Here is a 144179-nt window from a genome sequence, read left to right as displayed (position 1 = left end):
AATTGTGCTATTTTGTTCGTTTTTTTTCAACTTATTTTTTTACTTATTTTGTACATAATGTTGCTGCTACCATCTCTTATGACCAAAAATAACTTCTGGACATCAGAACTGGGATTACCGACCACGAACTGGAAGAAGCTTTTTCCTTTACCGCCCCGTAGCTCTCATGTTGGTAGCCATGCAGTGTTTGAAAGGCTGGTCATGGCTCACATCAACAGCATCCGACCAGATACCCTGGACCCACTCCAATTCACATACCGCCCCAACAGATCCACAGTTGATGCAATCTCAATCGCACTCCACACTGCCCTTTCCCACCTGGACAAAAGGAACACCTATGTGAGAATGCTGTTCATTGACTACAGCTCAGCGTTCAACACCATAGTGCCCACGAAGCTCATCACTAAGCTAAGGACCCTGGGACTAAACACCTCCCTCTGCAACTGGATACTGAACTTCCTGATGGGCCGCACCCAGGTGGTAAGGGTAGGCAACAACACGTCTGCCACGCTGATCTTCAACACTGGGGCCCTTCAGGGGTGTGTACTTATTCCCCTCCTGTATTCCCTATTCACCCACGACTGCGTGGCCAAACACGACTCCAACATCATTAAGTTTACTGAGGACACAAGTGGTAGGCCTGATCACCGACAACAATGAGACAGCCGATAGGGAGGAGGTCAGAGAACTGGCAGTGTGGTGCCAGGACAACAACCTCTCCCTCAATGTGAGCAAGACAAAGGAGCTGATCGTGGACTACAGGAAAATATAGGAAAATGCAGGCCGAACAGGCCCCTATTAACATCGATGGGGCTATAGTGGAGCGGGTCAAGAGTTTCAAGTTCCATGGTGTCCACATCACCAACAATCTATCATGGTCCAAACACACCAAAACAGTCGTGAAGAGGGCACGACAAAACTTTTTCCCCCTCAGAAGACTGAAAAGATTTGGCAGCTGCACCACCGAGAGCATCCTGTCCGGTTGCATCACCGGTATGGCAACTGCTCGGCATCTGACCATAAGGCACTACAGAGGGTAGTGTATATGGCCCAGTACATCACTGGGGCCAAGCTTCCTGCAATCCAGGACCTATATAATATGCGGTGTCAGAGACTCCAGTTCTCTCTGCTACCACACGGCAAGCGGTACCGGAGCGCCAAGTCTAGGACCAAAAGGCTCCTTATCAGCTTCTACCCCAAGCCATAAGACTGCTGAACAATTAATCAAATGGCCACTGGACTATTACTTTCACTATAGCCTCGTTATTGTTATGTTATTGTGTTTCTTTTTATAATTTTTTACTTTAGTTTATTTGGTAAATATTTTCTTAACTCTTCTTGTCTTCTTGAACTTAAGGGCTTGTAAGTAAGCATTTCACAGAAAGGTCTACACTTGTTGTATTCGGCGCATGTGACAAATAAAGTTTGATTTTGATATAGAGATTCTCAGAACAGCTGACAAGTGGTCATTTGTTAAATTTGACCTGTGATGGGATTTGTTGTAATTCATGACTGAGAACGTTTGTTCACACACATATGTGGACCCGAATAAAACAAGCATACTTTTGGCATGCTTTTTAATGTTTGGAAACGGTTTCATTCAGGAAGCCATAGGACTGGTCTATTGTTGCTGTTTTGTACTTCTCCTTCAAAGCACTGTCACATTGGATGTCGATGAGTTCCAATTGTGTCTGTTGGTGCTTTCTCAGTGTCGAAAGACACTGAGAAAGCATGATACAAGCTCCAGTTCAGTGTCAATCTTGGTGAAATCTGTGAAGCCGCGGGAAAACTCCAGCATGCAGGTCAATCATACTGCTACTGTATGTCTTAGTGCGGCACTGCGATGTGGGCGTGTTCAGTGTTCAGACAATGTCGGAAAATGAGCGAGAGACCGGCTGCTCATTTGTCTGGAGAACATCATAAGTTTGGCCTTGAATGCTTCAACGTTGGAATACAGTTAATGTTTAACGTTTAGAGCGTTCAGATGCCCCAATATGTCCACACCGAAGCAAAGTCACCCAGCCAGTCTGTCTTTCAATTCGGAGAAGTCGTCAGCTTTACCAACCGTATCAAGGAACATACCCATCTCCCCTCTCAGTTCCCACACACAGCGAAATACCTTTCCCGGCTTAGCCAGCACACGTTTGAATTGTACAACAAGTCCTGGTGCTCTGCCTCTGTCATTGAGAAGCTGAAGGAACTGACAATGGTTAAGCACCCTTGCCCATATAAAGCTGACAAGTTTTACAACCACTTTGACAACTTTTTCCAAATTTAACACACACAGGGCTTCCTGATAAATAATACAGTGAAGAAATATCAATTCCTCCGAGTTATGACTTTCTTCTTTTACTTTGTCTTGTAATCTTTTTAACGCCCTGGCCATAGAGAGGGGTTTTTGTTCTTTATTTTGGTTAGGCCAGGGTGTTACATTGGGTGGGCGTTCTATGTTCTTTTTTTAGGTTGGTTTGTTTCGTTAATTTTGGCCATGTGGCTTCCAATCAGGCACAGCTGTAGTTTGTTGTTGCTGATTGGGAGTCACACATAAGTAGCCTGTTTTTCCTTTGGGTTTTCTAGTGTTTCTGTGTAGAGTTAATCCTGACAGGACTGTTTTGCTGTCGTCTTTTGTTTATTTTTGTAGTGTTCTCTTTTTCAATTAAATTTCTAATGATGAACACATCCTCCACTGCACCTTGGTCTAATTCTGACGACGGCCGTTACAAATCTTTATAGCAGGCCAATGTTTTTACCGGTTAGATTTGGTGATCCATCTGTTGTGACGTTTGTCAGTTTGCTCCACGATAGATACATTTTTTCCAAGCAGGCAGACACTGTCATAAAATCAGAGCCCCTGGTTGTTCCCATCATTGATTCCATCGCAAGAAGTTCCTCTGTTATTTCAAAGTTCTCCTTTATTTCTCTGACAAAAATTAAAAGTTGAGCAGTGTCTCTGATGTCAGAGTTTTGAGGCCTCCTGGCCTTTTCCTGAGAGGACAGATAGCTAGCGTAGTTAGCATGCTTGCTTAAAAAAAATGACGATTTAGATTATATTCCTTAAAAATGGCAACACTTTCTTGGCATATCAGACATACCGCTTTATGTCCAATATTAGTAAAGTATTTTGCTGTCCATTCTTCTTTAAACACACGACATTGAGTCCACTTCTCATTTTTCACATCAAAAGTTGTCAAGCAATGAAGTGGCTATGAAGACTGAGCGCAAATCAAATAATAATATTTAATACATTTAAAAAAATGTCTCGCTGGCCAGATATTTTACCCCCCCTTGATCTAAGCCAACCCTGTCTGTTTTGCCCCATAGTCGTGCACAACTCGGTTTTGTCGCCACTCTTTGGAAGTCACCCTCTGAGTTTCATCAGCAACATGTGACAACTGTTGGTAGGGGGTGGTTTGGGATTCACCAATGCTTAGGTCTGCATATTAAGCCCGTAGAAACACATTCGGTTTATTCTGGACAGATGTTGTCGAGAGTGAGCACTCACGCTTCTCACTCGGAGAAAGCATCCGAGCGAACAAAACAACGCCCCTCTGAAATACTATATGTAGCCCATATATCTGATGCTGTCTGGACAGAAATAGTATTACAGGCCATGCTCTTTTTGACCAGACAGCATCAGATACATGGTCTACTACACATACTGAGACAGAGGGGTGCTGTTACGCTCGCTCTGATTCTTTATCTGAGATCGATGCGTCTTTGTCAATAAATATTTTTATATTTTATTTGTTAGGACGATGAGGTACTTTAGGGCGGGCTGTGCTATACTTTACATTACCTAAGCAACAACCACTATCAGCCAGCTGGAACAGTAATAGTGGTCTGACTAGCCAATGTTTAAAAAATGTAATTAATTAATAATTCAAGATCTGTCAAATTGGTTGTTGATCATTGCTAGACAACCATTTTCAGGTCTTGCCATAGATGTTCAAGTAGATTTAAGTCAAAACTGTAACTCGGACATTCAGGAACATTCAGTATGTTCTTGGTAAGCAACACCAGCGTAGATTTGGCTTTGTGTTTTAGATTATTGAGGTAACCAAGAACCCGATGGTCACTCTGACAGAGCTCCAGAGTTCCTCTGTGGAGATGGGAGAACCTTCCAGAAGGGCAACCATCTCTGCAGCACTCCACCAATCAGGTCTTTATGGTAGATTGGCCGTACAGAAGCCACTCCTCAGTAAAAGGCACATGACAGCCCACTTGGAGTTTGCTAAAAGGCACCTAAAGGGCTGTCAGACCATGAGAAACAAGATTCTCTGGTCTGATGAAACCAAGATTGAACTCTTTGTCCTGAATGCCAAGCGTCACATCTGGACAAAATATGGCACCATCCCTACTGTGAAGCATGGTGGTGGCAGCATCATGCTTTGGGGATGTTTTTCAGCAACAGTGACTGGGAGACTAGTCAGAATTGAGGAAAGATAAATGGAACCAAGTATAGAGAGATAATTTATGAAAACCTGCTCCAGAGTACTCAGGACCTCAGACTGGTGCGAAGGTTCACCTTCCAACAGGACAACGACCCTAAGCACACAGCCACAACGCAGGAGTGGCTTCGGGACAAGTCTCTGAATGTCCTTGAGTGGCCCAGTCAGAGCCAGGACATCGAACATCTTTGGAGAGACCTGAAAATAGCTGTGCATCGACGCTCCCCATCCAACCTGACAGAGTTTGAGAGGATCTGCAGAGAAGAATGGGAGAAACTCCCTAAATACAGATGTGCCAAGCATGTAGCGTCATACCCAAGGAGACTCAAGGATGTAGTCAATGCCAAAGGTGCTTCAACAAAGTACTGAGTAAATGGTCTGAATACTTATGTAAATGTGATTTTTCAGTAGTTTTTTTGCTAAAATGTCTAAACAGTTTTTGCTTTGTCAATATGGGGTATTGTGTGTAGTTGATGAGGATTTAAAAAAAAATCTATTTTAGAATAAGGCTGTAACCTAACAAAATGTAGAAAAAGTAAAGGGGTCTGAATACTTTCCGAATGCACTGTATGTACATATACTGTAGGTAAGGATAAAGTGACTAGGCAACAGGATAGATAATAAACAGTAACAGCAGTGAGTGCGATTCTAACTTGTATTGACTATAAAAAAAAGTTAAATTAGATACTTCTGTTTTCCAATTTTCAATACATTTGCAGAAATTTAGAAAAACATGTTTTCACTGTCCATATGGGGTATTGTGTGTAGATGAGTGGGGTACAGGCATAGTAGTCGTTCAAAAATTGTTAAACATTATTATTGCACACAGAGTGCGTCCATGCAACTTACTTTGTTGCTTGTTAAGCACAGATTTACTCCTAAACTTATTTAGGCTTGCCATAACAAAGAAGTTGAATAATTATTGTCTGAAGACGTGCTTCCTGTCCCAGACCTGCTGTCCCAGACCTGCTGGAACCCTGACCTGTTCACCGGACGTGCTACCTGTCCCAGACCTGCTGTTTTCAACTCTCTAGAGACAGCAGGAGCGGTAGAAATACTCTCAAAGATCGGCTATGAAAAAGCCAACTGACACTTACTCTTGTGTTACTGACTTGTTGCACCCTCGACAACTACTATGATTATTATTATTTGACCATGCTGGTCATTTATGAACATTTGAACATCTTGGCCATGTGCTGTTATAATCTCCACCCGGCACAGCCAGAAGAGGACTGGCCACCCCTCATAGCCTGGTTCCTCTCGAGGTTTCTTCCTAGGTTTTGGCCTTTCTAGGGAGTTTTTCCTAGCCACTGTGCTTCTACACCTGCATTGCTTGCTGTTTGGGGTTTTAGGCTGGGTTTCTGTACAGCACTTTGAGATATCAGCTGATGTAAGAAGGGCTATATAAATACATTTGATTTGATTTGATTTGAAATTCACTGCTCGAATGAGGGACCTTAAAGATAATTGTATGTGTGCGGTATAGACATGAGGTAGTCATTCAAATATCGTTATTAAAAATATATATTATTGCACACAGAGTCCATGCAACTTATTATGTGACTTGTTACTCTGGACGGTTCTGACTTAGAATATGTGGACAACTACAAATACCTAGGTGTCTGGTTAGACTGTAAACTCTCCTTCCAGACTCACATCAAACATCTCCAATCCAAAGTTAAATCAAGAATTGGCTTTCCTATTTCGCAACAAAGCATCCTTCACTCATGCTGCCAAACATACCCTCGTAAAACTGACCATCCTACCGATCCTCGACTTTGGCGATGTCATTTACAAAATAGCCTCCAATACCCTACTCAACAAACTGGATGCAGTCTATCACAGTGCCATCCGTTTTGTCACCAAAGCCCCAAATACTACCCACCACTGCGACCTGTACGCTCTTGTCGGCTGGCCTTCGCTTCATAATCGTCGCCAAACCCACTGGCTCCAGGTCATCTACAAGACCCTGCTAGGTAAAGTCCCCCCTTATCTCTGCTCACTGGTCACCATAGCAGCACCCACCTGTAGCACGCGCTCCAGCAGGTATATCTCTCTGGTCACCCCCAAAGCCAATTCCTCCTTTGGCCGTCTCTCTTTCCAGTTCTCTGCTGCCAATGACTGGAACGAACCACAAAAATCTCTGAAACTGGAAACACTTATCTCCCTCACTAGCTTTAAGCACCAGCTGTCAGAGCAGCTCACAGATCACTGCACCTGTACATAGCCCATCTATAATTTAGCCCAAACAACTACCCCTTCCCCTACTGTATTTATTTATTTTATTTATTTTATTTTGCTCCTTTGCACCCCATTATCTCTATTTCTACTTTGCACTTTCTTCTACTACAAATCTACCATTCCAGTGTTTTACTTGCTATATTGTATTTACTTTGCCACCATGGACTTTTTTTGCCTTTACCTCCCTTATCTCACCTCATTTGCTCACATTGTACATAGACTTATTTTTCTACTGTATTATTGACTGTATATTTGTTTTACTCCATGTGTAACTCTGTGTTGTTGTATGTTGTCGAACTGCTTTGCTTTATCTTGGCCACGTCGCAATTGTAAATGAGAACTTGTTCTCAAGTTGCCTACCTGGTTAAATAAATGTTAAATAAAAAAATAAAATACAATTTTTTTAGGCTTGCCATAACAAAGGGGTTGAATAATTATTGACTCAAGACCTTTAAGCTTTTAATTTGTAATTCATTTGTAAAAATGTCTAAAAACATAATTCCACTTTGACATTATGGGGTGTTGTAGGCCAGTGACACAAAATCTCAATTTAATCAATTTTAAATTCAGGCTGTAACATTGTTCTTCCTCTGTCAACCATGCTTACCTGCAAGGAAACACGTGTCGTCATCATTGCTTTGCACAAAAAGGGCTTCACAGGCAAGGATATTGCTGCCAGTAAGATTGCACCTAAATCAACCATTTATCGGATCATCAAGAACTTCAAGGAGAGAGGTTCAATTGTTGTGAAGAAGGCTTCAGAAAGTCCAGCAAGCGCCAGGACCATCTCCTAAAGTTGATTCAGGGGCACCACCAGTACAGAGCTTGCTCAGGAATGGCAGCAGGCAGGTGTGAGTGCATCTGCACGCACAGTGAGGCGAAGACTTTTGGAGGATGGCCTGGTGTCAAGAAGGGCAGCAAAGAAGCCACTTCTCTACAGGAAAAACATCAGGGACAGACTGATATTCTGCAAAAGGTACAGGGATTGGACTGCTGAGGACTGGGGTAAAGTCATTTTCTCTGATGAATCCCCTTTCAGATCGTTTGGGGCATCCAGAAAAAAGCAATTTTGCCTAAGAACACAGCCACGAATAAGGGATGGTACCAATACATCCTCTGAGAGCAACTTCTCCCAACCATCCAGGAACAGTTTGGTGAGGAACAATGCCTTTTCCAGCATGATGGAGCACCTTGCCATAAGGCAAAACACCAAACGCTTCTTCCAGACCACTTCAATCAAAGGATTTCTATGTTTGTTGGGGAACAAAACATCGATATTTTGGGTCCATGGCCAGGAAACTCCCCAGACCTTAATCCCATTAAGAACTTGTGGTCAATCCTCAAGAGGCGGATGGACAAACAAAAACCCACAAATTCTGACAAACTCTAGGCATTGATTATGCAAGAATGGGCTGCCATCAGTCAGGATATGGCCCAGAAGTTAATTGACAGCATGCCAGGGCGGATTGCAGAGGTCTTGAAAAAGAAGGGTCAACACTGCAAATATTGACTCTTTGCATCAACTTCATGTGATTGTCAATAAAAGCCTTTGACACTTATGAAATGCTTGTAATTATACTTCAGTATTCCATAGTAACATCTGTCAAAAATATCTAAAGACGCTGAAGCAGCAAACTTTGTGAAAATTAATATTTGTGTCATTCTCCAAACTTTTGGCCATGACTGTATTTGCACCTCAGAGAATATCTGCACCTTAGATATTATTTGTTTAGAAATTCTTTGCACTGACTACCCACACATCCAACCCTTACACACAAACTTACATATGAAACACAGGAGGCTACTGAGGGGAGGATGGCTTATACTAATGGCTGGAAATGAGCAAATGGGATGGCATCAAACACATGGAAATGTGTTTGATGCCATTCCATTTATTATGTTCCAGCCATTAGAACACACACTCAGAACTCACATACAGACACAAACACATACAGTCTATTATATACTATGCATTCCACTGCGTGACCAAGTCACAAAACACTGTATATTTGTTAATACAGTGTAATATTGTTACTATGCATACTACCCCTGTTATTACTTGTTATTTTTGACTTTACTCTTTTTATTGTTGTTATTGCTATTGACTGATGTACTGCATTATTGAGGGATCTAGTGCATTAGCATTTCACTGCACCTTTTGTACCTGCTGTAAACTGTGTATGTGACGAATAAAATTTGATTTGATGGTATCTAACACATGGAAACCAGGTGTTTTATGTGTTTGAGACCATTCCGTTTATTCCGTTCCAGCCATTACTATGAGCCCGTCCTCTACTGTATTATTGACTGTATATTTGTTTTACTCCATGTGTAACTCTGTGTTGTTGTATGTTGTCGATCTGCTTTGCTTTATCTTGGCCAGGTCGCAATTGTAAATGAGAACTTGTTCTCAACTTGCCTACCTGGTTAAATAAAGGTTAAATAAAAAAATAAAAAATAAAATTTAGGCTTGCCATAACAAAGGGGTTGAATAATTATTGCAGGCAGAGGAGGGTCGTTAGTGATTGGAGCTGGCGTGATTGGAGCCACCTGGGCTCAGGGTATTTAAACCTGCTGCTTCACTAACCTCTGTCTCTCTCTCCCTGCTCCTCCAGGTATGATCCTGTTTTGTTTGTTCCTTTTGTAGGTTTATTTAGTTTCCACTCAGTCATGTTCCCACACACAGATTCATGCATCCATGCACCTTACATACACCCTACTTTATGACATTTCCACACCTCATTCCTTTTTCTTTGTTTAAAGTTAATAGTTTTTGTTTACAATAAAGAACATTTTGATTGGCCTATACCTGTTGTTCATGTTGCCTCTTTTTTTGCCACAGGCTATGAGCCGGCCTGTGACACTACTCCATATGTTATGTGTCTTATTCACCAGAAGATAAATTCTGCTTTGGCAACTGTTCGGATTATAATTGATCTATTTTCAGTTGCAGTGTCATGACCTTCTTTAACATGTTATATGACACGTGGTCACCCCAGTGATCGATAGACGTTATCTTTCTACACAACCAGAAAGATATTGTCGGTGGTGAAAAACTTCCCCTGCTGTGTCAGTCAGTCATTAACCTTGATTTTGTGGAGACGGGTTGCTGCTAAACCACATCACTCAACTAACCACTGTCTGTCTTTAATGGTTTGTCCGTGAGGGCACACACTTACACACGCTCTGGCACACAGCACACAACGCATATGGTATGCAGACACACACACACACCCACACACACACACACACACACACACACACACACACACACACACACACACACACACACACACACACACACACACGAAAACCGCAACTCTCCCTGATTTCTGTGGGACAGAGCGCACAATGTACTATACTGTAAATCATTTCATAGGAAAGAAAACACAGACATGTATGTGTGGCCAAACCAAACTGTGGTGTCCTCCCCCAGAGGTCAGTTGAGGTGTTGGGCAGGCACTGTGTGTCACTGTGTGACATTGAACTGGACCGGTTCTGGTTCTGAAGCTATTTGGTTTGGGCCGAGGATGTGTGTGTGTGTGTGTGTTCAAGAGTAGCTAGTTGCCTAGAACCCTGATCCGGGGTAAGAAATGTTTAATGGTTACATTTAGGACTGTGGGTGGAATAATCTGGTCCTAGATCTGTAGGGTTCTCACTTCAATCACGTGTCAGCCGTTGATCCCTTCCAAATATTGTGCTTGCAACATTTATCCTTTACTATCAAATGAAAGTAAATGTGTTTATTTGCTGCTATGACATGCTATAAACGGTGCCATAGTCGATCCAGAGACAGGTTGGACACAACAGGTTCGCAGCTACAGTCGAACACCTGTGGTGAAGTATTAACAGTATGATAAGAGGAGGAGGTGTTAGATAATCACAGCACTCATTACCCCCACAGCCTCTACTACACATTTAACCATTATCTCAATGTGAGTTTCAGATACTCTACCACTATGACTGTCTGTCAGTGACAAAGGGAATATGTGAATATTGCTTTTAAACAATCTGCTTCTGGTATCCTGACAGGAAAGAGACTATTAAGCTGTTTGCTGCTGAAGTCTTGTTAAAATTCTCCTCTCATTTCTTGGAGCTGAGTCAACATTAACTGTAACCACATCCAGATGTGTGTGTGACTGTGTGTATGCCTCTGCACCATACAGTTGTATTATATATGATTTGTATAATTGTATATATTCTTGTCTTGCAGTTGAAGCAGCTACTCTTCCTAGAGTCCACATAAAATTTACAAATACATGACAAAGTACAGAACAGTTATAGACAAGAACAATATAAGATATGACATTCAATTCAAAATTAAAATAAGAGTTATATATTGGAAAGACACCAAGCGACAACAAAATACTATTTACACACTTCATATATACGTATTCATATTCTTATATACAGTACAGTTAAATTTGATCTTTAGAAAGAGGAGAGGCGCTGTGATAAAATATATTTTTTGTCTGTTTTTTAATGCTAAACTTGCTTTTTGCCTGAGTAACCTCTGGTGACAGAGCATTCCAAGATGATATGGCTCTATACATAACTGAGTGATGCATATATATCAATGATGTCGCTCTTGCTGCGGGTGATTCTCTTATCCACCTCTACGCAGACGACAGCATTCGGTATACATCTGGCCCTTCTTTGGACACTGTGTTAACTAACCTCCAAACGAGCTTCGATGCCAGACAACACTCCTTCCGTAGCCTCCAACTGCTCTTAAATGCTAGTAAAACCAAATGCATGCTTTTCAACCGTTCACTGCCCGCACCTGCCCGCCCGACTAGCATCACTACTCTGGACGGTTCTGACCTAGAATATGTGGACAACTACAAATACCTAGGTGTCTGGCTAGACTGTAAACTCTCCTTCCAGACTCATATTAAACTTCTCCAATCCAAAATCAAATCTAGAATCCGCTTTCTATTTCGCAACAAAGCCTCCTTCACTCACACTGCCAAACTTACGCTAGTAAAACTGACTATCCTACCGATCCTCGACTTCGGTGATGTCATCAACAAAATAGCTTCCAATACTCTATTCAGCAAACTGGATGCAGTCTATCAAAGTGCCATCCGTTTTGTTACCAAAGCTCCTTATACCACCCACCACTGAGACCTGTATGCTCTAGTCGGCTGGCCCTCGCTACATATTCGTCGCCAGACCCACTGGCTCCAGGTCATCTGTAAGTCTATGCTAGGTAAAGCTCTGCCTTATCTCAGCTCACTGGTCACAGTAACAACACCCACCCATAGCACACGCTCCAGCAGGTATATCTCACTGGTCATCCCCAAAGCCAACACCTCCTTTGGCCGCCTTTCCTTCCAGTTCTCTGTTGCCAGTGACTGGAACAAATTGCATAAAATGTTTCTCTGGAGAGACCTGAAAATAGCTGTGCGGCAGCGCTCCCCATCCAACCTGACAGACCTTGAGAGGATCTGCAGAGAAGAATGGGAGAAACTCCCCAAATACAGGTGTGCCAAGCTTGAAGCATCATACCCAACATTCAAGGCTGTAATTGCTGGCAATGGCAGAGAAAAGGGTCTGAATACTTACGTAAATGTGATATTTCATTTTTTTATACATCTGCAAACATTTCGAAAATCCTGTGTTTGCTTTGTCAGTATGGGGTATTGTGTGTAGATTGATGAGGGGAAAAATAGCAATTTAATCAATTTTAGAACAAGTCTGTAACCTAACAAATGTGTAAAAAGTCAAGGGGTCTGAACACTTTCCAAAGGAACTATGTTCTCCAGATACTGACGGTTTGCACTTGTGGCCTATAGCAGAACCCTAAAAGAAGAGGCTTCAGATGAGGCAGGTGAACCTGCAAACACAGCACTTCTACTTCATTTGTCATGAGATCCTCTCTGAGGTTTACAGGAATTTGGCTCTGAATATACAGCAACACATCCCCCGTAGACATTCCTGTCTTTCTATAGATGTTATATCCTTGTATTCCTACTGCTGTATCAAAGGTGCTGTCTAACTGAGTTTCAGAAATGGCTAATACATTAAGATTATCTAAGATTAGCAAATTACTAATCTCATTTTCTGAGGCTACATACAGTTGAAGTCGGAAGTTTACATACACCTTAGCCAAATACATTTAAACTCAGTTTTTCACAATTCCTGACATTTAATCCTAGTAAAAATTCCCTGTCTTAAGTCAGTTAGGATCACCACTTTATTTTAAGTATGTGAAATGTCAAAATAATAGTAGAGAGAATGATTTATTTCAACTTTTATTTATTTTATCACATTCCCAGTGGGTCAGAAGTTCACATACACTCAATTAGTATTTGGTAGAATTGCCTTTAAATTGTTTAACTTGGGTCAAACGTTTCGGGTAGCCTCCCACAAGCTTCCCACAATAAGTTGGGCGAATTATGGCCCATTCCTCCTGACAGAGCTGGTGTAACTGAGTCAGGTTTGTAGGCCTCCTTCCTCACAAACGCTTTTTCAGTTCTGCTCCCTAATTTTCTATAGGATTGAGGTCAGGGCTTTGTGATGGCCACTCCAATACCTTGACTTTGTTGTCCTTAAGCCATTTTGCCACAACTTTGGAAGTATGCTTGGGGTCATTTTCCATTTGGAAGACCCATTTGCGACCAAGCTTTAACTTCCTGACTGATGTCTTGAGATGTTGCTTCGATATATATATTTTCATCGCCTCATGATGCCATCTATTTTGTGAAGTGCACCAGTCCCTCCTGCAGCAAAGCACCCCCACAACATGATGCTGCCACCCCTGTGCTTTACGGTTGGGATGGTATTCTTCGGCTTGCAAGCCTCCCCCTTTTCCCTTCAAACATAATGATGGTCATTATGGCCAGTTCTATTTATGTTTCATCAGACCAGAGGACATTTCTCAAAAAGTATGATCTTTGTCCCCATGTGCAGTTGCAAAGCATAGTCTGGCTTTTTTATGGTGGTTTTGGAGCAGTGCCTTCTTCCTTGCTGAGCGGCCTTTCAGGTTATGTCGATTATAGGACTCGTTTTACTGTGGATATAGATACTTCTGTACATGTTTCCTCCAGCATCTTCACAAGGTCCTTTGCTGTTGTTGTGGGATTGATTTGCACTTTTCGCACCAAAGTACATTCATCTCTAGGAGACAGAACGCGTCTCCTTCCTGAGTGGTATGACGGCTGCGTGGTCCCATGGTGTTTATACTTGCGTACTATTGTTTGTACAGATGAACATGGTACCTTCAGGCATTTGGAAATTGCTCCCAAGGATGAACAAGACTTGTGGTGGTCTACAATTTTGTTTCTGAGGTCTTGGCTGTTTTCTTTTGATTTTCCCATGATGTCCAGCAAAGAGGCAATGAGTTTGAAGGTAGGCCTTGAAATACATCCACAGGTACACCTCCAATTGACTCAAATGATGTCAATTAAACTATCAGAAGCTTCTAAAACCATGACATCATTTTCTGGAATTTTCCAAGCTGTTTACAGGCACAGTCAACTTAGTGTATGTAAACTTCTGACCCACTGGAATTGTGATACAGTGAATTATAAGTGAAATAATCTGTTTGTAAACAATTGTTTGAAAAATTACTTGTGTCATGCACAAAGTAGATGTCCTAACCGACTGACCAAAACTATAGTTTGTTAACAAGAAATTTGTGGAGTGGTTGAAACGAATTTTAATGACTCCAACCTAAGTGTATGTAAACTTCCTACTTCAACTGTATATTTATATGAGTAATAATGACAAATAAGGAGTGAATGGATTTTGGAGCAGATTATGTTTAGCAGATGCTAGTAGACTACAGTAGACAAGCTTTATTAATCCCAACGAGCAATTTCGCTTTGCAGCTGTCAAAATACAAGAGAGCAACAATTAGATATAAAGTACATTGAATACAAGACTAAAATTACTTGAAAAATACAAAGAATGTATGATACTGCTTTTACCATAATCTAAAATTATATTACATTACCAACACTGATTGCATCATCTGAAACACAGCATAAGTATGACTTACACCGAAGTGTGTGTGTACAGAATCAGCTGTACTTTCATATTCAATCACTGTCAGATCAGTGGGTCAGTGAGTGAATGTACTCATCATGCCACTTTGTTTCCTCCCACATCCCACCCCCTGCAATGGATGCCATGTATACATTGTATTTACAGCTTTTTTCAATCACTTTGGTGTCATTTTCACAACTCTCAGATCATCAAAAAGGCAGTTGTTTCAAAACTTTAAGGACATTTTCAATTGACTAAGTACAACACACACAATCATACAGTTACAGAAATGTTCAAATCGCCCTTAGAAATGCTGAAAGTAATATGCTAAAGTACTGTATATTATACCGTTTTCACATTGGGCAATACACTCCAATGTGTAATCAAAGGTGTGATCAATGAAGACATCCTCTACAATCCTTCATGCAATCCTTTCAGATATACAGTAATTGTAACATAGGTGTACTGTCTGTAATCAAATGTAAGAAATTAAATGAAAAAAATTAAATTCATGAAAATTAAACAATGTTTAGCAGGCATTCATTTGCATCAAGTGTGGCTTTTGCCATAAATTCTCATTCACATCACAGTGAATGTCCTCATTGTTCATGCAACGCGGGAAAAACCTATTGGCATGGCAAATCCAAACTTGACATGGGTCTGCAATTATGTTGTCGCATGCCTCATTCATGGGCAGGAGTGTGGCAAGCTCATGGGGATGGTGATTGTACACCTTCCACCATGCTGAAAAACATTCCTCAATAGGGTTGAGAAAAGGAGTGTATGGGGGCAGGTATAGTGTCACAGCAGCCCAAGCACCATCACCCTCCAAAAATATATTTTGGTTCGTTATGTTTACCGTATTGCTCCTATATGATATTGTGAAGTTGCATGTGCATCAAATAGTAACAGTAATACTGTAAGGGCTGACGCTGGAGTAGAGAAGCAAATCCGGGGAGTCAACATTTAATAATGAACAGATATGGAACAAGACAGGAACAGCGTTAGCACACGGGTAACACAACGGCATACGACAATTAATCCTGAAGCTGGGAACAGAGCTTGGGAACAGACAGATATAGGGGAGGTAATGACACAGGTGATTAAGTCCAGGTGAGTCCAATAATTGCTGATGCACGTGACGGGGGAAGACAGGTGTGCGTAATGATGGTGGCAGGATTGCATAATGCTGGGGCGCCTGGCTCCCGGGAGCGGGAGCAGGCATGACAGTACCCCCCCCCCAACCCCCTAGGGTGCGCCACCCAGCGTCCCACCTGGGCGAGCCTGACGGGCCGGCCGAGGCATGACCGCTGGACCAGCCGGTTGGGGCGTAAAAGCCAGATGAACCGACAGAGGTGTGGAAGCCTCGCGAACCGGCTGAGGAGTGGGAGCCTGATGACCCAGTTGAGGCGTGACAGCCTGATGATCCCGATGGAACATGGGAGCCTGATGAGCCAGCTGAAGCGTAGACGCCTGGCGAGCCGGCTGAGACGTAAAACCCTGGCGATCCGGCTGAGGCCTGACATGGGGTGGCTGCCTGCCAATCCAACCGGGACAAGAAAACCTCTCGAGCCAGCATGGGGGTGGAAGCCCAACGAGCTGGCTTAGGCACCCCCGGTTCCATCGGCGGTGGCCCTCGGACCCGACGTCACCACCAACCGGAAAGCCAGCACTCCCTGATGCTTTGTTTGATGGCTTCAGGATTCTGTAAGGACCGACGCTGGAGTAGAGAAGCAGGTCCGGGGAGTCAACATTTAATAAGGAACAGACATGGAACAAGACAGGAACAGCGTCAGCACACGGGCAAAACAACAACATACGACAATTAATCATGAAGCCAGGAACAGAGCTTGGGAATAAACAAATATAGTGGGGAAGTAATGACACAGGTGATTGAGTCCAGGTGAGTCCAATAATTGCTGATGCGCGTGACGGGGGAAGGCAGGTGTGCGTAATGATGGTGGCAGGAGTGCGTAATGCTGGGGCGCCTGGCGCGATGCTGGGAGCTGGCGTGACAAATACAGTATAATAGTAATGTACCTAAAAATACTTGACCCGCAGTTGTTTGACCCGGTCATTGTTTCTCTCAAAAGGCACCAGGTAAATATGTTTCATAGATACCTGGTGTCTCTTCAAAAGGCGGGGCGATTATTGGTAGGCTGATGGATGGCACATTGGCAAAGGTGTCATCGTTCTCCTCAATGGCCTGCTTTATTTCGGACAGCCATATGTCATTCCTGGCCTTCACCATTTCCACCACTACCCTCTCCTCAGGCAGGTCAGCACATGGCAACTACCACCACCATGTGATCTTCTGTCAATTCTGAGGGTAGGACAGTATACTGTCAAAAGATCATGCTGTAAGAATTTACATGCATTACAATATGTAATTTACTGTAAATGTAATGATAAAGCATACTGTATATCCTGCAGACTTACTGGTTTTCTTGGCGAAATGTTCGCATGATCGAAATGACTATTCGTTTTTTCAGATTGGGGTGAACTAATCTGTTAGCCTCTGCCATGGTAAGGCCTCTGTTTACCACATGCTCAACGATGATGTCCCGGACTTCATTAGACACAACAGTTCTCTGCCGTCTGCGTACCTCTCTCTGATGTTCACCTCTTTGATGTGGCCCATGCCCACCTCTTTGACCTCTTTGATGGGGCCGATGCCCACCTCTTTGACCTCTTTGATAGGGCCAATGCCCACCTCCCTGACAGGCCCCTTGTCCACGAGCTCATTGATTTCTTCCTCACCCTTGCTGTCTATCCAACTCCATGTTGAAAGAAATTACAAGTGTTCACACAAACCCTTTTATATGGTGACCAATTGTGGTTACTGCTATGTGAAGTAAAGTAGCAATAACGAGTAGTCATAATGTGTGGTTAACATGTATCATACATGTCATTTAGATGTTGATACTTTACAAACACACAGTTCTCAAAATCCATATACAGTAGACAAACCGTTTAAAATCTATAGGTTTACCAAACAGTTAAGTGATTAACCATTAAGCGCAGCTGGATTAAGTGATGATCAAATGTATTCAAACAAATTAGAAGATAATCATATGAAGAGTACTGTGAGCATTGCATTGTGAAAGGCAATTACTTTATATGAAAGGTATTTCTTGATCAGGTATTCCCAAACTGGGGTACGCAATGTAGTCAAGGTACGCCAAATAAAAATGTGTTTCACATTTAAAAAAACATTTAAAAAACATATATATATATATATATATATATATATATATTATTATTATTTTTATTTTTTTTTCCTTTTCAAACTGTCCATTTATATTTTCCAACAGGGCTATATACACTGCTCAAAAAAATAAAGGGAACACTAAAATAACACATCCTAGATCTGAATGAATGAAATCATCTTATTAAATACTTTTTTCTTTATAGTTGAATGTGCTGACAACAAAATCACACAAAAATAATCAATGGAAATCCAATTTATCAACCCATGGAGGTCTGGATTTGGAGTCACACTCCAAATTAAAGTGGAAAACCACACTACAGGCTGATCCAACTTTGATGTAATGTCCTTAAAACAAGTCAAAATTAGGCTCAGTAGTGGGTGTGGCCTCGACGTGCCTGTATGACCTCCCTACAACGTCTGGGCATGCTCCTGATGAGGTGGCAGATGGTTTCCTGAGGGATCTCCTCCCAGACCTGTACTAAAGCATCCGCCAACTCCTGGACAGTCTGTGGTGCAACGTGGCGTTGGTGGATGGAGCGAGACATGATGTCCCAGATGTGCTCAATTGGATTCAGGTCTGGGGAACGGGCGGGCCAGTCCATAGCATCAATGCCTTCCTCTTGCAGGAACTGCTGACACACTCCAGCCACATGAGGTCTAGCATTGTCTTGCATTAGGAGGAACCCAGGGCCAACCGCACCAGCATATGGTCTCACAAGGGGTCTGAGGATCTCATCTCAGTACCTAATGGCAGTCAGGCTACCTCTGGCGAGCACATGGAGGGCTGTGCGGCCCCCCAAAGAAATGCCACCCCACACCATGACTGACCCACCGCCAAACCGGTCATGCTGGAGGATGTTGCAGGCAGCAGAACGTTCTCCACGGCGTCTCCAGACTCTGTCACGTCTGTCACATGTGCTCAGTGTGAACCTGCTTTCATCTGTGGCGAATTTGCCAATCTTGGTGTTCTCTGGCAAATGCCAAACGTCCTGCACGGTGTTAGGCTGTAAGCACAACCCCCACTTGTGGACGTATGGCCCTCATACCACCCTCATGGAGTCTGTTTCTGACTGTTTGAGCAGACACATGCACATTTGTGGCCTGCTGGAGGTCATTTTGCAGGGCTCTGGCAGTGCTCCTCCTGCTCCTCCTTGCACAAAGGCGGAGGTAGCGGTCCTGCTGCTGGGTTGTTGCCCTCCTACGGCCTCTTCCATGTCTCCGGATGTACTGGCCTGTCTCCTGGTAGCGCCTCCATGCTCTGGACACTACGCTGACAGACACAGCAAACCTTCTTGCCACAGCTCGCATTGATGTGCCATCCTGGATGAGCTCCACTACCTGAGCCACTTGTGTGGGTTGTAGACTCCGTCTCATGCTACCACTAGAGTGAAAGCACCGCCAGCATTCAAAAGTGACCAAAACATCAGCCAGGAAGCATAGGAACTGAGAAGTGGTCTGTGGTCACCACCTGCAGAACCACTCCTTTATTGGGGGTGTCTTGCTAGTTGCCTATAATTTCCACCTGTTGTCTATTCCATTTGCACAACAGCATGTGAAATGTATTGTCAATCAGTGTTGCTTCCTAAGTGGACAGTTTGATTTCACAGAAGTGTGATTGACTTGGAGTTACATTGTGTTGTTTAAGTGTTCCCTTTATTTTTTTGAGCAGTATATTTGGATGAGGTTTTTTTCTCACCTGAGTAGCCTCGTTTCATTGCCAAAAATAAAATTAAACCACCTAGTGTTCAGCGAAATACATTGTCAAATACAGGTAGCCTAGTCAAATAATTAACATCCAATCATATTAACTGTTACTCTCTCACGGGAACAGTCCGTATGTAGCCAAACGTAGCTGCTGCTCATTCCATTTACTCGAAAATGGATAAATAAAGTAAGGCCTGCGTGTAGAGACAGTATGTGTAGAGACTGTGACAGTATGTGTAGAGACACATACTGTCACAGGCGTCGTATTGAAGAGACCAAGGCGCAGCGTGTTGAGTGCTCATCTTTTACTTTTAATGAAAGCACATCACAAAGATAAAACAAACGACAGCCAAACAGTTCTATCAGGTATACTAACACACTAAACAGAAAGCAACCACCCACAAAACCCAAAGGAAAACAGGCTGCCTAAGTATGGCTTCCAATCAGAGACAACGAAAGACACCTGCCTCTGATTGGAAACCATACTCACTCAAACATGGAAAACGAAACATAGAAATAGAAAACTAGAACAAATTCCCCTAGAACCAAAAAACCCCAAAACACACAAAACAACCCCCCTGCCACGCCCTGACCATTCTACTATGGCAAATGACCCTTTTCACTGGTCAGGACATGACACATACCAGCTCTACTGGTAGCACTGCTACTACCAGCAGTACTACACCTGCACCTGTTGACGACGCAAGTTGTTCTGCTTCCACAAGCACATCCAATGCTAGCATCAGTAATTCTACATTTGTTGTTAGGCCGGCTAGCATGGACACTGACAGTTGTGAATCTGATACAGCCGAAGAGCTACTGCCCCCTTACCCGGGAAAGTACCGAACAACAGACAGGGACGTTGGACTATCGAAGAGGTGCAAATATGATTTGGGGTTCACTTATATTGGAGTAGTGCCTTTCCTCAGCCACAGTGTGTTATATGTGCAACTCGATGAAACCTTCACTCTTGCGCAGACATTCAGAAACAAAACATACCAATTTGGAAAGTAAGCCATGGGAGTTTTTTGAGCGAGAATTAAGACAACTTTCGAGTAGTAAGACATGTATAAAAGCAACAGATACCATTAATAAGAAGGTGCTAGAAGTGTCTTATATGGTGAGCTACCGAGTGTCTAGGACAGGCAAGCCCCATACTATTGTGGAGGACTTAATTCTTCCTGCTGCCGCGAATATGGCTGGGACAATGCTGGGGGAAAGGCCAAAAAACTATACAGACAATGCCTTAATCAAACAACACTGTTTCATGATGCATCAGTGACATAGCAGGAGATGTTTTGAAACAATTACTGCTTCGCATACAAGCCAGTGAATTCTATGTGTTACTGCTGGATGAGTCAACAGACGTGGCAGGCCTGGCACAGCTCCTGGTATATGTCCGTTACATTTATGGGGAGTCAATTAAGGAAGACATCCTCTTCTGCAATCCACTTGAAACCAGGACAACAGGAGAGGATATTTCTAAAGTACTGGACAGCTTTGTGACATCAAATGGACTTTGGTGGTCAAGATGTGTTGGTATCTGTACTGATGGTGCAAAAGCCATGACAGGGAGACATAGTGGAGTGGTAACGTGCGCGCAAGCAGTTGCTCCCGACGCCACTTAGGTACACTGCAACATCTACTGAGAGGCTCTTGCTGCCAAGAGAATGCCTGACAGCTTGAAAGACGTTTTGGACCCTACAGTGAAAATAATTAACTTTGTTAAAGCAAGGCCCCTGAACTCTCGTGTATTTTCTACACTATGCAATGATATGGGCATCGACCATGTAATGCTTTTATAACATACAGAAGTGCGCTGGTTATCAAGGGGCAAAGTATTGACACGTTTTTTTATTGAGAGACGAGCTTAAAGTTTCACTTGTCTGACCGTTTGCATGATGACGAGTTTCTCACACGACTGGCCTATCTGCGTGATGTTGTTTCTCGCCTGAATGATCTGAATCTAGGATTACAGGGACTCTCCACAACGATATTCAATCTGTGGGACAAAATTGAGGCTATGATTAAGAAGTTGGAGCTCTTCTCTGTCTGCATTAACAAGAACAACACACAGGTCTTTCCATCATTGCATGATTTTTTGTGTGCAAATGAACTCAAGCTTACGGACAATGTCAAATGTGATATAGCGAAGCACCTGAGTAAATTGGGTGCGCAATTACGCAGGTACTTTCCACAAACAACTGGATTTGTTATCCCTTTCATGCCCTGCCTCCAGTCCACTTATCGATATCTGAACAAGAGAGCCTCATCGAAATTGCAACAAGAGGTTCTGTGAAATTTGATTTTAATCAGAAGCCACTGCCAGATTTCTGGATTGGGCTGCACTCAGAGTATCCTGCCTTGGAAAGTCGCGCTGTTAAGATACTGATGCCCTTTGCAACCACGTACCTATGTGAGAGTGAATTCTCGGCCCTCACTAGCATGAAAACTAAATACAGGCACAGACTATGTGTGGGAAATTAAGACTGAAACTCTCTCCAAGACAACCTCTGCATGACGAATCAACACTCAGTGTAGGGACAGACAGCCCATCTCAGTATGGACCGCAATTCACAATGCATGTAGACCTATCATCTCATCATGGTAACTTTTTTCTTGTGACAGGTAGACCTATATTTGTTGCAGCATAGCCTATGCTACAGTAATATAAAGACCGAATGCTCCTCTAATTGACACACCTCCATCTGGCTTTTGGGGGTCACCTTGTTGTTAATTGTAAAGATTGTATTTTTTTAAATAGTTTTAAAACAGCCTATCACTTGAATATCATTGCTTTAAACCAGTGCACGTGTGAGCGCTCTCTTGCAGTCTTTCTCTCTCTCTCCATCAACTCCATTCAAATTGCATCCAAAATAGATTATACTGTTCTAGATTGATATATAGCCCTATATATAGATGTCCTAGCTTACCACTTACAGTACATTCAATACAGTATTAGCCTTATATTTAGCTAATTAATGATGGGTTATGCATAAAAAGCTTCTAACTTAAGGCCTCTGTCTCTTGCGCAATACGCAAGCACCTGTGCTCTGTTGGCCTCTCATTAAAAAAAAACACTCCTTAGCTCTTGGAGTCCCATGCAGGAAAAGCTAGACTAGAATAGCTTACTGGACATTATTATTTTTGGGGCATTTCTTATACTAATAGACTATTCAAACAGGGACGCAAGCTCTTTTTTGCTGGATGTTAAATACAGCAGCCAATAGAACTCATGGGTAGGTTAAAGAAGAGTGAACGTGTGATGGAAGTAGGCTATAGCAGTTATTTATTCAGACCCTTTACCATTCAATCTTCATGAAGAGAAGTGAAAGTCTTCTGCATCTAATTCTAGTCTTGTATTATTCAAGGACGTCATTAGAATGATGAACACAAGGACAACAAAATGTATTTCATGTAACTGTTAAAAGTGAGGAAGGAATGAAGCAACAATAGAGAGAAAAAGAAGAGGTAGGCTAATAACATTAGGGGAAATATTATGAATGCATCAGCCTATACTAATTATACAAATAGGCACTATTATATTTCAAAATTAAAATCAAATTCTGTAGCCTATACTGCACCAGAATTGTATGTTCTCTTTTGCTTTATCATGGTTAGAACGAGAGTATGCAAAGCTGTCATCAAGGCAAATGGTGGCTACTTTGAATAATCTAAAATTTAATATATATTTAGATTTGTTTAACACTTTTTTAGTTACTACATGATTCCTTATGTGTTATTTCATAGTTTTGATGTTGTCCCTATTATTCTACAATGTAGAAAATAGTCAAAATAAAGAAAAACCCTTGAATGCGAAGGTGTGTCCATGCTTTTGACTCGTACTGTACATTGGATAACAGCACAATCATTTGGGCTTGGGCTCATTAAATGTCATTAATGTAGGGCTCATAAAATGTAGGCTAGTTAATATATGGCTCAGGTAGTATCAGGTTTGCATTTTCATGCTAATCAAAGCGCTAATAAAATCCAGACATATTTATATGCTTTATAATGCTTTTCGATGACACATCCGGCATTGGTGGGAAATACCGGGTCAGAAGGGATTTATTCCCAGGATGGAACATTTGTAAAATACCGGGAAAATATTCAACCCTAACATCAACTATAGAAATGTTTATATTGTTCAATTCTCTCCATCTATTTTCCTATTAATATAATTTGTTTTTGTACACCCAGTTATATTGCCAAACCAAAGAAGTTGAGGAAAGGTAGTTAGCAAGGTACATTGCATCATATATAAAAGCCTCTCTCTCTCTCTCTCTTCATACCTTTACACAGCCCCAGCTCAATCCTAAGGGAGAGCTAACCAACCCGGAGAATAGAGGGGAGTGATACTTTGCTTTCTACAGCCCAACAAAGGTATCTGGACTGCAGCAGCACCCCGTGGACGACAGAAGTGGTAGATTCCTTCCACCATTCAGGATTGTGGAAAGAACAAGGGTTTAATTGGGACTTCCCAAAAGTTTAAATCCCCTCCATCAACAACTCCCCACTGGAATGGTCTGTCCCATTCACCACATGATGTGTGTGTGTGTGTGTGTGTGTGTGTGTGTGTGTGTGTGTGTGTGTGTGTGTGTGTGTGTGTGTGTGTGTGTGTGTGTGTGTGTTTTCTCTTAGCCATATATAGGACCAAGTGTAGATAGTCCAGGAGTTCTGTTGGATAGACAGTCAATTGGCTGCAGGGCTGCAACCCTCACTCTCTCTACCTTCTCGAGCAGGAATATAAAGCTCTCACCAGATCTATTTGGCTGCTGTTGAAGGAAACAGAGGAACTTCTCTGTGTTTTTGAGTGGTTCTGAGCACCTGCCTGTGTCAAAATGAGTGACACTCTGCTGGATGATGAGTCCTTCATGTTCACTTCGGAGTCCGTCGGAGAGGGACATCCAGGTGAGTCTTCTCCTGGCTCCATTTTACTTGCTCTTTACCAGTACTCACAATTTTTTCTAGCCGTGCCCCCACAGCTATAGCAACATGCTCAATGAGAACCTACATCTGTGCCTGTCAGATGAAGTGTGAATAGTTACTCAATGTTGATAATGCACATTATATATCTGTTGCATGGCTACAGTTTGGCACAATCATAGTTCAAGTGTATATAGCCCTCAAATTCAAATCTGGATATCAAAGCCAGTTCCAGTACTTTTTTCATACTTCCCCTTTAATCAGGGACTGATTTAGGCGGGTGCAATTAAATATCAGGAAGGACAGAAAAACCAGCAGTAGTTTGGACCTCGTGTCAAACTCATTCCACGGAGGGCCGAGTGTCTGAGGGTTTTCGCTCCACCCTTGTACTTGATTAATGAATTAAAGTCACTAATTAGTAAGGGACTCCCTTCACCTGGTTGTCTAGGTCTTAATTTAAAGGAAAAAAATAAAACCTAAGACACTTGGCCCTCTGTGAAATGAGTTTGACACCCCTGTCGTAGCGTAGATCTGAATACCCATGGTATATATTATGAGATATTAAAGATGGAAAATAAAATAAAATTAGACAGAATTGAACTAAATGTCTATATTTGCTCAAAAACGGATTACCGTACTGATGTAGAAACACAGCATAATGGTGCTCTATGACACAAAGATAGTACCTAGTCAGCCACTATAATACCCTGGAGGTAGTTAATCTGTCTGTGCTCCTAGCAGACACATTTACACATTTACTATGAGAGCATATGGATGGTATTCCATTGATAGACTACCCCCATGGCCCTGTCTTTTTCTCACTCTGTCTCTCTCTTTCCCTCTCTCTCTGATGGGGGATATTCAGTAGAGAGGTCTGGTGTAGAGTTGCATTGCTGAGAGAAAGGGAGAGAGAGAGTGACGTATGCTCCCACAGTGCAATATTGCCAGCACGCAAACACATTCACACAAACAGTCTGATGTTGCATCACCCACCAATACAAGCACAGCGGTGGGTCGATAGTGACACAAAGTACATTGCACACACTGTTCCACAGAAATCAGTGAGTCAATTAAGTTTGATAAGTTGTGGTGTGTGTGTTTTGGGGGGGGGACAATGTTGCAGTTTGATTTGGCTCTTATTTTAACATGTTCATTCTGCTAAAGCAACCTGATGTCCCGTACACTCCGCCCCCTCCAACCATGTTAACTCCAACCACGTCCAATCAAAAATGCTAAAACCTACTCTGCCCTCTTTGGGCTAGATTAACCAAACAATGCTGACCCTGTGTGTGAGAATATCTACAGAAACATAAACAGTCATACAAAGATGCTGATTGTGAAAGGTATGAAAAGTTATCGTACTATTGCAATAAGCTAACTACGCAAGACTATTAGGGCCAAGTGAAGTGAAAAAAAAATGGGATGTGATACTTTTTTATGCATGATAGTACTTTAAAAAAGTGTCAATATTTTGAGAATAATGTGGCAATAATTCAAGAATAAACAATGAAGCAGGGGTTTTACGCAAAGGTGTTTGTGGGAGGGTTAATATAGGTAACCACACAGACTTCGATGAAATACCTCATCTGAGTCTGTGTGGTTCCTCCTTCTGAAAATAATCTGTGGCACAACTTCTTCCAGGTCCTAAGAGGCCTACTTATAATAATATGGTTATTATGTGCTAAAAGAGATAGGATTTCCTTGTTACTAAAGCCAATTCTAAAGTATAGTTTCACCAAGTATCACCACCAATCGCTGTTTTTTTCACTTGGCCCTAATACTCTTCTGTAGTTAACAGTATGTAACAGTACAGTGTATTGGTATTTCTATAAATAATGGTTCCAATGTGTGAAATTGTGATACACATTTCTAAATGATTTGAAACAAAACAAAAACGACTTTTGTGCAGTTCCACATGTGTACTTATAGGAATAATGCCAATTTGGCCCATAAGTCCACCTAACAACAACATAGGCCTAGGATTGCAGTTGAAGTCGGAAGTTTACAGACACCTTAGCCAAATACATTTAAACTCAATTTTTCACAAGTCAGAAGTTTACATACACTCAATTAGTATTTGGTGCATTGCCTTTAAATTGTTTAACTTGGGTCAAACGTTTCGGGTAGCCTCCCACAAGCTTCCCACAATAAGTTGGGTGAATTTTGGCCCATTCCTCCTGACAGAGCTTGTGTAAGTGAATCAGGTTTGTAGGCCTCCTTGCTCGCACACGCTTTTCAGTTCTGCCCACAAATGTTCTATGGGATTGAGGTCAGGGCTTTGTGATGGCCACTCCAATACCTTGACTTTGTTGTCCTAAGACATTTTGCCACAACGTTGGAAGTATGCTTGGGGTCATTGTCCATTTGGAAGACCCATTTGCAACCAAGCTTTAACTACCTGACTGATGTCTTGAGATGTTGCTTCAATATATCCACATCATTTTCCCTCCTCATGATGCCATCTATTTGTAAAGTGCACCAGTCCCTCCTGCAGCAAAGCACCCCCACAACATGATGCTGCCACCCCCGTGCTTCACAGTTGGGATGGTATTCTTCGGCTTACAAGCCTTCCCCTTTTTCCTCGAAACATAACGATGGTCATTATAGCCAAAAAGTTATATTTTTGTTTTATCAGACCAGAGGACATTTCTCCAAAATGTATGATCTTTGTCCCCATGTGCAGTTGCAAACCGTAGTCTGTCTTTTTTATGGCGGTTTTGGAGCAGTGGCTTCTTCCTTTCTGAGCGGCCTTTCAGGTTATGTCGATATAGGACTCGTTTTACTGTGGATAAAAATACTTTTGTACCTGTTTCCTCCAGCATCTTCACAAGGTCCTTTGCTGTTGTTCTGGGATTGATTTGCACTTTTTGCACCAAAGTACGTTAATCTCTAGGTGACAGAACGCGTCTCCTTCCTGAGCGTTTGGAAATTGCTCCCAAGGATGAACCAGACTTGTGGAGGTCTACAATTGTTTTTCTGAGGTCTTGGCTGATTTCTTTTGATTTTCTCATGACGTCAAGCAAAGAGGCACTGAGTTTGAAGGTAGGCCTTGAAATACATCCACAGGTACACCTCCAATTGACTCAAATGATGTCAATTAGCCTATCAGAAGCTTCTAAAGCCATGACATCATTTTCTGGAATTTTCCAAGCTGTTTAAAGGCACACTCAACTTAGTGTATGTAAACTTCTGACCCACTGGAATTGGGATACAGTGAATTATAAGTGAAATAATCTGTCTGTAAACAATTGTTGGAAAAATTACCTGTGTCATGCACAAAATAGATGTCCAAACCAATTTGCCAAAACTATAGTTTTTAAAGAAGAAATTTGTGGAGTGGTTTAAAAACAAGTTTTAATTACTCCAACCTACGTAAGTGTATGTAAACTTCAGACTTCAACTGTAAGTATATCTTAAACCACATACTTTTATACTTTTACTGAAGTAGTATTTTACTGGGTGACTTTCAGTTTTACTTGATGCGTTTTCTATTAAGGTATCTTTACTTTTACTCAAGTATGACAATTGAGTACTTTTCCCACCACTGCTCTTTTGTTGCTGAAAAAAATGCAAACCTGTAGTGTAAAAAAATGTAATAATAATTGTGAGTTTAAAAAGGCTTCTAAAGTTCTAATCCACATAATAATTCACATTTCCTGTTGCTGCAGGATTATTTTGCTGCTGTAGCAAACTGGCTCAAATTAAGATCCTTCATCTGTATGTAACCTTTACACCAGGGTTTGATATACAGTGGTAAACTTCAGCTCCAGATTAAGATTATTAATGTGAGATAATGATGACTTTGGGCATTTGCATCTGTATTGCATAGTTTTGCATGCCAGGCCTAGGATACAGTGCCTTCAGAAAGTATTCCTACCCCTTGACTTATTCCACATTTTGTTGTTTTGCAGCCTGAACTTAAAACAAAATCTCACCCATCTACACACAATACCCCATAATGACAAAGTGACAAAGTTTTTAGAAATGTTTGCAAATGTATTGAAAATGGAATACAGAAATATCTCGTTTACATAAGTAATCACACCCCTGAGTCAAAACATGTTAGAATCACCTTTGGCAGCGGTTACTGCTGTGAGTCTTTCTGGGTGTCTCTAAGAGCTTTGCACACCTGGATTGTGCAATATTTGTCAATTATTATTTTCAAAATGTTTCAAACTCTGTCAAATTGGTTGTTGATAAATGCTAGACAACCATTTTCAAGTCTTGCCATAGATTTTCAAACAGATTTAAGTAAAAAATATAGCTCAGCCACTCAGGAGCATTCACTGTCTTCTTGGTAAGCAACTCCAGTGTAGATTTGGACTTGTGTTTTAGGTTATTGTCTTGCTGAAAGGTGAATTAATCTCCCAGTGTCTGGTGGAAAGCAGAGCTCAATTGTGCATAGCTCAATTCCATGTATTTTTTACCCTGAAAACCCCCCAGTCTTTAATGATTACAAGCCTACCCATAACATGATGCAGCCGCCAGTATGCTTGAAAATATGGAGAGTGGTACTAAGTAATGTGTTGCATTGGATTTGCCCAAAACATAACACTTTGTATTCAGGACAAAAGGTTAATTGCTTTGCCACATTTTTTATAGTAAAGCTTTAGTGCCTTGTTGCAAACCGGATGAATGTTTTAGATTTTTTTTTTCTTTACAGGCTTCCCTCTTTTCCCTCTGTCAATTAGATTAGTATTGTGGAGTAACTACAATTTTGTTGATCCATCCTCCATTTTCTCCTATCACAGCCATTAAATTCTGTAACTGTTTTAAAGTCACCATCCGGCAACTGAGTTAGGAAGGACGACTCTATCTTTGTAGTGACTGGGTGTATTGATACACCACCCAAATAAACCAATAAGAAAGAGAGTTCCAAACCTTTCTGCCAATAACAGCTAGTTCCCTCTCCCAGAAAGTCATTTTTACATTTTAGTCATCAAGCAGACACTCCGATCCAGAGCGACTTACAGGTGCAATTAGAGTTAAGTGCCTTGCTCAAGGGCATATTAAGCTATTTTTGTTTTTTCACCTTGTCACCTCTGGAATTCAAACCAGCGACCTTGCGGCTATTGGCCCAACGCTATAACCGCTAGGCTACCTGCCACCCTTAGTTCCAGAAAAATTCTTGCTTGAGAAATTGCTCTTTGCTAAGAAGCTATTTCTTTTTGACCGTTTTAATTGAAAACAATCACAGTAAGGCACTTCATTGTTACCCAGAAATGATTTGATATTGATTTCAATGCTGTATTCAACCCTTTAACATTATTCCACTTTTCATGAAACCTAATTTTGACCAGTTATTAACCTAACCACAGATCAAGCAAACTTAATCTAATAATTGTATCAAATGTTATTTGTCACATGGTTCGTAAACAGCAGGTGTTGACTAACAGTGAAATGCTTACTTACGGGCCCTTCCCAACAATGCAGAGGGAAAAATAATAGAAAAATAATAACACAAGGAATAAATACACAATGAGTAACTATAACTTGTACCAGTACCGAGTCAATGTGTAGGATTACGAATTAATTGAGGTAGATATAGGTAGGGGTAAAGTGACTTGGCAACAGAATAGACAATAGGCAGTAGCAGCAGCGTATGTGATGAGTCAAAAGTGCAAAAGGAGACTAAAAGTTATAAACTTAACGTTCAAATCCTGTTGCTGCAGCATTATTTTTTCTGTGACAATACAGGTCAAATTAAGATCCTACATTTGTACATTCCTACAGGTCTATTTGACTGTGTGGGGTGTGGTGTGGAAAACAGTTGTGAAAAATACTGCTCTTTTGTACTTTGGGATTATCCCCCAAAAAAGGAATGTGACACTTTTTAAAGATTTCACGAGTTCAATGGGTACAATCCTGTTCATGAGGATATTATTAATTCGCATCACGCTCAAATACACTTTGTTTCGGTGTTTCTTGATTCAAGCCATGTGCTGGGTGGCAGGCATCACTCCAACGACCCATGAATTTATTTGTGTCTGCTTTATATCCTTTGTTCTTTTCATTTATTATTGTCCTCTTTCTGTCCTTTTCCAGACAAGATATGTGACCAGATCAGTGATGCTGTCCTGGATGCTCACCTGAAACAGGACCCAGATGCCAAGGTTGCCTGTGGTGAGTTAGAGGGGGACACATTTAAAGGAAATACACAGAATAACAGGGTCATGGTGAGTGAAGGGACACATTTAAGTGAAACACACAGAACAACAAAGGCAAATGTCCCAAAAGCATTTGACCATGTATTCCTTCTGTTCTGTCTAAAGCTAGCACTTCTTTCTGTTTTGTTTGAACTCAAACCCTTTGATTTTGTCTTACATAACTTCTTAATTTCCAAGAAAAAAACTCAAGGAAATAAGCTTATTAGAATAATTGGGACACACAAAACATAAGAAACCCACTGACCCCATATTGGGATATTGACCTAATGTACATTCTACACTTATCTATGTCCACTATGAACTCAAAACTATTTGTTGTTGTTGTTGTTGTTGATTTTATCCCAAGATAGAGGTCTAAAGATAAGTGTCATTGGTTGTTATTTCACAGTTCTAAAGTGTTAATGGTTGTCTTCACCCTGTGTAGAGACGGTGTGTAAGACTGGCATGGTGCTGCTGTGTGGAGAGATCACGTCCCGGGCCAATGTAGACTACCAGAAGGTGGTCAGAGACGCTATCAAACACATCGGCTACGACAACTCAGACAAAGGTGAGAAACAGGCTTCTGTTGTACTCAAACCAGTATGTTTCTACTGAACAAAAATATAAATGCAGCATGTAAAGTGGTGGTCCCATGTATCATGAACTGAAATAAAAGATCACCGAAATGTTCCATACACATAAAAAGCTTATTTCTCTCAAATGTTGTACACACATTTCTTTACATCCCTGTTAGTGAGCACTTCTTCTTTGCCAAAATAATCCATCCACCTGACAGGTGTGGCATATCAAGAAGCTCATTAAACAGCATGATCATTACTGTTCATTTCTCTACTCTTCTCCTGAAACGGGACCCAGATGCCAAGGTTGCCTGTGGTGAGTTAGAGGGGGACACATTTAAAGGAAACACACAGGGTCATGGTGAGTGAGGGGACACATTTAAGTGAAACACACAGACCAACAAAGGCAAATGTCCCAAAAGCATTTCACCATGTATTCCTTCTGTTCTGTCTAAAGCTAGCACTTCTTTCTATTTTGTTTGAACTCAAACCCTTTGATTTTGTCTTAAGTAACTTCTTAAAACTCAAGGAAATAAGCTTATTAGAACAGTTGGGACACACAACACATAAGAAACCCACTGACCCCATATTGGGATATTGACCTAATGACGCAAGTGTTCTCTTCTCTACCAACGTTGTTTTAGACAATTTGGCAGTACGTCCAATCGGCCTCACAACCACAGACCATGTGTAACCATGCCAGCCCAGGACCTCCACATCCCGCTTCTTCACCTGCAGGATCGTCTGAGACAAGCCACCCGGATATCTGATGAAACTGTGGGTTTGCATACACGAAGAATTCGGTTATGCAGAAACAGTCTCAGGGAAGCTCATGTGCGTGCTCATCGTCCTCACCAGTTTCTTGACCTGACTGCAGTTCAGCGTCGTAACCGACTTAAGTGGGCAAATGCTCACCTTCGATGACCACTGGCACACTGGAGAAGTGTGCTCTACGTGGATTTCAACTGTACCGGGCAGATGGCAGACGGCGTGTATGGCGTTGTGTGGACGAGCGGTTTGCTGATGTCAACGTTGTGAACAGAGTGCCCCATGGTGGCGATGGTGTTATGGTATGGGCAGGCATAAGCTATAGACAATTAACACAATTGCATTTTATCGATGGCAATTTGAATGCACAGACATACCGCGGCGAGATACTGAGGCCCATTATCGTGCCATTCATCTGCCGCCATCACCTCATGTTTCAGCATGACAATGCAAAGCCCCATGTCGCAATGATCTGTGCACAATTCCTGGAAGCCGAAAATGTCCTAGTTCTTCCATGGCCTGCATACTCACCAGACATGTCACCTATTGAGCATGTTTGGGATGCTCTGGATCAATGTGTACGACAGCGTGTTCCTGTTCCCACCATTATCCAGCAACTTCGCACAGCCATTGAAGAGGAGTGGGACAACATTCCACAGGCCACAATCAACAGCCTGATCAACTCTATGCGAAGGAGATGTCGCGCTACATGAGGCAAATGGTGGTCACACCAGATACTGACAGGTTTTCTAATCCACAACCTTACCTTTTTTAAGGTATCTGTGACCAACAGATGCATATCTGTCACAACATCCACAGAAGGGGGCGCCTCTCCTCGGTCGAGCGGCGCTCGGCGGTCGTCGTCGCCGGCCTACTAGCTGCCACCGATCTGTGTTTCAGTGTCTATTAGTTATGTCTGGTTTTTGTTTGCACCTGTTTTGTGTTTTTTCATTAGTGGGGGGGTTATTTAGTCTGTCTGTGTTTAGCTAGGATTTTGTGCGGGATTGTTCGTTGTTACGTGTGGTGTTACTTATATTATCTAGGCATTAGGGTTGCCGGGCTGCGCCCCGTCTGCCTTTTGAACGGAGCTTCTTTTTGTCAATTTTTTCTGACTGTTATGCTCCCAGCCGTATGTGAAACTTACCCGTGGATTTATTAAATTAAGATTGTTCCAACGGACCTCAGTCTCCTGCGTTTGACTCACTCCTTAAACGGTTCATTCCGCTCGTGACAATATCTGTATTCCCAGTCATATGAAATCCATAGATTAGGGCCTAATGAATTTCTTTCAATTGACTTATTTCCTTATATGAATATTAACTCAGTAAAATCTTTGAAACTGTTGCATGTTGCGTTTATATTTTTTGGTGAGTGTACATACTATAGTGTAGATTGCATAATGTAGAAAATCAAAAACATACTAGAGGATTAATCATGACCCTCTGTCTCTCTTTTCCTCCCTCTTTCTCTTCCTCTCCCCGTCTCTCTCTTTCTGTCCCTACCTTTCTCCCTCCTCTCTCTCTCCCCAGGTTTTGACTATAAGACATGCAATGTGTTGGTGGCTCTGGAGCAGCAGAGTCCAGACATCGCTCAGGGTGTCCACGTCGACAGGAAAGAGGAGGATATGGGAGCTGGAGACCAGGGTCTGATGTTTGGCTATGCTACAGACGAGACAGAGGAGTGCATGCCTCTCACCATCGTCCTAGCTCACAAACTGAATTCCAAGATGGCCGAACTCAGACGCAACGGAACCGTTCCCTGGCTCCGCCCCGACTCTAAAACACAGGTGAGACTGAGAGAATTACCAATGAACTCTCTCTCTCTCCCTCATTCTCTCTCTGGAGGGATATACAGTTGAAGTCGGAAGTTTACATACACCTTAGCCAAATACATTTAAACTCAGTTTTCACAATTCCTGGCATTTAATCCTAGTAAAAATTCCCTGCTGTACTCAGTTAGGATCACCACTTTATTTTAAGAATGTGAAATGTCAGAATAATAGTAGAGGGAATAATTTATTTCAGCTTTTATTTCTTTCATCACATTCCCAGTGGGTCAGAAGTTTACATACACTCAATTAGTATTTGGTGCATTGCCTTTAAATTGTTTAACTTGGGTCAAACGTTTTTGGTAGCCTTCCACAAGCTTCCCACAATAAGTTGGGTGAATTTTGGCCCGTTCCTCCTGACAGAGCTGGTGTAACTGAGTCTGGTTTGTAGGCCTCCTTGCTCGCACACGCTTTTTCTGTTCTGCCCACATATTTTGAGGTCAGGGCTTTAGGGTTGAAGTCAGGGCTTTGTGATGGCCACTCCAATACCTTGAATGTGTTGTTCCTAAGACATTTTGCCACAACTTTGGAAGTATGCTTGGGGTCATTGTCCATTTGGAAGACCCATTTGCGACCAAGCTTTAACTTCCTGACTGATGTCTTGAGATGTTGCTTCGATATATATATTTTCCTCCTTCATGATGCCATCTATTTTGTGAAGTGCACCAGTCCCTCCTGCAGCAAACCGTAGTCTGGCTTTTTTATGGCGGTTTTGGAGCAATGGCTTCTTCCTTGCTGAGCGGCCTTTCAGGTTATGTCGATATAGGACTCGTTTTACTGTGGATATAGATACTTTGCACCCGTTTCCTCCAGCATCTTCACAAGGTCCTTTGCTGTTGTTCTGTGATTGATTTGCACTTTTCGCACCAAAGTACATTCATCTCTAGGAGACAGAACGCGTCTCCTTCCTGAGTGGTATGACGGCTACGTAGTCCCATGGTGTTTATACTTGCATACTATTGTTTGTACAGATGAACATGGTACCTTCAGGCATTTGGAAATTGCTCCCAAGGATGAACCAGACTTGTGGAGGACTACAATTTCTTTCTGAGGTCTAGGCTGATTTCTTTAGATTTTCCCATGATGTCAAGCAAAGAGGCATTGAGTTTGATGGTAGGCCTTGAAATACATCCACAGGTACTCCTCCAATTGACTCCAATGATGTCATTTAGCCTATCAGAAGCTTCTAAAGCCATGACATAATTTTCTGGAATTTTCCAAGCTGTTTAAAGGCACAGTCAACTTAGTGTATGTAAACTTCTGACCCACTGGAATTGGGATACAGTGAATTATAAGTGAAATAATCTGTCTGTAAACAATTGTTGGAAAAATTACTTGTGTCATGCACAAAGTAGATGTCCTAACCGACTTACCAAAACTATAGTTTGTTAACAAGAAATTTGTGGAGTGGTTGAAAAACGAATTTGAATGACTCCAACCTAAGTGTATATAAACGTCCGACTTCAACTGTATTAGAAGAGAGGTGGTGTAGGGTTGCATATAGAGAGAAAGAGAAAGGGAGATAAATTAATGAAGAGAGAGAAAGGGAGAGAAAGTAAGGAAAAGAGAGGGAGAACATTGAGAGAGAGAATTGACTTGAAATATAATTGAGAGAGAGAGAGAAGCATGTGGTCCCCACTTGAAACCATGACTCCCCACTGAGAGTTTACCACTAGGAAGGTGTTGCCATGAGACCATGTGACTAGTCTGTTTTTACCCCTGAGTGGGAATGAGTTGACCCCTAACCCTGACCCCATGTAGTAACACGTCTGGAGCAAAGGAGACCGGCTGTGGTCTTGTCAATCATAGCAAACGGTCTGGTTCCATTTCAACCTCTAAACCCTTCTCTTAGCTCCTACCTCTTCTCCTAGCACCTACTCTCTTCAATGTTCACAGATCTAAAAGGATTGGAGAGGTGTCAGGAATGTGGTGGAAGCTCCACTGAGGTTGCCCTAAACTACACGTCTAGCATCCAAGTTGGGAGAAGGAGCAAGGAGCTGAAATGGAACAGACCAAAATCCAATAGATTCTTTCCTCAGGCAGCTGTAACCTTATGGGTAATTCTCAAGCAATTCTCAAATTCCTGAGTTATGAGCGGGAAGTGAAGAGGGAAGGGTCTTCAGTTTTAGGGGTATTTTTGAAGGGGGCTGGAAAAGGAATGGCCCAAAATAGGATCTTGTGAGAGGGATTACATTCAGACATAAGGGGGGAGGAGCTCAGACATTCACATCTCTGAAGGGAAGTTCAGTTAGTTAACCAAGGCCCTCAGAAAATGTTATTGATATCTGATAACATTGACAGGCACGTGTCTTGGCTTCAGGACTGAACATAATAAAGACAAACATGTAGCAGAACATGTGATGATATTAATTAACAGTGCAAATTGTCCAAACAGATTCTCAAGGTAGATGGATAATTTTAAATATGTTATTGGACCATAAACAGATATAGCTCATTAACCTATACGGTCCGAATAATAATGATCCACGCTCCTTATAAAATATATATAATCATGTATCAACCCTACAAGCAACACTAGACTCTATTATTATGGTGGGAGATTTTAATACGGTCTTAAATACCTCTATGGACCGGAAAGGAAATCACACTGCAAACTATCACCCTCAGGCACTTATGGAAATCATGAATGTCATGGATATATTGGAATTAGTGGATATATGGAGACTTAAATACCCTGACCTAGTGAGACATACATGGCGGAGGCTTAATCAAGCTAGTCGTCTTGATTACTTTCTTATGTCATTCTCTCTGGCACCAAAAGTTTAAAAAGTGTTGATAGGGGACAGAACTTATTCAAGATAGATCCAGTGTAATATATTATAAAAATAAAGCGAACTGGATGGAATATGGGGAAAAATGCACCAAATTATTTTTAAATCTTCAACATAGAAATGCTACCAAAAAAAAATCTTGAAACTTGTTACAAATGATGGAGTCGCTCATGATTCACCGAACAATATTTTGAAAGAGGAAGTAAAGTACTTTAAGAATATGTTTTTGTTTCAGTCTCCTCTATCTCCACTAACTGAAACTAATTGTATGGATTTTTTTCCTATTAATAATGTAAAATTAACATCTGTACAGAAAGACTCATGTGAAGACCAAATTACAGAGGAGGAACTTCTTGATGCAATTAAAGCCTTTAAGTCTGGGAAAACTCCAGGGCTGGATGGCATACCAGTGCCATATATATACTAAGAGGACCAACATTAGCATGTTTTAGCCACTCCTATATAAACGGTAGATTATCGGACACGCAACAAGAAGGTCTGATTTCATTATTACTGAAACAGGATCCAAGTGATATATATAAAGATCCAGTCCATTTAAAAATTGGAGGCCTCTTACACTGTGATGGAAAAATTCTAGCAGAATGCATAGCGCATTGAATTAAAAAGGTATTGTCGGATATTATTCATCCTAATCAGACAGGTTTTTACATGGACGATACATTGGAGATAATATATGACAAGTACTGGAAACAATAGAACACTATGAAAAATCTGGGAAACCAGGCCTGGTACTCATAGCTGACTTTGAAAAGGCTTTGATAAAGTACGACTGGAGTTTATATGTAAATGCCTGGAATATTTCAATTTTGGAGAATCTCTTATAAAATGGGTTAAAGTTATGTATAGTAACCCTAGGTGCAAAATAGTAAATAATGGCTACTTCTCAGAAAGTTTTAAACTGTCCAGAGGAGTAAAACGAGGTTGTCCACTATTGGTATATCTATTTATTATTGCCATCGAAATTTTAGCTGTTAAAATCAGATCCAACAATAATATCAAAGGGTTAGAAATTCAGCGCTTAAAAACAAAGGCGTCATTGTACGCTGATGATTCATGTTTTCTTTTAAATCCACAATTTGGATCCCTTCACCGCCTCATAAAGAATCTCGATACTTATTTAACCTCTCTGGATTACAACCAAATTATGATTACGTATTGGATCACAAAAAAATTGTCACGTCCTGACCAGTATAGAGGATATTTTGTTATTGTAGTTTGGCCAGGACGTGGCAGAGGGTAGTTGATTTATGTATTACGGGGTTTGTTGGTCACTGGTTTATGTTTGTATTTCTATGGGTATGTTCTAGGTTAGTTTTTCTATGTGTCGGTTGGGTGCTGGACTCTCAATTGGAGGCAGGTGTTTCTAGTTGCCTCTGATTGGGAGTCCTATAAGTAGGTGTGTGTTTTGTTTGTCACTTGTGGGTAGTTATTTGTTAGCACTGCTTTTGTTGAGCCTGCTACTCTGTTCCTGTCGTTAGTTTGTTTATTGTTTTTTCGTGATGTTCTCATTTTTATAATAAAGATGTTGAGCACGCAACCCGCTGCGCCTTGGTCCCATTCTATCTTCCACGACAGCTGTGACAAAAATACAACTTCTACATTACCGTGTAGTTTACCAATAAAATGTTCTGATGGTGATGTGGATATACTCGGTATACTTATCCCGAAATAAAGAAATGATCTCACTCCAATAAATGTTAATAGAAAGTTAGCAAAAATAGATAAGATCTTGCTACCATGGAAAGGAAAATAGCTGTCTATTTGTGGAAAAATCACCATGATAAACTCTTTAGTCATATCCCAGTTTACCTATTTGCTTATGGTCTTGCCTACACCTAGCAACCAGTTTTTTTATTATATGAGCAAAAAATATTTCATTTTATTTGGAATGGAAGGCCAGCAAAAATTTAAAAGGGCCTATTTATATGATGAATATGAATTCGGAGTGCAAAAATTATTAAATATTAAAGCATTAGACCTCTCATTAAATGCGTCAGTTATACAAAAGTTATACTTAAATCCGAAATGGTTCTCTAGCAAATTAGTAAGAATGTCTCACCCCTTGTTGAAGAACTTTTTCCTTTATTCAGATTACAACCTCTCACTTTTGGTTATTTGAAAATCTCCAAAATATCTCTATTTTTAAAACAAGCCATAGAAAGCTGCTTGCAATTTGAGTTTTATCCACCAGAAAAGACAGAAAAAATAATACAACAAATATTGTGGTTAAATTAAATATACTAATTGATAAAAATAAAAAAATGTCATGCATGAAATGTATGCATTCACTACTGTAAGTTGCTCTGGATAAGAGCGTCTGCTAAATTACTAGAATGTAAATGTGAATTTCAATAAATAAATAAAATAAAAAAGGTATAATCTTTGTAAATTATATCATAAACAGGACGGGTAGAGTTATGTCACACATGCAGCTAACAAAAATATATGGAAATGTCAGCTCTACCCAAAATTAGAATCAACTAATTTCACCATTACTGTAAAAATGGAAGAGACAAGTGGAAGGGGGTAAAAGTAAGGAATTTGTCTGTCAGCCCTGCATTAAAGACCAAAATTGGTTAAAGAAAAATGTGATAAATAAAAAACGTATACCAGTTTAATTTAAGGACCAAAAGAAGACAGCTGTGCCACATAGATTGCAAACGTGTTGGGAAGAGATTTTCGATGTACCGATTCCATGGCACATGGTTAATGAACTGATACGCAAAACGGTCCCGGGTTCAAAACTTATAATTTTTTAATTTAAATTATTATACAAATGTATTGTACTAATAGAATGATGTATACTGTATGTGGGGGATTCAACCTTCCCAGCTCTGCAGATTTTGCTGCGAAGAAATACAGTGTAGACATTGTTAATGTCGTAAATGACTACTGTAGATGGAAAAGGCAGATTTTTTTATGGAATATCTACATAGGCTTAGAGGCTGAGTTCCAATGGCACGTTGTGTTAGCTAATCCAAGTTGATCATTTTTAAAGGCTAATTGATCATTAGAAAAACCTTTTGCAATTATGTTAGCACGGCTGAAAACTGTTGTGCTGATTTAAAGAAGCAATAAAACTGACCTTCTTTAGACTAGATGATTATCAGGAGCATCAGCATTTGTGGGTTTGATTACAGGCTCAAAATGGCCAGAAACAAAGCACTTTCTTCTGAAACTCGTCAGTCTATTCTTGTTCTGAGAAATGAAGGCTATTCCATGCGAGAAATTGCCAAGAAACTGAAGATCTCGTACCATGCTGTGTACAACTCCCTTCACAGAACAGCGCAAACTGTCTCTAACCAGAATAGAAAGAGGAGTGGGAGGCCCCAGTGCACAACTGAGCAAGAGGACAAGTACTGTACATTAGAGTGTCTAGTTTGAGAAACAGAGGCATCACAAGTCCTCAACTGGCAGCTTCATTAAATGGTACCCGCAGAACACCAGTCTCAACATCAACAGTGAAGAGGCGACTCAGGGATGCTGGCCTTCGGTCTAACTTATCCCAAACCATCTCAATTGGGTTGAGGTCGGGTGATTGTGGAGGCCAGGTCATCTGATGCAGCCCTCCATCACTCTCCTTCTTGGTCAAATAGCACTTACACTGCCTGGCAGTGTGTTGGGTCATTGTCCTGTTGAAAAACAATTGATAGTCCCACTAAGCGCAAACCAGATGGGATGGCGTATTGCTGCAGAACGCTGTGGTAGCCATGCTGGTTAAGTGTGCCTTGAATTCTAAATAAATCACAGATAGTGTCACCAGCAAAGCACCCCCACACCATCACACCACACATGTGGAGATCATCCGTTCACCTACTCTGCGTCTCACAAAGACACGGAGGTTGGAACCAAAAATCTCAAATTTGGACTCATCAGACCAAAGGACAGATTTCTACCGGACAGATTTCCACCGGTCTAATGTCCATTGCTCATGTTTCTTGGCCCAAGCAAGTCTCTTCTTCTTGTTGGTATCCTTTAGTAGTGGTTTCTCTGCAGCAATTCGACCATGAAGGCCTGATTCACGCAGTCTCCTCTGAACAGTTGATGTTGAGATGTGCTTGTTACTTGAACTCTGTGAAGCATTTATTTGGGCTGCAATTTCTGAGTCTGTAACTCTAATGAACTTTTAACCTCCCTGGGCAAGGTGGGACACTTGTCAACAGCCAGTGGAATCGCGTGGCGCGAAATACAAATACGTCATAAATGCTATAACTTCAATTTCTCAAACATATGACTATTTTACACCATTTTAAAGACAAGACTCTCGTTAATCTAACCACATTGTCCGATTTCAAAAAGGCTTTATAGCGAAAGCAAAACATTAGATTATGTCAGGAGAGTACCCTGCCAAAAATGATCGCACAGCCATTTTCAAAGCAAGCATAAATGTCACAAAAACCAAAACCACAGCTAAATGCTGTGGTTTTGGATTACCTTTGCTGGATTACCTTTGCTGGATTACCTTTGCTGTTCTTCGTCAGAATGCACTCCCAGGACTTCTACTTCAACAACAAATGTTGTTTTGGTTCCAAATAATCCATAGTTATATTCAAATACCTCCGTTTTGTTCGTGCGTTCAGGTCAGTATCCGAAGGGTGATGCGCATTTCGTGACAAAAAATTAAAATAGCGACAATATTCCAACCGGGTGACGTTGTATTCATTCAAAAACTGAAAGAAAAACATGGAGTCGTCTCGTGGACGCGCATCTCCAGTGTCATTGTTCCTTGCCTGACCACTCACAAAAACTCCTGCTGTTTTTCGCCCAGAGACTGCAGAGACGTCATTCCACTTTCTGGCGCCTTCTGGGAGCCAATGGAAGCCTTAGAAAATGTCACGTTACAGCAGAGATGCTGTATTTTTGATAGAGATGCCACAGAAGGAGAACAAATTCTCAGACAAGGCACTTCCTGTATGGAATCTTCTCAGGTTTTGGCCTGCCATATGTGTTCTGTTATACTCACAGACACCATTCAAACAGTTTTAGAACCTTTAGAGTGTTTTCTATCCAAATCTACTAATTATATGCATATTCTCGTTTCTGGGCAAGAGTAGTAACCAGTTTAAATCGGGTACGTTTTTTATCCGGCCATGCAAATACTGCCCCCTAGCCCCAACAGGTTTTAACAAGGCACACCTGTTAATTAAAATGCATTCCAGGTGACTACCTCATGAAGCTGGTTGAGAGAATGCCAAGAGTGTGCAAAGCTGTCATCAAGGCAAAGGGTTGCTACTTTGATGAGTCTCAAAAATAAAATATATTTTAATTTGTTTAACACTTTTTTGGTTACTACATGACTCCATATGTGTTATTTCATAGTTGTGATGTCTTCAATATTTTTCTACAATGTAGAAAATATTAAAAATAAAGGAAACCCTGGAATGAGTAGGTGTGTCCAAATTTTTGACTGGTACTGTATATGTATGTGTATTTATATGTATGTATAGGTATATGTATACTATATACATTGGAAAAGATGCAGACAATGGCATTGATGGAGGCTACAGTCTCTCTGCAATATTAAAGCTGATCTACCCCATAAAAAAAAATATAAAAAACATGTAGCAGAACAAATATGATAACATATCTCATCTCCTCCCCTCTTCTCCCCCTCCATCCCTCCCTCTCATCGCTATCTCCTCTTCTTCATCAGGTGACGGTACACTATGAGCAGGAGAACGGGGCAGTGATCCCTATAAGGGTACACACCGTGGTCATCTCTGTTCAACATGATGACTTCATCGGCCTGGAGGAACAGAAGAAGGTGCTCAAGGAGACGGTACGTACTCAGGGCCTGCCCTCCCATTAGGCAAGATTAGGCGGTCGCCTATGGCGGCACTTGAATTTGGGGCGGCATTTTGGAAATTGGCTACCGCCCTCCGGCACCCCTGATCGGCTACTACACAGCCGTCGGTGCCCCAGCCACAAGCTCATAGTCATTGCTGCATCTCATAGCCACCCACCCCATTCCTCTCCCCCTATCCTTGGTAGCTATGGTTATATGTGTGTGTTTTTAGGGGATTATCCAATTGTGAAACATTAATAAAAATGAATCTGCCAATTAAACTATTGTATTGTTTTTTATGTTTGTGTGTGATGAAGATGATTGGTGATTAAGGCAGTAGCCTAACCTAGCCTGTTAATGTTAGCTAGCTACTAGTGGAAATCATTTCAGCTAAAGTAAGCTTTAGAGATTTGCAACCAAATTTGCTACCATGTCTAAGAGACAAAAACCATCAGGAAGTGAATATATATTTTTAAAAACTGATAAGAAAAGAGGCAAAATCTCTAAACCTAAGAGATTTGCTGCTGAAATTGATCAGCATGCAGCAATGTACATCAGCCGGTGTGGAGAACGATAAGCCGCCAAGGACAGGCCGTTAATGAGCAGAGACGGACGAGCCCCCGTTCACTGGTTCTAGCAGCCAAGAGGACGAACCACTTCCACGGATGATGACAGCTCTCTGGGTAGGCAAGAACAGGTGGTCGCACCAGGCCTTGCCACATCTCCAAACAATGTCGGCAGAGACCTTACTATCTGGGACCCGGACTCAGATTAGTCGCTCCACGTCCCGGATGACAGTGCTGCTGCTGCTGCTAAATCGGACTCCCAGAAAAAAAAAGTAAAGATCCCGGTGAGTGGCCCAAATATATGAATGTATCTTTACGGGATATGTTAGTGCAGGCTGGGCCACAACAGAATAAGGAGGGGAATTTCCCAAGAGATGTTTGGTGGCCCAATACAATAGGAGCATGGCAAACTGGGAGAGAGTGGAGAGACCATGGCTTATTTATTCCAAGCAAAACGATGAAGGCTTCTGTTTTTGCTGCAAACTTCTCGAGTGCAAATCTGCGCTGGTCAGGAATGGAACCAGGGACTGGAAGAATCTGTGCCACCTCCTCAGCTCACAGGAGAAGTCACATGACCGCCTAGATAGTTTCCAGAGGTGTAAGGAGCTGGAGATCAGGCTGGTGTCCAAGCAAACTATCGATGCCCAAGCCCAACGGGCTATTGACGGAGAGACTCTCCATTGGCTGCAGGTGTAGCAGAGACTCATAGCCCTGATACGCGTAATGGCCACCCAGAACATTGCGCTTGGTGGGACCACTGACATGCTGAACGAGCCAAATAATGGGAACTTTCAGAAATTTGTGGAAATGCTGGGTATCTTAAACACAATTCGTTAAGGCTGGGTCATTGATAGAAGCTTGTTTTACACTGCTCCAGTGAAACGAGGCCCACCATGCATTTATGAAAGCACTTGTTTCCAAAGCTCAAACGATCTCACCCTTTTTACAGTTCTACAGGAATATTAAATGATAGGTTAAATATGTTAAATAAAAGTGTTATTTTATTGTAACAATTGTGGGGTCCTACCATGTGTGATAACAGGTGTCATATTATTAGTCAGAAACTCTGTTTGATTACAACATTGTAACTCTCTGATGCAGGGGTTAAAGTTAAATTCCTTTCTGCCCGGTAATGGACCTCCTATTTGTGCACGTGCGCACCAACTATTTTTATGGGCCTAATTATAGAATTACATATAGAATTGGAGCCTATTTTGTCCTATTCAAAAACGTGGTAGGCTTACCTGTTTGACAAACACAATTATGCTATCCATAGAAGTCGGTATAGCCAAATCCTCCAATACTGTCGCATGCACTCCTAAAATACCTCCGTGTCTGGTAAGGGCTTGGTGTGTTTGGGTGTTAGGGTTCAAATTGAGTGAGGGTATCCCATACCCTTTGTTAAAGAAAAGGGGAAAAGGATACCTACTGTAGGTATAAATACATAAGAAGAATCCAGATTATATAAAGGATTCTATAACAATGCTTAACTCCATGATTCCTTATGGTAGAAACAAGCTTTAAAATGCCCCAAAAAGACGTGACTCCAATGCATATGGGCATATATTGATTCCTCTCTGCGACATTCTAAAGTTAAGCTGCAGCCTATAATATTCAAGGAGACAAACAAATTGACTTTGCTATTCTGTCCCTATTAATTGAGCTTTTCACTCTCTGAAAAGAGAATATGTTTGTTTAAACCCAGGCAGCTTTTAGGGAAGCACTTCTGTTTTTTGGTTATTTTTTAACCTTTATTTAACTAGACAAGTCAGTTAAGAACAAATTCTTATTTTCAATGACAGCCCCTGAACAGTGGGTTAACTGCCTTGTTCAGGGGTAGAATGACAGATTTTTACCTTGTCAGCTCGGGGATTCAATCTTGCAACCTTTCAGTTACTAGTCCAAAACTCTAACCACTAGGCTGCCTGCCACTAGCTACCTACCTGCTGCAATGGAGGAGTAGAGGCTAAGTTGAACCTTACATTTTTCTGCGTTAGAGCGTCTGTCTGGGTGGAAAGGTAACTTTTGAAAGATTAAAATATTTGCAAACAGCGTTGCATACAAGACACTCTGGTTTGACATTAGAGAAATATGGTGAGAATGCCTATTTCTCTCTCCGTTATTACCTGAAACTTCTATTTTCATTATCCTGCTTTCTTTTGAGACTTTTTCAACCCAACATTTTATTTTGATTGCAAGATGTTTTTCCCCAATCAACACACACAGAAATATACAAAATGAATGTAATAGACATTGGTGATTTTATCAATGTAATGACATTGAACTGATTATATAGCCTAATTGTTGTTTAATTTGTAGTGTAGGACTATGAATTGGGCTGTTAATATGTTCCTCCAACATTTAGCTGAGAAAAATTGCCAACCCCTGCTGTACATGGTCTAGTGGGGGATGGGAGGTCGGTGGCAGGTTGTTGTCTCGCCTAGGGCGGCAGAATGTTCAGGGCCAGCCCTGTGCATACTAGATGATACGGCTAGGAAGTTAATTGAAACTCCAATTCAAGTATTTTTTCTAAACTTGGCCAAAGTATATGTATGTGTGGCTCTGGTGGTGGATGCAACACACACAATATCAACTCCTGCTATCTTCTTCCTCTGCCACTTTGACGCGTATTGAAAGGCTCCATAAAAATGTGCTATATTATTCTCTCCTATCAGGTGATCAAGGCAGTGGTTCCAGCTAAGTATCTGGATGATAAGACCATCTACCATCTGCAGCCCAGTGGACGTTTCGTCATCGGAGGACCCCAGGTGAATGTCACAACCTAAATGTGTGCAATCACGCATGTAAATAGACACAAGTTCACTCACTTCACCTACACACACACAAACACACAGCTCATTCGTTAAAGACCAAAGGATATTATGCAAGATCAAACCTCAAAACAAACACAATATCAACTCCTGCTATCTTCTTCCTCTGCCAGGGTGATGCTGGAGTGACGGGTAGGAAGATCATCGTTGATACGTACGGAGGCTGGGGGGCCCACGGTGGTGGAGCTTTCTCTGGTAAAGACTTCTCCAAGGTGGACCGCTCGGCTGCCTATGCTGCCCGCTGGGTGGCCAAGTCCCTGGTCATGGCCAAACTGTGCAGGAGGGTGCTGGTTCAGGTGAGGTCTTATCATGGTTCTCCTGGTTTTCGTAGTTCTCCTCCACAATAAAATAGCAACCAAATACATCAGTTCTCCTGACAGAGCTGACATCAGCTAATGACTTTTGACTTTATATTGTCATGATTGTCACTACCGCTGTAGGTTTTATCAGTGGTTGTCTCAAAATGTTGACATGAGCATTGAGGGCATTATGTCTGTGTGACTGTAGGTATCCTACGCCATCGGAGTGGCCCACCCTCTGTCCATCTCCGTGTTCACCTACGGCTCGTCACAGAAGTCTGAGAGAGAGCTGCTGCATATCGTCAACAAGAACTTTGACCTACGACCTGGTGTCATCGTCAGGTAAACACCTCACCTCTAAAGTCACACCATCTTGTCGTCATCAAAGGAAAACTGTTGTTGGTAACACATAATCTCACACAACAATAAATTAACCATAGAGGCCTATATCAGGCTTAAGGTACATTTTTGTGCATATTATTAGCTCAATTAAAGAACCCATCTCGAGAGCTGCAAACCCCTCTAAAGTTGTACGTCATACTTATCATGTCATTGAGAGATTTGTGTGGACATTTACGTTACACAAGCAGTGGTAGTGTACATTTGTGTATCAAATGCTGTTACAGGTGTGTCTTTCCCACCTCTGATGTGAGTTTTATCGCTCGCTCCACAGGGAGCTGAACCTGAAGAGGCCAATCTACCAGAACACTGCGTGCTACGGCCACTTTGGCCGGAGTGAATTCACCTGGGAAGTCCCTAAAGAGCTCACCTACTAAACATCCCCTCCTGGTGGTCAAATATATAACGAGCTGATGTGGAGATAGAAAACAGGCCCCCTCTACAGGCTACAACCACAAATGGTTCTGCTTTTTCATTGGCTAGTGTTGAGGTTAAAGGGATACTTTGGGATTTTGGCAACGAGGCCCTTTATCTACTTCCGCAGAGTCAGATGAACTTGATTATGTTAGCAGATCCCCATAGACTTCCAGTCATTGCGCTAACACTAGTTAGCATTCGCTTGTGAAACTACCTCTAACTTCCTTCATACTGGACACAGTTATGTAAAAATGGTAGAGGTAGTTTCACGAGCGAATGCTAACTAGCGTTAGCGCAATGACTGAAGGTCTATGGGGATCTGCTAGCATAATCAAGTTCATCTGACTCTGGGGAAGTAGGTGGATGGCCTCATTGACAAAATCCCGAAGTATTCTTTTACGGTTTGGAGTTATGATTAGGGTAAAAGGTAAGGTTTGGGCTAGTGCTGATCAATCATTAATGTTGTTGCAGCCCATAGAGTGGGATTTGTTTGTTTGTTCTTCTTGTCATATCTCTTCTCACTCCCTCCCTCTCTCTCTCAAACAAACAAAACCAACCATATAATAATCAATAAAGTTAAATATAGAAAAACATCTAAACTGTGAATATACTGTATAGCAATATATCCCCTCCACTCTGTCCATATCACTTTAAGATGGTGCTACAAATCCTGTATTTGTATTCATCCATAATCTAAGGGGAATATGTATCTGCAGGTTCAATCAACAACTTTCAATCAACCAAAGCATATTTATCTTTTATCAGTAGGGTCTTTCAATCCCATCTAATATTGGGAGGGAGATCACCCTCTAACTTGGGTTTCGGCCAAGGTTACAACTATTATCTTTGCACTGTATCAAACTGGTTTATATTATATGTAGCTCTGTAAAGATCAAATCCACATGAAAGTCTTCATTTTGTAATTCTCATCGATGCTGCGAGACATTTTTTTTTTACATTGCATCACTACTACTACAACGACACAACAGCAGCAACAATGACAGGTGAATAGTCAGATTACACAGGTTTCATATACCAGGGATGTGTCGGGCGGTATACTGTACCTCTTACCAGTGTATCACAGTTGACCAGATGTGGCAGTAGAAATAGACTTGCAAAATAAGGCTTCATAACCATTTATAAGGCATCATAATGATGCTTTATAACTGTTTATAAGGCCTTATAATGCTTTATGATGCATCTATTAACCCCTGCTCAGTCCTGTTTGATTATGCTATTTGTATCTTCATCTGTAAAGCTGCTGCTGGGATCTATCTCACTGTAAACAATATTAGCCGCCTTGAATGAATGAACTGTTCTCATCTCAACTCTGATGACCGATAGTAGATAAGGTTTGATGTATTTAGTTTTTTGACTTGATTGTGAGTTAATTGTTGTGATTATTTGTCAATGAATAGATTCTGAATAGATTGCAAAACTGCATGTTGCCAACAGTAGGAATATTATTTTGTGGACCAATGTTTCTACATTTGTACAATTTTACATGCCTGAGATGATGCTGTCTGAAAATAATAACGTTGAGTTTACCAGACAAACATGACAGAAGTATTTTAAGTTGATGACAGAATGTACCTCTTTCCTCAGAGTTTCAAACCACTTGTGCATTTTTTCTTTCATCCATTTTCCCAATTCTTTCAAACCATCTCTGGGACATTCACTTATTTGAAATCAGTGATAAGCTGTCTGTCTCTAAGTATAAATGTATTTTGCATAGACTCTTGTCTGTTTACATGATATGTTTTACTCTGAGTTGCTGGGCCCTGTATATTCTTTAAGGACATAGGGGAATAGTGTATAAAACAAAGTCTTCCAAAACGTTTCTGGATGCTGGTTTTGTCAAACAATAATTAAAGAACCTGAGAAATACCTCCACATAGTTAAAAACCATCCTGAGGTGTTTCATTTTTAGAAACATAAATTAAATGAAACACTTTGGGGGTTCTAGTAGCAGTGTGTGGGTGTTTCTGTTTCTCTTCACCTGCTGAGTCATTGATCCTGATGACCTAGGGCTTTAGCCTTGTGATGTGTTCAGCAAACACTGTACTGATTTAGGTATTATCTCTTCCTAACTGTGTCCCAAACCTTGTTGTCCTAAGGAGGTTTGTTTCCCCACCCTCTGTACCTAGTAGATACTTGCTGTTCTACCCTCTGTACCTAGTAGATACTTGCTGTTCTACCCTCTGTACCTAGTAGATACTTGCTGTTCTACCCTCTGTACCTAGTAGATACTTGCTGTTCTACCCTCTGTACCTAGTAGATACTTGCTGTTCTACCCTCTGTACATAGTAGATACTTGCTGTTCTACCCTCTGTACCTAGTAGATACTTGCTGTTCTACCCTCTGTACCTAGTAGATACTTGCTGTTCTACCCTCTGTACCTAGTAGATACTTGCTGTTCTACCCTCTGTACCTAGTAGATACTTGCTGTTCTACCCTCTGTACATAGTAGATACTTGCTGTTCTACCCTCTGTACCTAGTAGATAGTTGCTGTTCTACCCTCTGTACCTAGTAGATACTTGCTGTTCTACCCTCTGTACCTAGTAGATACTTGCTGTTCTACCCTCTGTACATAGTAGCTGGATAATTCCACGAAATGAGTGCCTTTTGCGTTTAAGTAGGAATTGTGCACAAATATATAATTTTAAAAGCCTGTTATATATACCACATGGAAAATTCAATAAATCCGATTTTTTTATATGGATAAAAACTTGCTAAAGAGCCAGAATTCAGCATTGTGACATGTCCCGCTGTGCGTCCTCTGTGAGGAAGATTTGAACCAACTTAATGTCTCCAAGTCTTCACCATAATTGGCGAAAGGGTTTTCACCTAGTTATTTGGTTGCTATGATAAAATGTTTTCTGAAGATTATTATTATTATTTTATGTGAATAGTGATTAATGTTAAGGTAACCAAAAAAAGTTACGTGAACTGAACGTTTTAATATGGTGAAACTATTCCTTTTTAAATAATAATTTCTAAAGAAACATTGAATATAATAGTCAAATCATAGTGTAAAAGCTAGTTCTACTCTTTTTGGCCATTTTCTGGTGTTTTGTGGTGGAAAACTGAGCGGGTCGAGCAAAACACATCAACCATGTTACTCTACCCATAGCATAGCTAGACAGGCAATACATTTTATCACAATTTACTTTTTTTTTTGTGAAGCTTGCATTTAATTGCCCCTCCCTGTTGCACACAATAAGCTTCCATTCCCCATGTCACAACGGGATTTATGGCTGATTTAAGATGAAATCGTCAGCCCTGTTACTTTATTTGGCACTTGATTGGCACCTACTATAGTATCTTTTTTATTTAACCTCTTGAGATGGTAAAACATGTTATGTTAAGTTGAACAAGTGCTCTTCATGGAATAATGTTTCTCACCAAATTACACTACTCAAAATGCACCTAATTGGTGGAATGCTGTTCTACCCTCTATACCTAGTCGATACTGTATGCTGTTCTTTCTTCCCCCTGCACCCAACTCTACGCAAAGTCATAACAGTTGGCAAAGAAACCTGAAAATGTAAATAATTGTTGACAATAAAAATATTTAAAACATAGAAAACTGTGTATAGAGCATTTGTTTGGGTTGTTATGCATGGTGTTTTATCATATCCACAGAGTCCTCAGGGACTTGGTATGCAAAGTATATATGTACAGTATCGCTATTAAAGTGAATATATTCATGTTGAACATTGATTCCCAAGAAGGACATTTGTAAGAGTTGGGGGACAAGAACACTTTTACAGATTTATTGTAGAACAATTTAAATCAAATATACAAACAAACAATCTTCCTTCTCTCATTATGACAGACACTTTCCACCTTAAAACATATCTTTCTTTGGTTTCATCAAAATAAAGGCACATCCAGGTAATCTTTTTGCGTTTCAGTAGAGTATGGCACTCATTTAGTTATCTGTCTGTAGCTAGGTAAGACCACAATTAAATACAAATGAGGACAACAGCTAGATAGAGGAATGTTCTCTACTGTGTGTATGTGTGTACACCTTTGGGTGTACAAATAAAGGTAACCAAACTGTATCGATAATGTCTGGATGAAGCACTTACAATACTGCAACTATTTATATGGTATAATGTTGACCTAGGAAAAAGCATATGTAAAGATATGGTTCTGCATAGAACATAGAACCAATGGAACCATGGCAAGTGACCAATCAGGTCAAATATAGACAGAGCGAATGGCACTTTAACATTGAAATGTAAAATCAACCCACTGGTCAAAACAAGTTCTAAAACACAATTGAATATATAAAAACATCCCAACATAAACACAATTTATTTTAAAATGTGAAGAAAAGACAACAGTTTCGTTAAGTGACTGATTGTGGACAGCTGGTGATGCAACAGATTCCTGAGAGGTAAATGTTTGAAGGTAGATCAGTCAATAGAGACAGAACATTGACAAGGGTCATATTCATTAAGGCATGCAACGGGAAACATTTCATGTTTCGTAGTTGAAAACAATTCAACATAGCCTAGATGTAAGTTATTACTTCTAAACAAAATTACTTTTGGGGTTTTTCATATGCTTGAGTCTAGCTTGAACAGTCGCTAAGATTATATTTGGTTGTGATCTTCGCAAAATAACTATTTTGGATGCAGCAGTTGTTAGCTAGAATGCTAACGCTCATTGACATAGGCGGTAGCAAAAGCAAGCCAACGAGCCATTTTACTGGTTGATGTTGAAGTGTTTTTTTAAGTATAATCCAGTTGATTTGCGATAATGACACAAACATTATATTAAGCAGGACATTCATACAAGCCTTAAATCCAATTATAATCCAAAAGTAGTGTGAAATGCACTCAAAAGCAATATGTCAATAGCGGCTTTTTTTTACTGCCGTTCTATAAGAACTCCCCTGTGTTCTGCCACCAACTTGTGTGCATCTCCTTCGTGAGGTAATGTTTGCAAACACAGAAAGGGGTCTATGGAACAGCATAGAGCTCTGTGCAGTAATCTGTGTCTCCACTAGGAGGGGCTAATGGACCACTTTTTCCCTCTACAAACACCATTGTCTACTACTGGGTTTCTATTAGATTAACTTCATTGGTCAGTGACTCCATTCAGTCCAATTTGCTCAAATTTGCTCAGATTCACTTTTTGAGATGACTGAGGTGAATGTGAAACACTTGTGAATGGAACTATATGCTCTACATGTCTTTCTGCAATCCACAGACACTGAAGCTAATAAGGCAGCATTGAAACAGTGGAGACGTATAATTGCATTTTAAGATCTCTTAGCACAGATCTGAAAGGCAGCTGGATGGTTTGACAGAGTGCAGTTAGTCGGGAGAATGGATACAGATGGTTTATGTCTACATTCTTTGGAAGAAGACCAGCAGCAAACAGCAGTTCCATCCTGTTCCCTTTAGGCCCCTATGCCATGATAGGCTAAAGGGACAGGGGGCAAAAAACCAAGAAGATAACCCGGGAAGCGTACTGTTATGTAACCTAGTTTCAGCATTCAACACTACATTGTCGCCTTGCAAAACAAAAACTGTTGTTGACTGAAACAGAAACCGATTGAACCCCAGCCTGACAAAAAGAAAAGTAGTGAAATAAGGAGCAGAGAAGTTGTTTCTGTGATTATAAATAGATTCTCGATTCTGGTCCTCTGTTTTTCAGACGGAAACTTTTGTGATTCCTGTGATTTATGTTGTTCAGCCCAGACAGCTCTGTCTGGTATTAGCTGGTTTACAGTTGGGTTCTTCCAGTCCTCTTCTCCACTCCCAACATCCATACGTTCTGGCTGAACCGTACAGTCAACATGTAGAAAATAAAAGTGTTTGGGATATTATGTATAAAACACTATTGGAGGTTTGGCTTTTCATATACTCAATTGTCTCGAATAATCATAAGGAAAATATATATTTTTACAGTCTGCAAAAGTCTGCATTCCAATGTACAGCTTTATAAGGCACAATGTTTAAGTAGCATCAGTAGAAAAATAAGGTAAGACTGGTATCCAGATATTCCCTGGTTTAAAACCACGGTCCTTTGACCAGTATACTGTTCATCAGTGAAGCATCCATGTCATCAACACATTCATGGTAGTGAGTCCTCAGTCTTTCGCTAGATGTGAAGGGGGTCATTTTAACCATTTGAATATTCCAAATATTCCATGTGACGTATTGGGAGCTGTGTGATGAGGCCCGGCTCTCACGGTATTGCTGTGTTTTAAAGGACGAATGATGGCAGGCTCATTGTCTCGTTTGGACTCTAGCACAGAGGGAAACATCAAAGTCTGCTCACTAACAGTCTCTGAAAATAAATGTGTATTTGGCCAATTCAAGAGCTTTTGTTTATTGGATTAGGCTCTACATTGCACAGGCCTAGCTCTCCCAAGCAGCTCTCTCTTCTCTAATGCGGTCCTCTATTTTTCTCTCAGCCTCACTCCCATGACGTCTCACTCCATCTCTCTTTCTTTCACTCTCGATATAGCCATCTGGTGGCCTGCCCTCCTCTCTTAATCTGAGTCGAGATGACAGCGGCCCCAGGATCACTTCCAGTAATGAGTGATGAGGCTCCTTTGGCCGGAAAACAGTGAATGAAGGAAAATAAGATTATGGTTCATTAGTGATGTGCAAACACAAGCAGGGTCTTTGGAGGCTGTGACAGGGCTGGGGACATGGGAACAGTACGAACCCACATCTCTCCCTCATGGTGTCCACACCGCCGGGCCTGGTGGAAATGGTAGAATCCATTCCACCAACGCTGAGCTTATATGTGGCATTGGCATAGTCCACTTCACACCCTGGAATGGGGGAGTTTTGGTGTATTAGCGATGGATACTCAAAAGTCCCTCCACCTACCCCAGATTGATAATGGCACAGGCCAGCTTTCTGGCCTCTCTCCCAGGGACTACAGCATTGACATGCTCTCAGGGGGATGCGGAATGGGACCTCCTAGGGACTCTACTTTGTGGTCTCTCCCATTCGGCCCCAGGGCTCCCCCTCTGGCGAGCACCATCACAGTATCTCCTGTGACACCGGCAAACTCGAAGGCAAAGGTTCCGTAGAAGAGCATGATGGTGACGCAGAACACCCACTCAAAGATGGCCGACGCGTGCTGCAGGACGAAGCTCTCCTGGACAAAGAACACGCCACCTAAAGGCAGGAAGGTCAAGGAGCACAACTACAGACTGACCAACTAACAGACTGACTGATTGACATAAAGACTGACTGCCATGAGAAGAGGATGGCCAAGTCCCAAATCAACCCCTAGCCCCTATGCACTACTGGAGATATCCTCCCCATTTCCCTGCTCTCCATTCCCTCCGTTCCTTCCCTTCTCTCCCCCATTCCCCCTCGATTTCAACAACACCTCTCTTTCTCCATCTTCCCTTACTCCTCCCTCTCTCCTCTCTGATTGTGAAGATAGGTACAGATGTAGGATCTTAATTTGAGCCAGTCGCAACAGGAAATGTGAATTATTATGTAATTAATGGACATTTTTGTAGGGGTCGATACATTTTTCATAAGTGAAAATTCTGTCTGAATCAAGTGGAAATGACAAACTTCAGAATAATTTTTAAGCCTCAAATACACTAAAAGTTTGACATTTTCTGCATTGCAGGAAAGGTCTCCTGCAACAGGGTGATCAAATTAATATCCTACATCTGTAGTAGCCTTTGCTTGTGCGAGCCGGAGCGGCTCATAAGAGTGGGAGTGTCTCCTGTTCCTGTAGTGTGAGACAGCTTGACGTACAAGTACACCCCCTGGATAGGATGCTAGTCTATGCAGGGCCTTGGTTGTGAAGATAACACAGATCTTACTGAGTACGGTTCAATATCTTTTTGCAGGATACTAAGCACCAACGTGATGAAGGCCAGTAGTGTCATGCCCAGTCGTAGGTGAGCCAGGCTGTATTCTCCCTGAGTCTTGGCCAGCCTATAGGTTAGAGCTGACTGCAGACACACAAACAGCATACTGGTGGGGAACGCTACCCCTGCCCCCACATAGTGGAGGATCTTAGCATTGTCCACCTGGGGAGGTAAAGAAAGAAAGAAAGATGCATTTATTAGTATAGTAGGAATTTTCATTGTCTCAATGAGCATTGAACAAGTCACATACTGAAAACACTGAACTAGTCACATAGAAACACAATCACGTATGATTCTAGACATCAGTTGAAAAGCCCTCTCTCTGTTCTGGCCTCTAGTTTTGCTGTGTCTCAGTTTGGCCAGAAGGGGGCAGCAGTAGCCAGTCATTGAAATAGTACTGAGTCAGGTAACTCATTGCCGCCCTGAGTTGTCAATGAGATACTGTAGAGAAAGGCTGAGAGAAATGCATTCTTTAAAGTGAAAGAGATACTGTAGAGAAAGGCTGAGAGAAAGAATGAAGGAAAGCAAGAGGAGAACCAGAGAGAGAGAGAGAAAAAAACCAGGGAAACCAGTGGAGCACAAACAACATTGTAAATACAACAAATATAATTTCTGTTTACTTATCTTCCCCTACTATTCATACTACAACTATCTGCACCTTGTTAAAAACACTATACATATCTGAAATGTCTTTATCCTTTTGAAACCTTCATGAATGCAATGTTTACTGTTCATGTTTTATTGTTTATGTTGTTTTTTGTTTCTTCTGACTTGTGGCTATTGTTTATTTTGCTTGCAAACATAATGTTTCACATGCCAATAAAGCTCCTTTGAATTGAATTGAGAGCGAGAGTAGAGAGAGTAGAGAGAGACAGAGGTGAGAAAGCGATAGAGATGTGAAGAAAGAGGCCAGCGGTACAGTATAACACCTTCTCCCTCCTGAACACATGCGGCCAGCCGCAAACACACAATACACAAAGTAGCATGTGAGCATGTGACCACACACACATACTCACTCACAGGTCTGAGTGGCACCAGACGGTCTCATGGGACCTGATTACAGAAATGCACATTCTCTCAAAGCAGTAATGCAGGGTACTGACCAGACCAAGGGGACCAAAACTCAATGAATGAATGAATGACATGTATTTATGTATCTCCCAGAACTACTACATTCCATTTGGGCTCCTGAGTGGCGCAGCGGTCTAATGCACTGCATCTCAGTACAAGAGGTGTCACTACAGTCCCTGGTTCAAATCCAGGCTGTATCACATCCATCTGTGATTGGGAGTCCCATAGGGCGGCGCACAATGGCCCAGTGTCACCGGGGTAGGCCGTCATTGTAAATAAGAAATTGTTCTATGCTGACTTGCCAAGTTATATGAAAATTACTATAATATCTATTTCTAAGTTAGCCTAGCAATTATGAACCAACACAGGGGACCAACCAGTTGATCAGACCAAGGGATTGAGCTACAACACCTTTTCTTCACCCTCACTAACTTAGTATGAAATGACTGTAGGTTTTCTAGGCTCTCCCTCAGAGATTTCATTCATCTCTAAGGCTCTTCCTATAACCAGGGTTCATACACATTTTCACAGATGGAATTTCATGACGTTTCACCAAATTTCCATGAACAACAATTGGCGGCGTCTCTATGTGCGTGTATAAAAAAGTAAGCGTAGTGTTGTATCGACACTGGGAGGCTGCTCTCTGATCCCATGTACCATCTCCTGTCGTTCTGCAAGGCACCTAACCCCCACAATGAACAAAGATGTCAGACATCTGTATAAAACACGTATGGTCAACCCTCAGCCAGGAGAGCTACAGTTCAGGGGTATGCCGGATTTTGATCAAGCCCTGATGAAACACATCAGAGCCAGTTTATCAAGGTCCGATTGAGCAGCTCATTTCTAAAATGTGGTTAGTTAGAGGGGGACTGGAACAAAAGCCTGCACACCCATTAGCTCTCCTTGAAGATGGTTGACCCATTGATGTAAAACATTGCAACCTAATACATTTTATGCCTTTTGAAATAATTTCAAAGATCAAATGGCTATGGTAGTCTACAAATATTTTTTATTCTGCTGAAGCAAGTCCACAAATATTAATCAGGAAATGTACCCTTTATAGTTAAGTCATTTTTAAAATCTTAACTACCTTAGATGTCACGACTTCCGCCGAAGTCGGCCCCTCTCCTTGTTCGGGCGGCGTTCGGCGGGCGACGTCACCGGCTTACTAGTCACCACCGATCTATGTTTCCCTGTTCGTTTGGTTTTGTCTTAATTGTACACACCTCTTTATGATTCCCTGATTATGTTCATTATTTAACCCTCTGGCTTCCCTGTTTGTCTTGTCTGTGATTGTTTCCTGTTTGTCTTGTCCGTGATTGTTTCCTGTTTGTCTTGTCTGTGATTGTTTCCTGTTTTGTGGTTGTTGGTGTTTCTCCCAACCATGTATTATTGCTGTAGGAGACGTTTTATTGTGGTTTTGAGTAAACACGTTTTTGTTTGCACTCATCCCTGTGTCCTGCGCCTGACTCCGATACTTCTAACGATATCATTACATTAGAAGTGTATACGTTGCAGGCTGACTAGTATCTATTGAGTTGCAATGTCCATTACATTGGATGCCCAACTCAACTGAAAGTATCTACAAAACAAGTTTTGAAGCCACATAATGCAAAAGAAAGGCTACATCTAATCTTTTTTCCTAAAATGTGTGTTTGCGATACACAAATTATTTTGATTCATATGAGTCGATTAATCACGATTGAAACGAATCCCAACTAATTCAATAGTGAAGTGAATCGTTCGTTTCGTCAAAAATAATCGTTTATATAAATCATATGAATCGTTGAAAAAAAGTAAATCAACTTTGCATGTCCTTATTTGTGAGTTTCGGGAGAAAGTTTTTGGGGACATGATGAAAACAATAGCTAAACCGTTAAGAGGGTACAAGATATGTTTTGAATTGGCTACCTAGTTATTAGTCTGTTCTCAATCATATTTTATAGGCTATGCCTACCTGCTGCTGTAATGTCGACTGTATCTCATCTATCCTTGAGCAATTGTCCACTCGTCACACACTTGCAGGTGATGTGCACCGACGCGCTAAAGGGTCATTCCGATCATGTCTGATATGTTGATTTTTATTTGACTCATTAAATATTTTTAATCTTTGCCGAAATAAATTACATTAACTGAAATGATTAAATACATTTCCATGACTTTTCCAAAACTTTTTTTTTTAAATAATTTTCAAAAACTTTTCCAGGCCTGGAAAACCCAATTTTAAAAGTCTGATCATATGAACCCTGTATAACTCAAAGACAAATGGCCAGAGATGACAGCTAAATAATTAGTGTGTTACTTTAACACATAGATATCAGTGTTACAGATAAAGACAGCATGCAGTGCACTCTCCTCTCCCCCAACAGCAGTGTCCATTAGTTAAATCCTATTGCTTCTGGTCCGACACCTTCCCATTTAGCTTTCACACTCCACTAGAGCTGAAGAAAGGAAAGTACATGAGAGCACACACACACCAGTAGAGCTGAGGAAAGTACAGCCTTTCTGCCAGTCTTTCTAATGTAAACACCATTAGCTAGCCATATGTTCTAATGCTGCCCCCCGTACTCACTGTTCTCTCATGTCTCCCTCTCGTTCCCTGCCTGGGAACTATAATTAGTGAAATGTGTGTACGTATGTTTATCAGTGACAGTTGTGACATTTAAGATGAGGGAGGGCAATAATTGTTTTTATGAGCATGGCCTTATTTCTATTACAGCATATTGGATGACTGTCATTCATATTCCATTCACTCAGCTCAATGTAACTGTGATAGGTTTAGGCTACTACATGATACTCACATTTTCCCTGTACCCATCATGAGGTTGCTACACCCTAACCTGGCCTATGAATGAACGTTTACAACGTAGGTGCGCAGGTCGAGAGACATTTGAGTAATCAAGGTGAAAGACAGTGACACATTCAATACCACCTTGCACACTCTTGCCTGCATCTAGCTGATCTACGGTGTAATCATTAGTCCAAACAGTTGCAAACGTGTTTCTATTGGACAAATTCAGGTATGTTTATCACCATTTCGTTACGTTTCCTTCACTTTCATAGCAGCCACATACAAACAGCATGATCCCTTTGTTGTATAATTACTTCTCGCATCTACGCGCTCTCCACCTCTCACCTTTTCCCTTCGTTTGTGGACTTCAGTGCACAACACATCAGCTGTCTGTGACGAGGCGAAAAAAACTTTACAAACCAAACCTTTATATCAAAACCGCTAACTGCTACACACAGCCTACCTCGCTGTCACCATATTAGCTAACGTTATAGTCAACATAGCTACTAGAACTAACACGTTAGTAAACCCGCTACTATCATGTAGTATAGTGTACAGTCAGCAGCAAGCAGTTTAGCAGTTACACCAGCGGGCCCGGTGGCAATAAATTATTAAAATCAAAAGCTTACCTTGACTTTGAAGAATTCCAGTGTTGGATAGCCATAGTCAGCTAGCTAACATAGCATCCCTCTCTGTTTGAGTAGGCTAAACTAGCTAGCTGTATTCGCTAGCTAAGTGAAAGTGAAAAAATGTATACAACTAAATAGAGCTCTCTCTCTCTTTCTCCTTCTCTTGCTACTCCTTAATTTAAAAAAAAATGAATTTGTTCAAAACTGTTAAACTACTGCCTTTCTCTCTCTTTGAGTCAACTACTCACCACATTTTATGTACTGCAGTGCTAGCTAGCTGTAGCTTATGCTTTCAGTACTAGATTAATTCTCTGATCGTTTGATTGGGTGGACAACATGTCAGTTCATGCTGCAAGAGCTCTGATAGGTTGGAGTATGTGTTCTGGAAGTTGTCATAATTACTGTCTAAGTCTATGGAAGGGGGTGAGAACCATGAGCCTCCTAGGTTTTGTATTGAAGTCAATGTACCCAGAGGAGGACGGAAGTTAGCTGTCCTCAGGCTACACCAGAGTGCTGTTGAGGCTACTGTAGATCTTCATTGCAAAACAGTGTCTTAATAAATTATTTGGTGACACGTGAATATATTTAGTACAGTTTTATCTAAAAAGGATCACTTTTAATGTTATTCACTGAGGAGGATGGTCCTTCCCTTCCTCCTCTGAGGAGCATCCTATGTATGCGTGTATGTGTGTGTGTGTGTGTGTGTGTGTGTGTGTGTGTGTGTGTGTGTGTGTGTGTGTGTGTGTGTGTGTGTGTGTGTGTGTGTGTGTGTGTGTGTGTGTGTGTAACAGAGCAAGGAAGTTTGTTGATATACTGTAGAGACGCTCTAAATCAACAAAGAAGAGAAGGCACATCTACTCTCAGCAATGAGTCGCTGAGTGTTCCCTCAGAAAGTTAAGAGATGGGGGGAAAAGACGAGGAGGGGGGGATGTGAAGGAGAAGGCTAAGGGAGTAAGGAGAGAGTAAGGGAGAGAAGCGGGTGTTGACAGAGGGATGGAAGAGGAATGGAGAGAATAGATGGAGACGGGAGGACAGGGGTCTAGTATATGCAGAGGGATAGGTATGGAGAAAACTGAGGAAGAAAGGAGTAGGGGAAGAAGGGAGAAGAGGGGTCTGGAGTGTTTACGGAGAAGATAAAGTTGTCTGCATGCTTCCCAGCCGAAACAGTTCGGAAGAGTTTGTGCATATATTATGATGACATTTTGAGACGTTTTTGTTTCGGGCACACCCCAAAAAAGCCGAAGTTGATAGCCGAAATCTACGCCACTTCGTCGGTGATTGGTCAACAGTAGGGCTTCTTCAATAAAGTCTTTGTCATTCAACGAGAGACAAGTCGTTTTCGTGCACATTTTTTCATTGAGGAATACTGCACACAAAATCTTAGTTAGATGTAAAATTGCGCGGCTAAGATCTCCTTGGCAAAAATGTAAACATTTATGACAGATTTCTTGAATTATCTTAGATTAATTATGACTAATTTGAGGAAGTGTATACTGGCTAAGGCGTCTCATAATAAACAAACAGTACTATTTTTCTATTTTTCAAAAGAAGGTCTTTTAAGGGAGTACGCTAGCACACTTGTTCGCCTAGGCGACGCCTTAAGGAGTAGGATCCACCTATCTAGGACCCGCCCCAGAGAGAGAGAGCAAGTCTGGGGGGACAGGAGACAAAGGCCCCTCTCTCCTCTCATTCCCCTCTCGTCCCCACATCTCCTCTCGTCCCTCTCTCGACCCCACTCCTCCCCCTCTCGGCCCCTCTCCTCTCATCCCCCTCTCGCCCCACACTCCTCCCTCTCCTCTCGCCCCCACTCCTCCCCCATCTCCTCTCGTCCCTCTCTCGCCCCCACTCCTCCCCCTCGCCCCCCACTCCTCCCCCTCGCCTCCATCTCCTCTCGTCCCCCTCTCGCCCCCCACTCCTCCCCCTCTCGCCCCCATCTCCTCTCGTCCCCCTCTCGCCCCCATCTCCTCTCGTCCCCATCTCCTCTTGCCCCCACTCCTCCCCCACTCCTCCCCCTCTCGCCCCCATCTCCTCTCGTCCCCCTCTCGCCCCCCACTCCTCCCCCTCTCGCCCCATCTCCTCTCGTCCCCCTCTCGCCCCCCCTCACATCCCCCTCTCCTCTCCTCCCTCTTCTCCTTTCCTCTCACCCCCTCTCCTATCCCCTTGCCCCCCTCCTCTTCTCCCCCCTTCTCCTTTCCTCTCGCCTCCCTCTCCTCTCCTCCCCCTCTCCTCCCCACTCGCCCCCTCTCCTCTCCTCCCCCTCCTCCCCGCTCGCCTCTCTTCCCCTCCCCTCTCTTCCCCTCCCTTCCCTCTCCTCCCCTCTTACCCCCCTTTTCCTCCCCTCTCCTATCCCCTTGCCCCCCTCTCCCAATCATCTCCCTCCCTCATTCCCTTCTCTCCTCTCTTGCTCTCTCCCACTAGAGGACTCTGGAGTTGACCTTGGCAGGCAGCTAAAGCCAGGATGTCATCAATCTACCTGTCGGAGGCAGGGTGAAGAGTCTGTTTAGCACACTGATACACACAAACATACACAAGCATAACAACAACTCTTGGAAGTGTTTACTTGTGATATCCTGTATTTGCCAGGGTTGTGGGTTTGATTCCCATGGGGGGCCAGTACGAAAAAATATATATATAATGTATGAAATGTATGCATTCACTACTGTAAGTTGCTCTGGATAAGAGCGTCTGCTAAATGACTGACTGAAATGTGTCTGGTGTGGCTGTGTGTGAGCGACGAGTGTGTGTGTCTGGTGTGGCTGTGTGTGAGCGACGAGTGTGTGTGTCTGGTGTGGCTGTGTGGGAGCGACGAATGTGTGTGTCTGGTGTGGTTTTGTGGGAACGTGTGTAGACAGGTCCAGAGAACCTTCAGTTGTCTCTAGGGGAGAGCAGGAGAGAGACAATCAAATTGACTACCAGTCATGCCTTTCACACCTCTGCCTGCCTGTCTGTGCACATCCCCTCATCTTCCTCTCTTTCCCTTTCCTTTCCTCTGCTCTCAGAGAAGAAATGTGTAGGTCTCTTCTCTCTTTCCCTCTCCTGCTTTCCTGTGGCCAGAGTCCACAGAGGGAACACTCACAGTTGTGTACTATTCACATCCTCCCCTTGTGTGTGTGTGTGTTTTGGTTTTACTATCCTTGTGGGGACCAAAATTCGGATCAAGTGGGTACATTTCGCCAGTTCCCACAAGGAAAAAGGCTATTTTAGGCTTAGGGTTTAGGTATGGGGTCAGAATGAGGGTTAGGGGTTCGTTTTAGGGTTAGGAGTTAGGGTTGGTTTATGGTTAGGGGTTTGGAGTTAAGGTTAGGTTGAGGGTTAGGGGTTAAAGGAAATTAGGATTATGAATGGGAATGCATTGTTTGGTCCCCACAAGGATAGTAAAACAAACATTGTGTGTGTGTGTGTGTGTGTGTGTGTGTGTGTGTGTGTCTGAGGCCATCTATTCAGGTCCTCTCCTGTCGGTCTAATAAAGGTCTGAGTGATAGACCCCGACCCTACCCTGTCTTACATAACACAACATCATATCCTAATGGTGTCATTATAGCCTAGTACTGATAGTTAATGTGTTGTTTTCGTGGTAATTGTGTTATTTCTGATGCTATCTCTCTCTGTGAGCAGTGGTGTAAAGTACTTAAGTAAAAATACTTTAAAGTACTAGTTAAGTTGCTTTATGGGGTCTCTGTACTTTAGTTAACTATGTATATTTTTGACAACATTTATTCCACTACATTCCTAAAGAAAATAATGTACTTTTTACTCCATACATTTTTCCTGACACCCAAAAGTACTTGTTACATTTTGAATGCTTAGCAGGACAGAAAAATTGTCAAATTCACACACTTAACAAGAGAACATCCCTAGTCATCCCTACTGCCTCTGATCTGGCGGACTCACTAAACACAAATGCTTCGTTGTCACGTCCTGACCATAGTAAGATGTGATTTTCTATGGTAGAGTAGGTCAGGGCATGACAGGGGGTGTTTTGTGTTTTTCTATGTTTTGTATTTCTATGTTTAAGTTCTATGTTTCTATTTCTATGTTGTTGTTTTTTGGGGTGATCTCCAATTGGAGCCAGCTGGTCCTCGTTGTCTCTAATTGGAGATCATACTTAAGTAGGGTTTTTCACACCTGTGTTTGTGAGAAGAAAAAAAACACCAGTTATTTTCTGTTTAGTCTCTGTACCTGACAGAACTGTGCGCTGTTGTTTTTTTCCTCTTTGTTATTTTGCTTCAGTATTTTGAGTTATAATAAAATTATCATCATGAGCACTCAACACGCTGCGCTTTGTTCCCCTCTCTACGATAGCTGTTACAGAACTGCCCACCACAACTGGATCAAGCAGCGTGCTCGGGAGGAGATGGATACCTGGTCTATGGAGGAGAGGCTAGAGAGGGTAAACTGGACTTGGGGCCAAGTACTGGACAGATATAGAAGCCTGCCGGGGAGGCATGAGAGGCTACAGAAACCCAAAGACATTTTTTTGGGGGGGGCACACGGAGCAGTTGGCGGAGCCGAGGAGCAAACCAGAGCCAATCTGGGAGAAGAGGGAGAATTTGGAGAAGGGAGAAATGGGAGAGTTATTGAGTTGGTGGAGGACGCACAAGTTTTTCCCAAAGGAACGTGTCGTCAGTTTGGTGCCACCTGAGTCAGCTCCCCGTATTCGTCCTGAGAAGTGTGTGGAAGTTCCGGAACAAGTGATACCTGCTATACACACCAGGTCTCCAGTACGTCTCAACAGCCCGGTACATCCTGTGCTTGCTCCTCGCATTCGCCCTGAAATGCGTGTCACCAGTCTGGTGCCACCTGTCCCGGCTCCACGCACTAGGCCTTCAGTGCGCCTGCCCAGTCCGGAGCCTCCAGCGACGCTCCCCAGCCCGGAGCCTCCAGCGACGCTCCCCAGCCCGGAGCCTCCAGCGACGCTCCTCAGTATTGAACCTCCTGAGACAGCCTGCAGCCCAGAACCTCCAGCGATGATCCACGGTCCGGTAGTACTAAAGCAGAGGGATCAGCGGGTGGAGCGGGGGTTACGCCCCAAACCGGAGCCGCCTCCTCTGCTGGAGGATGAGGTTATGTGGACTGCACTAGGGCCGCCATAGATAGGAGTTACCCACCCAACCCTCCCTTTTGTTTGTGTTTGTTTTAGTGGCATTCGGAGTTAGCACCTTTGGGGGGGGTACTGTCACGTCCTGACCATAGTAAGATGTGATTTTCTATGGTAGAGTAGGTCAGGGCATGACAGGGGATGTTTTGTGTTTTTCTATGTTTTGTATTTCTATGTTTAAGTTCTACGTTTCTATTTCTGTTGTTTTTTGGGATGATCTCCAATTGGAGCCAGCTGGTCCTCGTTGTCTCGAATTTGAGATCATACTTAAGTAGGGTTTTTTTCACCTGTTTGTGGGCAGTTGTTTCTGTTTAGTCTCTGTACCTGACAGAACTGTGCGCTGTCGTTTTTTTCTCTGTTATTTTGCTTCTGTATTTTGAGTTATAATAAAATGATCATCATGTGCACTCAACACGCTGCGCTTTGGTCCCCTCTCTACGATAGCCGTTACATTCGTTTGTAAAATTGTGCCATCTGGTTTGCTTAAATTAATTTGAAATTATTTATACTGTTACTTTTGATACTTAAGTATATTTTAGCAATTACATGTACTTTTAAAATGTAACTATATTTAAAATGGAATAGATTTAGACTTTTAATCTATTAGTATTTTCCTGGGTGAGTCATTTTCTATTAAGTATCTTAACTTTTTGTTGTTGTTGACAATTGGGTACTTTTTCAACCACTGCCTGTGAGGCTTTCATCTTAGTACTGTTTGCGCTACTGTGCCATCTGACAGAACTGCCCATTATATTTTCACTGCTTCAAAATTGTCTACTAGTGTGTAGCCTATATGAATGTTAAATATTGTATGTCTATATGTATGCAATGCATCTAAATTTGTATTTATGTCCAGCACATTTGATGGATGAAGAAAGTTTTATAGAATTGAACTGAGTACAGAAAGTTAGACGGGCTCTGATTGGGTACAGACGGGGTCTGTGACACATGTGCACACAGTCTGCTCCTGGCTGTTAGACACACACACACACATACAGGGTATGAGCCGTGATGACTCACTTCCCCTCGCTTCCCGCAAAAAATTCCCCCCTCGGTTTTCCACCGAATGGGCAGAGAGGCCCCAGAGGGAAGGAGAAATGGAAAGATAGAGGGAGAAAGAAGGGAGTCACAAATGCTACTCCCTGTTCTTACTTTTGTTTTGACACACACACACACACACACACACACACACACACACACACACACACACACACACCCACAAAGAGGCTAACAAGAATCAGGGGAGCTTTGCTCCTCTCTTCTCCACACCAGTTTTTTTATAAAAGAGTCCCTGTCTGGCATTCAGGGTAGAAACATCCTGTACACACACACACACCACTTCCTTCTACAAACACACCAGAACACCAGGAGCCCAGAACACCAGGAGCTCAGAACACCAGGAGCCCAGAACACCAGGAGCCCAGAACACCAGGCGCTCAGAACACCAGGAGCTCAGAACACCAGGAGCCCAGAACACCAGGGGCTCAGAACACCAGGAGCCCAGAACACCAGGGGCTCAGAACACCAGGAGCTCAGAACACCAGGAGCCCAGAACACCAGGGGCTCAGAACACCAGGGGCTCAGAACACCAGGGGCTCAGAACACCAGGGGCTCAGAACACCAGGAGCTAGAGAACGACCAATATGTATCATTTAAGGCCGATGCCAATACTGATTTTTAGGGGTCAAAGAGACCGATGGACAATATTTTTGCAGATATTCAATATCATTAAATGAGAACAGTTTTATGACTACATTTCCCAGAAACAGCCATGTATGCATTATAATACATACATTAGAAAATCAAACAATAAATATAACTGTTTTTAACAATGTAACTACATAATAACATAATGGTAATCATTTTATTTTAATGGTAAATGTCTTGGTAAATTACTGGGTAAATTAAGATGGCATAGGCCTACTCACAATACAGGTGAATGCATAATCAATAGGGGTGTGTGCACGCATTGATTATTGAGCTTGTTTTGGCTGATCAGTAGAGTCTATGGTGCTACAGATGACAGATGCCTTCCATTTGGTGCGGCAGGTAGCCTAGTGGTTAGAGCGTTGGACTAGTAACCAAAATCCCCGAGCCGACAAGGTAAAAATCTGTTGTTCTGCCTGAACAAGGCAGTTAACCCACTGTTCGTTCCTAGGCCATCATTGAAAATAAGAATTTGTTCTTAACTGACTTGCCAAGTTAAATAAGGTAAAATAAATTAGCCTACTGATCAACAAATATAGTAAGTATCACTCAATCTACTCAATGCAAATGGGAGCAATGTAATGTCATGATTTGTGATCATGGATGATTACGAAAGTAGTATTATTAGTCATTTCCTGTGATCAGGAAAACAATTGTTTTATTTATTTTTTATTGATGAAATTTTGATTTTGTGTCACCGGCCTACACACAATACCCCATAATGTCAAAGTGGAATTGAGTTTTTAGAAATGTTTACAAATGAATAAAAAATGTAAAGCTGAAATAAGTAAGTATAAGTATTCAACCCATTTGTTATGGCAAGCCTAATTAAGTTCAAGAGTAAAAATGTGCTGAACAAGTCACATAATAAGTTGCATGGACTCACTCTGTGTGCAATAATAGTGTTTAACATAATTTGTTTATGACTACTCATCTCTGTACCACACAAAGACCAGGGAGGTTTTCCAATGCCTCACAAAGAAGGGCACCTATTGTAGATGGGTAAAAATATATATATAATAATACAAAATTGCAGACATTAAATATCCCTTTGAGCATGGTGAAATTATTAATTACACTTCGGATGCACCCAGTAACGACAAAGATACAGGTGTCCTTCCTAACTCAGTTGCAGGAGAGGAAGAAAACTGAACAGGGATTTCACCATGAGGCCAATGGTGACTTTAAAACAGTTACACAGTTTATTGGGCCTTAACCTATCGATTTCACATGACTGGGAATACAGATAGAGTATCAGGCCGATATTGGCCTTTGCCGATAATCCCTCAACATAGCAAAACTGTTGCTATGACAGCCGCCAAGGCCTAATGTACTGAACAACAATGTTTTTAAGACCCCCACCCTAATCTCTATGGCAACACTCCTATAGTACCAAAAATGGATGCCCCAGTACCATGCATTGTAAATAAGAATTTGTTCTTTACTGACTTGCCTAGTTAAATAAAGGTTAAATGAAATTAAAAAAATACACAGAGATATGCACGCACACACACACACAGATTAAAGTCCAGGCACTGAGCCAAGGTTCTAAATATTTAAACTTGCAGAAACTCAGTCCTGAACAACCAAATACCACAGTGTGTGTGTGTGTGTGTGTGTGTGTGTGTGTGTGTGTGTGTGTGTGTGTGTGTGTTCCGGTATGTGAGAGGTCCATAACTACAACATGAAGCAGATCTGGAATGTACCAGTCAGAGGGAGGTGAGGTAGAGAAGGGGAGGACAGGAGAGGAGAGTGAAAGATTGGGAGCAGCGGATGGATGGACGGGGGGGGGCACTGAACTACTGAAAATACAAGATGGTGCCAAGCAATGCTCCCTCTAATTTTTGGGGGCACTGAGCAAATTTTAGGTCTTCGAGTGGAAACTTGAACGTTGTGAGAATTTTGTGCAACTTCCGGCGCACGTTTACAGTAAACAATGAGGCTGTGCCATTATAGTTTTAGACAGTAGCCAATAGGCTATTGTGGCTATTTCAGCATAATGTAGCCCTACCAACAAAACCAATAGAGCAAAACCCATACAGTTTTCACGTGGAAATAGCTTTTGATTTCTATGATATAGCCTACAGTAGCCTATATGTGGTGTTCAATGCAGGCCTACATTGCATGAAAATGTTTTACTTGGTCTGTAACACTATGGGTGAAATATGTGACTGTAAAGTACATTGTATTGTGTTGTATGATGCAAGAAACAACTTTACAAAGTAAAATGGAAAATCGTCTGTCCTCGGTTGCAACACTCACTACGAGTTCCAAACTGCCTCGGGAAGAAACATCAGCACAATAACTGTTTGTCGGGAGCTTCATGAAATGGGTTTCCATGGCTGAGCAGCCGCATACAAGCCTAATATCAACATGCGCAATGCCAAGTGTTGGCTGGAGTAGTGTAAAGCTCGCCACAATTAGACTCTGGAGCAGTGGAAACATGTTCTCTGGAGTGATGAATCACGCTTCACCATCTGGCAGTCCAACGGACGAATCTGGGTTTCGTGGATGCCAGGACAACGTTTCCTGCCCCAATGCATAGTGCCAACTGTAAAGTTGGTTGGAGGAGGAATAATGGTCTGGGGCTGTTTTTCATGGTTCGGGCTAGGCCCCTTAGTTCCAGTGAAAGGAAATCTTAACTCTACAGCATACAATGACATTCTAGATGATTCTGTGCTTCCAACTTTGTGACAACAGTTTGGGGAAGGCCCCTTTCCTGATTCAGCATGACAAGGCCCCCATGCACAAAGCGAGGTACATACAGAAATGGTTTATCGAGATTGGTGTGGAAGAACTTGACAGGCTTGCACAGAGCCCTGACCTCAACTCCATCAAACACCTTTGTAATGAATTGAAAAGCCGACTGAGCCAGGCATCAGGCCTAATCGCCCAACCTCACTAATGCTCGTGGCTGAATGGAACCAAATCTCCGCAGCAATGTTCCAACATCTAGTAGAAAGCCTTCCCAGAAGAGAGGAGCCTGTTATAGCAGCAAAGGGGGGACTAACTCCATATTAATGCCCATGATTTTGGAATGAGATGGTCGACGAGCAGATATCTACATACTTTTACATACTTATGTAGTGTATATAGTGCAAAGAAATAGGGCGAACTCAGTGAAGTTCAATCTCTTGCGTCTCTGCGCGGCCTGGCATCAGCGAGGCAGTCCTGGAGGAGGTGTGTGGATGCGCAAGTGCGCAGCTTAGAGGGAACATTGGTGCCAAGCCAGGTTGTTTCCACCACAGATTTCTCCTGATGCATATTGAGACCTACACAACAGATGTGAAAAACTGGACAAACTCAACTTGAGACCACCTTTGGAGGCGTGAATCGACTGTCAAACTATTTATATTATGGATGACCAAGCCTAGATCCTCTCATGATGTGGTGCAATGCAACCATTGTGTTATGTGAAACCGTTGTAAAACGTTTGTGAAATACAGTGCATTCGGAAAGTATTCAAACCCCTTGACATTTCCACATTGTGTTACTGTGTTACGTTACAGCCTCATTTTAAAATGGATTAAGTAAAAAAAATCCTCATCAATCTACACACAATACCTCATAATGATAAAGTGAAAACAGGTTTTTAGAAATGTTTGCAAAAAACAAAAACAAAACAGAAATACGTGACTTATTAGACCCTTTGCTATGAGACTCAAAATGGAGCTCAGGCGCATCCTGTTTCCATTGATCGTCCTTGAGATGTTTCTACAACTTGATTGGAGTCTACCTGTGGTAAATTCAATTGATTGGACACGATTTGGAAAGGCAAACACCTGTCTATATAACGTCGCACAGTTGACAGTACATGTCAAAGAAAAAACCAAGGCATGAGGTCAAAGGAATTGTCCGTAGAGCTCCGAGACATGATTGTGTCAAGTTACAGATACGGTGAAGGGTACCATTGAAGGTCCCCAAGAACACAGTGGCCTCCATCATTCTTAAATGGAAGAAGTTTGGAACCACCAAGACTCTTCCTAGAGCTGGCCGCCTGGCCAAACTGAGCAATCAGGGGAGAAGGGCCTTAGTCAGGGAGGTGATCAAGAACCTGATGGTCACTCTGACAGAGTTCCAGAGTTCCTCTGTGGAGATGGGAGAAGTTTCCAGAAGGACAACCTTCTCTGCAGCACTCCTCCAGTCAGGCCTTTATGGTAGAGTGGCCAGACGGAAGCCACTCCCCACTTGGAGTTTGCCAAAAGGCACCTAAAGACTCTCAGACCATGAGGAACAACATTCTCTGGTCAGATGAAACTAAGATTGAACTCTTTGGCCTGAATGCCAAGCGTCACGTCTGGAGGAAACCTGGCATCATCCCTACTGTGATGGCAACATAATGCTGTGGAGATGTTTTTCAGTGGCAGGGACTGGGAGACTAGTCAGGTTCGAGGGAAAGATGAACGGAGCATAGTACAGAGAGATCCTTGATAAAAACCTGCTCCAGAGCGCTCAGGACCTCAGATTGCAGCGAAGGTTCACCTTCCAACAGGACAACGATCACAAGCACACAGCCAAGACAATGCAGGAGTGGCTTCGGGACAAGTCTCTGAATGTCCTTGAGTGGCCCAGCCAGAGCCCGGACTTGAACCCGATCTAACGTCTCTGGAGAGACCTGAAAATAGCTGTGCAGCGACGCTCCCCCTCCATCCTGACAGAGCTTGTGAGGATCTGCAGAGAAGAATGGGAGAAACCCCCCAAATACAGGTGTGCCAAGCTTGTAGTGTCATACCCAAGAAGACTCGAGGCTGTAATCACTGCCAAAGCTGCTTCAAAAAAGTACTGAGTAAATGGTCTGAATACTTAAGTAAATCTGATATATAAAAAAAAGTTTTTGCTTTGTCATTATGGGGTATTGTGTGTAGATTGACGAGGGGTAAAAACAACTTAATACATTTTAGAATAAGGCTGTAACATAACAAAACGTGTAAAAGGTAAAGGGGTCTGTAGTTGTGTAGTAGTTGTGGAACAGTGTTGCATTGCTGAACTACCTTGTGCTATGTCAAACAACCATGTACAGTTTGAACGTATGTACCTGGTGCTATGTAAAACTGTTGGAAAACGTGTGTGAATCACGGTTGTGGAACCGTGTTCTGTTGCCTTCAGAAAGTATTCATACCCCTTAACTTACTCTACATTTTGTTGTGTTACAGCCTGAATTCAAAATGGAATAAATTAATTTTTCTTTATCATCTACACACAATACCCCATAATGACAAAGTGAAAACATGTCTTTAGACATTTTTGCACATTTATTGTAAATGAGATACAGAAATAACTGATTTACATAAGTATTCACACCCCTGAGTCAATAAGTTAGAATCACTTTTGGCAGTGATTACAGCTGTGAGTCTTTCTGGGTATGTCTCTAAGAGCTTTGCACACCTGGATTCTTCAAGCTCTTTCAAATCTTGCCATACATTTTCAATCTGATGTAAGTCAAAGCTGTAACTAGGCCACTCAGGAACATTCCATGTCATCTTGGTAAGCAACTCAAGTGTATATTTGGCCTTGTGTTTTAGGTTATTGTCCTGCTGAAAGGTGGATTCATCTCCCAGTGTCTGTTGGAAAGCAGACTGAACCAGGTTTTCCTCTAGGATTTTGCCTGTGCTTAGCTCTATTCCGTTTCTTTTTATATAAAAAAGAAAACTCCCTAGTCCTTGCCAATGACAAGCATACTGATAACATGATGTATCCAGGACATAAAGGTAATTTCTTTGCCACATTTTTTGCAGTTTTACTTTAGAGCATTATTGGAAACAGGATGCATGTTTTTGAATATTTGTATTCTGTACAAGGCTTCCTTCTAGTTAGGTTAGTATTGTGAACTAAATACAATGTTGCCGATCCATCCTCAGTTTTCTTGTCACGCCCTGACCTGAGAGAGACGTTTTATTTCTCTATTTTGTTAGGTCAGGGTGTGGGATGGGCATTCTATGTGTTGTATTTCTTTGTTTTGGCTGAGTATGGTTTCCAATCAGAGGCAGCTGTCTATTGTTGTCTCTGATTGGGAATCATACTTAGGCAGCCCTTCTTCCCTCCTTCAGTGTGGGATCTTGTTTTTGTACAGCTCAGTATAGCCTGCAGAACGTGACGTTCGTTTTCCGTTGTTTGTTATTGTGATTTAGTGTTCTGAGTTATAATAAATACTGAACATGAGCACTTACCACGCTGCACCTTGGTCTCCTTCACCTTACGAAAACCGTCACAGAAGATCCCACCACAAAAAGACAAAGCAGCGTGGTCCGGAGCAATGGACCTAGGAAGACATCCTGGACGGAAAGGGATCCTGGACGTGGGAGGAGATCCAGGTTGGATGGCATCGCCTCCCATGGGAACAGGTGGAGGCAGCGAGAGCAGAGCGGTGACGAGACGAGGAACTAGCATGGCAACGACGGAAGCACGAGAGGCAGCCCCAAAAACATTTTAGGGGGGGGCACACGGGGAGATTGGCAAGGTCAGGGTGGAGACCTGAGCCAACTCCCCGTGCTTACCGTGGGGAGCGAGTGACTGAGCAAGCACCGTGTTATGCGGTGATGCGCACGGTGTCGCCAGTGCGCATTCACAGCTCGGTGCGCTCTGTGTCAGCGCCCCGCATTTGCAGGGCTAGAGTTAGCATTCAGCCAGGAAGGGTGGTGCCAGCTCAGCGCTCCTGGTCTCCAGTTCGCCTCCTCGGTCCAGGATATCCTGCGCCGGCTCCACGCACTGTGTCGCCAGTGCGCATTCACAGCCCAGTGCTTCCTGTGCCAGCGCCCCACATTTGCCGGGCGAAAGTAAGCATCCAGCCAGGACGGGTTGTGCCAGCTCTACGCTCGAGACCTCCAGTGTGCCTCCACGGCCCAGTATATCCTGTGCCTGCTCCACGCACCGGGCCTCCACTGAGTCTCGCCAGTCTGGTACGCCCTGTGCCTGCTCCTCGCACTCGCCATGAGGTGCGTGTTACCAGTCTGGCGCCACCTGTGCCAGCCCCACGCATCAGGCCTCCAGTGTGCCTTCCCAGTCCAGAGCTTCCGGCGACAGTTCCCAGTCCAGAGCTTCCGGCGACAGTTCCCAGTCCAGAGCTTCCGGCGACGTCCCCCAGTCCGGAGCCTCCAGCGAAGTTCCCCAGTCCGGTGAGACCTGTTCCGGCTCCACGTAAGAAGCCTCCAGTGATGATCCATGGCCCGGAGCCTCCAGTGATGATCCATGGCCCGGAGCCTGTAGTGATGATCCATGGCACGAAGCCTCCAGTGATAATCAATGGCCCGGAGCCTCCAGTGATAATCCATGGCAAGAAGCCTGTAGGGATGATCCTTGCCCCGGAGCCTGTAGGGATGATCCATGGCACGAAGCCTCCAGTGATAATCCATGGCGCGGAGCCTGCAGTGATGATCCATGGCATGGAGCCCGCAGCGACGGCCTACAGTCCGGAACCTCCCGAGACGGCCTACAGTCCGGAACCTCCAGCGACGGTCCCCAGTCCGGAACCTTCAGCGACGGTCTGCAGCGGCGGCCTGCAGCCCAGGGCCTCCAGCGGCGGCCTGCAGCCCAGGGCCTCCAGCGGCGGCCTGCAGCCCAGGGCCTCCAGCGGCGGCCTGCAGCACAGGGCCTCCAGCGGCGGCCTGCAGCACAGGGCCTCCAGCGGCGGCCTGCAGCACAGAGCCTCCAGCGGCGGCCTGCAGCACAGAGCCTCCGGTGATGATCTACGGTCTGGTTTCTCCGACAACGATCCACGGTCCGGTGGCACAAAAGAGGGACCGGAGCCGCCACCATGGGTAGATGCCCACCCGGACCCTCCCATATAGGCTCAGGTTTGCGGCCGGGAGTCCGCACCTTTTGGGGGGGGGGTACTGTCACGCCCTGACCTGAGAGAGACGTTTTATTTCTCTATTTTGTTAGGTCAGGGTGTGGGGTGGGCATTCTATGTGTTGTATTTCTTTGTTTTGGCTGAGTATGGTTTCCAATCAGAGGCAGCTGTCTATCGTTGTCTCTGATTGGGAATCATACTTAGGCAGCCCTTTTTCCCTCCTTCAGTGTGGGATCTTGTTTTTGTACAGCTCAGTATAGCCTGCAGAACGTGACATTCTTTTTCCGTTGTTTGTTATTTTTGATTTAGTGTTCTGAGTTATAATAAATACTGAACATGATCACTTACCACGCTGCACCTTGGTCTCCTTCACCTTACGAAAACCGTCACATTTCTCCTATCACATCCATTAAACTCTGTAACTGTTTTTAAGTCACCATTGGCCTCATGTTGAAATCCCTGAGCAGTTTCCTTCCTCTCCGGCAACTGCGTTAGGAAGGATGCCTGTATTGACTGGGTGTATTGATACACCATCCAAAGTGTAATTAATAACTTCGTCATGCTGAAAGGATATTCAATGTCTGCTTTTTTTTTATTTTTACCTACTTATAGCTGCCCTTCTTTGTGAGGCATTGGAAAACCTCCCTGGTCTTTGTGGTTGAATCTGTGTTTGAAATTCACTGCTCAACTGAGGGACCTTACAGGTAATTGCATGTGTGGGGTACAGGGATGAGATAGTCATTCATGTTAAACACTATTATTGCACACAGAGTGAGTCAACGCAACTTATTATGGGACTTGTTAAGCACATTTTCACTCCTGAACTTATTTAGGCTTGCCATAGCATAGGGGTTGACTACTTATTGACTCAAGACATTTCAGCTTTTCATTTAAATTGTATTTATTTTTTTAATCGAAAAATATAATTCCACTTTGACATTATGTGGTAAATGTGGAAAAAGGCAAGGGGTGTGAATACTTTCTGAAGGAACTGTACGTACCTGGAAGTTGCCGACCATGATGAGTCCTGCAGCACAGATCCAGCCAGTGGAAAGGCCCGCTGTGTTCAACACACAGTTCTGATGCTTCTCTATCACATGAGCATAACGCAGGAGGACTATCACCATCACTATGGAGAGAGAGAGACAGAGAGAGAAATATAATTGTATTAATTGTGCAGACAATAAAATAAACACACACTATGGGACAGAAGGAGGGGGAGAAAAAGTTCAACTCTGACAGTAAACATGAGCCTAGGGGCAGTGACGTTGTGAATGAACAGCAAAAGCAACAACAAAAGCAGCTAGCTAGAGTTCCCCTGCAGCGGGGCATTAAGCTGAAGAGACACAGACAGTGGTGAGAAGAAAATAAATGGTTTCATTGTGTGTGTGTGTGTGTGTGTGTGTGTGTGTGTGTGTGTGTGTGTGTGTGTGTGTGTGTGTGTGTGTGTGTGTGTGTATGCGTGTGTGTGTGTATGCGTGTGTGTGTTTAGCGTACCCAAGCATGGAAAACTCACTCCCTTGTCTCCAGGGCTAGTAGGAATAGGAAATGATCCCTCTGTCTTGGTGTTCTGGTTTTGCTTTAACATAGTGAATCACTTTGAGAGAAGGAGGAAGAGAGCTAATTGGCGTTTACTGCATTGGATTATAGTGTCTGTCTTTATGTTGCATGTCAGAATGGCTGGCTGTCTAGCCAACTGTCCTGGTCAATAGGGTTCGGCTGATTCTGAATAAGAACAGTTTCAGTATTGAAGCCTTCAATAATAACAATATATTTAATGTGTATAGCGCTTTTCATTACAACAAGAATCTCAAAGACGCTCTTAAAACAACGAAACATTTCAGTTAGCCTATTGACAACTCTGGGTGAAAGATCTTGTACGGTCATCCACAGAGGCAGGTGGAAGTCTAACAGGTGTTAGGGTTGAACTGGCTATTTGTTTGCATAACTTATATAATATACTGGGGAAGCTATGCTACAATATTAAGTATATAAACTACGGATAAATCAACTGCTGAAGACAGGAAGAGCGACACCCGGCGACAGGAAGTGCGTCACTAGGCTGGGACCTGCCTGCACGCCGACGTTAGGAGGAGCAAGTTTAAACCACGCTCCTCCTCCCTCTGACAGGCCAGCATTGAGCGGGAACTATCTCTGTCAGAGTATAAAAGAGAGAACAATAGAATGTGACGCCCTCTTCTCTGTTTGCCCTGCGAGGTATAACAGAGAGACCGTATACGAACGACATATTTACCATACACGTGTTTGCATTAATTAAAGTACAGCTAAATCAGAAGTTACTATGTGCTGACTATTTTGTTCTGATACCAGAAACGAACAGGAAGCAACTTTAACACAGGTCACATTCTGTGTCCGATCCCGTGTCCGATCCACTCTCATGCGCACCTTCCTATGGCTGTTGCGGTGACCGTATTACCGCCATGACCGCAGTAAAATTCCATGTAACCGCTGAGTCACGGTAATCTCCTTTTATGCACTCTGGACATGCTTTGGTAGTTGCCAAATTGCTAACGACCATAAGGTCCTAATGGCCTGGTACTCAGGGCTCTACTGTCCCTTTAATCACTCTGACATCATGCAAATGCCTCAAAAATCACACCAAACACTTATCATCAAAACAGTATGTGCTTTTAAAACGCACGTCACTGTGATGATCAATTTGAAGAAAGTTCAACAGCCGGTTGAAACTAAGTGTAAAACATGGTCGTTGTGGATGTTGTTTCAAAGATTAACACAACGAATGGACAGCTTTCTAAGGTGATGATTAACTCAAAACACCCATATATACATATTATAGATTATGCAATAAACGTAATTGAAATTATGATTGTGCCGTTATACAATACGATTCTTTGGTCTGATGAAACCAAGATTGAACTCTTTGGCCTTAATGCCAAGCGTATTGTCTGGAGGAAACCTGGCACCATCCCTACGGGGAAGCATGGTGGTGGTAGCATCATGCTGTGGGGGTGTTTTTCAGCGGGAGGGACTGGGAGACAAGTCAGGATCGAGGGAAAGATGAACAGAGCAACTTGAACCTGATCGAAAATCTCTGGAGAGACCTGAAAATAGCTGTGCAGTGACGCTCCCCATCCATCCTGACAGAGCTTAAGGGTCTGCAGGGAAGAAACTTCACAAATACAGGTGTGCCAAGCTTGTAGCATCATACCCAAGAAGACTCATGGCTGTAATCGCAGCCAAAGGTGCTTCAACAAAGTACTAAGTAAAGGGTCTGAATACTTATGTAAACGTAATATTACATTGTTTTATTTTTTTTGCAAAAATATTCTAAAACCCTGTTTTTGCTTTGCCATTATGGGTTATTGTGTGTAGACCGGTGAGGAAAATCCATTAATCCATTTTAGAATAAGGCCGTAACGTAACAAAATGTGGAAAAAGTCAAGGGGTCTGAATACTTTCCGAATGCACTGTACAGTAGGCCAACTCCTATTCTGTTCTTCTGAAATAGATTTTCTTCATATCATGTTTCTTTAGACCCGACTAAAATAAATCATGGATTTATTGTGATGGTGTATTGATTTATTATACTTTTTTTTAAATGTAGCGGCTTGTATGCAGCTTGTATGAGTAGAGGCCTGGAGATACTAAACGTGTTTATGTTAATTAACGGTCAATTACCGTGAGGCCAGCAGTCTTTTCTATGACAATAGCCACAAAGCTTAGGCCACATGAAGCTGCAATGAACAGGGATAGTCCACCTTGAAATAAACCATTGGGGAAAGAATTTACTGAGCATCTGCCATCTTCTACAGTCTGCAAGCCACTACCATCTCTTGTTGTTTCAAATAAAAACAGTTAGCTAGCTAGCTAAAATGTTAGTGCTTGACCCTACTGTAGGCTTTTAACGATGAAACATATTGATGTTTGATAACAAAATACATTTCCCTCTAAAATGGCTGAACCTCTCTGATAGTACATTTAGTGTTGTTTTCCAATAGCAACAATATCCTTCTGAGCATACCTGTCATCCCATAATAGATTACAATGCTGATTCAGGATGTGTACTAAAGCAATTGATGAGTAAGCACCTGCAGTGACCTCCATGTTACCATGGAAGGACATAGAATCTCTGAACAAGGTTCACTAGCTGGAAGAAAAATTAGGCTGAAACGGGAAGGGTGTTATATTTGCAATGGTGTGTCCTAATGAACACGACACTGGCCTTGCAATGGGACATGGCTGTGGACATTTCCAACCGCTAATGCCAAATTAAAGTAAATGTGCCCCCACCACAGAACAGCATGTGACTGTTCCTCACACTGGTTCTCTCTGAACTCAGGAAAGGAAGGGGGAAACTGAGCCATGGCTCAAAGCCAGACCCAGATATTTTGGCTCTGACAAAGCCTTATTTTCCACCGTAAGTCACACCACACCTCACACTTCAAATAAACACATATAGATTTGACACATAAACACACACTCACCAGGGCTGCACAATTAATCAAATCCCGATCTAAATTGCAATATTGACATGTGCAATACCCATATCGCAAGAGAATGTGATTTTCTCCTTTCTTTGGCGGTAGAGGCTATACAAACAATGTCACACCTTGATCTGTTGCACCTGTCCTTGTCTCCACCCCCTCCAGGTGTCACTTATTATCCCCAGTGTGTTTCCTGTCTCTCAATGCCAGTTCGTCTTGTTTGCCAAGTCAACCAGCATTTTTGCTTCTATTTTTTCCCAGTCTCTTTTGGTTCTAGTCCTCCTGGATTTGACCCTTGCCTGTCCTGACTCCGAACCCGCCTCCTGACCACTCTGCCTGTTCTGTCTTCAAGCCTGCCTATTGACTTGTACTGTTTGGAAACGTATCTGGTTACTGAAGCCCTGCCTGCCCTGACGTCGATACTGCCCTTCGTCTGGTACTGTTTATGAACTCTCGCCTGTCCCCAACCTACCTTTTGCCTACCCCTTGGATTAATAAATATCGGAACTCAACCATCTGCTTCCTGTGTCTGCATTTGGATCTCGCCTTGTGTCCTTACAAACAAGCCTGGTTCCCAAATTGATGAAGTATGTCGCGCAGCTGCGAGTTGAGTGGAGACGAACGGATTCAGTTCAGGCTAGCTAGTTTATGCTTGTGACTGGAAACTTTAGCGAGAATTTGAATCTTGTCTGCCGAAGTTGGGACTTGGGAGATGGTTCAAAATCACTCTTTTTTGTCGGAGTAATTTTTTATTTTTTTTTACAAAAATGTAGACGTTAATGCTGTAGGCCTAGTTGTACATTTTCAGTGAAAATCACTAGTTACAATAAATTTGCTTTAGTGGTCACCCTTGCCTGATATTGACTACACTAGCTTTGCCTGGCTACCCACGGTTGCAATGGTCAGTCATTGTCATAACGTTAGCTATTTGGCATGTCACGGTTACTTCCAGATGATGGCCAATACTACAAGTAATTTCTCCCTCGGCCATTGAAATAAACATTACTTTATCCTGTTAGGGCTAGGGGGCAGTATTGACACGGCTGGATAAAAAACGTACCCGATTTAATCTGGTTACTACTCCTGCCCAGTAACTAGAATATGCATATAATTATTGGCTTTGGATAGAAAACACTCCAAAGTTTCTAAAACTGTTTGAATGGTGTCTGTGAGTATAACAGAACTCAAATGGCAGGTCAAAACCTGAGAAGATTCTGTACAGGAAGTACCCTGTCTGACCATTTCTTGGCCTTCTTTGCCATCTCTATCCAAAACAAAGGATCTCTGCTGTTACGTGACACTTCCTACGGCTCACATGGGCTCTCAGAAGGCGGCAAAAAGCTGAATCGTGGCTTTGCAGGCTCTGGCTGAAAAAAAGTAGCGCGTTTGGGTAGTGGCTGGTTACAGTACTGTGAGACTCAGGCGCGTGCCCGCGTCGACCGAATGCTTTGTTTTCTTTCCTCTGTTTACCTAAACGGAGATTCCCGGTCGGAATATTATCGCTTTTTTACAAGAAAAATTGCATAAAAATGGATTTTAAACAGCGGTTGACATGCTTCGAAGTACGGTAATGGAATATTTAGAATTTTTTTGTCACGAATTGCACCATGCTCGTGACCCTGATTTACCATTTCGGATAGTGTCTGGAACGCACGAACAAAACGCCGCTATTTGGATATAACAATGGATTATTTTGGACCAAACCAACATTTGTTATTGAAGTAGCAGTCCTGGGAGTGCATTCTGACGAAGACAACAAAGGTAATCAAACTTTTGTAATAGTAAATCTGACTTTGGTCAGGGCTAAACTTGGTGGGTGTCTAAATGGCTAGCCGATCTACTGAGATTATTGCAAAATGTGCTTTCACCGAAAAGCTATTTTAAAATCGGACACCTCAATTGCACAAAGGAGTTCTGTATCTATAATTCTTAAAATAATTGTTATGTTTTTTGTGAACGTTTATCGTGAGTAATTTAGTAAATTGTTAGTAAATTCCCCGGAAGTTTGCGGGGGGTATGCTAGTTCTGAACGTCACATGCTAATGTAAAACGCTGGTTTTTGATATAAATATGAACTTGATTGAACAAAACATGCATGCATTGTATAACATAATGTCCTAGGTATGTCATCTGATGAAGATCATCAAAGGTTAGTGCTGCATTTAGCTGTCTTCTGGGTTTTTGTGACATTATATGCTAGCTTGAAAAATGGGTGTCTGATTATTTCTGGCTGGGTACTCTGCTGACATAATCTAATGTTTTGCTTTCGTTGTAAAGCCTTTTTGAAATCGGACAGTGTGGTTAGATTAACGAGAGTCTTGTCTTTAAAATGCTGTAAAATAGCCATATGTTTGAGAAATTGAAGTAATAGCATTTCTAAGGTATTTGAAAATCGCGCCACGGGATTCAACTGGCTGTTGCGTAGGTGGGACGAATTCGTCCCGCCTAGCCCAGAGAGGTTAAATTACAAGTTTTAACTAGTGCCATGCTGCTGTTGTCAGCATAAACTAGTTAGCTGGGAAGGGCTCATCAGGACAACTGACTAAACTCACTGAACCGAATCCATTCATCATCAATTTGGGCACCAGGCATGTACATGTAGCCTCTCCCTTCTTTGACACTCCGTTAATACAACACAAACTAGACCACGTTACCTCCTCCAATGAAATGCGCTAGACTCCGTTCATTCACTCGCTACATGCACAGAGGATGCCGACCAATCACAAGCAGGCTCACTCACTCTCTCCACGCATTGCACATGCTGACCAATCACAAGCGTCCCCGCTTAAAGCGCACAGTTAAATGCTGGTGAGGAAAGAAAGGGCTTCACCTCACAGTAGTACATTTCATGTCCAAAAGTATGTGGACAACCCTTCAAATTTGTGGATTTGGCCATTTCAGCCAAACCCATTGCTGACAGGTGTATACAATCGAGCACACAGCAATTGCAATCTCCATAGAGAAACATTGGCAGTAGAATGGCCCGTACTGAAGAGCTCAGTGACTTTCAACGTGGCACCGTCATAGGATGCCACGTTTCCAACAAGTTAGTTAGTCAAATTTCTGCCCTAGGAGCAACAACGGCTCAGCCGTGAAGTGGTAGGCCACACAAGCTCTGTCCTCGTAAAAATCATCTGTCCTCGGTTGCAAAACTCACTACGAGTTCCAAGCTGCCTCTGTAAGCAACATCAGCACAATAACTGTTCGTCGGGTGCTTAATGAAATGGGTTTCCATGGCCGAGCAGCCGCACACAAGCATAAGATCAACATGCGCAATATCAAGCGTCGGCTGGAGTGGTGTAAAGCTCGCCGTCATTGGACTCTGGAGCAGTGGAAACGCATTCTCTGGAGTGATGAATTACGCTTCTCCATCTGGCAGTCCGACGGACGAATCTGGGTTTGGCGGATGCCAGGAGAACGCTACTTGCCCTAATGCATAGTGCCAACTGTAAAGTTTGGTGGAGGAGGAATAATGGTCTGGGGCGGTTTTTCATGGTTTGGGCTAGGCCCCTTAGTTCCAGGGAAGGGACATTTTTAACTCTACAACATACAATGACATTCTAAACGATTCTGTGCTTCCAACTGTGTGGCAACAGTTTAGGGGCCACAAAAGTTCTGAACTCATCACGAGTGGCCACAGTGACATTTTGCCATAGGGTGGAGAGAAATGTTTGCAGTTTTTAATATGATATCTGAGTGAGAGTGATTAACTAAATCAATGCAAGAAGTTGGTGGGAGCCTTCTCTTACAGCTGGGGGGAAAAAAGAGGACACTGGATGAAGCACAGGAGCTCAACCTGCCAGAGCATCTACTCATCACAGAAAGCCAATCAAGATGGGGATCCAGACAGATGATGATGGAGAGGGTGATGGAGCAGAACTTGGGCTTGGCTCAGGGCTCTGGAGACAAAAAGTAAAGGCACCTGATCCCGTAATGCCAAGACATTGGGGCTCTGGAATCAGTCAGAAAGTACTTAAGCCCACTTCTGGAGTTCCCTGACACTCTGTCAGGTGAAGAGTATGTCAGTGTGTCTTACCTGAAGCCAGTTCTCCAATTGTTCAACACAACCCTGCTGGCACCAGAGGAAGACGAAGAGGAAAAATAACTCAAAGTCCATAAAGACTAAGATCTTGGACTACTTGAACAACAAGTATGAAGACCCTGGCACACAAGAGCTTATGGACAGGGAATCTTTCCTCGATCCACGGTTTATAATGGAATATGGTAGTATGGTCAACGTCCCAAGCATAAAGGAAACAGTGACTTCAGAGATGTAGAAAACAGCACGCAAGGTGAATATGATGACCAGAGCGGGTGGGATATAAGATATTTCACACACTGTACTATGTTAAATTATTTATTTTTATGACCTAGATTAAATAGGTAAAGTGTTAAAATGTTCATGCAATTATATATGAATGATCACTGTGATTTTAGAATGATGTATTGTGGAGCCAATTGCCTTGAGACATTTACAGATCTAGGATTCTAATTTGATCACCCTGTTGCATGAGAACTTTCCTGCAATGCTGGACATGTTTAACTTGTAGTGTATTTGAGGTTTAGAAAGGCTTCTGAAGTTAGTAATTTCTACTTTGACACCCCTACAGAAATGTCCATTAATTATCCTCCACATAATAATTCACATTTCCTGTCATTGCAGGATTATTTTCCTGCTGTAGCAAACTGGCTCAAATGAAGATCCCACATGTGTTTTATAATCTGTACTCTATTTTATGAAATAAGGCCTTCTGTGACTGTGAGGACAGAGCCAGCAGATGAAGGTCCAAGCGAGGGAGCAGATACAGGTTCACCCCCAGCAAAGGCAAAGAAGTCATTGGGCAGCTTCTTCCAAGACCAAGGACAACACCACACCCTCTAACTAACCCATCTCTACACCTACAGCAAGCCAAAGTGAAAAGCTACATGCTGGCCCCATCCACTGAAAGCGAGGAATATCCACTGGCTTGGTGGAAAGTTCACTCTCAAAGCTGGCACGAGAGTACTGTATCTATGCATTCCTGCTACCAGCTCACTGTTAGAGAGGGTATTCAGCACACAGGGCAACGTAGCCAGCTATGGTCGACATGCAGATTTACCCCGCAAAAAAACTGAAAATGCTTTCAGATAAAGCTTGAATATAACTTGGATGTTATTTATTTTAAGTCCTTTGCTTTTCTTTTTTACAGCTGTATGGTTGAAATGCTGGATTTCCTGCAAAGAACCTATAATTGCTTTAAAGTAAAGCTTTAACCATCTAAATGTAATCGAACATATCTTCTACATAATCCCTAAAAGTAATTTCTTATCATGACAGGGCCATAAACCATAACTAAACTCAGCAATAAAATAAATGTCCTCTCACTGTCAACTGCGTTAATTTTCAGCAAACTTGACGTGTAAATATTTGTATGAACATAACAAGATTCAACAACTGAGACATAAACTGAACAAGTTTCAGACATGTGACTAACAGAAATGGAATAATGTGTCCCTGAACAAAGGGGTTGTCAAAATCAAAAGTAACAGTCAGTATCTGGTGTGGCCACCAGCTGCATTAAGTACTGCAGTGCATCTCCTCCTCATGGACTGCACCAGATTTGCCAGTTCTTGCTGTGAGTTGTTACCACACTCTTCCACCAAGGCACCTGCAAGTTCCCGGACATTTCTGGGGGGAATGGCCCTGGCCCTAGCCCTCTGATCGAACAGGTCCCAGATGTGCTCAATGGGATTGAGATCCGGGCTCTTCGCTGGCCATGGCAGAACACTGACGTTCCTGTCTTGCAGGAAATCACGCACAGAACTAGCAATATGGATGGTGGCATTGTCGTGCTGCAGGGTCATGTCAGGATGAGCCTGTAGGAAGAGTACCACATGAGGGAGGAGGATGTCTTCCCTGTAATGCACAGCGTTGAGATTGCCTGCAATGAAAACAAGCTCAGTCCGATGATGCTGTGACACACCACCCCAGACCATGACGCACCCTCCACCTCCAAATCGATCCCGCTCCAGAGTACAGGACTCGGTGTAACGCTCCTTCCTTCAACGATAAACGCGAATCCGACCATCACCCCCGGTGAGACAAAACCGCAACTCGTCAGTGAAGAGCACTTTTTGCCAGTCCTGTCTGGTCCAGCGACGGTGGGTTTGTGCCCATAGTCGACGTTGTTGCCGGTGATGTCTGGTGAGGACCTGCCTTACAACAGGCCTACAAGCCCTCAGTCTAGCCTCTCTCCGCCTATTGCGGACAGTCTGAGCACTGATGGAGGGATTGTGCGTTCCTGGTGTAACTCGGACAGTTGATGTTGCCATCCTGTACCTGTCCCGCAGGTGTGATGTTCAGATGTACCGATCCTGTGCAGGTGTTGTTACACGTGGTCTGCCACTGTGAGGACAATCAGCTGTCCGTTCTGTCTCCCTGTAGCGCTGTCTTAGGTGTCTCACAGTACGGACATTGCAATTTATTGCCCTGGCCACATCTGCAGTCCTCATGCCTCCTTGCAGCATGCTTAAGTTCACGCAGATGAGCAGGGACCCTGGACATCTTTCTTTTGGTGTTTTTCAGAGTCAGAAGAAAGGCCTCTTTAGTGTCATAAGTTTTCATAACTGTGACCTTAATTGCCTACCGTCTGTAAGCTGTTAGTGTCTTAACGACCGTTCCACAGGTGCATGTTCATCAATTGTTTATGGTTCATTGAACAAAAATGGGAAACAGTGTTTAAACCTTTAACAATGAAAATCTGCTAAGTTATTTGGATTTTTATGAATTATCTTTGAAAGACAGGGTCCTGAAAAAGGCACGTTTCTTTTTTTGCTGAGTTTAGTAATGCTGCATACTCAAAGAAAAGGTTAAAATCTCACCTTTCTGGAAAATTGCAAAGGTATAGTCACTTTCGAAGTACACAGTACAAATATGATACAAATATTAAAAAAATGTATATGCTGTATTACCTATTCAACAAAACTATATGAATAAGGCTTGAAATGACTTATATACTTTCTAAATATAGCATAATCAACTTATAAAACAACTAACTGTAAGATTTCACCCTCCTTATAACTGTAAAATACATATTTGTATGTTTAGTGTTAGAGAAAATGTGCACAGGGCTTCCTGAACTCGTTGGGAACTTGCCTTTCATCTCATATTAATTTAGTCCGTCTTTGACAAACAAAGTATTTTGTTTAAAATCTATGAATTATATTAGATTAATGGCTAGAAATCGATCTTTGAATGTGCTCCCGTGATGAAACCCCTCTCTTCCTACGATGTCAGCGGCTGTGATTTATCATTTTAATGTTATTTATTTTACAGAATTTGCACAACTTTTCACAACTTTGTTACAGCTGTATTTTCCAGCTCCAGTTTAAACATATCAAAGCAAACTTTATTTGTCACATGCATTGAATACAACAAGTGTAGACTTTACCGTGAAATGCTTACTTACAAGCCCTTAACCAACAGTGCAGTTCAAGAAGAGTTAACCCTAAATGAAGCAAATGTAAGTTTGGTTATTACTTAGTGACATCATTTCAGTTATATTATTTGACACAATGTCTTTAGGGGCAATCAATAAAAAAATAAAACATGGTTGAATAGCCAGAAGCTGGTAGACATTATTTTTATGTTAAAAAGTTCAATAAAACAATGTTGGAAAATATTTGTTTCATTTGGTTTTGTATTCAGTTAGCACAGTATGAATTAATTCCTATGATCTCATTGTAGAATTGACAAAATAAATGCTATTAGATATTTTCTATTAATCGTGCAGCCCTAACACACACACACACACACACACACACACACACACACACACACACACACACACACACACACACAAATAAATCTAAATCAGTCACAACACACCTAAGTTAAATAGGTCAGGAAATTCTCTGGGTTGTCAAATGCACATACAAACACGTGTTATTTGGCTTGACCGCATGCTGTGTATTTATGAGTAGTAATTGGCAAGAAACAATGCATTTACACCCAAACACAGCCAGTGTGTTTACTGCCCTGTTAAAACTGGTGAAATTACTGGAGTGTAGTAGCCTGCAGACAGGCGGTTGACATTTTGGGATAGGGTAGAGAATGTCATACCAGGGGTATCTAAGTAGTTGTAGCTCAATAGTATTAAGAAGGCAAGAAGAAACCTGCCCTGCAGTACCATATCCTAACTTGAGACTGACTTCAAGATGGAATCAGCGCCACTGTCTGCCCCAGCACCTTTGTTTTGTGGTCAAAACTGAGCTGAGGTGCATTGAGCAGTGTGGTAAAAAAATCAAAACAGCTCATATCCTGCTGTTCTATCGCATGTACAATGATTTCAAAGAGGGAAAGAACCCGTGTTTGTTGTTTGCAGTAGGGTCATTCCACCAATTCGGTGCCCTTCGAGAGGTGTAACTTGGCCCCAAAAAAACGTTCATGTCACGTCTACTCCTGCTCCCCGCTCCAGCGGTCTACTAACCACCGGTCCTGGCAACCCATCATTATGCACACCTGCACAACCATCATTATGCACACCTGCGTCTCATCATCAGTCACACCTGGACTTCATTACTCCCTTGATTACGTACCCTTTATATAGAACTCTTTTGTTATCAGTCATCAGGTAGTATTGTTTATGTTTCCATGTCAGACATTTCTCTTGGTTTGTACCGGTCCATGTTCATTATTATAAACTCACTAACTGCACCTGCTTCCTGACTCCCTGCGTCTACGTTACAGTTTCATTTCATAACATTTGAACATTCTGTCATAAAGAGCACATTTTCAACTTCATAAAAAACAAGTTCTCATCATAAAAAAAGACTAGCCTATATTACTGCCAAATAAGGTAACAGGGTTGACGACTTCATCTTAAAACCGCCATACATGAAAGCTTGTTGTTTGCAACAGTGAATGGCAGTTGAAAGCAAGCGGCACAAAAAAATTGTCATTGTTAAAACATTTCTAGCCTGTCTATCTATGGGTAACAGTGTTGACGTGTTAACCTCGACCCACTCAGTTTTCCACCACAAAACACCGGGAAATTGCCAAAAGAGTAGAACCAGCTCACATGCTTTTACACTGTTTTGACTATTAGATGTTCAATGTTTTTTTTGTTTTTTTATATTTAAAAAGGAATAGTTTCACCACATTAAAACAAGAGTTCAGTTCACGTAACAGGCTTGACTTTAACATGAGGGACAGACGTAAGTGAACTGCTAATCTCATGAAATAAATAATAATCTTCAGAAATGACTGTCAAAGCAACAACATAACTAGGACTTTACAATGATGGTGAAACTAGGAGAAATGTTAGGGTTAAGTAGGTTAAAATCTTCATAGATGCCACAGAGGTTGCGGAGAGGGACATGTCAAAATGCAGAATTTTGGCACAATAGCAAGTCTTTATTCATATTAAAAAATCAGATTTATTGGATTCTCCATGTGGTCTATATTAAAGGGCACTGCATTTAATATAACAGGCTTTTGAAATGCAATATTGGTGAACAATTTCAACTTAAAATATCAAAGGGACACAAAAGACACTCTTTTCTTTGTTGTTTGTAATTAGAGGTTGACCAATTAATCGGAATGGCCGATTAATTAGGGCCGATTTCAAGTTTTCATAACAATCGGTAATCGGTATTTTTGGACACCGATTTGACGATTTATTATTATTATTTATTTATTTTTTTTATACACTTTTATTAAACTAGGAAAGTCAGTTAAGAACACGTTCTTATTTTCAATGACGGCCTAGGAACGGTGGGTTAACTGCCTTGTTCAGGGGCAGAACGACAGATTTTTACCTTGTCAGCTCGGGGATTCGTTTTTGCAACCTTCCGGTTACAAGTCCAACGCTCTAACTACCTGCCTTACATTGCACTCCACGAGGAGCCTGCATGGCAGGCTGACTACCTGTTACGTGAGGGCAGTAAGAGGCCAATGTAAGTTGCTAGCTAGCATTAAACTTATCTTATAAAAAACAATCAATGTTAACATAATCACTTGTTAACTACACATGGGTGATGATATTACTAGTTTATCTAGCGTGTCCTGCGTTGCATATAATCGATGCGGTGCCTGTTAATTTCTCATTGAATCACAGCCTACTTCGATAAACGGGTGATGATTTAACAAGTGCATTTACGAAAAAAGCACTGTCGTTGCACCAATGTACCTAACCATAAACATCAATGCCTTTCTTTTAAATCAATACACAAGTATATATTTTTAAACCTGCATATTTAGTTAATATGCCTGCTAACATGAATTTCTTTTAACTAGGGAAATTGTGTCACTCTCTTGCGTTCCATGCAAGCAGTCAGGCTATATGCAGCATTTTGGGCCGCCTGGCTCATTGCGAACTGTGTGAAGTCCATTTATTCCTAACAAAGGCCGTAATTAATTATGACATAACCTTGAAGGTTGTACAATGTAACAGCAATATTTAGACTTAGGGATGCCATCCGTTAGATAAAATACGTAACGGTTCCGTATTTCACTGAAAGAATAAACGTTTTGTTTTCGAAATGATAGTTTCCGGATTCGACCATTTCAATGACCAAAGGCTTGTATTTCTCTGTGTTATTATGTTATAATTAAGTCTATGATTTGATAAAGCAGTCTGACTGAGTGATGGTAGGCACCAGCAGGCTCGTAAGCATTCATTCAAACAGCACTTTCGTGCGTTTGCCAGCAGCTCTTCGCAAGGCTTCAAGCATTGTGCTGTTTATGACTTCAAGCCTATCAACTCTCGAGATTAGGCTGGTGTAACCGATGTGAAATGGCTAGCTAGTTAGCGGGGTGCGCGCTAATAGCATTTCAAACGTCACTCGCTCTGAGACTTGGAGTAGTTGTTCCCCTTGCTCTGCATGGGTAACGCTGCTTCGAGGGTGGCTGTTGTCGATGTGTTCCTGGTCCGAGCCCAGGTAGGAGCGAGGAGAGGGACGGAAGCTATACTGTTACACTGGCAATACTAAAGTGCCTATAAGAACATCCAATAGTCAAAGGTATATGAAATACAAATCATATAGAGAGAAATAGTCCTATAATTCCTATAATAACTACAACCTAAAACTTCTTAGCTGGGAATATTGAAGACTCATGTTAACCTCTATGGGCTAGGTGGGACATCACCGTCCCACTCTATTCAATAGCCAGTGGAACAGCGTGGCGCGAAATACAAAAACCTCAAAAATGCAATAATTTAAATTTTTCAAACATACGACTATTTTACACCATTTTAAAGATAAGACTCTCGTTAATCTAACCACATTGTCCGATTTCAAAAAGGCTTTACAGCAAAAGCAAAACATTAGATTATGTTAGGAGAGTACATAGCCCAAAATAATCACACAGCCATTTTCCAAGCAAGCATATATGTCACAGAAACCCAAAACACAGCTAAATGAAGCACTAACCTTTGATGATCTTCATCAGAGGACACTCCTAGGACATTATGTTATACAATACATGCATGTTTTGTTCAATCAAGTTCATATTTATATCAAAAAACTGCTTTTTACATTGGCGTGTGATGTTCAGAAAATGTATCCCCACCGAAAAACTTCCGGTGAATTTACTAAATTACTCATCATAAACGTTGACAAAATACATAAATCATTTTAAGAATTATAGATACAGAACTCCTTTATGCAATCGCGGTGTCAGATTTTAAAATAGCTTTTCGGCAAAAGCATCTTCATCAGAATGCACTCCCAGGACTGCTACTTCCACAACAAATTTAGTTTTTGTTCCAAATAATCCATAGTTATGTCCAAATACCTCCGTTTTGTTCGTGCGTTCAGGTCACTATCCAAAGGGTAACGCGCGAGCGCATTTCGAGACAAAAAAAATCAAAATGTTCCATTACCATACTTAGAAGCATGTCAAACGCTGTTTAAAATACATTTTTATGGTACTTTTCTCGTAAAATAGCGATAATATTCCAACCGGACAATAGTGTATTAATTCAAAGAGGAAAAGAAAAAACAGCAAGGTCTCGTGAACTCGCATATCCAATCTCTTAGTCACCAGGCAGACCACTGAGAAACTGAGCTACCATACTCTGCCCAGAGACAGGAGATGCCTCAATCCGCTTTCTGAAGGCTTTAGAGAGCCAATGGAAGCCTTAGAAAGTGCTCCGTAACCCCAGAGATACTGTAGTTTCGAAAGGGACTAGAAAGAAGAACTACAAATTCTCAGACAGGCCACTTCCTGCTTGGAATTTTCTCAGGTTTTTGCCTGCCATATGAGTTCTGTTATACTCACAGACACCATTCAAACAGTTTTAGAAACTTCAGAGTGTTTTCTATCCAAATCTACTACTATATTATGCATATTCTCGTTTCTGGGCAAGAGTATTAACCAGTTTAAATCGGGTACGTTTTTTATCCGGCCGTGAAAATACTGCCCCCTAGCCCAGACAGGTTAAAAGGAACCACCAGCTTTCATATGTTCTCATGTTCTGAGCAAGGAACTTAAATGTTAGCTATTTTACATGGCACATATTGCACTTTTACTTTCTTCTCCAACACTTTGTTTTTGCATTATTTAAACCAAATTGAACATGTTTCATTATTTATTTGAGGCTAAATTGATTTTATTGATGTATTATATTAAGTTAAAATAAGTGTTCATTCAGTATTGTTGTAATTGTCATTATTACAAATACATTTGTTGTTTTAAATGGTTGATTAATCGGTAGCGGCTTTTCTGGGCCTCCAATAATCGGTATCGGCGTTGAAAAATCATAATCGGCCGACCTCTAGTTGTAATATCCCAAATGGATTACTATTTGTCTAGTCTGTGTTTTATAAATGTGCAAAGAGTATAAAACTTGGCATTTATATCAGGAATGTGCAACTTGCTCTCATTCTGAGAAATATGTATGTTCTTAACCAGGTAGGCAACTTGATTTCAATTTCTTAAAGTGAACAGGCTATGTTGTTCAAACAGTTGGAGCCGGACATGAGGGTGTATTCCTAAATGTTCAACTTTTCTGCCTTGATCACAAGCAAATAGATCCAAGTTGGCTTGACTTTAAATATAATGATTAGCTGGCTACTCACTAGCACATGGGCTTGTGCTTGAGAGATTGTTTATGAGACTAGTGTTAATTTTCTACAACGCCTGCTTTAAGAAGTTGTAAATTATTAGTGAATGTGCATTGTGCATGGTTCTGGTACAATTTGTAACAAAAATAGAATTTACATAGGCAAACTTGAAAGCCAGATCAGTGATTTTTGCTAAATAGCAGGTTAAACTATTTTGACAAAATAATTCAAATATTAGTGGGTCTTATGGTTGTGAAAGGCTTATATTTAGCCTAGGTATAATTTCACATGCAGTGGATTGACCTTAAATTGTGCAACAAAGCTTATTTAGAGAAATCTAGATATATATCGTGAATAGCCCAAAAATTTGAAAAACATTGAGATATGATTTTTAGGCCATATCGACCAGACCTAGTTTTAGTTAGTTTGGGCAAAACACTAATTTGGCCCTCTATGGAAAGGTGAGTCTCCCACGAACATGTAAATGTCGATTGTTTTTCTCTAGGATGCCCACTAGCCTCACAAGACTCGTTTGAAGGTAGCCCGGTATCAGTAAAAAATGATTAAATTATTTTTGTCCCTCAACCTATTCACAAATCAAATCGTATTTGTCACATGCGCCGAATACAACAGTAAAATGCTTACTTACAAGCCCTTAACCAACAATGCAGTTTTAATAAAATACTTTTTTTTAAAGTAGGAGATAAACAAATTTAAAAAATAAAGAGCAGCAGTAAATAACAAGAGCGGTGCAATGTACAAGGGTACCGGTTCAGAGTCAATGTGTCAATGAGCAGGGGCACCGGTGTCGAGGTAGTTGAGGTAATTATGTACATGCAGGTAGGGTTATTATAGTGGCTATGCATAGATGATAAGAGAGTAGCAGCAGCGTTAAGAGGGGGGGGGGTGCAAATAGTCTGGATAGCCATTTGATTAGATGTTCAGGTGTCTTATGGCTTAGGGGTAGAAGCTGTTTAGAAGCCTTTTGGACCTAGACTTGGCGCTCCAGTACCGCTTGCCGTGCGGTAGCAGATAGAACCGTCTATGACAAGGGTGGCTGGAGTCTTTGACAATTTTTGGGGCCTTCCTCCGACACCGCCTGGTATAGAGGTCCTGGATGGCAGGAAGCTTGGCCCCGGTGATGTACTGGGCCGTACGCACTACCCTCTGTCGTGCCTTGCGGTCGGAGGCCGAGCAGTTGCCATACCAGGCAGTGATGCAACCATCAGGATGCTCTCGATGGTGCAGCTGTAAAACCTTTTGAGGATTTGAGGACCCATGCCAAATCTTTTCAGTCTCTTGAGTGGGAATAGGTTTTGTTGTGCCCTCTTCACAACTGTCTTGGTGTGCTTGGACCATGTTAGTTTGTTGGTGATGTGGACGCCAAGGAACTCGAAGCTCTCAACCTGCTCCACTACAGCCCCGTCGTTGAGAATGGGGGACGTGCTCGGTCCTCCTTTTCCTGTAGTCCACAATCATCTCCTTTGTCTTGATCACGTTGAGGGGTTGTTGTCCTTGTACCACACGGTCAGGTATCTGACCTCCTCCATATAGGCTGTGTCATCGTCGGTGATCAGGTCTATCACTGTTGTGTCATCAGCAAACTTAATGATGGTGTTGGAGTTGTGCCGGGCCGGGCCGTGCAGTCATTAGTGAACAGGGAGTACAGAATGGGACTGAGCACCCACCCCTGAGGGGCCCACGTGTTGAGGATCAGCTTGGCGGATGTGTTGTTACTTACCCTTACCACCTGGGGATGGCCTGTCAGGAAGTCTAGGATCCAGTTGCAGAGGGAGTCTCAACGTCAACAGTGAAGAGGCGACTCCAGGATGCTGGCCTTCTAGGTAGAGTTGCAAAGAAAAAGCCATATCTCAGACTGGCCAATCAAAATAAAAGATTAAGATGGGCAAAATAACAGACACTGGACAGAGGAGGCCAGCATCCTAGAGTCGCCTCTTCACTGTTGACGTTGAGACTGATGTTTTGCGGGTACTATTAAATGAAGCTACCAGTTGAGGACTTGTGAGGTGTCTGTTTCTCAAACTAGACACTCTAATGTACTTGTCCTCTTGCTCAGTTGTGCACCGAGGCATCCCGCTCCTCTTTCTATTCTTGTTAGAGACAGTTTGCATTGTTCTGTGAAGGGAGTAGTTCACAGCGTTGAACGAGATTTTCAGTTTCTTGGAAATTTCTCGCATGGAATAGCCTTCATTTCTCAGAACAAGAATAAAGTTTCAGAAGAAAGTTCTACGTTTCTGGCCATTTTGAGCCTGTAATCTAACCCACAAATGCTGATGCTTCAGATACTCAACTAGTCTAAAGAAGACCAGTTGTATTAATTCTTTAAATCAGGACAACAGTTTTCAGCTGTGCTAACATAATTGCAAAATGGTTTTCTAACGATCAATTAGCCTTTTAAAATGATAAACTTGGATTAGCTAACACAACGTGCCATTGGAACACAGGAGTGATGGTTGCTGATAATGGGCCTCTGTACGCCTATGTAGATATTCCATTAAAAATATCAGCCGTTTCCAGCTACAATAGTCATTTACAACATTAACAATGTCTACACTGTATTTCGGATCAATTTGATGTTATTTAAATAGACAAAAAAATTGCTTTTCTTTCAAAAACAAGGACATTTCTAAGTGACCCCAAACTTTTGAACGTTAGTGTATATTAATCCTGATCTTTCTTATATATATATCTCTCAGATATAGGACAGACACACTTTAAAACAAACTTCCTTTTGAATTTTTTTTGACTATCTGTTATTCAATGCGTTTCTATGGGCAAATAGCCAAATTCAATGTTTCATCAAATAATTGTTTTATATAAACACTTTTTTATACCTAAAGGGGTCCTAAAATTCTAACTCATATAGCTAAATGATCCTTGGTATGACCCCCACCCCCCTGGCTTAGATGCTTATGCATTAAAGATTAATGGTGCAGTATGCAGGAATCACTCCGCCAATTCCTGGTTATTAAAATTCGAATAGTTCGCCTAATTTCAGGTTGTGACAAAACAAGCACTCAGAGTGCACCATCTAAACCACTGTGAAATGTGACACGTTTCAAGAAACTAGGTGTATGTCGCACATCACTACTTCACAGGAGTGGCATTTGAATGTTTTTTCCTTTTTTATCAACATGTGACTAGTTTCAGGAAACTAGGTGTACTGTACGCCGCGGGTCACTACTTCGCAGGAGAGCCATGAACTGAACCTTTAAAAAAAAAAAAAAATTTAACGTTTTTTGGCAGAAATGCCTTCTGGAACATGTGAACTTTCATGTGCCTTAATAACAAACTTGTATGCCATCTGTTAATATGAATAACATTGTTAAATTACGAGTCTAGTTGGTTTAGCCACAGAAAAAGACACTAGCCATTCCCGCTAGCCATAATTGGCTGAGATAATGAGTGGGCTGGACATGCCGAGAGATTCATTCGGATTGGTATGCCATAGCACGCTTCTGTCTATTTGAGCTGGTCATTAATCCTGTCTAACGAGGCTTTTTAAAAATATATATCGCGTTGTTGATCTGCATAAGTGTTGCTCTCCACTTTCTGGAGGACCGAGTTTTGAAATCAGTGGAATTTAAGTATGATAGCCAAGGAGATGGAGAAAACACCTATCTCTGGATTACATCTTCAAACTAAAGATAACCATGGCATCCAAGACAGAGGGAGAAGCATTCATCCATGTATACAGGTAAGCGTAGCAAAATGTTCAGATATTATACATTTCAAATGTTGTCTGAAAATCATTTTCATTGCAAGTTAAAGCATACTGTTAGCTGGCTGACTCGCTAGATAATGTTATGTGTATGATCTGTGCAGTAATATTATTCATATCTAAAAAACCATTTGCATTGGTAATTATAGCCTAATGTTAGCTAGCTAGCTAACATTGAACCTAGTTGGTTAGCTTTAGCTACCTGCAGATTCTAGCATAGTGCATGATATCATACATTGGGATTAAGATTCATTGTTTAGCTAGCTTACTAGCTAAACAATGAAGCTAAGCATATCTAAACAAAAGATTCCACTATGCAAGTAACCATTTCACTGTACCGTTTACACCTTTTGCATGTTGTGCATGTGACAAATAAACTTAGATTCAATTTGATATGATGTATGTTTACCAAAGACGGTAATGTGAAGAACAACATGACCTGCACCAAAGTCAGATTAAGGATATAGGCCAAGGACTAGACACAGTGTATTTTTACTACTACATTTTGCTATTACTTTCCCCACTTTAAGTCTTGAAATCGTTGGTTGTTTATAACATTAATGTATTCACTCTGTTTAGCACATACCCTCACATGTGAATCCTTAAAGAGATGAGTGGGGCTAACATGCTAACCAGACCGGACACGTTAGAAATCCATGTTATTTAATTATTGCACCCACACTGCTCGCGCGTGCCAACAAGCGTCTGCGTTGCCAAGGGCTAAAATAGAAGGCATTCCTATTTCTGACGCAGATCGCGCTGCAAGTCCTGCCTCTCCCATCTCCTCATTGGTTTAAAGAAGCAGGTGCTCACATGCCATCTCCTCATTGGTTATATCCACGTGGGTGATTGAAAGACAAACTGTTTTGCCGGTTGTCGTGGAAATACTATGAAAGTGTAGATGCCAATCACCATATAAGTTCAAAGGTGAAAAGGCCTGGAAGGAGGAGAGATGACTAGAAACGATTCGATGGACCGATTTATGTGTGGATTAATTGTCTGAGTAGAGGACCTTCTGCATTTCAGGTAAAATAACAACTCAACGTTTATATCCCAGGACAAATTAGCTAGCAACAGCAAGCTAGCTAAATGGGACAAATTAGCAAGCTAACTAGCAAAATTGCCATACATGTTTAATGCTTTTCGACCTGTCCCCAAATGAATGTCATTGGTTCAGTTTTGATATTTTAACCTGCGTGTCGTGATCGCTTTGGTGTAGGGGGACAAAATACATTTATGCACAATAGCGCACGATGGCGCACGCGCACATCCGGTTTGGACCAGAGTATGGTATGACTCTGATAGTGACTGCTGCAGAGTCAGTTTACTGACTGAACCAGAGGGTGTGATCCATCCCTGAGCCCTTGTTCTATGCACAGTCCTACACGTCTTCAGCTCACCACTAGCCAACTATAATAACATCCTATTGTTTCAGCCAGACCTCAGGGACCCAGTGGAGTGTATTTGTGTGTGTGTGTGTGTGTGTGTGTGTGTGTGTGTGTGTGTGTAGGACCGTTTGACGGCTGGATTATGTAACTGATGACTTTAAGAATGTTAAGAAGAATATGTTAACTGTTACCTGTTAAAAGGCTTAAAAGTCTACGCTAAGCTAAGTCATCTATACTTAAGTCATCTATACTCAACGTTGTTTCAAAATGTCCAGGCAAATGCCCATGTACACATGTGTACACAGACACACACAGAGACAGTGTAGAGCTCAGACAGAGCATGACCCTAGCTCAGGGGACATGGTTGAGTAAGAGCTCCAGACCAACACAGAGACTTTCACTGCTGGGTGTCAGGTGGTTCACACTGGACTGCTACTGACAGAGAGCTGGCAGCTGTCCCCCCCCCAACCCCCCCACCCCACCCCCGCCACCACATATACACACACACCCACACAGTCTGTCTGCAAATGTGTGTCTCCCTAGCAGAACTCAAGGCCATACAGAGACTCAGAGTGGTCATAACCACAACTTGACCGTAACATGATGACCATTACAGTGCTGGTCAGATTGTATTAACCCTGAAGATGACATGCCAAAAGTGTTTCTCAAATTTCACCAGGACCATAAACTAATGAGCTAAGGCATCTGCTTCTATATACTCTAAAGAAGAATTTCCCAGATGCTTTAATCTGAACAAAAGCAATGTTTCAATTTATACCGACCATCTAAAGCTCCCTCTCCCTGTTTTCTATCCAATATGGCGTGATTGGCTATCTGTGTTCTCTGTGAGGTCAAGTCAGAGCGAAGTTAAGTCAAGGAGAGCTCTTATCGAGACTGCGGGAATGAGAAATGTCCTGGGCTACATCCCAAATGGCTATTCCCTATATAGTATTAGTGTACTACTTTTGACCAGAGCCCTATGGGCCCTGGTCAAATGTAGTGCACTATGTAGGGAATAGGTTGTCATTTGGGTCATAGACCTATACGAAAAGATGTAATGTTAAAGCTGCTACAGGCAGCCAGCAGACCTTAAATAGCAGTGCTCATCAGTTCTCCTCTCCCGTGATAGTAGGGACACGGAAACACACACACACACACACACACACACACACACACACACACACACACACACACACACACACACACACACACACACACACACACACACACACACACACACACACACACACACACACAATTAAATTATAATGCCCATGAAGCCGGTGTTTGGAGGAGATTGGCACAGGTGTTGTTAGGCCCGAGACGAAGTCGATGCCCACCAAACCGTGCCAATATATCCTCCAAACACCGGCTTCGAAGACATTATCACTTTTATACAACGGGTTACCAACATATTTAAATAATGGTTGACCGATTTTCGTATATGAATTATATGAATTTATTCATACTATTTCATCCTTCCACAAGATATAGTCCCGAAACAAATCCAGGGTTGCTACCCAAGCCATCTGGTCGTTCATTCTATCGGTTCGGTTGCCAGAGACGCAACCCAGTCATTCAGTCTATTTGTTCTGTATCTATGGACGCAACCCAGTTGTTCGTTCTAAATGTTCCATTGCCATACTGGCTGTCAGTGTTCTTATCCCTTGCTTGCCAGCTAGCCAACTACGGCTAACTTACAGTCACGTCAAACAGTGCAGACAGAATAACAACAGTAGCTGTATTTGTTTAAGTTGTTTTGTAGTGACATTCATTTGGATACTTAATAACAATGAGCTAATGAAGCACAATTTCGCCTGGCAAAGAAAATGTGCTCTCTCATTAGGACACTGTTGTTCAGAGGAGCTAGCCAACAACACAGCTAACACAATCACTTCAAACTGAAGCTGGAAACTAGCTGCACTTCGTTTCGTTTGACTTTTTTTCCAATTTACATTTCTTTGTATATACCAATAAAATGATGCCAGCTGATTCATGATTTCGACCAACACGTTCATTAATATGGAATAGTTGGAGATCGAATTTGAATATTGAAACAATGTTGCAAATGTCAGAGAGACAGACAGCGAGGTTTATACAAATCTCCGCTGTTGAAAACAAAATGTTAGTCTAAAAGAAATATGAGATAATGTCTAAATGCTTTTTATAGTGGAGATCAAGTTCATAACTTCCCTGCCTGGGCTGATGAGACAGTGGATTACGCAGTCAGATGGAACAGAGCAAATAGGCATTTTAATATCATAGATTTAGCCGGTGGTAACTTGTGGAAAAGACACTGGCTGGAATGCGCTTTTAACCAATCAGCATTCAGGATTAGACCCACCCGTTGTATAACTATGAACACACACACACAAACACACACAGCCATAGACATTCGCAGGCACACACACACACACACACACACACACACACACACACACACACACACACACACACACACACACACACACACACACACACACACACACCCCATGCAGAGCTGGGATGGCTCTCTTATGCTTGGCATGTGTCCTGCTGCCCGCCCGGCCCACCCAGACACAGTGGATAACATACACACCCGCACACACACAGGCATGCCCAGCGCTGTGTATCTATGGGGTGGGCTCAGCCACAGCTGGGAATCATTGACTGGAGCTGTTACTCAAACTCCAACACACACAGGGCACGACACGTGCATATGATGTATGAGTGTATGTGAGTGAAGAGTATAGACTCACCCATGAAGGATCCAGTGCTGCAGATGAGGCTGAAGAAGCAGCTTTCTGGAGGAAGAGTCCCACATTTACTGTAGAAGACAGTAGAACAACCAAAAGACAAATCAGATCACGGCCAACCATCAACAGACAAAGAGTGTCTCTCTCTCTGTGTGTGTGTCTAAGCTGCCCTTTCTCAGTTGGATAAAAGTCTGTCCTCTCCTCGACTCCTCCGATCTCCTTTCCTCCGATAAGTGGTCGCCACATGTAGAAGGGTGTAAATTTGTTAATAGGTGAACGAAGGAGTTTGCTCCTCTCCTTGATTGCCTCCTCGGGATTCTAAGGTGTATCCTACCACAGAAGAGTTTTGAAATCCTTTGAAACAACTGTGGTTTCCTTGGAGGAGAAAAGCATGCACAGACATTGAAAAACTATACGATACTTATCAATTTGTCTATAAAATGTCTAGCATAACTTGTTACATTTCTTTTGACCACTTTACACAAGATGGCGTAGCAGTCAGACGTCTTTGTCTAGTCTCGTCCCATGTATATAACTTTTATATATTTTTCTTCGCATTCTTTTAATATTTTTCCTAAACCTCAACTTCAAAATACTCTCCTGCAACCCGCCTCACCCAATGTGGTGTGGATCTGTTTTTTTTCTAAAGTATTTCTACTTACCTCCGAACTGGAATACCTCAACTGAAGCTAGCTAGCTAACTAGCTACCAGCTATCAGTCAGCTAACCACTGCTAGCGGTCATCAGCTAACCTTTAGCTTGGAAAGCTCTTGCAAGTTCGTACAACGCGTTTCAAGCCAGAGCATACCAGACCTATTTTTCTCTCCATATCCCCGGATTCCTAACGCAAACTCTGAACCTTTTCATCTGGATCATCACAGCTTGCTAACCGCAACCCGGGTTGACTACTCCTGGCTAACATTTCCTTCCTGGAGCTAGCACCAACTAGCCTGGAGCTAGCCCATGCTAGACCCATCCTGGGCCACTGGAATACCTTCACGAATGGAATACCAACATAATCTGCCCGAGGATCCCAACAGGCCCCTCAGGCGCGACGTCCCCTGAAGGCCCATTCTGCTAACCGCGGCCTGCTAGCTATCTAGAGCATATTGGGCTGTTAGCTGACCCATCGGCCAGTTTCTTGGACCACTATACCCATTTTGCCAATTGGACTTGGACCCCTCTGCTACTTGGAACCCTACTAATTCCACAACTGGTCTATCGACGTCACCGCACGAGAAGGCAAAAACAGACTTTTCTAAGGCCCTTATGCTAGCTTGCTAGCCCCGGCCTGCTAACTGCTAGCTTGCTAGCCCCGGCCTGCTAACTGTCTGAATCGCCGTGTCGCCAGTCCAACCCCTCACTGGACCCATACGATCACTTGGCTACGCATGCCTCTCCCTAATATCAATATGCCTTGTACATTACTGTCCTGGTTAGTGATTACTGTCTTATTTCACTGTAGAGCCTCTAGCCCTGCTCAATATGCCTTAACCAACCATGTTGTTCCACCTCCCACATATGCGATGACATCACCTGGTTTAAACGTCTCTAGAGACTATATCTCTCTCATCATTACTCAATGCCTAGGTTTACCTCCAATGTAATCTCTTCCTACCATACCTTTGTCTGTACATTATGCCTTGAATCTATGCTATCGTGCCCAGAAACCTGCTCCTTTTACTCTCTGTTCTGAACGTGCTAGACGGACAGTTCTTATAGCCTTTAGCCGTACCCTTATCCTACTTCGCCTAGCTCCACTCCTACTCCCCAGGTGCCCTCATTTGTTGACTTCTTTAACCGTAAAAGCCTTGGTTTCATGCATGTTAACATTAGAAGCCTACTCCCTAGGTTTGCTTTATTCACTGCTTTAGCACATTCTGCCAGCCCAAATGTCTTAGCCGTGTCTGAATCCTGGCTTAGGAAAACCACCAAAAACCCTGAAATTTCCATCCCTAACTATAACATTTTCAGACAAGATAGAACTGCCAAAGGGGGTGGTGTTGCAAGCTACTGCAGAGTTCTATCTCACTATCCAGGTCTGTACCAAAACAATTCGAGCTTCTACTTCTAAAAAATTCACCTTTCCAGAAACAAGTCTCTCACCGTTGCCGCTTGCTATAGACCACCCTCTGCCCTGGACACCATATGTGAATTGATTGCCCCCCATCTATCTTCTGAGCGCGTGCTGCTAGGTGACCTAAACTAGGACATGCTTAACACCCCGGCCATCCTACAATCTAAGCTTGATGCCCTCAATCTCACACAAATTATCTATGAACCTACCAGGTACAACCCCAAATCCGTAAACACGGGCACCCTCATAGATATCATGCTAACTAACTCACCCTCCAAATAGACCTCTGCTGTTTTCAACCAAGATCTCAGCGATCACTGCCTCATTGCCTGCATCCACTATGGGTCTGCGGTCAAACGACCACCCCTCATCACTGTCAAACGCTCCCTAAAACACTTCAGCAAACAGGCCTTTCTAATCAACCTTTTATTTTATTTATTTATTTATTCATTCATTTAACCTTTATTTAACCAGGTAGGCAAGTTGAGAACATGTTCTCATTTACAATAGCGACCTGGCCAAGACAAAGCAAAGCAGTTTGACACATACAACAACACAGAGTTACACATGGAGTAAAACAAACATACAGTCAATAATACAGTAGAAAAATAAGTCTATATACAATGTGAGCAAATGAGGTGAGATAAGGGAGGTAAAGGCAAAAAAGGCCATGGTGGCAAAGTAAATACAATATAGCAAGTAAAACACTGGAATGGTAGATTTGTAGTGGAAGAAAGTGCAAAGTAGAAATAATGGGGTGCATAGAGCAAAATAAATGAATACAGTAGGGGAAGCGGTAGTTGTTTGGGCTAAATTATAGATGGGCTATGTACAGGTGAGGTGATCTGTGAGCTGCTCTGACAGCTGGTACTTAAAGCTAGTGAGGGAGATAAGTGTTTCCAGTTTCAGAGATTTTTGTAGTTCGTTCCAGTCATTGGCAGCAGAGAACTGGAAGGAGAGACGGCCAAAGGAAGAATTGGCTTTGGGGGTGACCAGACAGATATACCTACTGGAGCGCGTGCTACAGGTGGGTGCTGCTATGGTGACCAGTGACCTGAGATATGGGGGGACTTTACCTAGCAATGTCTTGTAGATGACCTGGAGCCAGTGGGTTTGGCGACGAGTATGAAGCGAGGGCCAGCCAACGAGAGCGTACAGGTCGCAGTGGTGGGTAGTATATGGGGCTTTGGTGACAAAACGGATGGCACATCTCCAATCCAAAATTAAATCTAGAATCGGCTTCCTATTTCGCAACAAAGTATCCTTCACTCATGCTGCCAAACATACCCTCGTAAAACTGACCATCCTACCGATCCTCGACTTCGGCGATGTCATTTACAAAATAGCCTCCAACACTCTACTCAACAAATTGGATGCAGTCTATCACAGTGCCATCCGTTTTGTCACCAAAGCCCCAAATACTACCCACCACTGTGACCTGTATGCTCTCGTTGGTTGGCCCTCGCTTCATACTCGTCGCCAAACCCACTGGCTCCAGGTCATCTACAAGTCTCTACAAGGTAAAGCCCCGCCTTATCTCAGCTCACTGGTCACCATAGCAGCACCCACCTGTAGCACGTGCTCCAGCAGGTATATCTCACTGGTCACCCCAAAGCCAATTCCTTTGGCTCCCTCTCCTTCCAGTTCTCTGCTGCCAATGACTGGAACGAACTGCAAAAATCACTGAAGCTGGAGACTCTTACCTCCCTGTCAGAGCAGCTCACAGATCACTGCACCTGTACATAGCCCATCTGTAAATAGCCCATCCAATCTACCTCATCCCCATACTGTATTTATTTATTTATCTTGCTCCTTTGCACCCCAGTATCTCAACTTGCACATTCATCCTCTGCACATCCTACCATTCCAGTGTTTAATTGCTATATTGTAATTACTTTGCCACCATGGCCTATTTATTGCCTTACCTCTCTTATCCTGCCTCATTTGCACATGCTGTATATAGATTTTCCTACTGTATTTTTGATTGTATGTTTGTTTATTCCATGTGTAACTCTGTGTTGTTGTATGTCGAACTGCTTTGCTTTATCTTGGCCAGGTTGCAGTTGCAAATGAGAACTTGTGCTCAACTAGCCTACCAGGATAAATAAAGACAAAACAAATAAATAAAAAAAATAAACATGTATTTTGGAATTCCATCTATTAAAACATAATTTGCCTGATGACACGCTAGTAGAGAAGGAGATTATTTTATACAGGTGCATTTGTTTCCACATTTCCTCTCCTCCTCTCCTTGATTACGTTTAAACTTTTTCAAAAGGAGGTGAGGACACAAGTATCGAGGAAATCCAATTGAGAAAAGGCCTGAGTGATCTCCTCTGCTATGCAATAGCATTTGACCTTTCACCTACTCTTCTAGCCTGTGTTCTAGGAAAATTAAGTGAAGGAACCATCCATTATAGGGGGGAGGCAATCAGTCATAATACCGCCCTCCTGCCTGCCTGCTTTCGAGTGTTTTTGTGTGTGTGTGCGCGTGTGTGTGTGTTCCTGTGTACGTTCCTGTGTACGTGCGTGAGTGTGGCCTGTCTGCCTGGTCCTGTCTCCTGTTAACACCAATCCCTCTCAGCTGACTAGACCTCGCCACTCTGTCACACACACACACACACACACACAAAAAAGCACGCACACAAACACTCGAAGACAGACACTAAAAAGCACACACACACAAACAAACACATACACAGACAGACACTAAAAAGCAAGCACACACTCAACACTTTCTCTCATTCATAGCCAGATTGGAGAAACATTCAAGAGTAATTGCAACTTCTAGAGGCAGGATATCCTGTAAGCTTTTTCAATACCATAAATTTACATTCCCCAAGTCTTTCATAGAAACCATATATTTACATTCCCTAATGGTCCTTTGATGTTCAAAGCTCTGGGAATGGGAGAGGCTAAAGAAAGCACAAGTCTCTTTATTCTCTCACTCCCCCCATCTGAAAACAAACTCCTCTTTTCTGGGGATTTGACTGTGTGTGTTTCAAGTTTTAATGCCACGTGCACAAATACAGTGCCAAACATACCCAAACCTTTCTTGCATGCTCCAAACCCAACAATGCAGTAATCAATGTAGCACAAAAACAATAAACATACGTTACAACAAAAACACACAATAAATAAAAATAAGAAAAACAACGTAGTAAGACGCTATATACAGTGTCAGTTCCAATACCATATTTAAAATATGCAGGGATACTGGAGTGATAGAGGTAGATTTGTATATGGGTAAGCTGACTAGGCATCAGGATGTATGATAAACAGAGTAGCAGCAACATATATGATGATTGTATGTAAGTGTGTGTACGTGTGTGTAGAGTCAGTATAAATGTGTGTGTGTGTGTGTGTGTGTGTGTGTGTGTGTGTGTGTGTGTGTGTGTGTGTGTGTGTGTGTGTGTGTGTGTGTGTGTGTGTGTGTGTGTGTGTGCGCATATCAGGCATGTGCAGACCCGTTCCTTTCCACCCTTTCCTGCTTCATGGAGGAAGGCAGGAAATCTCAGCCATCAGTTATTTTCAGAAACAGGAATCACACACAGATAGGCACATACACACACATATGCAGTAGGGCTAGGAATTGCCAGGGACATCACAATACGATATTATCCCAAGACTTTGGTGTCGATACGATATGTATTGCGATTCTCACGATTCTATATGTGTTGCCATTCGATACTGTGATTTTATTGCGATTCGATGTTCCAAACATATTGCTCACCATATGTCTGCTGCAGAGGGACAAGAGAGAGACATGAGAAATCAAGTTCTGATCAGTCATGGAAATAAAACTGTTGCAAAAGAATTGGCTCCCTATTTAAAAAGAAGATGGAGAACAAGCTATGAAGGGAAAATACTGGAGTTTTGGTGCAGGTACAGCCAACTAGAGCAAAAATAATATTGTCATAACAATACGATATATCTTCAAAAATAAAATCCCAATATGTAACTGTATACATTTTTCCCCATCACTAGTATACAGACATGTGCACGCGTGTACTTTAGACACGTAATTGTGCACACGCAAACAGTTGTGTGTGACCACACACACACACACACACACAGCACGCACACACAATCACAAGTGTGCACAGTCCCTTTGAGCTTCAGTCAGTGAGTGCCAACTGGCTGGCGACTCAGGTCATGAGAAACAGCACCTTGTTCCTATTAGAGAGAGAGAGAGAGAAAAGGAGGAAACAAAGGGAGAAAGAATGAGAAAGAAGGAAAGAGAAAGGGGTGGTGAAGGGCAAGCGAGAGAGAGGGAGAAAAAATAAAAACAGAGAAAGGCAACGGCTACTCTTCCTGGGGCCCAAACAGGAAACAAAACAAAACAAATATAATACATAATACAATACATAATACAATGCAAAATACAATGCAAAATACATAAAAATGTCTCTTAACAGTGCACATCGTGCCATAAGGTATTCTTTTATCCGTTTTTTTTATCTGGTTTCTATTGCTAGCTTGAGTTACCTGGGATGGCAGAGTTCCATGTAGTCATGGCTCTATTTAATACTGTGCATTTCCCAGCCTCTGTTCTGGACCTGGGGACTATGAAGAGACCTCTGGCTGCATGTCTTGTGTGGTACTGATGAGTGTCCGAACTGTGTGCCAACTACTTGAACAGACAGTTTGGTACCTTTACCCGAACAACATCAGGGCTGCCAACTTCTGAAGAAAGCTCATTGCCCCCTGACATCACCCCTAGATGGAAAATTGTACTGTTTTAAAGTGAATTTCCTGCAATTGTAAATATTTTGAGATGGCTTATCCATGGAAAATAAAAAAATAAAAACCAGAGGTCAGGTCTGTTCAGGATGCTTTGAACCTTAAATTAACAGAAAAAAAGGTGACGACTTTGTTAATCTGTGATTTTTGGGGGATGAAATTCAAAGTAAAAAATGTATATTAATGGTTGATGGCAGTGGGTAACCAAATGAGAGATTGCAGTCTCCTTGTCCATAGACAACTTTGAAGTTAAGGACACAAACATTTTGTAATTTGGGTGAACTCTCTCTTCAAAATAAGGAAAGAAGAAAATCCTGCTTGCTCTCCAGGAGGGTTGGCCTTCCTGAAATTCTGGGTGTTTGAAAATGTTCTTGTTAAAACAATTTCTCAAAATCACTCAAACTTCATGAAAAATCTAATGAATATGAATATTCAGGTGGCTTGTCCCTACTAGTTGAAGATCCTTGCCATCACCTTACTCTACATAGACAAAATATGATGCGTTTATGAGTTGTGAGTACTCCTACCATCTCTGCCTAGCATGTGCACAATACTAAAATGTAAAAAATTACATTTGATTCATGGAGCATTTAATATCCAATGCTTATTTGTATGACTTATTCAAAACTGTCAATAAATGGCTGCAAAAATACATAGCCTCATATAACTCCTTTTCAAAGACACAGGTAGCCATATCAGATTTTAAATATGTGATTACAGTGGCAAAATTGGGAAGAAGTGTAATAATAAAATAAGTATGGGGAATAATCAGTAATGAGCCTATATTTTAGGCCATTGTTAAGAAGGAGAATTGTTCCACTGATCCGACTAAATTAAGTAAATAAATAAAAGATTACATAAATGTGCCCCGAAACACTAACCAAATAATTGTTATATTTATTGTCGCCACTCTAGAATAAAACGTATATTTTTGGGATCACAATCTGTTTGAAAAAATTATTTTCAGTTAGAAATCAGGTCACCCTACCAAATACTGTAAGTCTGTCTGCTGCCTTTTCATTGTCACAGCCTAAACGCTAAGTGTCGATTAAATTGACTTTAGCACATGCTGTCAAAAGGCTGCATTCTGCAATAAGGACTGAAGTAACAGCAACCTAATTTTGTTGACAACATTGTACATAAAACAGCACTACCATGCTACTCTTTTCAGTGTTGTATAAACTCAGCAGAGAACGTTCTCTCTCTCCATTCAGCTCCACTCTAATCTTGAGGGGCGTTTCTTTAAAACATTGATCCAATCCCCTTGATCCCTTACATAACTAGACCAATCACATGCTTCAATGTGCAGCTGTTCACAGTGCTGTGGCAAGACAGGACAATGATCGAGGTTCAGCTCCTGATGTTAAATTGCAGGCGCAGATGAACCAATTTCAAAACGATTTGGTGTTGAAAAGTTAATACGCTGACTATGCAATGGACTAATTAAAAATAAAAGTAGTACTTTTCAATGAGTGAGATATAAGAGGTGTGCCGTGAGAAGAGGGTCAAATGCCTGTGTCTCAAGGCCAATGCGTGAGAGTTGGCAACTCTGCAACACCTCGCACAAAGACCAATAGTGATGCGGTCAATCTCTTCTCAACTTTGGGCCAGGAGAGATTGACATGCATACTGACATTCGCCCTCTGTGTACATCTAAGTGCAATACGTGCTGCTCAGAGAGACATCAGAGATCGTAACATTCTTTGTTTCACGGAAACGTGGCTCACGAGACACGCTATCGGAGTCGGTACAGCCACCTGGTTTCTTCACGCATCGCGCCAACAGAAACAAACATATCTCTGGTAAGAAGAAGGGCGAGGGTGTATGCCTTATGATTAACGAGACGTGGTGTGATCATAACACCATACAGGAACTCAAGTCCTTTTGCTCACCTGACCTAGAATTCCTTACAATCAAATGTCGACCGCATTATCTACCAAGAGAATTCTCTTCGATTATAATCACAGCCGTATATATCCCCCCCAAGCAGACACATCGATGGCCCGGAATGAACTTCATTGGACTCTATGTAAACTGGAAACCACATATCCTGAGGCTGCATTCATTGTAGCTGGGGATTTTAACAAGGCTAATCTGAAAACAAGACTCCATAAATTTTATCAGCATATCGAATGCGCTACCCGGGCGGAAAAAATCCTGGACCATTGTTACTCTAACTTCCGCGACGCATACAAAGCCCTGCCCCGCCCTCCTTTCGGAAAATCAGACCACGACTCCATTTTGTTGCTCCCAGCCTATAGACAGAAACTAAAAATGCTCAGGTCTGTTCAACGCTGGTCCGACCAATCTGATTCCACGCTTCAAGATTTCTTCGATCACGTGGACTGGGATATGCTCCGCATAGCGTCGGACAACAACATTGATGAATACGCTGATTCGGTGAGCGAGTTTAATAGCAAGTGCATCGGTGATGTTGTACCCACAGCAAGTATTAAAACCTTCCCCAACCAGAAACCGTGGATTGATGGCAGCATTCGTGCAAAACTGAAAGCGCGAACCACTGCTTTTAAATCAGGGCAAGGCGACCGGTAACATGACCGAATACAAACAGTGTAGCTATTCCCTCCGCAAGGCAATCAAACAAGCTAAGCGTCAGTATAGAGAAAAAGTAGAGTCGCAATTCAACGGCTCAGACACGAGAGGTATGTGGCAGGGTCTACAGTCAATCGCGGACTACAAAAAGAAAACCAGCCCCGTCAAGGACCACGATGTCCTGCTCCCAGACAAACTAAACAACTTATTTGCTCGCTTTGAGGTCAATACAGTGCCAACGACACGGCCCGCTACCAAAACCTGCAGTCTCTCCTTCACCGCAGCCAACGTGAGTAAAGCATTTAAACGTGTTAACCCTCACAAGGCTGCCGGCCCAGACGGCATCCCTAGCAGCGTCCTCAGAGCATGCACAGACCAGCTGGCCTGTGTGTTTACGGACATATTCAATCAATCCTTATCCCAGTCTGCTGTTCCCACATGCTTCAAGAGGGCCACCATTGTTCCAGTTCCCAAGAAAGCTATTTTATGTATTTATTTTTATTTCACCTTTATTTAACCAGGTAGGCTAGTTGAGAACAAGTTCTCATTTGCAACTGCGACCTGGCCAAGATAAAGCATAGCAATTCGACACATACAACAACACAGAGTTACACATGGAATAAACAAAACATACAGTCAATAATACAGTAGAACAAAAGAAAATAAAAAGTCTATATACAGTGAGTGCAAATGAGGTAAGTTAAGGCAATAAATAGGCCATGGTGGCGAAGTAATTACAATATAGCAATTAAACACTGGAATGGTAGATGTGCTGAAGATGAATGTGCAAGTAGAGATACTGGGGTGCAAAGGAGCAAGATAAATAAATAAATAAATACAGTATGGGGATGAGGTAGGTAGATAGATGGGCTATGTACAGGTGCAGTGATCTGTGAGCTGCTCTGACAGCTGGTGCTTAAAGCTAGTGAGGGAGATATGAGTCTCCAGCTTCAGAGATTTTTGCAGTTCGTTCCAGTCAATGGCAGCAGAGAACTGGAAGGAAAGATGACCAAAGGAGGAATTGGCTTTGGGGGTGACCAGTGAGATATACTTGCTGGAGCGCGTGCTACGGGTGGGTGCTGCTATGGTGACCAGTGAGCTGAGATAAAGCGGGGCTTTACCTAGCAGAGACTTGTAGATAACCTGTAGCCAGTGGGTTTGGCAACGAGTATGAAGCGAGGGCCAACCAACGAGAGCGTACAGGTCGCAATGGTGGGTAGTGTATGGGTGTGATAGACTGTGTGATAGACTGTATCCAGTTTGTTGAGTAGAGTGTTGGAGGCTATTTTATTGATGACATCACCGAAGTCGAGGATCGGTAGGATGGTCAGTTTTACAAGGGTATGTTTGGCAGCATGAGTGAAGGATGCTTTGTTGCGATATAGGAAGCCGATTCTAGATTTAATTTTGGATTGGAGACGCTTAATGTGAGTCTGGAAGGAGAGTTTACAGTCTAACCAGACACCCAGGTATTTGTTGTTGTCTACGTATTCTAAGTCAGAGCCGTCCAGAGTAGTGATGCTGGTAACTGAGCTGAGCTAAATGACTATCACCCCGTAGCACTCACCTCCGTCATCATGAAGTGCTTTGAGAGACTAGTCAAGGATCATATCACCTCCACCCTACCTGACACCCTAGACCCACTCCAATTTGCTTACCGCCCCAATAGGTCCACAGACGACGCAATCGCAATTACACTGCACACTGCCATAACCCACCTGGACAAGAGGAATACCTATGTAAGAATGCTGTTCATCGACTACAGCTCAGCATTTAACACCCTCCAAACTCGTCATTAAGCTCGAGACCCTGGGTCTCGACGCTGCCCTGTGCAACTGGGTCCTGGATCTCCTGACGGGCCGCCACCAGGTGGTGAGGGTAGGAAACAACATCTCCACTTCGCTGATCCTCAACACTGGGTCCCCACAAGAGTGCGTTCTCAGTCCTCTCCTGTACTCCCTGTTCACCCATGACTGCGTGGCCATGCACTCCTCCAACTCAATCATCAAGTTTGCAGACGACACTACAGTGGTAGGCTTGAATACCAACAACAACGACACGGCCTACAGGGAGGAAGTGAGGGCCCTCAGAGTGTGATGTCAGGAAAATAACCTCACACTCAACGTCAACAAAACAAAGGAGATGATCGTGGACTTCAGGAAACAGCAGAGGGAGCAGCCCCCTATCCACATCGACGGGACAGTAGTGGAGAAGGTAGAAAGTTTTAAGTTCCTCGGCGTACACATCACGGACAAACTGAAATGGTCCACCCACACAGACAGTGTGGTGAAGAAGGCGCAACAGCAAGGTGGTGCATTATTTGGGGGCCCCCGAGTGGCGCAGCGGTCTAAGGCAATGCATCTCAGTTCTAGAGGCGTCACTACAGACCCTGGTTCGATCAGGGGCTGTTTCACAACCGGCCGTGATTGGGAGTCCCATAGGGCGGCGCACAATTGTCCGGGTTAGAGGAGGGACTTATATATATATATATATATTTATTTATATTTAATCTTTATTTAACTAGGCAAGTCCCTCCTCTATATATATATATATATATATATCTAGCAAATACGGTGCCATTTGGTATGAGCACTTGTTTTATTTTTTCTAAATTCACTGAGCGATTTATCTTGTTTTGTTTTTTTTACCTTTATTTAACTAGGCAAGTCAGTTAAGAACAAATTCTTATTTACAATGACGGCCTACCAAAAGGCAAAAGGCCTCCTGCAGGGACGGAGGCAGGGATAAAAAATAAAAAATTAAATTAAAATATAGGACAAAACCCACATCATGACAAGAGAGACACCACAACACTACATAAAGAGAGACCAAGACAACAACATAGCATGGCAGCAACACAACATGACAACAAAATCGTGTCAACACAACATGGCAGCAGCACAACATGGTAGCAGCACAACATGGTGAGTGAGTGAGTGATTAGACTAACCTGATGAGAGGAACATTGTCCAGAGTACAGCACAAAGTTGGTCCACTCTGTAGATAAAGCTCCTCCTCACATGACTGGTTATACAGCCTAGACAAATAAAATGCACACACACACACACACACACACACACACACACACACACACACACACACACACACACACACACACATGAGGGGGAGTGTTTTGATGAGTACATGGTTTTAAAAATCATGTCAGGCCTTGTAATTTGAAACAACATTGTGGAACAGTCTAGTGCGTAATAGCAGACTATGTTTCTCTATTGCAATAGTCCTGTTATGGAAATACTAGTCTGGAAGTGACGTTACATGGAAGATTGTTTTGACAGCCCCACACACAGCCAGTATGGTGTAAGACTTTAGGAGTGAGTCAAAGACAGTTAAACATCATCACTAAGGACAGTATGTCGTAGTGCACACACATTGTCACACACAAATCACACGTTACACACGTGTGGTTTTTACGTCACCCAGAAATACTCTGGTGAACCACTGCTACTCCCACACCATATAAACACACACACACAGGAATGCACCTCCTTCTGTGTGGTAGAGCTTGAATTCTCACAAGACCAGCAACATTATACTGGTGTGTTTGACCTGAGGTAAATATTAGCATCAATGTTGTATATTATTGGTTCTCCCACCATAGAGTACAATGGTACTTTGAGTGTTATTCCACCTGCTCTCAATAAAGTTGTCATTCATGTTTTTCTAGCATTCCCTTTAGACATACTGTATGCTGTAGGTCAGTGTCTGCACCTACTAGCCCCAGAAACAGGTGTGGTGTCACATTATAGGGACATTATAGGGCCGTGAGTGCTATAGAGTTTCTATTTGAAGCCTAAACATTAACTAGCCTAAACAGGGTTTGCCCTGGATCAAAAAGGGGCTTAGGTGGTGGCGTGGCAGGGGGCGTATTATAAAAAACATATACTGTAGCTCCATTATCTTTTCTGCATACTTTATATCTGGTTTTAATCGTTTAAGTTTACACTGAAAGTGTTTTTACATCCCGAAAATGTGTTTCTAAAATTACATAAAAAGATCTATATCTGTTTTTCACAGTGTTTGGACTTAGGCAGCCCGAAAACAAAACGCTTAGGCGGCCCATTCAAGGATTTCAATTATAACCAGTTAAAGTTATAACCAGTTATTAAACTGGAACTGACAGCGCCAGAGACGTGGATGCCGATTAAGACAGCCCTCCGCACCTCTCTGATTCAGAGGGGTTGGGTTAAATGCAGAACACACATTTCAGTTGAATGCATTCAGTTGTACAACTGACTAGGTTTCCCCCTTAACATAGCCAATCAGAGTTACAGTAGGCCTTTATGCAAACAAGCCATTTGCCACAAGGGCCTGCCATCAGTCACTTTGAACTTGACTGTGTGTTTACAGGCAGTTGCAACAGCGCAAACTTAGATCATTAGAAATTGATTTCTGCAAATATGTAAATACCACGGGAGTCCACTTACATTTGGGAACTTTTACTATTACTTTTTTTGCCTACGTTTACTGACACCGGTCATATTCAGCGGGTGTTAAGCGTTCGTAAATTCACCAGTTATTCTGAGCTCTGGCGCACTCAGATGATAGCCAGAGTGAATTTGCAAAAGCAAGACATAACTGGATAACAGTCGTTCAAGTTCAGCATTACTAGCTAGTTAGCTAGCAAAGCAATTCACATTTCTTGCTAGCTAACCAAATGACACGTGCATCTTTAGCTGTGCAGCCCCCGTAAAATGATGAGGGAAAAAGTCAGTCACTCACCCACTCCTCCGATGACATGACATCCTCCTAGCTAGCTATATAGCTAACGTTAGGCTCTGTGTTTTTAGCTTGCTACATAAATAGATACGCTAGCCTATTAGCCACGTTATGACTGACTTGTGATCATTGCCCCTGGTAGTTTGATTATATTGACATTCCCAGCCTTAGTTACATTCGTCAGTTTTTGTCCAAAATATTGAGTCATTGAAACTGATTTACAACCTGATAAGCAATCTTTTTTGGACTACCAAGAAATGTATTGGTGAATTATATTAATCATGCATTGAACTGCATCCATCAATTCTGCCAACAATGCCTTACTGTATGTCATGGAATGTTGAGTCAAATATAACCCATTTTTAAAACCTCTTATAAAGTTGGTTTTATAACATAATTATATTTTTGACTGATATTATGATTGTCTGTTTGTTTCATATCTGCAAAGTAGTTCAAAGGCTGTCAGTTACACTTTAACATGAATGAGGTATGATTTAGCTACGTACCAGTTATCCACAGGGCAGACATGCTGGTTGTACAAGGCCATAGCGTACCTGTGACGAAGAAAAGAGTTAGCCTATACATCAGATAGACAACAAGCATCAGGTAAAGGGCAATGGTTAGGGTTAAACACATCAGGCAGGATGCAACACACCTGACTCAACTCATCAACTAACCATGGTCTTAAATCTGGACCACACAACTGGAACTTGAACATTTGATTACTTGAAGCACTACGCTTATTAATACCCAGTCATTCATATTCAAATATGCAATGTAATTTTGTAGGGGTGTAACCCTACATGTAGGTATGGGTACCTCAGTTCGGTGAACCTGAATGAATACATAAAAAATACAAAATAAAAACACTAGGCCTTTAGGCTATGCCTATGCTGCCTTGTAGGCCTATACCTCTTGACTAAATCTGAGCTGAAAACAACTTTTCAGGCTATTCCGTTAAAACAACTAGAGCCAATGTGGAAGTTGCAATCAAAATTAAAATCTTAATTGGCGCATTTCAAACTGTCCATTTGTGAGGCGCAGCCGGGAACTAGTTCTGCGAGTGGTGGGGTCGATCAACCAGAATTGGAGGATATTCCATCATTGTTTAAATCTCCAGTTTGGGAATGTTTTGGCTTCCCAGTAGATTACAACGGCGACGGACAGAGAGTAGTGGATAAAACGTTAACAGTATGTCGCCACGCTCAACGAGAAAAGACTATGCAATTGCCAACACCTCAAATATGTTGACACATTTATGCGGACATCACCTCAGTATACCGGAGCAAGAACGAAACGCAAAGAAACAACATCATCGCCCTTCTGCATTCAATCAGCTTGGCAGCTGATTCTGACCGGGCCAAAGAAATTACAAGAGCGATAGGTAGGCTGTGTTCATATTTTTTTAGCAGTCTTTGGAAGAGGTCGACCGATTAATCGGAATGGCCGATTAATTAGGGCCGATTTCAAGTTTTCATAACAATCGGAAATCGGTATTTTTGGACGCCGATGTGGCCGATTAATTTTTTTATTTTGTACATTTTTTTAGACCTTTATTTAACTAGGCAAGTCAGTTAAGAACACATTCTTATTTTCAATGACAGCCTAGGAACGGTGGGTTAACTGCCTTGTTCAGGGGCAGAACGACAGATTTTTACCTTGTCAGCTCAGGGTTTCAATCTTGCAACCTTACGGTTAACTAGTCCAATGCTCTAACCACCTGCTTTACATTGCACTCCACGAGGAGCCTGCCTGTTACACGAATGCAGTAAGAAGCCAAGGTAAGTTGCTAGCTAGCATTAAACTTATCTTATAAAAAACAATCAATCATAATCACTAGTTAACTACACATGGTTGATGATATTACTAGTTTATCTAGCCTGTCCTGCGTTGCATATAATCGCTTAGGTACACGTTGCTCCAACCATAAACATCAATGCCTTTCTTAAAATCAATACACAAGTATATATTTTTAAACCTGCATATTTAGTTAATATTGCCTGCTAACATGAATTTCTTTTAACTAGGGAAAATTTGTCACTTCTCTTGCAAACAGAGTCAGGGTATATGCAGCAGTTTGGGCCGCCTGGCTCGTTGCGAACTGTGAAGACTATTTCTTCCTAACAAAGACAGCCGACTTCGCCAAACGGGGGATGATTTAACAAAAGCACAATCGTTGCACGACTGTACCTAACCATAAACATTAATGCCTTTCTTAAAATCAATACACAGAAGTATATATTTTTAAACCTGCATATCTAGCTAAAAGAAATCCAGGTTAGCAGGCAACATTAACCAGGTGAAATTGTGTCATTTTGCGTTCATTGCATGCAGTCAGGGTATATGCAACAGCTTGGGCCGCCTGGCTCGTTGCGAACTAATTTGCCAGAATTTTACGTAATTATGACATAACATTGAAGGTTGTGCAATGTAACAGGAATAACGTTTTGTTTTCGAGATGATAGTTTCCGGATTCGACCATATTAATGACCTAAGGCTCGTATTTCTGTGTGTTATTATATTATAATTAAGTCTATAATTTGATAGAGCAGTCTGACTGAGCGATGGTAGGCAGCAGCAGGCTCGTAAGCATTCATTCAAAATGCATTGCGCTGTTTATGACTTCAAGCCTATCAACTCCCAAGATTAGGCTGGTGTAACCGATGTGAAATGGCTAGCTAGTTAGCCGGGTGCGCGCTAATAGCGTTTCAAATGTCACTCGCTCTGAGACTTGGAGTAGTTGTTTCCCCTTCCTCTACATGGGTAACGCTGCTTCGAGGGTGGCTTTTGTCGATGTGTTCCTGGTTCAAGCCCAGGTAGGAGCGAGGAGAGGGACGGAAGCTATACTGTTACACTGGCAATACTAAAGTGCCTATAAGAACATCCAATAGTCAAAGGTATACAAAATACAAATCGTATACAGAGAAATAGTCCTATAATTCCTATAATAACAACAACCTAAAACTCCTTACCTGGGAATATTGAAGACCCATGTTAAAAGGAACCACCAGCTTTCATATGTTCTCATGTTCTGAGCAAGGAACTTAAATGTTAGCTTTTTTACATGGCACATATTGCACTTTTACTTTCTTCTCCAACACTTTGTTTTTGCATTATTTAAACCAAATTGAACATGTTTCATTATTTATTTGAGGCTAAATTGATTTTATTGATGTATTTTATTAAGTTAAAAGAAATGTCCATTCAGTATTGTTGTAATTGTCACTATTACAAATAAATAAAAATGTTTTTTTATTTTTTTATTATTATAGTACTTTTTTTAACTTATTCTTTTTATTCTTTTAAAATCGGCCGATTAAATCGGTATCGGCTTTTTTGACCCTCTAATAATCGGTATCGGCGTTGAAAAATCATAATCGGTCGACCTCTAGTCTTCGGTTTATAGACGGATATGCTCCCATTCTCAGTGGTTGAGAATAGGGTGTTTCAGCACCATTAGGAACTTCCCTCTTGCACCCATTCAGCAAACAGGTAGCACCCATTACACTTCAATCATTCCCAAGGTGAATGGCTATGCCCGCTATGCTATGAAACAACACACTATTGCAGAGACTTACCGGCCTCTTTTGATATGGTGAAAACTATGTGTGGGGAGGCAGAGGTACAGAAACTCACATCAATACCTTTGTCAGATAACATTGTTAAACAAATAATTCATACTATTGATAGCAATCAAAAGGAAATTGACTAAACAACAAAATAATTCCCCAAATTATGCTCGCTAAATTGATGTTAGCTGTGAGGGCCGAGATGCCCATGCATTGACTTTTGTTCGCTATATATGTCGGAGGATGCTATTCACGATGACGTATTGTTCTGTCTCACGATTCCCAAGCATGAAATGGCACAGGGGATGTTCAGTGTGCTGTGTGGCTATATTGACGAAAAACAGATTCCATCTATAGCAGGACGGCAGGCAGGCCTCTGCACTCTAGTTATGAATGTGTCTCCCTCTGCCATACAGATGCATTGTATCATACAATGAAAGCAACGAGCAACAAAAGAGCTGAGCGCAGAACTCTGACATATACTGCAGCAGGTAACTTCCATTGTAACACTTTGAACACACTGACAGTGTCATCGCGCAAAATAGTATGCAACAAAAGTTCCACATTCACCATTTCTGTCAAGCCGTCTACGCATAGTTTGATGCATCCGTTCGATAAATCCAACGTATGCACCACACCGAACGCACTGCAACTGCCTCTGAAATGCAATGCTGCAAGGCAAACACAGTGTTTCATTGGAAATTAATGTAATTCTGGTATACCAAAATGCAATGACGCTGTAGGTGTGTTCGAAGCGTAAACTACATCGAAACACATCCACTGCGCGCAAGCCTGCTCGCAAAACTATGTGGAGATATGGGATCAGCGCAAGACAATGTTCTATTTCATACCGAGGCTTGGTGGTTTCGAGGTGGGAGTGTTGGAAAGATTTTTTGCATTGAAAGAGGAACTGTTGTCATTTACAACGGATGTAAAAAATTAAAAAAAGACTTGCATTTTCTTTTCATTACAAAAAAGTCAACCGTCTCCTTGCCTATATAACAGACATATTTGGGAAACTGAAAAAACTGAACGCAAGCATGCAAGGGAAATACAAAAACATTCTACAGATGAGTGACCAAAACAGTGGATTCAGAGGAAGTCATTCTTATTGGAGAGTCTTTCAAAAGCAAACCATGCCCCCTTCCCTCGGGTTGTGAATGTTACAAACAGAAAACAGCATCAGTAAGAGTCCCACACGAGTGATGACTACTTACCTCAAAACACTTGGAAGAGCACTTTGGGACCTACTTCCCAATCCATTTGACTGTGATCCTGGATCAGTTGACATGCCGGTAAGTGAAATTGAACAGCTGTTCGAGCTGTCATATGACCGAATGTATTCACAGTTCACTATGGTGGAGTTTTGATTCCTGCCTCAAAGGGAATATCCTGCTGTCTCCCTCTGAGCATTAATGCCGCGTTCAAAACAACTACAAACGCAGAACTGGGAAATCTCCGACTTCTGGCTTAGTGCGTTCAAGACAACTGGCCCCTGACATGCATTAATCACACCCATCTCATTAGTGGTGGTGACATAAGAAACATTATGTCAGACTCATTTGTAATTGACTGTCATAGCCCCTCAATAAAAGTATGTGATGGTGAATTGAGAGGACACTCAGAAAGAATGTTTTTGCTCCATTCATCTTTTCCTCGATCCTGACTAGTCTCCCAGTCCCTTCCACTGAAAAACATCCCTACAGCATGATGCTGCCACCACCATGCTTCACAGTAGGGATGGTGCCAGATTTCCTCCAGACGTGACGCTTGGCATTCAGGCCAAAGATTTCAATCTTGGTTTCATCAGACCAGAGAATCTTGTTTCTCATGATCTGAGAGTTCTTTAGGTGCCTTTTGGCAAACTCCAAGCGGGCTGTCATGTGCCATTAACTGAAGAGTGGCTTCCGTCTGGCCACTCTACCATAAAGGCCTGATCGGTGGAGAGCTGCAGAGATGGTTGTCCTTCTGGAAGGTTCTCCCATCTCCACAGAGGAACTCGGGAGCTCTGTCAAAGTGACCATCGGGTTCTTGGTCACCTCCTCGACCAAGGCCCTTCTATCACGATTGCTCAGTTTGGCCGGGCGGCCAGTACTAGGAAGAGTCTTGGTGGTGATGGAGGCCACTGTGTTCTTGGGGACATTCAATGCTGCAGACATTTTTTTGGTACCCTTCCCCAGATCTGTGCCTCGACACAATCCTGTCTTGGAGCTCTACGGACAATTCCTATGACCTCATGGCTTGGTTTTTGCTCTGACATGCACTGTCAACTGTGGGAAAGGTGTGTGCCTTTCCAAATCATGTCCAATCTATTGAATCTACCACAGTGGGACTCCAACCAAGTTGTAGAAACATCTCAGGGTTGATCAATGGAAACAGGATGCACCTGAGCTCAATTGTAAGTCTCATAGCAAAGGGTCTGAATACTTTTGTAAATAAGGTATTTGTCCATTATTTTTTTTTTATAAATTTGCAAACATTAAAAAAAACTGTTTTTCTTTGTTATTACGGGGTATTGTGTAGATTGAGGAGGACACATTTTTTAATCAATTTTAGAATATGGCTGTAACGTAACAAAATGTAGAAAAAGGGGTCTGAATACTTTCCGAATGCACTGTATATGACACTGTTATAGGTCTATCTCCCCTTACTGCCATTTTCAGAGTGCTGCCCATAAGCAACACCCTGTCAAGAATTCAATCAGACATTGTTGCTTATACAACTCTTTTAGCTAGACGGCTAATATTCCAGAACTGGAAGATGGCAGTTCCCCCATATTATAAATATTGGGTGGGAGATGTATTGTGGTCTCTGAAATGAGAAAAACATTTATTCTATACACGTGGGAACCCCAAACTGTTTTATGAGGCTTGGGCTCCATTCTGGTCTTACTTTGAACAGGCCATCCTCTGATGGCATTGCTATTAAAACAACATTCATCTGTATTTGACACCGCTATGATTTACTGGTTGGAGGAGCATCTATCTGTAGTGTTTATTACGGAGGTCATTGAGATTGGTGATGTGCCCATCATTTGTAAACACTGTAATTGATGCGGTGGATGATCAGTCTGCGGCCATGACTGTCTGTGAATGTGTGAGTGGTTGCATTTCTCCACTCCTAACCCTCGGCTGTTAACAGGAACAATGGTGAGGTGACTGCACTGTTCCTGTATTGACTACAGATTGCCCTTTAACCTCAGTACCCTTCTGCCCAGTGTGTTTAACTTGTCTAAAGTACGGTATCTTTATAGTTACTCTTTATATATTTGTTTATAGTTGAGCATATCATATTTATATTGTTTATATTGTGTTGTCTTATTATGTGTGTAAAACTGAATAAACAGAGTTTAAGGATCCACATACCGGTGTGGATTTTTACAAAAGCATTTTTTTTTTTTTACAAAAGATAGTTTTACAAAAGATAGTTTTACAAAAGATAGTTTCACTAGCTTGAAACTAAATACAGGCACAGACTGTGTGTGGAAAAAGACTGAGACTCTCTGCAATACAACCCAACATTGCAGAGTTATGTGCATCCTTTCAAGCACACTCTTCTCATTAACCTGTGGTGAGTTATTCACCATTTCTGATTAACAAATAAGGTTTTATATGTAAGATGGCTAAATAAAGAGCAAAATTATTGATTATTATTATTTGTGCCCTGGTCCTATTTGAGCTCTTTGTCACTTCCCACGAGCCGGGTTGTGACAAAAACTCACACTCATTCTTATGTTTAATAAATGTATCGTATAGTGTGCATAATTCGCAGAGTACGACCCTGCCTCACACAGGAAACGGCGCAGGTCCTAATCCAGGCACTTGTCATCTCCCGTCTGGATTACTGCAACTCGCTGTTGGCTGGGCTCCCTGCCTGTGCCATTAAACCCCTACAACTCATCCAGAACGCCGCAGCCCATCTGGTGTTCAACCTTCCCAAGTTCTCTCACGTCACCCCGCTCCTCCGCTCTCTCCACTGGCTTCCAGTTGAAGCTCGCATCCGCTACAAGACCATGGTAATTGCCTACGGAGCTGTGAAGGGAACGGCACCTCCATACCTTCAGGCTCTGATCAGGCCCTACACCCAAACAAGGGCACTGCGTTCATCCACCACTGGCCTGCTGGCCCCCCTACCTCTGAGGAAGCACAGTTCCCGCTCAGCCCAGTCAAAACTGTTCGCTGCTCTGGCACCCCAATGGTGGAACAAGCTCCCTCACGACGCCAGGACAGCGGAGTCAATCACCACCTTCCGGAGACACCTGAAGCCCCACCTCTTTAAGGAATACCTAGGATAGGATAAAGTAATCCTTCTAACCCCCCCCCCGTTAAAAGATTTAGATGCACTATTGTAAAGTGGTTGTTCCACTGGATATCATAAGGTGAATGCACCATTTTGTAAGTCGCTCTGGATAAGAGCGTCTGCTAAATGACTTAAATGTAATGTAATGTAAATGTGTGCGTGTGTGTGACAGGCTTACAATGATGGCAAAAAAACAACATTTGAGAGTGTGCTGACCCTGGTGCTAGAGGGGGTACGCAGTTGGAGGTTGAATGTTTGAAGGCGTACGGGACTATAAAACGTTTGGGAACTACTGATCTAGTGGAAAGCCTTCCGAAAAGAGTGGAGGCTGTTATAGCAGCAAAGGGGGGACCAACTTAAAATTAATGCCCATGATTTTGGAATGAGATGTTCGACGAGCAGGTGTCCATATACTTTTGGTCATGTAGTTTAAAAGGGGCATATAAGCAGAAAATGAAAGCTCTTACAATATTCGATAATGAGGGGGATGAGGGACCAAATTCTTAGAGTGAGGCCCATGGGCTACTAACAGCTTACTACACAACACACGGTACACTTAGTAATACTTTCTTAGCTACAGTATACATATCCTACAACATATCCAAAAAACAAGGTCGAATCATGACATCATTGACCTTCAGGTCGGAATGTCATAGCTCTAGAAATTGGCCCGAGTTCCCGACTTGGAATTCCGAGTTGGATGACCGTTCAAAACATATTTTCACAGTCCGAGCTTGTTTTTTTCCGAGTTCACAGTTGTCTTGAATGCAGAAGAAGTCATGCTGGATTGACAGCATGGCCAATGTATTCAACCTCTTCTGTCCCTTGGTGTTGCGTGTGAATGTTCATCGTTTAAGTTTGGAAAAGATACCCTCTCAGACAGATGTTTTTAATTCTTAAACCCAGACTTGGACCACACACCCCCTCCACCGAATAGCAGGCAGGGGAAGCAAAATAATGATTGCTTTGCAATGCTTGTAGTTAGCCACTCATTCCTTCCAAACCCCTCATTTTTTAATTTGCGATTTCTATGTAATGTTTATGTCCAATGGCCGATGAGCACCGATACGTTTTATCTATAATTTCTCTTCATAAATCAAATCACATTTTATTGATCACATACACATGGTTAGCGGATGTTATTGCGAGTGTAGCGAAATGCTTGTGCTTCTAGTTCTGACAGTGCAGTAATATCTAACTGTAATCAAAAAATTCCACAACACCTACCTGTCACAGATCCCTCCGGAACTTTCATTACGCACACCTGTCCCCTATTCCCACTGATTAGTACTTGTATAAGTGTGCCCTTTGGTTTTCATTGGGTTGTCGACTAATGTCCGTTGGTGCATGTGAGTTCCTGTGCTGTGTGTTTTGGGCTTTCATGCACTTGTGAATTGCGCAGTGGATTACGGGTCTCGTCCCGTGTGACAATCATTGTGCGCTAGTGTTATTTATTCGAGGTACTCCTCGCTCTTGTCTGGGTTTCAACCCTGTGTTTTTGTTACGTGTCTGTTTGGTATTCGTCCCCGTGCCTTTACGCGGCACGCCGTAATTTGGGGCTTAATAAAAAATAAAAAATGCATTCCTGCACCTGTCTCCCGAATCTCTTCATACCAACGTGACGCTACCTAATACACACAAATCTAAGTAAAGGGATGGAATAAGAATATATACATATAAATATATGGATGAGCGATGACCGAGCGGCATAAGCATAGTGGCAATAGATGGTATAAAATACAGTATATACACTACCGTTCAAAAGTTTGGGGTCACTTAGAAATGTCCTTGTTTTTGAAAGAAAAGCAAATTTTTTGTCAATTAAAATAACATCAAATTGATCAGAAATACAGTGTAGACATTGTTAATGATCTAAATGACTACAGTAGCTGGAAACGGCAGATTTTTTATGGAATATCTACATAGGTGTACAGAGGCCCATTATCAGCAACAATCACTCCTGTGTTCCAATGGCACGTTGTGTTAGCTAATCCAAGTTTATAATTTTAAAAGGCTAATTGATCATTAGAAAACCCTTTTGCAATTTTGTTAGCATAGGTGAAAACTGTTGTGCTAATTAAAGAAGCAATAAAACTGACCTTTAGACTAGCTGAGTATCTGGAGTATCAGCACTTGTAGGTTCGATTACAGGCTCAAAATGGCCAGAACAAAGTACTGTCTTCTGAAACTCATCAGTCTATTCTTGTTCTGAGAAATAAAGGCTATTGTATGCGAGAAATTGCCAAGAAACTGAAGATCTGGTACACTGCTGTGTACTACTCCCTTCACAGAACAGCGGAAACTGGCTATAGCCAGAATAGAAAGAGGAGTAGGAGGCCCCGGTGCACAACTGAGCAAAAAGACAAGTACATTAGTGTCTAGTTTGAGAAACAGGCGCCTCACAAGTCCTCAACTGGCAGCTTCATTAAATAGCGCCCGCAAAACACCAGTCTCAACGTCAACAGTGAAGAAGCGACTGGCCTTCTATGATCTGTTGCGCTTTTCTGCATATAATTTTTTTAAATAAAGATCCTATTTCGACACACAAAACCATTCAAACTAAGTCTGTTGGGTTTTCTCCCACTTTTCCAAAGACATCCGCATAACATCACAAACCCTGCTGCTGCGGTCATTCGATGGCAGTGGCATTGGGGCTCTCGAGTGGCGCAGCAGTCTGAGGCACTGCATCTCAGTGCTAGAGGTATCACTACAGACCCTGGTTCAATTCCAGGCTGTATCACAACTGGCTGTGATTGGGAGTCCCATAGGGCGGCGAAAACAATTGAGCCACATAACATGTTCATAGCCTATTTATCAGTGATGCCGATTAGCGAGGGGGAGTATTGGAAATATTTTTTTAATATTGTGCGGAACTATTAACATTTGAATGGATGTAACATTTTTTTTTTTAAACGGACTTTGTTGACTTTCTGTGTGAGGTAAAGAAAACATTACTGAGAAGCCCAGCTTATTAGTGGTGGTGAGTTAAGACAATCAGAAATCAGACATCCCCAAATGGGCACTTTCCTACATTTCACATTTGCGAGAAGCAGGCCAGAGCGGTCCGTCAACATTAACAAAACTGAGATAACCAGACACATAATCACTGCTCACATGGAGTGCGTAAATGATGGTATGAACTAAACCAAAACTTGTTTCTCACAAGTGTATCAGGTTGTGAGCTCTGCAAACAACACAGAATGAGAACCGTAAATTACTAATTAATACATGCATTAGCAGAAATTAATGTAACCAAATGACAGGGATTAACGGTAAATTGCCTGTTTTACAAACGGTAGGCTACCACATGGGCATTCATAAAAGTGCATTGCGGGCCTTGTGCATTGTGCAAAGTGCATTGCAGGCCCAAGAAAGCGAAGGTAAATTGCCTAAATGATATTCGCCCCATAGCACTCACGTTGGTAGCCATGAAGTGCTTTGAAAGGCTGGTCATGGCTCACATCAACACCATCATGCCGAAAACCCTAGGCCCACTCCAATTCGCATACCGCCCCAACAGATCCACAGATGACGCAATCTCAATCGCACTCCACACTACCCTTTCCCACCTGGACAAAAGGAACAGCTATGTGAGTATGCTGTTCATTGACTAGAGCTCAGCATTCAACACCATAGTAACCACAAAGCTCATCACTAAGCTAAGGACCCTGGGACTAAACACCTCCCTCTGCAACTGGATCCTGGATTTCCTGACGGTCTGCCCCCAGGTGGTAAGGGTAGGCAATAACACATCTGCAACGCTAATCCTCAACACGTGGGCCCCTCAGGGGTGCGTCCTTAGTCCCCTCCTGTACTCCCTGTTCACCTACGACTGCGTGGCCAAGCATGACTCCAACATGATAATTAAGTTTGCTGACGACACAACAGTGGTAGGCCTGATCACTGACAACGATGAGACAGCCTATAGGGAGGAAGTCAGTGTGGTGCCAGGACAACAACCTCTCAGTCAATGTGAGCAAGACAAAGGAGATGATTGTGGACTACAGGAAAAGGAGGGCCGAACAGGCCCCCATTAACATCGATGGGGCTGTAGTGGAACGGGCCGAGAGTTTCATGTTCCTTGGTGTCCACATCACCAACAAACTATCATGGTCCAAACACACCAAGACAGTCGTGAAGAGGGCACGACAACACCTTTTCCCCCTCGGGAAACTGAAAAGATTTGGCATGGGTCCCCAGATCCTCAAAAAGTTCTACAGCTGCACCATCAAGAGCATCCTGACTGGTTGCATCACCGCCTGGTATGGCAACTGCACGGCATCTGACCGTTAGGCACTACAGAGGGTAGTGCGTACGGCCCAGTACATCACTGGGGCCAAGCTTCCTGACATCCAGGACCTAAATGCTACGTGGTGTCAGAGGAAGGCCCCAAAAATTGTCAAAAACTTCAGTTACCCAAGTCATAGACTGTTCTCTCTGCTACCGCACGGCAAGCGGTACTGGAGCGCCAAGTCTAGGACCAAAAGACTCCTTAACAGCTTCTACCCCCAAGCCATAAGACTGCTGAACAATTAATCAAATGGCCACCCGGTCTATTCACATTACACTGCAACTACTCGCTGTTTATTATCTATGCATAGTCACTTTACAAATTACTTTGACTAATCTGTACCCCCGTACATTGACCCGGTACCAGTACCCCCTGTATATATACTCATTATTGTTTTCTTGTGTTCCTTTTTTTCTTTACTTTAGATTATTTAGGAAATATTTTTTAAACTATATTTCTTGAACTGCATCGTTGGTTAAGGGCTTGTAAGTAAGCAATTCAAGGTAAGGTCTACTACACCTGTTGTATTCTGCACATGTGACAAATAAAATTTGAAAAGATTTGACAGTTGGAAAGAGGAGGAGATGTACAAAGATTAATAGACAGACTAAGTTAGCAAAACAATTGCTTATAATCATTAGTAAACACTCCTGCTATTAGGTAAAGTTTATCTACATGAAAAGGAAGTTAATACAAAACACATTTTAATCCTAAAATGAATGTAGGCCTATTTAAAATGGTTTTAATGGTTATTATATTTTCATGAAGGTCTTTTTCATCCATAAACAGTTACACAGTTACAGTGGCTCACAAAAGTATTCATCCCCCTTGGCGTTTTTCCTATTTTGTTGCGTTACAACCTGTAATTTAATTGGATTTTCATTTAGATTTCATGTAATGGACATACACAAAATAGTCCAAATTGGTGATGTGAAATAAAAAAAATTAAAATAAAATAAAAGTGGTGCGTGCTTATTTATTCACCCCCTTTGATATGAAGCCCCTAAATAAGATCTGGTGCAACCAATTACCTTTATTATATATATATATATATATATATATATATATATATATATATATACACACACACACACACCTGTTCTGAAAGGCCCCAGTGTCTGCAGCACCACTAAGCAAGGGGCACCACCAAGCAAGCGGCACCATGAAGACCAAGGAGCTCTCTAAACAGGTCAGGGACAAAGTTGTGGAGAAGTACAGATCAGGGTTGGGTTATAAAAAAATATCAGATACTTTGAACATCCCACAGAGCACCATTAAATCCATTATCAAAAAATGGAAAGAATATGGCACCACAACAAACCTGCCAAGAGAGGGCCGCCCACCAAAACTCATGGACCAGGCAAGGAGGGCATTAATCAGAGAGGCAACAAAGAGAACAAAGATAACCCTGAAGGAGCTGCTAAGCTCCACAGCGGAGATTGGAGTATCTGTCCATAGGACCACTTTAAGCTGTACACTCCACAGAGCTGGGCTTTACGGAAAAGTGGCCAGAAAAAAGCCATTGCTTAAAAAAAAAAATAAGCAAATTCGTTTGGTGTTTGCCAGAAGGCATGTGGGAGACTCCCCAAATATATGGAAGAAGGTACTCTGGTCAGATGAAACTAAAATTGAACTTTTTGGACATCAAGGAAAATGCTATGTCTGGCGCAAACACAACACCTCTCATCACCCTGAGAACACCATCCCACAGTGAAGCATGGTGGTGGCAGCATCATGCTGTGGGGATGTTTTTCATCGGCAGGGACTGGGAAACTGGTCAGAATTGAAGGAATGATGGATGGCGCTAAATACAGGGAAATTTCAGGGAAGTTTCAGTCTTCCAGAGATTTGAGACTGGGACGGAGGTTCACCTTCCAGCAGGGAAATAACTCTAAGCATACTGCTAAAGCAACACTCGAGTGGTTTAAGGGGAAACATTTAAATGTCTTGGAATGGCCTAGTCAAAGCCCAGACCTCAATCCAATTGGGAATCTGTGGTATGACTTAAAGATTGCTCTACACCAGCGGAACCCATCCAACTTGAAGGAACTGGAGCAGTTTTGCCTTGAAGAAAGGCAAAAATCCCAGTAGCTAGAGACTTGCAGCTGTAATTTCTGCAAAAGGTTGCTCTACAAAGTATTGACTTTGCGGGGGTTAATAGTTATGCACGCTAAAGTTTTCAGTTTTTTCTCTTATTTTTTGTTTGTTTCACAAAAAAAATATATTTTGCATCTTCAAAGTGGTAGGCATGTGTAAATAACATTACACAAACCCCCCCAAAAAATCTATTTTAATTCCTGGTTGTAAGGCAACAAAACAGGAAAAATGCCAAGGGGGTGAATTATTTCGCAAGCCACTATATTCAATTACCATCACAGCCCTAACCATAACCGCTACAAAGCCAACATTGTCACCATATTAACATTATAGTCAACAAACTAGAACTACAAACACATTAGTAAACCCACAATCCAATGTGTCGAATCATACCGTTCAGCAAGCAGTTTAACAGTTACACCAGCGGGCCCTGGTGGGGAAAAAAAGCTTACATTTAGATTACATTTACGTCATTTAGCAGACGCTCTTATCCAGAGCGACTTACAAATTGGTGCATTCACCTTATGATATCGAGTGGTACCTTGACTTAGCGATCCAACACTGCTGTTGAGGCTACTGTGCACCATCATTGCAAAACTGTGTGCTTTAATCAGTTATTTGGTGACATGTGAATATATTTAGTAGAGTTTTCTAAAAAGGATAACTTTAATGTTTCACTGTCATTTTTTTAAATGAAATTCACTGAGTATGGTAGTCCTCCCCTTCCTCCTCTGAGTCTCCACTGAATTGTAGTAATCATGGTCGAATTACCGACCGGGGGGTAAGCTTGGGCAGAAATAGGCACAGGATGATTTTTCGATACCGTTAATACTGTTTAAACTATTTATTTGAATTTTTTTATACATTTTAATATTTGTAGTTACTTTTTCAGTAAATACCTGCAGTCAACTTGTGCAATACATTAAGAGATAAAGCAGATCGCTTTCTTCATTTCACTTGTCCCCAGTACAGATGAGCCAGTCACATGTTTGTTTGTAAATAGCACAACGGGATAAAACGGGAGCAGGTGAGTCCAGCTGTGTATTGACAGGGGTTGCGTTTTATATTGAAAGTCAAAAGTGTTTTTTTGCTTAAATAAAGTGATCAGGGAAGTGCAACTATAGTTTCCCTTCACAGAAAATACATTGGTGCAACATATACAGCAGAAAACAGAATTTCAATGTTATTTGGCTGGCAGCCACACAAGTAAATGAGCTTACAATGAAAAAGCAAGATATTTTTTGCTAAAACGATGCATGGCCATCATATTTCTAATGTTAATCATAGAAAAAATGTAGCCAGCTACATTTCCTAATGTTTTGCTTAAAGTTCATCTGGCATTTCACAAGAGAAAAGTAGCTACATATTAGTCAGAGCGCTGTCTGCTGATAGAATGCCCATTTCTGAATTGTCATCCGAGTGGAGAAGTGCAACTGAAGCACAAAATGAGTCTGATGCCGAGCAGAAACTACAATAAGAAGCATTTTACATCCGAGTTCACAAAACACAGCAAGATATTTCTTATGCGTTCATATTTTTTTCATGCGTGAAAAACGCAGCATTCTGCATTAAAGAGACCCCTAATTTTGACTTGCTAGTTATCTAAGTAAGTGGCTGAATTAATAAGGTGACGTGTTAGCTTATTGTGTTAGCCTTCTGGTAATAGACGCCCAATGGGCTTTTTTGCGTTTTTTTGGGCGCCGCCTTGTGTACTAAGCCGGTAATACCGTATATCCCAGTATGAGAGAAGGACGGTATGAAAATCTGGATACTGCCCAACCCTACCGGGGTCCCCCATTGATTTGGCAAAATGTGTAGAATTGCAGGAAATTTGCTGTAGAACGTTTTTCTCTCCGCCACTGTGGCCCCTCATGATTTCAGATTTTTGGTGTTGCCCATCCCTGATGCAGAATGTGCAGCTCGCACCGATGTGACCAATTCAAAATGTAACTGCACAGCCAAGTCAAAGGGTCGCAAAATGTGACGAAATGGTCGCAGTCTGGAGCCCTATTCACCCTCAGCTTTTGTCCTACTGTAGTTTGGTTTAGTATCAAACAAATCAGAATAGAGAAAGCCCATTAACAACACATCATTCATTTGTTGCCATCCATGCACTATTCAGAAAACATATTAAGAACTTTATTTGTATCCAAGATGGCGTAGCAGTGCAGAAGTGGTTTGTTGTCCTCTTTTCGTTTGTATTTTTCGTCTTTTTTGTATATATATTCCAATTTATTTTACAATCTCTTTTTCCATTTTTAAATTAAATATACCATCCGGTAACCCGCCTCACTCAATGTGACACGGATCCGCAATTTTTTTAGACCCTATAGCCAAAACTTTCATCAGAAGTTAACCAGCTAATTAGCTAAGTTACTAGCTATTTAGTCAGTCATTGTTAGCCACTGCTAGCGGCCTATACCCTCTGCTCAGGCACCAGCCGTTTTTTTTAGCCTGGATAATATCTGCCAGCCTTGGACTGTTTTTCTCCACTACAACGCCAGATTCCTGTCATAAACCCTGGACCATTGATCATCACAGCTAGCTAGCTGCCACTGAGTGACCCAGCCCCAAAGCTAGTCCTGAGCCAGGCGCATCTCCTGGCTAGCAAACTAAATTACCATGACTACAATACCTCCTTCGCCATCTGGCCCGGTCCCTTCGTCGACACAGCGCCCCGCCGTACCACCATGACTGGTCCGCAGACGTAATTCCATCAGTTGTGCCTTCAACTGGCATTTGCCGGACGACGGAGCAGATGTTTCTCCTTACCCCGGACTGCTAACTTTAAACGCTGTGTCTCCCGCGTGCTAGCGTAGCAATGACTACCCCGCGGCTTTCCTGTTCCATCTATTGCTGTACACTGAAACCTATGATCACTTGGCTACATAGCTGATGCCTGCTGGACTATTCATTTATCACGGTACTCCACTTTGTTTACCTTTGTTTATCTGTCAGCCCTAGTTCCGAACTCAGGCCCTGTGTGTAGTTAACCGACCCTCTCTGCCCATTCATCGCCATTTTACCTGTTGTTGTTGTCTTACCCGTTGTTGACTTAGCTAGCTCTCCCAATCAACACCTGTGATTGCTTTATGCCTCGCTTTATGTCTCACTCAAATGTCAATATGCCTTATATACTGTTGTTTAGGATAATTATCATTGTTTTAGTTTACTACGGAGCCCCTAGTCCCACTGTACATGCCTTAGATACCTCCTTTGTCCCACCTCCCACACATACGGTGACCTCACCCAGTATAACCAGCATGTCCAGAGATGCAACCTCTCTTATCATCACTCAGTGCCTGGGCTTACCTCCACTGTACCTGCACCCCACCATACCCCTGTCTGCACATTATGCCCTGAATCTATTCTACCACTCCCAGAAATCTGCTCCTTTTATTCTCTGTCCCCAACGCACTAGATGACCAGTTTTGCTAGCCTTTAGCCGTACCCTCATCCTACTCCTCCTCTGTTCCTCGGGTGATGTGGAGACTAACCCAGGCCCTGCGTGTCCCCAGGCACTCTCATTTGTTGACTTCTGTAATCGAAAAAGCCTTGGTTTCATGCATGTTAACATCAGAAGCCTCTTCCCTAAGTTTGTTTTACTCACTATTTTAGCTCACTCCACCAACCCTGATGTCCTTGCCGTGTCTGAATCCTGGCTTAGGAAGGCCACCAAACATTCTGAGATTTTCCGTCAAGATAGAACTGCCAAAGGGGGAAGAGTTGCAATCTACTGCAGAGATAGCTTGCAAAGTTCTGTCATACTTTCCAGGTCTATGCCCAAACAGTTCGAGCTTCTAATTAAAAAAATTACTCTCCAGAAATAAGTCTCTCGCTGTTGCCGCCTGTTATAGACCCCCTCAGCTCCCAGCTGTGCCCTGGACACCATATGTGAATTGATTGCCCCCCATCTATCTTCAGAGCTTGTTCTGTTAGGTGTCCTAAACTGGGATATGCTTAACACCCCAGCAGTCCTACAATCTAAGCTAGATGCCCTCAATCTCACACAAATTATCAAGGAAACCACCAGGTACAACCCTAAATGCGTAAACATGGGCACCCTCATAGATATTATCCTGACCAACTTGCCCTCCAAATACACCTCTGCTGTTTTCAATCAGGATCTCGGCGATCACTGCCTCATTGCCTGCATCCACTATGGGTCCGCGGTCAAACAACCACCCCTCATCACTGTCAAACGCTAGCTAGCTTTTAGCTTTTTCAAACAGAAATTTGCATCCTGTAGCTCTAACTCCAAAAAGTTTTGGGACACTGTAAAGTCCATGGAGAACAAGAGCACCTCCTCCCAGCTGCTCACTGCACTTAGGCTAGGTAACACTGTCACCACCGATAAATCCATGATAATCGAAAATTTCAATAAGCATTTCTCTACGGCTGGCCATGCTTTCCTCCTGGCTACCCCAACCCCGGCCAACAGCTCCGCACCCCTCGCAGCTACTTGCCCGAGCCTCCCCAGCTTCTCTTTCACCCAAATCCAGATCGTAGATATTCTGAAAGAGCTGCAAAACCTGGACCCATACAAATAAACTGGGCTAGACAACCTGGACCCTCTCTTTCTAAAATGATCCGCCACCATTGTTACAACACCTATTACCAGTCTGTTCAACCTCTCTTCCGTTTCGTCTGAGATCCCTAAAGATTGGAAAGCTGCTGCGGTCCTCCCCCTCTTCAAAGGGGGTGACACTCTAGACCCAAAACTGTTACAGACCTATATCCACCCTGCCCTGCCTTTCTAAAGTCTTTGAAAGCGAAGTTAATAAACAGTTCACTGACCATTTCGAATCCCACCGTACCTTCTCCGCTGTGCAATCCGGTTTCTGAGCTGATCACGGGTGCACCTCAACCACGCTCAAGGTACTAAACAATATCATAACCGCCATCGATAAAAGACAGTACTGTGCAGCCGTCTTCATCGACCTGGCCAAGGCTTTCGACTCTGTCAATCACCGTATTCTTATCGGCAGACTCAATAGCCTTGTTTTCTCAAATGACTGCCTCACCTGGTTCACCAACCATTTCGCAGACAGAGTTCAGTGTGTAAAATCAGAGGGCCTGTTGTCCGTGTTTCTGGCAGTCTCTATGGGGGTACCACAGGGTTCAATTCTTGGACCGACTCTTTTCTCTGTATATATCAACGATGTTGCTCTTGCTGCGGGTGATTCCCTGATCCACCTCTATGCAGATGACACCATTCTGTATACATCTGGCCCTTCTTTGGACACTGTGTTAACTAACCTCCAAACAAGCTTCGATGCCAGACAACACTCCTTCCGTGGCCTCCAACTGCTCTTAAACGCTAGCAAAACCAAATGCATGCTTTTCAACCGTTCACTGCCCGCACCCGCCTGCCCGACTAGCATCACTACTCTGGACGGTTCTGACCTAGAATACGTGGACAACTACAAATACCAAGGTGTCTGGCTAGACTGTAAACTCTCCATCCAAACTCATATCAAACATCTCCAATCCAAAATGAAATCTAGAATCGGCTTCCTACTTCGCAACAAAGCCTCCTTCACTCATGCTGCCAAACATACCCTCGTAAAACTGACTATCCTACTGATCCTTGACTTCGGCGATGTCATTTACAAAATAACCCCCAACACTCTACTCAGCAAACTGGATGTAGTCTATCACAGTGCCATCCATTTTATCACCAAAGCGCCTTATACCACCCACCACTGCGACCTGTATGCTCTAGTCGGCTGGCCGTCGCTACATATTCGTCGCCAGACCCACTGGCTCCAGGTCATCTATAAGTCTATGCTAGGTAAAGCTCTGCCTTATCTCAGCTCACTGGTCACGATAACAACACCCACCCGTAGCACGCGCTCCAGCAGGTATATCTCACTGGTCATCCCCAAAGCCAACACCTCCTTTGGCCGCCTTTCCTTCCAGTTCTCTGCTGCCAGTGACTAGAACGAATTGCAAAAATCACTGAAGCTGGAGACTTACATTTTCCTCACTAACTTTAAACAGGGGGATAAAAGTGAAAGAGAGGGGGATAAAAAGAGAGGGAGAGAGAAAAAGAGATAAACACTAGCTAGTCTACGAGCCTCAAAACACCAAGTAACTGCTCCCAAAATACAAATCAGCTTGTGTACGCTACCACACACACACACACACACACACACACACACACACACACACACACACACACACACACACACACACACACACACACACAAAGTGAAAATAGGACAGGTAGGTGTGAATGACAGACACAGGTAGTAATAGATTACCGAAAGTGTCCTCACCCTGCATGGGCCTCTCAGGGTTTCTAAAACATTGAGAGGACAGAGTTCGAAAAAAAAGAGTTCTCCTGCAGGAACACAATCACCACATTCACTCAACCTGAACAGTCACGCCTCGCTGGGCTGGCTAACTGTTTTTAACCAGTTTTTCCCTTTTCCTCAAACCCATATTTGTGAACTCATGGAGTTCTTGAAGTTAAAATAACACCAAGTGTGGTTTGGTTAAAGACAATCTCTAAATAAAGTGCTCTTTCTTTGCCTTGATACTAGCTATATGGGCTGTATATGGTGGCACGATAATAATAGACATGCTTACATCCGTGGACTGAGTTGTGGTTGTGTGTGTGTGTGGTTTGGCTATAATTGCATGACTGGGAGGCAGCAGAAGGGAAAGCCATGTTTTCCTATGGAAACTTCTAGAATCTGTACATTCTGGAACACTACAAAAGAACACAATGTCAGCCGAGACTGCAGCTTAGGTTTTGGGCACATGCATAAGCTAGTACTGTAGTCCAAGTCACGTGTGGATTTTGGTAACAGTTTTTGGACAATAATATCCAAGTATGGACAACTATAAACTGAACAGAAATGTAGAGAGACTGTTGAATCTAAAAAGGTCTTACTGCAGAAATGTCTCATGATAAATTAAATGGAGGTGAAATGTCAGAGAGAGTGCTGCTATCATTTGTTGTTCTGTAATCAAATCAACATCTAAGATTTAATTCACTGAAACAAAACAGAGAAGAGTTGAATGTCTGACTATCAGTACACATTAACTTACCTCAGGCTACCTCTAAGCTACATCTAAAATGGTCAATATAATATTAGCATTTTCGGACACTTGTTTTCGGCATTTTGAAGAGCATGGGAAAAAAGGCCACTGTACTGAATTGAAACACAGCTCTTCAATAAAACATCATTTTTATTTAAACATTAGTGAACTGAAAGGTCAATGGAAGAATCAGCGTAAGAAGCTGGCTAGCTATGGGTGGACCATAAAGTCAAGTCATCGTCTAGCTCTGAGTAGCTCTTTCATGGTGCAGGGCTGAGAAGGGCTTACCGTGTGGGTGTGGGTGTGTGTGTGTGTGTGTGTGTGTGTGTTGCGTGTTCCCGTGTGAAAGCCCTGAATAAGAACTCTGACTACCCCGACAGCCCAGTATTTACCCTACTTCCACCCAGCCATGGCAGTGGGAGGAGGGCTTTTACGTAACAAAGCGTGCCTTTTCAATTCCGCTGCCCAGGGAAAGGGACCATTGACTGCTCTGGAAGACAGGGCAGCCTTGTGAGGCCCACTGGACAAGAAGGGAATAGGTAGGGTTGGGCAGTATCCAGATGTTCATATGGTCCTTCTCTCATCCCGGGATTTACGGTATTACCGTAAATTCCGGACTATTAAGCGCACCTGAATATAAGCCGCACCCACTGAATTTTAAAAAAAGTATTATTTTGAACATAAATAAGCCGCACATGTCTATAAGCCGCAGGTGCCTACCGGTAAATTGAAACAAATTAACTTTACACAGGTTTTAACGAAACACGGCTTGTAACAAAAATAAATAGGCTTTAACGAAACACGGCTTGTAACAAAAAATTAGCAGTAAGCTTTAGTTGTCTTTTTGCACTGAGTCAATTCCTCACGCTGCTGTTTCCAACGTCTTATCATCGACTCATTAAGACCAAGCTCCCGTGCAGCAGCTCTATTTCCTTTTCCAACAGCCAGATCAATTGCCTTCAACTTGAAAGCTGCATCATATGCATTTCTCCGTGTCTTTGCCATGATGAGGGTGATAAAATGACTACCGCGCTCGATTTAATCTAAACAGTAAACAAAAAAGTTGTTTGACATTAACCCGTTCGGCAATTTCATTGGTCTAATGAAAGCTTCATGGCGCCAAAAAACTGAGCACGTCACAGAATGTGTTTTTTTTTTTTAATTGAAAGCGGGAAAAATCCATATATTAGCCGCGTCATTGTTTAAGCCGCGGGGTTCAAAGCGTGGGAAAAAAGTTGCGGCTTATAGTCCGGAATTTACGGTACCAGCTTAGTATACAAGGGGGCGCCATGCACTGTCAACTGTGGGACCTTATACTGTACAGACAGGTGTGTGCCTTTCCAAATCTTGTTCAATCAATTGAATTTACCACAGGTGGACTCCAATCAAGTTGTAGAAACATCTCAAGGATGATCAATGGAAACAGGATGCATTTGAGCTCAATTTCGAGTCAAGGTATTTCTGTTTTTTTCTTTTTAATAAATTTGCTAACATTTCTAAAAACCTGTTTTTGCTTTGTCATTATGGGGTATTGTGTGTAGATAGATGAGGGGGAAAAATAATTTAATAAAGTATTTATTTTGTTAAATCTTTACACATTTGCAATAAAAGAAATAAACAAAGTTTTTGTTTTGTTATTATGTGGTGTTGTGTGTAGATTGATGAAGGAAAAAAAGAACTTAATCCATTTTAGAATAAGCCTGTAACGTAACAAAATGTGGAAAAAGTCAAGGGGTCTGAATACTTCCCGAAGGCACTGTTGGTAGGAACTACCGAATGTCATTTCTGGTGAGTTTGGACATTTACAAGCAAATGTGAAGGAGAGCCATTGTGCAAATGAACAAAGTTTTGGATGCATGTTTGTCTACAGGAACAACAGTACTGGCTCTGGAGCAGCATGTGTACACGCTGTAGCTGTGTGGAGTCGAGTCGCTAGGGCAACAGGCCAGCTCGGAGAAGAGGGGGAAGGAGAAAATGAACCGAGAACAGAGGAAAATAAAGAAATGCAAGGAAATCAAGATAGCAGTGGCAGCTGTACATATAACTAATCCAAAGGGCTTGCCTTCTCAAACATGGCAGAAAGCTAACACAATATGATGCCCGTCAACGTATTAATTCAGCCACTTACTTAAATAACTAGCAAGTTAAATTTACAGGTCGTGTTCATGCAGAATTCTGCGTTTTTCACACATGAAAAAAGATAAAACAGAAAGAAATATCTTGCTGCGTTTCGTAAACGCAGATCTAAAATGCTTCTTATTGTATTTCTGCTCAGCATCAAGACTAATTTTGTGGTTCAGTTGGACTTCTCCACTATGATGAGAATTCACAAACTGGCATTCTATTAGCAGACAGCGCTCTGACTGATGTGAAGATACTTTTCTCCGGTACTTTTCTTTTCTCTTTGTAGCCAGCCTACTTTTCTTGCTAAAATGCAAGATTAACTTTAAGCAAAACATTAGGAAATGTAGCTGGCTATATTTTTTCTATGATAAACATTATAAATATGATGGTCGTGCAAAAAATACCTTGCTTCTTCATTGTAAACTCATTTACTCTGCCAGCCAAATAGCGTTGCACTTCTGTTGTCATCTGATGAAAATTAACTTATTTTCTGCCAAATGTGTTGCACCTATTTATTTTCTGTGAAGGAAAACTATAGTTGCACGTCCCTGATCACTCTACTGAAATAAAAAAAACACTTGACTTTCAATATAAAACATGACCCCTCTCAATACACAGCTGGACTCACCTGCTCCCCCTTTCTCCCGTTGTGCTATTTACAAACAAATAGGTGACTGGCTCAATTGTTCTGGTGAACTATGGTAACATGCTGACCAGACTGCAGGCTCGCGTGCGTCCGCGTTCGCGTTCGCGCAAGTTGATTTTGTCCCCCCACACCAGACGCGATCAGGACACAGGTTGAAATATCAAAACAAACTCTGAACCAATTATATTAATTTGGGGACATGTCAAAAAGCATTAAACATTTATGGCAATTTATCTCGCTAACTTGCTGTTGCTAGCTAATTTGTCCTGGGATATAAACATTGGGTTATTATTTTACCTGAAATGCACAAGGTCCTCTACTCCGACAATTAATCCACAGATTAAACGGTCAACCGAGTTCATTTCTAGGAATCTCTCCTCCTTCAGGCTTCTTCTTCTTTGGACTTTATATGGCGGTTGGCAACCAACTTTAAGGTGCATTACCACAACTGACTGGTCTGGAGTGTGGACCTAGTGTAACCGATGTGAAATGACTAGCTAGTTAGCGGTGGTGCGCGCTAATAGCGTTTCAATCGGTGACGTCACTTGCTCTGAGACCTTGAAGTAGTTGTTCCCCTTGCTCTGCAAGAGCCGCGGCTTTTGTGGAGTGATAGGTAACGATGCTTCGTGGGTGTCAGTTGTTGATGTGTGCAGAGGGTCCCTGGTTCCAGCCCAGGTAGGGGCGAGGAGAGGGATGGAAGCTATACTGTTACATTGATCCTGTTGACCCGGATCACTGGTTGCTGCGGAAAAGGAGGAGGTCAAAAGGGGGGTGAGTGTAACCGATGTGAAATGGCTAGCTAGTTAGCGGTGGTGCACGCTAATAGCGTTTCAGTCGGTGACGTCACTCACTCTGAGACCTTGAAGTAGTTGTTCCCCTTGCTCTGCAAGAGCCGCGGCTTTTGTGGAGCGATGGGTAACGATGCATTGTGGGTGTCAGTTGTTGATGTGTGCCTGGTTCGAGCCCAGGTTGGGGCGAGGAGAGGGATGGCAGCTATACTGTTACACTCAGTTCATCTTTCAATCACCCACGTGGGTATATGCTCCTAAAAACCAATGAGGAGATGGGAGAGGCAGGACTTGCAGGGCGTCGAGCGTCACAAATAGAACCAAGTTCTAGCCTAGCTACGCAGACGCTCGTGAGCAGTGTGGGTGAAATGATTGAATAACATGTATGTTAAAATGTATTTTGCAACACTCGCTCAGGAGACACGAGCGGTGTGGTCAGCATGTAAGCTTCATAATGTTAAATTAACTTCTTATGGACCCCTTCGTGCGCCAATCCCGTTGACAACACCCAGTGAAATTGCAGCGCGCCAAATTCAAAAACAGAAATACTCATAATAATAATTCATAAATCATAGAAGTGTTATACATCGGTTTAAAGATTAACTTCTTGTTAATCCAGCCGCAGTGTCAGATTTCAAAAAGGCTTTACGGCGAAAGCAAACCATGTGATTATCTGAGGACAGTGCCCAGCATACCAACACATGAAAATCAGATTTCAACCAGGCAGGTGCTACACAAAAGTCAGAAATAACGATATAATATCTTCTTCTGTTGGCACTCCAATATGTCCATTAAACATCACAAATGGTCCTTTTGTTCGATAAATTCTGTTGTTATATCCCCAAAATGTCCATTTATTTGGCGCGTTTGATTCAGAAAATACACCGGTTCCAACTCGCCCAACATGACTACAAAGTATCTAATAAGTTACCTGTAAACCTGATCCAAACACCAAACAACTTTCCTAATCCAACTTTAGGTATTTTAAAACGTAAATAATCGATCAAATTTAAGACGGAATAAACTGTGTTCAATAGCGGATAAAATGAAAGTGGAGCGAGCTCCAGGTCACGCGCCCCAAACAAAACAGTATACTTGGCTCTACACTCAGAAAGGAAAGGGCTACTTCTTCATTTCTCAAAGGAAAAACATCAACCAATTTCTAAAGACTGTTGACATCTAGTGGAAGCCCTAGGAACTGCAACCAGGTCCCTCATAAATCTAGTTCCCCATAGAAATCAAAGAGAGTGACCTCAACAACAAAAAAATTCCTGGATGGTTTGTCCTCGGGGTTTCGCCTGACAAATAAGTTCTGTTATACTCACAGACATAATTCTAACAGTTTTAGAAACTTTAGAGTGTTTTCTATCCAAATCTACCAACTATATGCATATCCTAGCTTCCGGGCCTGAGTAGCAGGCAGTTTACTTTGGGCACACTTTTCATCCGGACGTGAAAATAGTGCCCCCTAGCCCAAAGAGGATATGTGACAGGTGAAATGAAGAACATGCTTTATTTTTATTTTATTTCACCTTTATTTAACCAGGTAGGCAAGTTGGGAACAAGTTCTCATTTACAACTGCGACCTATGGTATTATTATATTATATTATATGGTATGGTATGACCTATGGTATTGCACAAGTTGACTGCAGTTATTTACTTAAAAAGTAGCTACAAATACTAAAATGAATTGAAAAACATTTGTTTCAAAAATAGTTTCAACGGTATTGACAGTATTGAAAAACCATCCAGTGGCTATGTCCAAATATCCCAGCATACGGTATACCGCCCAAGCCTAGAAATAGGTGAGAGGAAACTGGCAGCAACACAGCAGCCAACACCCCTTCCTCCCTGTCCATCTTTCCTTCTCTCAGTCTCTCCTTATTTGGGGAGGACAGGCTCACAGTAATAGCTGGAACAGAATAAATGGAATGTTAATCTAACTCATCAAACACATGTGTTTCATGTGTTTGATACCATTCCATTGACTCCATTCATCCATTATTATGAGCCATCGTCCTCTCAGCAGCCTCCTGTGATACACTCGTATCCCGTGGACCGGTTCGTACATAAAACATTCTTCATTCAGATTTTCTGGAAAAAAGGGAAAAGATTTGAAAATATGCGTACTTTCTTTATGAAACACCATTTTACACCACCATGCTAGGGTGGCTAATGCTAATTCCTGACATTGTGTACAGCGTTCAGACCAAGGGTAAACAACAGACTGCTGCAACCTGATTGTCTGAACGCAATACGCAACATCCAGGACTAGCATTTAGCCACTCTTAAATGGTGATGGAAAATGGTGTTTCATAAAGAAAGTATGCATATTTTTTTTTATCCACCATCTCGACATTAAATCAAGGTAAGGAGGAAATAGACACCTTTGCAGCCTAAAACGAGAATGTTTTATGTAGTACCTGTCCACGGGGGATAGGAGTGTATAGCTTGCTGCATACGTTCCCTTTGGGCAGTACAATGAAACTGCTCAATATCACCACCTGCCTGCCTTTGGGTTCAAGCCCAGATTAAAACAAAAACAAAGAGACACTCACACAACCCAAATTCCAGTGATGGTCAAGGCAGGCAGACTGACAGGTAGTATCGCCCAAAAAGACATGTCCACTCCCCGTCCTGTCCCTCCGCTTCGGGAATCCGTCTTCTTCTTTCTCCTCGTCCTTGGCCAAACTTGCACTCTCCTCTCATGAACTACCATTTAACTCAAGGTGACTGGCAGCTGCATCTCAGCCGATTTGTTCGTGACTTGGGCCCCAAGTTGGGTGCGAGGAAAGGGAGAGAGTAAAGCGGCGACGTGTCCAATCTAGAAAGAGGAAACATTTATAAATACTCAACATCATCGTGTTGTCACTATTGGCTATCATCAGGTCAGATCAGTTAGCTATTTTAGCCGCCTGGTTTATAGTGTAAACACACCAGATGATTAGCTTTTTGACAATTTCGCAGCAAAATGGCAGAATTTTATGTCCAACATTTGCATAACTTCAGTTAGAGGTTTGATGCTGAATTCCCTAGATATCAACTCTAGCAAATTGTTATAGGAACTAAAGATAAGACACATTGTCAGTATATCACTTTTTCCCTTTTGGATTAGAATCAAGTTTTCCGCTCTCACCTTTGTTTCTTCTTGCTCGTCTGCGCGCCTTCAGCTAGCTGCAACACCTCTGTCAAAAGACAATCCAATGATGGTCACCTTTTAACGAGGCAAATCTCCGGTGTTTCTCACGAAAAACTAATATCAGTTAATTCAACGATGCAGTTGCAATAGTCCATCAAATCTTTGGGTAGTTTTAAGTCCTCCTTGTCCGTTTTTCTTCTTTGAATGGGACAATTTGTGTTTTTTTCTAAGGGCACAGACAGTGTATCGCGGTGTCAAAAAGCATCAAAGCGAGCCAGCCAGCTGTTGATCTGGACTCCTCCCACAGACGCGAGAATGAGTGGATTCAATTTCACTCACCAATGTGCGCCGGTTGGAGTAGATGTGCAGAAATGACTGGCAATCCAACGGCCATAAAGGACGAACTCCGGTCGCGTGAACTAAATCAAGTGCAACTATGTTTTTCTCGCGCCTCCAATGCGTTGATGTTCCAGCCTGCATTTTATCTATTGGGGAAAGTAATTAGGCCTATTTGCTTTGTTTGTTTGTTGTTCCTAATTTTTTATTTGTTTGTTGTTCCTAATATTTTACTCAATCATATTATTCTCATTACTCTTGGAATTACATTGTTGTTACTCAGTGTATTAACTAGGCCTAAATCCCAATTACCCAGTTGGGTATGCATGCCTTGGGATAAATATTCTTGATACCATGGTGTGTCTCAATAGTCTGACATCCTGTCATCATCTCCTTTCAGTCCAATATTTTGAAGGAAAGAAGACCTTCAGGTCAAACCAAATAGGTAGCAGGAAATAAGCATAGCATACTAGAAGTTGCACAACTGTATCATGTACATTACATCTAAATCCGTAGGGAATCCATTTTAGCACATTCATCCATCATCAATATGACTAGGTTGAAAACTAGCTCTCAGGAATCCAAGGGGCCATACCCATTCGAACCATTGACCACAGCACGGCCAATGTTTGCTTGGGGACCATATGGGTGAAGATTTTCTGGAACCCAACTCGCTGTTGCTAAACATATGGAGATTTCTGTGCATGTGAGATCCACTAGCCTACCTCCTTTCAGCTAGCCTACTTGTACACAAAACAATTTGAACAAACATAGTTATTTGTCTGTTGAAACAGTAGGCTATTGCAAACATAAGCATGACACAAACAGGTTGTCTAGCAATTTCATGTTATTTTTTCAGGAGGGGAGTTACATGCAGTTATTTAGGCAAGCTACTGTATATCAAACAAGCAAGACACATAGAAAAAAACGCTCATTGTTTTTGCTGCAATGCAATTTGTAGACTGCGTCTTGCTTGTGCTAAGGCAATATCAATTACAACAGACTTAGAAGGTTGTAGCCTTCATAAACACTGAGTGTACAAAACATTATGAACACCTGCTCTTTCCATGACATAGACTGACCAGGCGAATCCAGGTGAAAGCTATGATCCCTTATTGATTTCACTTGTTAAATACACTTCAATCAGTGTCAATGAAGGAGAGGAGACATGATAAAGAAGGATTTTTAAGCCTTGAGACAATTGAGACATGGATTGTGTATGTGTGCTATTCAGAGGGTCAATGGGCAAGACAAAATATTTAAGTGCCTGGGTTTTTCATGCTCAACGCTGCTGGGTTTTTCATGCTCAACAGTTTCCTATCTGTATTAAGAATGGTCCACCACCACCCAAAGGATATCCAGCCAACTTGACACAGCTTTGGGAAGCATTGGAGTCAACACTGGCCAGCATCCCTGTGGAATGCTTTCGACACCTTGTAGAGTCAAATGAATTGAGGTTGTTCTGGGGGGTATACTTAGATTTGAGAAATAAGTTTCCAGAGGGGCGGGACGGGGCGGAGGGGAAAATTCTGTATTCATAACTGGTTGTCTGCATGGATGGTCCTATTAGAGCTCGCCAGCTTGTAGTCCAAAAACCCGGAAATGAGTTATCTCTGGTTCGTTCAGCCATTGCTATTGGGAAAATGAATAGGGAAAGAATAGGTTAACACAGGCTTACGAGATCTTATATGTTTTGTTCTGAGATAATATCAATCGGTTAACATGACCTTTATGAATTATGAAGCCTTTACTGTATGTGCTATATGTGCTTTTTTTGTTACATAAATGCTTCAGAATTAACAAAAAGTAACATTAGCTGATGAAGATTATATCATAGAACGAAACACATAAGATCTCCTAAACCTGTGTTTACCATAGACCTTATTTTCGGCGTTCATCCAAAAACCCTAGTTTGTTAGTGCCTACAAAAAGAGCGGAGTTAGTGCCTACTATTGCTCTCCATGTAAGCAGGAATTTGAGACAATATATCCACAGGAAACATAGCTGCGGGAAGTAGGGGTGCTGAGGGTGCTGCAGCACCCCCTGAAAGATTTGAATAAAAAAATATACTATACACATTTTTAACACATTTTTGCTTCATGTGATAGTTGGTTTAATTAATAATACTTTCCTGTGGATATATTGTCTCAAATTCCTGTCCATATAAGGACCAACCACGCAGACAACCGGTAAAGTTCAAATGTCATTTTATTCAACATTCTGACTTGTAGAGGACCTGAGAGGACCATTTCAAGAATCAAATTTAGGAATTCACCTGTCTGATCCCCACTCCCCAAGCAAGGCCAATGTGTACAACAGTCCTGACCAATGTTTATTCTACTCTGCACACGTGCGCCACGCACCTCATCCAGGTCTGCTGCGCAGAATAAATGCATGGTATACAGAAACACAAGTGATTGAATGTCACTGAGTTCGCCCCATTAGT

The 144179-nt window shown here is 42.2% G+C and overlaps 2 protein-coding genes and 1 long non-coding RNA gene across 4 annotated transcripts; 1 reads left to right on the top strand and 2 right to left on the bottom strand.

Annotated features, from left to right (window-relative positions):
- The first annotated feature begins 24212 nt into the window (after positions 1-24212).
- Positions 24213-48688, top strand: LOC106613069 (S-adenosylmethionine synthase). The gene is made up of 9 exons (XM_014214961.2): positions 24213-24507; positions 30568-30645; positions 31114-31236; positions 33544-33800; positions 42309-42434; positions 45682-45774; positions 45951-46133; positions 46345-46478; positions 46810-48688. The coding sequence occupies exons 1-9, from the start codon at positions 24438-24440 to the stop codon at positions 46910-46912; spliced, it is 1167 nt and encodes a 388-aa protein (XP_014070436.1). The 5' UTR covers positions 24213-24437; the 3' UTR covers positions 46913-48688.
- A 396-nt stretch (positions 48689-49084) lies between these two features.
- Positions 49085-49607, bottom strand: LOC123743871 (uncharacterized). Its single transcript, XR_006770725.1, has 2 exons — positions 49544-49607; positions 49085-49511 (listed from the first exon to the last, which is right to left on the bottom strand). It is a non-coding gene; the product is annotated as an uncharacterized lncRNA (long non-coding RNA).
- Positions 49608-50701: 1094 nt separating this feature from the next.
- LOC106613076 (transmembrane protein 150A) lies at positions 50702-141684 on the bottom strand. Of its 2 annotated transcripts, XM_014214989.2 has the most exons (9): positions 141395-141684; positions 140817-141082; positions 128043-128079; positions 113900-113947; positions 111607-111693; positions 99287-99354; positions 74907-75034; positions 54808-54985; positions 50702-54107 (listed from the first exon to the last, which is right to left on the bottom strand). In XM_014214989.2, the coding sequence occupies exons 4-9, from the start codon at positions 113938-113940 to the stop codon at positions 53863-53865; spliced, it is 747 nt and encodes a 248-aa protein (XP_014070464.1). In that variant the 5' UTR covers positions 113941-113947; positions 128043-128079; positions 140817-141082; positions 141395-141684; the 3' UTR covers positions 50702-53862. The 2 variants fall into 2 exon arrangements, with proteins under 2 accessions (XP_014070464.1, XP_014070448.1); XM_014214973.2 differs by lacking the exon at positions 128043-128079.
- Between the last annotated feature and the right edge of the window lie 2495 nt (positions 141685-144179).

This window comes from Salmo salar, chromosome ssa01 (genome assembly GCF_905237065.1).
Source record: "Salmo salar chromosome ssa01, Ssal_v3.1, whole genome shotgun sequence".
NCBI classification, from domain to species: domain Eukaryota; kingdom Metazoa; phylum Chordata; class Actinopteri; order Salmoniformes; family Salmonidae; genus Salmo; species Salmo salar.
The sequence above is the reverse complement of the archived record's forward strand: the minus strand, read 5'-3'. Positions and strand labels throughout refer to the sequence as shown.

Bases quoted from the DNA above. Each gene is read 5' to 3' on its own strand.
- LOC106613069 (XM_014214961.2), top strand. From the start codon at position 24,438: ATGAGTGACACTCTGCTGGATGATGAGTCCTTCATGTTCACTTCGGAG. The intron at 31,237-33,543 runs GTGAGAAACAGG...CTCTCTCCCCAG, and splicing joins CTACGACAACTCAGACAAAG to GTTTTGACTATAAGACATGC. The intron at 42,435-45,681 runs GTACGTACTCAG...CTCTCCTATCAG, and splicing joins AGAAGGTGCTCAAGGAGACG to GTGATCAAGGCAGTGGTTCC.
- LOC106613076 (XM_014214973.2), bottom strand. From the start codon at position 140,977: ATGGTAGTTCATGAGAGGAGAGTGCAAGTTTGGCCAAGGACGAGGAGA. The intron at 54,986-74,906 runs GTACGTACAGTT...TTACCTCCCCAG, and splicing joins TCATGGTCGGCAACTTCCAG to GTGGACAATGCTAAGATCCT. The intron at 54,108-54,807 runs GTATCCTGCAAA...TCCTGCCTTTAG, and splicing joins CTTCATCACGTTGGTGCTTA to GTGGCGTGTTCTTTGTCCAG.